Genomic DNA, 144,179 nt, shown 5'->3' on the forward strand with positions numbered 1-144,179 from the left:
GATCAGAGACTCACCTGGAGACCCCCAAATTTGTTGGTAATATGTGTATCTTAGGGGCCCTGGGTTTCAAAGGAAGTAGAATTAGCTTGGATGCAATTTTGATTCTACATTCCTGAGCTGTTGTAGGAACTGCTCAAAGTTCACTTTAATTCACTTTCACAGTTTTCATTCAGCATGAAAATTTCAATTATTCCATTTTCTTTAGTCAAAAGATGATGACAAGAAATGGGGTGGCTCAGAATTTCTGCAGCTGTTAGTATTTAGTGTAAATATCCAAAAAATACTGAAGAGCAAGAATGTATAAAGAGTCTTATAAAACACAGGCTTTCAAATTGTAGTTTGCAGACACCTGGGATTCCAAGGACTACTTCTAAGGGATCCATGAAACACTACTAAGAAAAGCAATCTTATTGTTCGTAGGTTTAAATCCACTATTCAGGGACCACAAATCTAATAGAAAACCTACAGCTCAACAAACAGCTGAAAACCATGGAACAGATTTGCAGCTAAGTATGTGAGTAGTACGTGTCTCATTTCTGCGAACAATGATTTATTTCACAACAATCAGTCAAGGAGGGAGTGAGGTCCTGTCACACCAGTGTGGGAAGAAGCCGGCTCCGATTCTATTTTTGCTGCTGCCACTAAGCTATTGTCTGGCTTGGGGCATGTTGCTTCCCTTCTCTGTGCCTCTGTCCCTCCCCAGCCTCTCTGAGTCTTGTCTTTCAGAATATAACTTCTCCAGGCTAGGGGCTGCATCTTATTATGTATTTATATAAGACTGAACACAACAGAGCCTCGCTCCTGACTAGAATCTTAGCCACTCGAACGTTTCTGTAATCTTTCCTAACATCATAATCCTATCCATTTGTCTTGCTTAAAAAAGAAACAAATCTTGACTGTGATTATTTTATGTGCCCAGGTATCATTCTCTTTTTTTTTTTCCTGCCTCTCTGATTTTGCTTTAGTGCCAGGAATCCATCCATTCCAGTTCTGCCATTTTTATGGACTCGAAGAAATTCAACTAGCATCTTTCCTTACACACTTTCATTCTGTTCGCTTTTGGAGAGGTTTCTTTATTATTAAAAAAAGAGTCAGCAACAATAACTATCTGACTGGAGACTGCCTTGCAGCAGAACAAAATACCTTGCGCGGTTCAGAGCGTCAGTGTTATGACATGGGAAAGTCCCATCTCTGGAGCTCTCCTCTGTGGGTTGTTGCAGTGGGTAAGGCCTTGGGGCTGTGCTACGTTGTGTGCTCTGTACACAAACTGTGCGAGAAAACAATGAGCGTTACCGCTAATGAATTAATTACCATTTTTCCCTTTCAGCACAGATTATATTTAACCGCTCTAAAGACAAAACAGCTGTACTGAAGGACGAATAACACCATAGTTCAAAAAGGACTCTGTCCCTAAATGCATCAGCCAAAGCCTTCAGATTTGTAAACATCCATGTTCGCTCTCCATCGGGGATGACCTGCAGGAGTACTACAATAAACTGCTTCAATTCTCTATGGCTCATGATGGACTGAGCTCACTGTGAAATGACTCTTTCTGGGAAGCCTCTCCCTTGTTTACTGCAATTCCTTGTTTTCTGGAAGAGACTGCAGGATTGTTCTGGCTATTGTGAATGTGACCTCAGATGTCTTAGTTATTATTTCTGTCACCGGGAGGATTTAGCAGCATGGTCAAGGGACCACAAAGAAATGTCCCCAGTTAGTGTGAAATGTTCACCTGGCAGCTGTGTCACACAATGAAGCTACTCCTTGAGTCAAGTGCCCAAATGGAAATGGGTAGTAAAACTTCATTACACAATAACATGTCTCACAGAGAAAAGGTGTCTTGTTGAAATACTGAAAGCAAATGCATGGATGGCTTCAGGCCACAAAAAAATCCAGAAAAACCCAAGCAAATTTGCAATCAGGGATCAATTCTTTTTCTCGATAGGAACTCAGTTTGGAACTGCTAGTTGCTCTACATGAAAGTATAATTTATTTCCTTAAAATCAGATGCTATTAGCCAAAGGAATTTATTAAATGAAACACCTTGATTTGCTAAGCTTTTCCTTGCTGCGACAAAGTATTTAAACTATTTCAGGCCTGACCACTTCAGTCATTTACTACCAGTGAACATTCGGCAGGGGCCAGCTTAGGAAATCTTCACATGATGGACTGGGGAGGAATAGCTCTTCATTCCAGCCACAGCTGGAATGTTTCACAGCTGCCTTCTCATTTGGCGATATCTCATTGGACTTTTAAGTCTTTCCAGTGCTTAAGGAAGAATTCTTTGCAGTGATTTGCCTGTGCAGCTTTGCTCACTTCCCTGATGAAAGGACCAGGAGAAATGGCTACCCTGATCGTCTCTGAGTGCCTCTGAAAAAGCACTGTTTCTTTTTGCAAGCGTCTTCCCACGCTTCTGGACTGAGGCCCTGGTTCTGCGATCATTAATACCAGACCTCTGCACTGCCGATCTGCCAGAAATACACATTTGATGCGGATCAGACATCGGCACATGAGCGTATTTCTGGTGAAGTAGCTGGAGTGCAGAACACAGTGTTAATGCTAATTTTCCCCTGCCTAGAAGAGGACAGACAATTTCTGACAGAGTAAAAATGTTGGAGCAGTAGCTGCAGAAGATGCCTCATCTAGGAGTGAGACTTCTGGTCCAACGTAAACTTGTCATTATTTTTTAACACATTTGAATAGGAAAGTTTGCTTACTCTGGATCACTGCTTTGTATGATGTGATTCTGTCATGACTTTTCTGATCCGACACAAGGAGTCCTTAAGCTGAATTTATTGTATGGTTGAATCATGACCTCGGGGATTTGTAAGAGAAATGAGCTGCAGCCAAGTGCCAAAGATTTTCAGGCAATTTACAAGTGGAATTTTGGCCATACTGAAGCCAACAGCAAAACTCTGTATTCTTTTTTGGGACAAAACCACTTGATTGCTGAAACATGAACTTTCTGTAGGAACATATGGACCAGGTTCAGTGTGGCTTAAATTTCTGGCCTGAGTCTCCAAGGAGAGGAATATTCATTCTCTCAGAATGATGGAGAGCCCATCCCACCCTTCATCTGGGAAGGGGGCTGGAGCAGACTCACACTGGGATCCTGAGCATCCTAAACACTTTCCCACCCACCTTCTTCACTGACAAAGCCACTCTGCAGTATTTCTGCCCCACTACTGCAATTTATGGCTCCCATGTTTACCCTGGTTCAAGCATTAGCTAGGAAACACTAAAATGATCTTTATTTTGGAGAAGGTGTTTAAGCCTCCTGTACTCTCATAGGTGTCCTTCCAGCCAGTGACTAAGTAGCCCGAGCTGGATAACAGCCATTTCTCCCATCTCTCCCTCAGATTCTTTTCCTACACATTTTGAAAGGGCTAAGATCCATTCTACTGCAGAATGGAAATATTTTGGAAGAGGAAATATAATGTGGCTTAAATATAACTGCAGGATGCAGAAAGCACCCCCATTCAGATCCAATCAAAGCTTTCATGAATATTGACATCCTTAGCAATTTTTCCATTGCCAAATTTGCAGAACTGCTAAACCAGCTGAGTTACTTTTTAATGTTACTTTGATTAAAACATGATTTTTCTTTCAACCAAAAATGATCTTAGCTAGAAAATGATTTGCATTAGTAGAGTGTACTGGTTGGCTCAAAGACAAGTTAATTACAGAATACAATGCAGAAAACCTTTGCCTACTTGAAGGAGACTGCTACAAAAAGAAAAAAAAGAATAGGTGTTACCTCTTTTTAAATTAAATTGCCTGTTATAGGGGATGGTACTTTATTCAACATGAAACAGAGCTTAGATGAAATGAGGAAGGAAAAGAGAAAACAAGACTGAGAAGACATTGGGAGAAAAAGAAGAAAAAACATACTAAACAAAATTAAAAGGCTAAAGGAGAGAATGAGTATATTTTGCTGTATTCTTCAAAAGGGTCCAGGGGGGACTATGGTAACAGTGAGAGATGCAAGAAGGAAGAGGACAGAACTGAATTGTGCTCTATACTCCGCTGGTTTAAGGGAATTCCTGCTACAGTTGCAGCAACTAAGTCAGAGCTGGGCTCTGATTTATACCAAGAAAAGGAAGTTCTTAACCAAAACAATTTCTATGCAGCTACCACAGACTCCGTTGTAATTGTGCTTGGGAGCAAGGCAAAACCAAGGCCACAGCCTGAACAGACTAGGCTGAGCCTTGCTTTCAACTCAGAAAATCTTCATGCAGAACATATAATTTCAAAAACTAGCTTTAAACACGAGGCTGATATTATTCTGCTCTGTGTTGATTCCTTCCAGATTATATATGTGGATATCAATTATGTAAATAAATTTATCATGGATGCAATTAATTACATTAATTACACATGGTCATGAATATAAACACTTGTGTCATGCCAAAGGCCAGGAAGAGGCCCTGCTGAAATTCAGAACAAGACCATTTTAGTATGACAACAGCCTCGTTGATAAGATCTCTGGAGATGTCTTTCTGCAGATTAGAGCTACTTGTTCCGGTATGGGACCATTCAGAACTGGAAAGTATTCCCAGGCTTGACCTCTCAGGTCCGAAAACATGATATCACTAAAGGAATTCACCCAGAGAAAAAAAGATAAAAATTGCAAGATAACTTTTCCATAGCCACGTGTGCAGTGCATGCTTACAAAGAGTCCAGTCATTTTCAGGGTCATTCTCTTTAATTTCAGTGGACAATCCACCTCAAAAAAGCTGTAGGATCTGAAAAAATTCATGCATGAATTCAGATCAATAGAATGAATACCAGGTTGTCATCTGTGTTTCCTGACATTGCTTGTACAGGATAGAAAATTATAACATTACAGTTGTAATTATGTTATCAAAAGCATTGGATGGAGTGAGCTAGTTGGATACCTGCACTTCGCTCTCTTATCGCTCTTTCCTCATTCAACCTTTCATTTATCCAATATCTGGAAAATGAATAGCATATGAACCAAACACCACTTCACATTTGATATTCCTCCAAAGCTCAGTATAGTTTGATTCATTTTTGAATATACCTTCAGCTCTAGGTCAGACAAACTGTGGTAATGACAGCTTTTTAGAGTCATTTCAGCATCTCACATAAAAAGGGATTTAAGTTCCTGCTTCTCACAGTACATCACTTTTATTGTCTGTATGGCAGGTCTGGACATGCCTGACTTCTCTGCCTATCAGCCAGCCCTGCTCTAAACCACTATTTGATCGTAAGTAAAAAAGGAAACCGTTCCTGTAAATATCTGGAGATTTATAGAAGTCTAGGATTGCAGTGGACTTTTTTTTTTTTACAGTGAATCAGTACATAGTTTATGGTCTAATCACCACGCAGACACAACACTTTTAAAGCCTTTCCAAGGTGCATGCATTTTACACATTTGGATTATCCTGGACGAGCTCTAAGAGAACCGTTGAACACTAATTTCCACATGTTTTCATGGCTGTAAAAGATTAATATATAATCCTATAATCCAAGTGATGGACAACATCTGTAGATGCATTTGCCTATTTAAGCGTCACAAATCAGGAATGTTTTCATAATTAATTTTCTGAAAACAATAAAATGATTCAAAGATGTCATTAAAGACATAATTTGGTCTAATGACCCATCATTACAACAGAAAACCTAGCTTGGCTCAGAAATTATTGCCAATTTGCACCTGAGTCTAGACTTCCCTTGCGTCTGTATTGGCAACACAATATGTAGGTACGGGCTTGAGGCAATTTGGAGAGATTTCCCTGGTGGAGAAGGGCAGGCCTATGCTCTGCACTAACACACCTCCAAGGGGGCTTTGATTTGTCTCAGTTGCAATGGTACTGCAGGACATCAGGCTCTTTCTAGAAGGACCCTGACATGTCCCACAAGGATAGAGGGAACCTTTAGATGCATAAAGCTTGAGGAGCTGTGGGGGAAATTGCCCCCCCCCCCAAGATCCAACTTATTCTAAAGGAATTGTGAACAAGAGCAAAATACCCAGCATATATGGACTCTCACCTAAAGCAGTGAGATTCCTCACCCAAACAGTGCTCAGATGTTTAACATCTGAGAGTTGACCTACTAAAAATTTATCCAAGAGCTGGTGACAGAATAGGGCTTTCAAAGCCAGTCTGGTGTCTAGCTGGGATCTGCTGGCAAGCCAGATTTAAAACCAACCGTGCCTTAACTGGTTCCAGTGTTTACATCAGTATGTAGGATATTGGGGTAGATATAATGCCTGCCATGTTTACATACTCCCTTCACTTGTCACTGTTTAACATTGCCTAATCAGCAGCTTTACAGAATGCCTTTGGGACATTCTTATATCTGAGCAGTGCCATAGAAAAGCAGTGTTGCGTAGGTCTTGTATAGCATCAAAGTCAGAGTAGAGCTGAGGAAACAGAGCACTTTAACCCTAATTTGACACATTATTAAATTCAAAAAGGACAGGAAAAAAACATCCTCGTGAAAGGGGACCATGACGAGTCTTTTTTTTCCACAACCTGCCAACAGTAAATTAGTATTCAGTGCTCTCTGAAGGAGGGAGTGCTTTTCTTGTGCTGTACTGCTTCAAAAATGGTTCTTCAGAAAGTGTTTCTAAGCATGCAGGGAATAGCTGAAGATCTTGAAAGAAAGGAGCGCATTCAAACCAGCACTTGGCTCTTGCAAAGATTTTAGCTTTCTATGACCCCAGTCCTCCTATTCTTCTATAACTACCATCCAAAAAGAAGTATTTTCATCCAACTGGCCTCCCCTGTAACAAAATACGCCAGGATCTTTGTGAGAAGTACTGTGTTAATTTGTAAACTGGCACTTCTCTGGGATTCGGGTGCTCCTAGCTCTAATTTATTCCTTCATGTGACATTTATTCCCAGCATAGTGACATTGGCAAGTCACAGAAGGGCTGCAGCAGGCCTGGCTCTGGCCAGGGCAAGGTAGGCAGGTACCAAGGAGAGTCATGGAGCTCGCTGCCCTGCTGGAAGGACTCAAATGGCCACTGCAAGGGGCTAGAGGGAGAGCAGTTTTCTCTGCACCAGCTATTGCCAGTCCCACCGTCCCGCTGGCAATGAAAGCATGAGCCCTGTTCCCCAGGGATCTCAGCTCAGCTCTTCGTATAGTTCTGTCCTTTCTCTCTTCTGCCCGTTCAACGGACAAGGACCTCCACACCTAGACCATATTCGCAGAGTGGTGAAATTCACTTTTGCCTACCAGAAACCTTGGATAGATCCAAATTCCAGCTCATTTCCATTGTTCTGATTTAGCTTGACATCAGGTCTTTAATGCCCCTTAAGCTTTGAGTTCTTTTACAAAATTAAATCATTTACTTATCTGTTACTGATAATTTTCTTATTTTCCTTCCCTAGGAGATTAAGTGAGACAGTATCTGTAAGCACTTTGGAGATGTAAAAGTGCTTATTACTGTATTTGGAAAGTCAACAGAATCATAAAGGTACAGCATACAAATACTGAAAAAAAAAACCCAGACACCACCTCCTGCCTCACCAACACTGCTGGATGCTGGGTCCTTCTGACCCTGAATTATGTGCTGCTGTTTATCACACTGCACAAATAGCACCAATTGTCCAGACGAGGACCAAAAGAAATGGCGTCTAATTTGGGATCTCAGTTTATTCCTAAAGACATCCTCTGGGATCCAGAGCTTTGTCTTCCCTGAAGCAGAAAGGCAATTTTACGTCACCAGTTTCTGGCCTTGCATATGTAAGTAAGCAGCTCTGGTTTCACGACTTGAATATCATGGCTTACAAATTACAGCATGATTCAGGATGCTGCTTCATATGCAGTTCATCTGTCCCTTCTGCAAGGCTATTGCTGGGAGCTAGACAGGGCAGACTGCTGGCATTTCGTACTGCAATTTAATCTGTTAGTGCCTGGGAGTCAACACCCTGCGGGAATGGAAAGGAGGTGCAAGGTGGAGCCTTTCCAAATTTAGGTCAGGAAGAGTCATAAGGACACAGAGCATCCGACAGATGGATTTCCCTGTTTCCAGTCTACAGTAATTGAAGAATTATTGTGCAATTAGTGACAAAATAATACAGAGCAGAAAACAGATTCAGAGTAGATGTTAAAATTGGGGAGGGGATACTGAAGGTGGCGAAAAGGTGTACCATGATGTCACTTGGTTTACGTCCTTTTATCTCCTGGACATAATCAATCTTGGGGGAAGGAATGTACTCTGGAACAGGGGTCTTGCCTTCACTCAGCAGTTTTTGCAGCCAGGCCTTTGAGGGCTCCTGTAATATGAGTCCTCAGTCACCTGAACTGTATTGACCTCCCTGTACATTTTAAAAACTTCTTTTCTTCTTAGAGGTCTCCCTGTTGGCTTTTCCAGAGCTTCTCTTCAGACTTGTCATCTTGGAAAGATTTCAGTCAAACCAACCAGAAAAAGAAAGAAGCCTCAATTAGAATTGGTTTTCATTGCTCGTATGTGGTGTGTCTTGCTGACCTTTCAGTGAATCTATAAACCCTGGGCACCGTGACACTTTAATTTCCTCAAACAGCAAGGAGAAATTAACAACCGAAGGGCCTCAGCTGCAAAGCTTTCCAGCGCTGTGCAATGAGGTTGCAGCTAGATTGTGTATCTCTGTGAGCTACTGGAGTGCAAGGTTCATCTCCCAATCTACATTGCAACAGCATCCAGAATGCGTCACTTCACCTCTGAACACAATAAAACAACATACTTTTAAGTTATAGGAGCTAACAAGTATTAGGACCCTTTTCTAAACCTCAGAGAAGTGCAGAAAATATAGCAAAGGAACAGCAATGTCTGCAGAACTTTGATTCAGATATCTTGTACCTTCTCTACAAAGCTTACAGAGCTTTTCTAGGGTATTAACTGTCTCCAGAGTGCTTTGTGCTTCTCTAACACAAAACCAAGTCCGCTCAGCTAATGCTTTTACAATCCAAAGAAGCCTATTTTATCTGATTATTTTTTGGCCACTTGCAATTAGGTTTTGAAACTGCTCTTACAAATGAGCCATCTAAACTGAGAAGAATGTGAAAAACTAACTCAAGAGCCTTTCAGAGAAATACCCTGACAGTCAGCTGCTGTGGAAGAAACGACTGTACTGAGCCTAGAACAGGAAGCCCCAACATCTCTTTAGCCCCTTTTTTGTGTCTAAACAGGAAATTGTGTGAGCATGGTTTAAGGAACAAAGCGGAGAGCTCTGAGATCTGAACTCTGCTCAACCCCAGAGACGGTGGGACTGAGTCTGCATTCTTGGTTTTCAGCAGCTCGGAGGAATATGCGTGAAACAGGTTGTTCATTGATCTTAAACACAAGGATATGACCAGCAAGGATATGACCAGCAATCCTTGTCTATGTGCAACACAAGCAAAAAGAATTCAACAAGAATAGAAAAGGTATTGGTGTTCATTCTAGATCAGTGATAAGGAATAAGGAAAACAGTTCTTTTAATGTGCTGTTTCTATGGTAACTGTAACAGGGTACTCACTACATGTATTTGCTCACTGCTTTTTGCATTGCACAAGAAACATACATCTTCTATGTGAACTCCAACATATGTTGATTTTATTGACTAATCACACAAAAGACCAGAAGATGTGCAAAAAATGGAATTAAATTATCTAATTTCAGATGTCAGTTTTGGAGTCAGACAGCCCAAAAAAATCTATTTTAACTAACCAGTTTTTTATCAGTGGGAAAGCAATGAGTGGGAGGGAAATATTCCCTCCAGTTAAAAAGTCTTGACCTTTGTGGGCAGGAGAAGAGATTTTTTTTTTTGTCTGCACCAGAGCTGTGTCTACTTTCTCTTTCCTATGCCCACTGTGTCTCAAGCATGGATGTAAGGAGAAGGTGTAGATTTTGTTTCTCTGAACAATGATTTCTTCCTGGCAATATAGAAAGGCAGAGTGCCGTTTGCTAGAGCTACCTGCAGCTTATCAGTAGGGTTGAGTGCATGGTGTGATAGGACCACATGACAAGCTTTGAGGGAGTGGATGGGACAGCCTTCCTTTAAAGCCATTTCCTTCTCTGGAGACACAAAACATGAAGCAGGCATTCATATTTGAGTTTTCACTGGATCTTTCTGAAATTCATGGGGCTCATCTGGACTTCCATAGTCTCTAGATCTGGCCCTAAGGGAAAACTTTTAATCTGCAGCTATATCAGCTCCTCAGCACTTCAGCTCTTTTTCCTGACCCGAGTGTGGTACTTCACATCATTTCAGAGCAACAGAGATGGAAGGAGAGGGCGAGAACAAAATCATGGATAAAAGCAGCGATACAGATAGACACACCTGTAAGGATGAAAGGAAGGAAACGGCTCAGGATGACGAGAACCTCTTTGGCGGTGTCTAACTTTTGGTGACAAAGTATATGACCTAGGATATCTCCAGAATGACCAGGAAGAACTCTTCAGTCTAAAATCTTGACATTGTCTTGTTCTGTAAATGTCAGACTATTTGCTGTGGCTAAAGCACATTCCAGCATAAACAAAGCCTCACCATATAAAAATATTTTTACTGTGAGGTAAACTGAGGTAAGCACTGAGTGACTCCAATTCCACTAACTACTCTCCCTACACAGTTATCTACTCCAGGGCAGTGCTATGAAGTTTAGTAGTGAACATGCACGTGACATGCTTTCAGCTCATCAAAGATAAAAGGCTGGAGAATGACAGTGTCATTGTGGTAATGGTTATTATCATTAACCATTTAATGACGATGTAGTTCTGAAAATGGTACTGTGAAAGTTTTCTTCTATACCACACTCAACAGTGGCAGTAACACTGTGGGCTTTTGACCATGTTTTTGTGATATGCTTCAGTATGCACTTCCCGTTAAAGAAAGTCTCTCTTCTTTCTCGGTTCCTCTCAGAAACTGTTGCCTATCTCAGGCTGCTTGTGTCATTTCAAGTCTGTGCTTACCCAGAGAAAGGGGCTTTACGCAACCTGTATCCTGGGAGATCAAAGGTCTTCTCTCTCTAAAGCTTCCCAAGACTGAAGCATGAATGTAGCCCAAACACAAAAGTGAAAAGGAGCAAAAAATGATGATGCTAAGAAACAGGCTGAGTTCAAGGCAGATTAATTTGCAAGGGGGTTTCCTACTTTTCTTTCCACTGAAGTACAAGGAAATAAAAAACAATTAACCTGCTTAATTTACATCCTTAAACCAGTAACAAAACCATTTTTGGAAGCCAATTGAAAGTGATTGTATAATCTCTTCTTAATTCTCGTAACATCTCTGGAAAACATCACAGTGGGCTCTGCTCTGGGTTCAGACACTCACAGAGTGGCTGCAGCAACACAGCACAGTAACTACCAAGTCCTCTCCAAAATCCCAGGAGTGCTTTATTCAAGATACTCAGCTATAGACTGCAATCATTCTTGTGCTTATTGCAAGTGGTTTTAAGCATATAATGTCCTTATTTCAAGGAATCAGTGGCCTCAGCTGGCTCCAGCATTCGTAACTCACACTTGCACTAGCGACAGAGAGAAATAAATGCGATTTTAAAAGATTTTGGGTCAAGTTCATCCATGTTTAATGCATCAGGGAATGATCTGGCCCATTTTGTGCATCTCAATTTGTTTGGCTATCTAAAATATCAACTGTGCCTGTATCCGAGCAAAGAATAAGACTTACATAGTCAAACATATATAACTCATGGATTTTACTGCATTAATGAAAATGCAATGGCTTTGTGCCTGTGACCTGACATAAAACAATGAGTTTTTACTGTGAATGGCTGCAGCTCACTTTAGGTGTTACACTGAAAGGAGTGAGAGTGGGAATGTCACCGTGGCTGGGGCACTGATGAGACCGGATTTTTGCCAGCTTCCTCTTGGCAGTGGCTTTGTGCTATTTCCTGTTTCCAGGCCCAGGCCTTGTCCTTTCTACTCATGGCTCCATCCTCTACTTTCTTTTCTTTTACCACTGACACTCCACCTTTCCACCGCAGAGCTTTTTCATACTCTACTGCTACATCCTTTAGCAGCAGTGGCTTTCTCTTCCTCTCCAGCCACCCTCCTACGTCCCATCCCATCCTTCTTCAAATCTGGGATTTTGAAACTGATTTCCCTTCTGATCCCTTCCTACACACATTTCGTTGTTTCCTGTACTTATCCCTGAAATGTTGGTCCCACCTTGCTGTTTTCCTGTGCTTGCCTGACTGGTGAAGGGAGCCTGTCCGGGTATGTGCTAGGAGCTCAGGTCATATGAAAGATCTAACAAATCACAGCATGTGAAAAAGGGCAGGTAAGGTCCAAGCACCGGCTGAAGGATGAGGTTTAGTAAAATGTCTTTGATAAAAACACAAAACAGATAGCACAACAGTGAAAGTAAGTGCGTATTTCACTGCTCAGAGCAGACTGAAATCAAGATGTGGAAGAAAGTCTAGTAAATTTAGCTAATGTTGATTCAGCTGATGTCCCCAGGGTGATCCACTAGATCTGCTTTATCCTTCTGCAGTTTCCTCAGGCCATTGCCTCATCTTGGAGTCTTCATTAAAAACAAACCAAAAACAAACAAACCCACAAAACACCCCCAAAAAACCAAACAGGGTTCATCTGTACATATGTTTTAGTCTGTGCTCTGTGTATTGGTCCATGCTGAGCCTTCCTGGAGGTCACGCAGTTCCAGGAACTGCTGGTGTGTTTCAGGTACTGGCTGGAACTGGGAAGAACAAGCTGGAAATGTTCAGTTGAGATTCTCATTACCAAGTGTTTGGCAGAATTATGAGCATTCATTTTCCAAAGTCAGTGATAAATGCCAAGAAAATCTGAAGTTCTAGGACTGCCTATTAAAGTGCCTACAATGACCACATCACAGAGCATGTATGTATGCTAAACTATCTGGTTTAATCTAATACATATCTGATATATATCAACAAAAATATTTTTAAGTAGATGCTGTAAAACGTAAATGAAATTTACTAATTCCTCTCCTGCTTTATCCCTACAAAGGGATTTTTAAGTTTATAAACATACCATAATGTACCCAAGACACACTGTATATCAAGTGATACATAGCTAACTCAGATGAAACACAGAAAGCCTTTAAGAGCACACATAACAGCAATTGCTCATTTAGGATATCAGACCAAGAATAGTATCCATTTGAAACACCAAGAAGAATTTAGGTCAGGAGAACATAATTACCCAAGTTGGAGTTTGTCCAGGTTACCTGGATTACTACTGCTAAAAAAAGCAGAATGGGACCATCAGTGAGCACAAGTGATTAGGATCTGTGTTTAGCAAAAGCTTTTAAAGATACTAATGTGAATTAAGTATCCTGTTCCAACCAACTTTTGGTATGAGTTGTGTGTCCATTTCGTTAAAATCTCTCCTTTATGCTGGGGCATTCAGCTGCTGCTTTCTGCCTAGTCACAGCAGTAAATGTAATTTATTTTTCCCTAAAGTTTAAATGGAAAAAATTACATATCATTGAGGTCTTCCACATTATATAAATAAAAAAAAAGTACTGAATGCTAAACAACTGACAGCTAGATATCTCTTTTTGGGTTTTGTTTTTGGGCTCTATGTGGTCTCAGTCCTGCAAGGAACCTCCAGATTGAACAGGATTAAGGGCTCTCCTTCCTATGAGCCCTAAATTGGTATCTCCAGCTCTAAACCTATTACAAAGTCAATCAGTTCCCCCAAACCTACTGCAATATGCATCTGTAAAGCACGATATATTTCCAAATGTAGGTTAAGAGGGTAAACTGGGTAGCAGTCTTTGCACAACGGGTGATTTGGTAGAACATCCTTGTGCACAGTTCGTCTCTGTGCTCATGCCAGCTCGGGCAGGCTGACCTGCTTTATTATAATCTGTCACAAGCCAACACTTCTCTTTGCCTTCTGTGCACTTAGCTTTCAAAGAAATTAAAAATAACGAACCTCTCATTCCCAGAACAATAGTTATTGCTAAAGGAAACAGAGGCAGACTTGGACATGTTCAGGGTTGAGTAATTCCTAACAATTTTCCTTTCTGTGCTGGCCTGTCCCTTGCAGACCTATTTGCTGTATTTGCTGACTCACAAATCCTTCCATGTGGCAGACTTAAAAGACTTTATTATAAATACACTAATAATCTGAGCTGTCACTACTGCTAGCTGCTAAGCTCCTGCTTGGGGCACTGGTAATAATGAGTTCTTATATTCCTTTATTTTCCGTGAGGGAGAGCTAAACTGAATGGATTTGTTATCGGACATCTGCCCTATAGGATTCTACAGCTACTTATTCCTACTTCCACTTTCTGGGGAAGGGATGGATTGCCTTGGTTATTTTGCTTGCAGACAGGAAAAAAAGCAGCTAATGCTCCCTCCTTCGTCTGTGTGAATTGTGTTATTCAGCAAGAACTGTTGCAGTTACTTACTCTGGAGGGCTGTTGTACTTAACACAAGGGCCCAGGGAATACATATCTGTGACTCTGCAGCTTGTCAAGAAGCAGAGCAGTCATTTCTCCATGCCTTTTAACACGAGCAATGAGAACAGGGCTGTACAAGTTGCCTTGTGTCCTGGAAAGAGACCGCGACTTCAGTTCAGAAAGGAGACTGTAACTGGAGCTTTGCCATAAACAGTGGAAAAGGAAGTCAAGCTAAGCCTCTAGCTAGCAAAAGTTCATTACCAACTGTTACATCCGCAGGGCTTCACTGCCCACCCCTCAGCCTTTCTCTGCTCCTTCCAGCTCCTCAGCCTAGGGGCTGGCAGAGTAGAACAGCTCCCCCATTCATATTTTTATTCTGTGATGCTAATCAAGTAGGCTAATTATATATATGCCAGGGTTGACATTGCCAGGAATCATGAAATTAGAACCACGTCCCACCCCCTCACACTTCTCTTCTGTTCAGACCCGGAGTATTATTAATCCCCCAACACCAATTCAGTTTAATTCCATTCTTATAGTCATGGCAAACGCATGTGCAAATTAGACTTCTGCCACTAATTTGCACATGCACCTGAGTTTTGAACGTTACGCCTCTAGAGATCCCCTTGGGAAAATGGGTCAAAATTCAATGACAAAATATTCTGCCGCTACAAAGGACTGTTTCTGCGAAACCTCTGCTTTCTTTGAGAACATGTTGATTGTCATGTGTTAGCATGTAAAAAAGTCCCCAAAACATGAAATACTTTGATGTGGTTACATTACTCTGCTTTGGCTTTATGCCTAGGAAATATTTTGGGGTTTTGTACATCCAGTTCTCTTGTGCATTTTCATTCAGAAGTAATAGGATTGATACTGTAATTATTGCTAGATTGCTATGCCCTGCAAACATTTGCTGTGTTGTATGCTTGACACAGAGAGTGGGTAATCACTTGTGAAGTATTTCTGTGGGAGAGTCTTCATGCTGCACCAGTCATTTCATATGCACTGCAATTATTCATTGTCAGAAATACAATTTGAGAGACTACAGCTGCTCAGACCTGGTATCAAACCAAAAAGAAGATCTTCCCACAGTGGGCACCAAGGGCACTACTGAACCAACCTCACTATTTAACAAATATATTCATAAAACACAATCATATAAGATTGTATAATTAAATACTGTACAGTCTGTTCTTTAAAGCTCAATCAGACAATAACAATACAACCCCTCACATCACCTTTACTTTCTTTTAGTATTTAGCAATTCTTCAGATTGTTCCTATTCACTTTTGGCCATGCTGATCTGCTACTTCTGTTTAAAAAGAAAATAAAAATTTGAGATGTCTCTTTTCATTATATCAAGTAAGAGACAATCAAAGCCAGATTTGTCTGGAAGCTCACCGAGGCATGTTCTTTAGAGAACCGAAAAAGTCTTTTTGCCTGAATTTTCCCTATTTCCTGTTTCAACTGCTATGATCCAGGAAATCCCCCCACCCATACAGCTGGTTCCCCTTTCAGCCAAAGGATGCAAGCACAAATGTGTTGTTCTGTAAGTTGTGCACTCCACATCCATTCGTGTAAAATCTTGGATGGACTCAGAGGGAGTTGTTTCAGGAAATGGTCAGAATCAGCTGAGATAAATCAGGGAAACTCAGGTTCATACCTACAAAGGTCCTCCGGTTTCTGTCAATTGATAATCTTGTGGTAAATTCTAGGCAGGTAGCGGAAGGGTGAATTGTGTAACCATGGAGCCACTGATAACATCCAATGTGACTCAGAACAAATACAGTGGAAGTTTTTCTCAGAAGCAGAGAAAATATTAGCCACGTAGGAATTCCTTCTGTCCAGCAGGGGCAAGGACATGAAGGTCAGTGGGTTGAACAGAATTGCTTTTCACATTTTGATTTGGGAGAAGAAGATGGTTCTGAAGTGCATTCAGCATATAGAGAATAAAATACAGTGAGAGATGCCCCTGAGCTATTCTGCTTACATTGTGGGCAAGCAAAGGAATTCCCCAAATCTCCTGTTCATCACAAAGCTCATCCGATGAATGGAGCTTTGTGTAAACATGTTATTTGCATAAGTAGGATAAGGATAGAAAAATTAAAGGTGCGATTATGCCACTGTAAACAGATATCCAAGATGGGACCAAGCAAGCAGCTAGAGAGACAAAACCGTCACAGTCCAAGTAGTAGCCAAATAAATTCCCATCCATGGAAGCTCACAGTACTCTTCTAAGCTGAGGCTAGAGGTGTGCATGTAGCTAATGAGTAGTTGCTTCTGCAATCAAATTAGTAACCTTTCGGAGCAGGGTGTAAGGAACAGATGAGGCAATCATCTCTTACACCACTCCTACAAGATTTAACAGAGCTCATTCCCAGGGCCCTAAGATTTTGGCACGCAGAAAATGCACCAAAGCTTTTCTGGCTGTAGTAAGGGAGAGTGTTCCCAAACAGAGCAATGCAAGACCAGCAGTTATAGACCTCACCCCACCAAGATACTCTGGAACTGAAAAGAGCCACTGGACTGGGTGATTTCATTGCAAAGATCCTGCTGATCTGAGTAACCAGAAAACAAACACCTGATATTCCCACTGACTCCAAGAGCAGCTGCATTTGCTCAGCCTTGTGAAGCCAGGGAACAAAGGGCTCCCAGTACACAAAGGGTCCATGATAAAGCTGCTATAGGCTCATCTGCTCAGAAGTGATTTCTGCGATGGAGAAAATAAGAAAGAGGGAGAGGAAGAGAGACAAGCCCTTCAAGTGTGAGCCTTTTTGGGTTTTAGCATGAATCCTTTACAGTTTGTGATTGGGGTTGCCATAGCAATCCTGAGCCTTTCTCAATAAAGGTAGATCTGAAGCAACATACAAGTGGGCAGTGTTTGTACCCTCTCTGGTGCCTGCACATATTCGGAGCAGCCCTCCTGTAGCTGCCTGGGCACCTGCAACTGCCTGCAATACCACCAAGCAGATGCCTGCATCACAAACTTTGGGTAAGGATTAGTACAATTATTAGCACAACTAAAGAGTGCCTTTTAAACACAAATTCTTATTTCAAAGCCTGTTCCCAAGGCATGCTAAGCCATGTTCTTACTTTGGAGAGGGACAAGGAATGGAGGTTGCTGGGCACAGGCAGTCAGCAAAGCTGGGCCTTCAGAGCAGGTTTTCAGGGTCTCATGGAGTGGTCTGGCTGGGGAGATTCAGGGCACAGCAAACCTGGGATCTAGGCCTTCGCACAGTGAAATCAATGAACGTTTGAAGTTGCTTTCGGACAGCAGGACTGAATCTTGGAATGGGGGGAATACTAAACTGCTCCCTCCCACCCTGCAACACACCAAGGTTATGTCTGCAAGGTGCTGAGAACAACCAGCACCCATTTGCTTGCTAGAGCATACTTGGAATCCTAGAGGGGACCTTTAGGTCCCAGGATATATGGAGGGTGAGCACATTATCCTGCAGGCAAGTTTTTCTGAGGTCATATACAAAAGAAAACCTGTAAGCTTCGCACTGTTATAGATGAGAAAGAGATCCCGTAGCAACTTTTATTCTGCAACTTTCAAACAAACTTTTACAGCAGGGAGAAGGAGGGCACGGGAAGCAGGTGTAAAACCACAGCCATGACACTTCTCTCTCCAGGGTATTTGTGTTTTGCTCACATTTCTTGGCTCCCGGTTTCATTGTTATTTGTATGGGAGCTGAAGCCAACACTTCTGGAAGTCTTTCTGATCACTAGAGAAGGCACTAGCAGCTACAGTTCCAGCTCAGCACTGAAGAGAAGCAGCTGTATATTAAACCAAAAACAAAAAGGGTGAAAGCAGCCAGCTCCACAGAGCTGTGAGGCCCACTGGGATTGAGAGGAAAGGTTTGCAAGGGAGCTGGTATAGACCTATTCTTCTCAGGCAGGTTCTTTACTAGTCTGAGACCTGGCATTTATTAACACAGCCTTGTATGTCCCAGGGGTTACCCACTCTCTAAGAAAAGCTGGGATGGGGATGCAGGAAGGAGCCAGGTTATCCTAGTGCCTTTGGAGAACTTTGCAGTGCAGCTGGTTTTGGTGTGTAAGTTAGCGTTAACGTGCCAGGGTGGCAAACACATTGACTTGTTTCTTCTCAAATAGGGTTTTTGTATCTGATTTAGGCAGTGTGTTTTAAGTGGGGGTTCTCAACTCAGTGCTATTTGGAGAGGTTTTCCAGAGAACACATTTCTGAAGACATTCTGAAGAACTCCTGGGAGTTTAGTGACATTGCAGTAATAGTAAGATATTGGGTAACACAGCTGCAAGAACCAACCAAGCATGATCAGAACCATCTCTTTCACTGTGCCAGAAGAAGTATCTGTCTGACTGTTTTGAAGGAAGAGAACAGGCTATATTGGACAGAAAATAAAACCAAACCCAAGAAACCCCACAACCAAATTTTTTTTAAAAAGTAGATTTTCAGCCTAACCAGTTCCACAATTCAGGACACTGGATGGTCAACCAGAGAGTTGCATAAGCTGGCATTGCTGCTAAGACAAAAACACATGCCAAACTTCCTCTCTGGCCTTTGGCTAGTTACTAAATCTTTGACCCATCACAAGTCATGACAGGCCTCATGGAGGGTGAAATCCACAGCCCTTCATTCAGGCTTTGGTACTCAATTTCTATAAGAGCAACAAGATCTACTTCTAGGATACGAGTGTTAAAGAGGCAAATTATGATTGCTGTGAAAACTCAGTGCAACTGGGACTGGATTTTGTCTCTTTGTTCATCAAGTACTTGGGAAGTAGTGAAAATGTCAGAACTTTTCACGATGCTAGAAGGGGAAAGAGTTCACCTCTGTTAGCCAAAAACTCCGCAGTAATGTTGCTTGAGAAGTCAACACTGTGTGGCCATTCAGGAGGAGCTGCAAGAGAGCGAGGCTGAGTACTAGAACTTCTCCTAACACTTGAGACAATGTTGATCCTTTATGTGGATTGCAGAATATGTTTTCTTCTGTAGACTCACATGCATTTTTATTCTGTTACCATAGAGTTTACCCACTTTTGACTCCAAAGCCAAATAGCCTGTGTTGCTAAACCTCCAGCTACAACAAGCACAGCTTTTTTAACCGAGCTCTTGTTTGATGTTAACTCTGGTGTAGTGGCTTTTTAATAACCCCCTGGATTCAATATGCTTTGTGTTGCTGCATACTCTGGAAGGGCAGTTATTGTGCACATTATAGTGGGTACTGCATTAAACATCTGCTGTGTGAAATCAGCAAACTCTCCAGCTGAGCAAATTGCTGGGTGTTGTTGGGACTGTGCTTGGTGCTGTGGTCATTTACTTGACTAAAAAAAAATCCACCTCTCATGCAAGCCTTAACAAGGGACTCCTGTGTGTGCCAGCTGTCAGGATGGGAAAAGCACTATAATTGGAGTGATTAAAAGCTCACAATGGCAACAGACATGCTTCTCCATTTAAGGTGGAGTGAAACTCTCTTATAAAATAGTGACACAGCTGCTCTTGTAAAGCCTGCAAAATTTTATCAGTCATCTTTGCACCAGTATTTTTAATTCTGCAAAGCTCACCCCCACAAGTTGGCACCTACATAAACACTTCCAATAAATATTGGGGAACTGAAGCATAAAGGGGTCTGCTAACCTCCAAGTTGTACTATGGATCTGTGGTTTAAAAAGATCCTGCACTTTGATGTATTATTACAATAGTGGCAATTTTGGTACCTAATCAGTGAGGTGAACACAGGAGGGCTCTTATTACAAATAGTGCAGGAGCAGTGGTCTGGGAAGGAGAAATTTCTGCATGTATTTGATAGGTCTCAATAACGTCTCAGAGATAAGGATCCAGAATCTCAGTAGAAATTAGTGCCATCCAAAGCAATGGAATTACAGTTGATTTGAATTGACTACACCAGTGGGCTTTTGCAAATGAATCTTCCTTTTTGTCCCTCAAAGAGTTGACCCAAACAGTGTGGGCGTGCAGGACGTCTGAATATTATCTAGGTTTTCTGGAAAATAGTTTCACCTCTCCCAGGCATAAAGGAGACCTTGAAGAAAAACAAACAGTGCTGTCCTCTCTCTCTGAATGCCTTCTCTCCATGCACATTTCATGCTGGGTAAAAATAGCTTTAAACCCTGTGTTAAGTAAGCTTCTTATATTTGAAAAACCTGTTTCAAGTGGACAAAGGAGGCACAACCGAGACACCATAAAAAGGCCTTTGGTTTCAGTGTCTGCAACTTGAAATGCCATCCTGGTATCATTTTATGAGTCCAAGAGGGAACTAACTAACATTGAGACACTGATTGCAAAGAGCAGAGTAAGCATGAATACGGAGATGTGTGGAAACAGGGTGTGGCTGTCTAGTTCTCCTTTTTACATTTCTCTCTCAAGATCAGACTAAGTTCCTTTTCAAGCCTAACTGGAAGGCCTGCAAAAAATTACTCACAGGGAAAAGACAAAGGTCTATTCTGCATATCTCAGCAATACATCAGGAAAAGATAGTAAACTTACAAGTTGGTCAAGATCTTGGCTACAGAATAATCATCTGCAATCAGGCCATTTCCATAGCTTATAATTTTGAAACTCTCTCACAAATATTAAAGTATTTCTAGAGACATGCACTTTGCTTATTTCTGCTGTAATTATTTCTGAGCTATAGTTCAAAGGAAAGTTGAGGAAAGTCAGAGAACAGGATATGAAATTGCTTGGTGCATTTTTAAACTGTAGTGCATGAAGCACTAGAGGTCTGTAGATTACTCCAAAGGGACTGAGAAGGGAACTAAGAAAAGCAAGCCCATTGTCTTGCTAAATTTATTAATCAAGGGTCCACAAACAAAAGTGGTGGGAAAAAAAAAAAGCTAAGCAAGATATTCAGAGACCTCATTCTATTGCCCAGTTCTACTAGTCTGCTCCTAGCTGCCTACAACATTTCAGGCAAGCTTGTTCACTTCAGTATGCCTCAGTTTCCCCTCAGACACCCCCCAGAAGAAAAAGTCAGAAGGCTAATCATCTCTGGCAATTATCCACACTACAATCACCTTGGAGGATTAAGGCCTGAGTACTGAAAATTTATGTTTGCAGAACTAGAAACTAAAGCATTCTTATTCTTTCTTATTAAATATTACTATTCCCCTAAGAACCCTTTTGACCAAAACCAGAGTGTCTGTGGGAATTTCTGAGGTAGAAGCAGGACGGGTAGCTAGCTGATGGAGGGGACTCATAACCATCCTAGAGCAAGCCATTCCCACATCTGAATCAGTGCCTTTCGTGATGGGGTCCACCTTAAAAGTGGAGAAGTCTGTTGGATCCCTCACCATACCCACTTAATTCTAGGTACTACAGCTTGTGGAGGCCATGTTCCACCACTGGCCATGAATACCAAAGTCTAGAAAGGAGAAGAAAAGTTGGAAATAGTAGCCAGAATTACATCTACATTTTCCCAGTTTCTAATGTATGGAACAAGCAAAAGTATTTCACTTTAGCAGATAAGATCTTAAAAATATAGACGTGCAGGAAACAAAGAGCAGATACTGTATAGAGACATGAGAATGAGACAGAAGAATTCTTACTGGACAAAGAAAGAACTTGGTGCAGAAACTGGTCTCAAAGGACTGCAGAAGGGAATCAGTGCTCCAAAACCAGGGTTTTACGAGACAGGGGTTTATGACCTTTCAAGATACTGCTTCATTTGAGGGAGCAAGTCTGTGTTAGCAATACCAAAGAAATCCCTAGTCGGATCCATAACCCACCGAGTCCAGGACTCAATGAGTATCTCAGTCTGACAGTCCCTTACCAAACTTAAAGCAAAAGTCAAGCCACAATGAATTCACACAATCTATTTCTGAGAAGAGATGCTCCCAGACCCCACTCACAGCATCACATGCACTTGGCATCGTTACAAATAGAGTCACAGCCCAAAAGAGCAGGAAGCTAGATGAAAATAAGGTGGGTTGACAGAGTTTACATGTACTCTCTTCACAAATCAGAAAGCGCTTCCCTAGATAGCGCTGCACCTTCCTACCAAACAACCCTTCTTAGATTGATCTGAGGGTTGTGCTTCCTTTTTGCGAGTGACTGGCCTCTTGGTCAGACCTTAACACAGCTTTCAGAAGAGCTGCAGTATTTTTTCCCTGTTCAGTACAGAGAGCCCAGCCAACATCATGAACATGTCCCTCAGACTGGATTTATGTGGCTAAAGACTTCACATCATGTCACCAGCTCATGGTAATACCACCCTTTTCTTCCTCATAGGTGCCCAGGAGGCCACAATGTGAACCTGTCAGGAGGCTGATCTGGCTTTAAAATCAGGTGATTTTTAAGCTGGATCAGTTCCCTGATCCACTTTGCTGTATAACAAATTCCTTTGACAAAACTGAGGGCAGGACAAAAGCAGGAACAAGTGAAAATGGAAAAAGAAACTAGAGGGCAGGAATACAGTAATCCAGTATTACCACTGAATAAAGTCATTCAAGTCATAAAATCACTACAGAAATCACATTACTGTGCCTTAGGCAGAATTAGGTATTAATACTGATGATAGGTAGTTGTGGAAAGCTGCTTGTGTCCTCAGCCTCAGAAGACTTCAGCTTGAGAAACCCCCACTTGAGAGCTACTGAATGCCTTGAACCGGAATGCACACATGCAGCCATTCCTTCTGAACGTGACAATGTTTAGAACATCTTAACTATGTATGTAAAGCCCCTTAACTAAGATTTTTACATCCCAGCCTGATGCACAAGATGTGTGTTAGCTCTCAAAACTCTCAGGTAGGGATTTTAGAGAGGTCAATGTTTTTCTTAATTCCTCCTCTTTCTCCTAAAGAGTTTAATGAGGAAATATCTTAGAAATCCTGGAAAAGGATAGGCCTCCTGTGCCTATTGAGTAATAAGTCACAGGCCAAGTCCGCCAGTTTGTTAGTACACGGAGAGGGATTTCTGCTCCTGTCGTGCAGTCTGAGAGTAAGTCATAAGGAATTATGGCTAATTTAACAACATACCTGAATAAGCCAGAAGCAAGCACTGCAAAACTGTCAAAACTGTAGATCTTCCTTGAATTTTCTCTAGAACTTCCCATGGGAGATTTTGCCAGCATGGAAGAATCCTTTGAAGAAAAGGAACAAATGTGCGAGTCACTTAAAAATCTCTCCTCTTACACAAAGAGCTGAATTACTCACCCACTCTAGTGGGGACAGGTATTAGGCTGAAAACCATAACTCTAATGCTTCGGTATGTTAGTGTCTCAGAAGACAATTTGTTCATGTTATCCAGGCAGGCTGGAAATTGCTAGAGACCAGGGAAGCTGCCCATGCAACGCTTTACAGGACCTAAAACTGGAAGCAAGGGAAGTACGACATTGCTAAAGAGGGAGAACTGAAGGGGGGAAAACCCCACTTCCAGTCTTCATTTATTTCAAAATAGACATATATTCAGCAGGATTATAACCCAGGATTATGACAGCTTTATAAAATAGATGGGACATGCCTCTTCCCTACAAAAATCAGCAATGATACTGAGCAAGTGAAGCCAGCTGAAGGTTATTAAAGTATTCAGCACATCATCACATAGCTGGTGACAAGCTGTACCTTTACATGAGATAGTAGCTCCTCAGGGTGCTGCATGTTGCTTTAGGGATGCCAGCCTGCCTAGAACTGATTAAGTAATGGACCAGCTCTGTATGACCCAGACATGCCTACAATTACTAAAACGTACTATCTTCTTGGGAAAACCAAAGAGTTTAAGGACACCTGTGTTAAGGGGAAAAAGAGGGAATTTACAATCAGGGAATTACAATCAGGGCATGATTCTTGGGCTCAATGCAAGAATTACTAGGTGAAACTTTGTGGCCTCCGTTATGTAAGAGGCAGGTTAAAGCATTATGATGGTCTCATTGGCTTAAAAAAAATTAATGCACTGTAGGGCAAACGAGGAAATAGACTTCTGAGTGAAAACACAAAAAAGAGCACTAAACAGATTCAACAACTGTCACATTCAAGGTAATGCAAACAGACAACACAGGCAGTGTTTCCACACACTACACTGATGCTTTCCTAAAAAGAGAACTGTAAGTTCTCTCCCTCAGACTAAACAGGACACAAGAACTGATTAGGACTTCAGCTGCACATCATGCACAGTAGAAAGATTATACTGGTGAATGCACTTTGTACCAATTTCAAAACCACCGTATAAGACATAGATTGCTCATCTAATTTCGTTGGCAATTTCTTTTCTCACATATTAACAGATCCTTCGTATAAGCTTTTAAACATTGCTTTCAGTGGGCATTTCACCTTCAAAAGCACATGGCACCAGGTCTTTAAGAATTAGTGGGATGATGTGTACACTACAGCAATGAAAAGGCAGCCAAACAAAATGATAGGATGCAGAAAATTTAGCACAGGAAAATGTAGACTGAACAAGAAGTTCCTAGAAAAAGTATTTGATACGCCATCATTTAACATTTAAATCACCAGCCTTTCTATTTATTCCTAATGCATATCATAATGGGGAAAACATTTTGACCTTTCCCTCCCCACTAACAATTGCTGGTGGGGGTTTCTCAGCTTTGAAAATTTTATCCCCAGAGTTGTCACGTATCTGCTCTCATTTTATACAAGTATTTTACTAGAGATAGTCAGAGAAAGCTAGTTTCCAACCTTGATTTTCACCTTTTGCATTTAAATGCATAACTAAGAACATGCCAGGTATTAGTTAGTTCTAGAAGCTATCCAATCAAGAAATCTAAATACTGTGGTATTTGAGAAACTGCCACACTGTCAGTTTATATGTCCATTACTCCCAATAAGCACAGCCTACCAGCAAGCTGGGATTTATTTATTCCAGAAATTTATAAATAATTTCCAACAACAAATCCATCTGAGAATTCTGCAATTTGTCAGCAAACAAAAGAAATGGCAGAATTTCTCAGATAAATTAGTTTTAATGAATTATTCACCAAAGCTTCCTGCATAATGAAGTAGAAAACAATCCTACATTGACAGACAGAACTAGGATAACAATCTAACAGATATTTTTCTTTTTTTGTTTCTAGAAAATGACAAAGACAAGAAACATCCATATTTGTATTCTTCATCACTGCCTTTAGCACCACTATGACCCAAAGCAGATTTAACACACGATGAAATATTTACTGACATGGCATTACATCACAGATTTTTACTTTTTTTTCTAATAAAGCAAAAAGCAGTTCTTACAAATTTAAAGACAAATTACAACAAAACATCTCTAAAATCTTTAAAAGACATTGTCACAGACTAGTTTGCCAACAGAGCATTCCTCCTAGCAGTCTTACCCCAGGGCCTATTCAAAGCCAATCAATCACTCTCTACCCTCATCCTCATCATTTCCTTTTAAGCAATAGCTGGAAATAGCCCCATCTGCTTTAAAAATCAAAGAGCAGCAGCTGGCGATCAGTCCTCTTTATAGAAGTCTGTGAGACTTAAGGATATTGTCCTGAGCAACTCAGTCAAAATTAATTATAACCTAGATGGAATTAATTAGAGGCTATCTTTATTTCATCTCCATTGTTGTGCAGACAATTGTTTAGCTACTCCTCACATGACTTGGTAATTACAGTAAGATGAAACCACTTAAAATGAAATGTCTTGAATGGGCTTTGATTTAGATTTACAAGAGTGTTTTTGTGGAGGTGTGGGGAGAAAGAATGCTGTTTGTTAAATATATAGCAGATCCACATGCACACAGACACACACAAAAAGATTTGTCAGTTCTTGTTATCACTCAGTTGTGGCATCAAAACAGAAAAGTTACTTCAGAACAACGCATTTCAGCAAATGTACATGACAAACACAAACAGCTGGTTATACAGTTGGAAGAACACAGGCCCATAACCATATGGGTGGTATAAATGACCAGGACTTCAATATGACTCAGATCATTCATATGGCTGAGGACTTGGTGTCTCTGTTCTGAAATTAATCCATCAACACAGCAAAGAAAAAAGAAGAGTATATCTATCCAATGTATAAGTATACACAGCTATAATGGCATGCACAAGTGTGTAGATATGTGCTTATAACATGTAAATTTATTTTCCAGACACATTCACATACATCTTCTAACTAACTGGATAGCATGCTTTTTTTTCTTTTCTGCCAGTAGGCATTCATTTGTTATTTATTAGGTGTTCTTATAACATGATGATCAGATGTTAAAATGCTTTGCAGCTGGATGTGAGAAAGGTGCTGGTAATTTGCCATACTTAGTGAGAAGATGTCTTAAAGTTAGAGGAAAATCCAGTCGTATATTCAGAAGTGGCTTTTTTTGCTAATTAAAAAGAAAAAAAAGACTAGCTAGGAGCAAGTTGTCTCTATCACAGAGAAACTTTGATGGAATTCTGTTGTGAGATTCAGAAGATTTTAAATTCAGGAAACCTTCCCCTTGTATTTGAAGGTGTAACAAACCTCCTGAAATCTGTCACATGTGAGGAACGAATAGTTTTATCTTGCACTGTGGCAGTGAGTTCCTCTAGGCACTTTAATACCGATCCAGATCAAATGGCTCTAATCAGCATTTCCACAACCTACTGTCAAGGCAGGCATGTGCCTACAAGTGATGCAGACGCTTCCCAGACTGGTGGATTGCAGAGACAGCTAAAAGGAAAGAGTCTCATCAGGACTGAAAAGAGACAGTGGTAGTTTTCTATTTGGTTAGCAACCACTGCTCTCATTACTAACATCTTTGATTGAATTACAGGAATCAGATTCTCTAGTTTGATAGTATAAAAAACATTTGAGAACAGCAAAAAAAACCCACCTTGCATTTAAGAGAGAGGAAAACCCACCCATCTAGTCATAATCTATTGAAGTGACTTCTCCCTATAAACACAGAAAAGCTAAATTGTTCTAAAGTAATAATGTCTCTTGTACATGGGCTTGTGGGAGGCTAAATGGAAGATGACTCTCCCACTGGACACAAGTGCTTCATGCTTCCAGGAGTAATAAATAAAGTATCCCTTGTTGTAACTGGCAAATGCATGCTTGGCACTCCTGGGAATTAAGCTAAACTGAGTCTATAGCACAAAAGTGAAGGTGGAGCTGAATGCTTAATTTATGTGGTGCCTGCTACTAGGAAGACCCAGAGACCCTAGGTCATGAAGACACTATTTTTAGAGAGTGAAATCCTATGAAATTATCATGAGTTTCAGATGTATAATACATGAGGGGGCAGGGAGGTCCAGGCTGAGTCTGGCTTTTCTTACACGTAGTGGTTCATGACAGAATTTTTGCCTCATCAGTCATGTGGCAACCTCAAGAGAAGGAAGGAAACAGCAAAGAAAATCGGTTCTTCTTGATAGCAGCAAACTGTTCTAAGTGGTCAGCTTTCTCCTTTCTGAAGAACTCACACACAGGAGCGATATGTTCGGAAAGTAAAAGATCAGCTAGTTTTCGGGACAGGTTATAGTTACAGGCTGAGGCATTTCAGTGGGAGCCCTCCAAGGCATTCCAGATTAATCCAAAACTTTTCTGAGAGCAATTCAAGTTAAAATGAACTCTCTGCACCAGTGCAGCCATCTCTGGTACTACACTACTGATTTTCACACGGATGTACAGAGTTATACGTAGTATTATGACTTTGTGTACTAAAATGTTGCCAGTTATACAAGACAAACACAAAATGTTCAGAAAAATGTTAAATTGAAAAAATTACACGACTTTCTTATGGTTGTCACAGGTATGCAGGAACAACTAACTGTAGCAGTAAATGAAATAAAATGTGAAGATGCATAATTTCCTTGGACCCTAACAATCCTGTGACAATCTGACTTGATTTCAAAAGACAGATTTTTCCCTTTTTTATCCTCTGGACAACAATTACTGCTTACTGAGTTGCTTCCCAGAAACACTGCAGTAAAATATTAAAACTACTGTAAGCAATTACATTATGTTCAGTAGAGCACAGAAAAACTTCATTTTAAAAATCAATTTTTAATAACATTTATTTAATAAATTTATAAATTAATAAAATGATTTAATAAAATGAAATATATGTGTTTTTAAAAATTACATCTTCCCATTATGTAACTGGTTTAATGAATAGGAATCTTAGTCTAAATCCAAACTGGCCACAAAAGGTTCTCCATAAATTAGCAAAAAATCCGTGATTTATTTATGTGTGCAAAATCCTAAATATTTCACACACCATTGTTCAAAGGTATCTTTCTGATACAAGTCTCATTTTAATCCTAACAGCGTAAGACAGACTATTTACAGTTCTTCCTGCTCTAGAAGAGGATTTAAAAACCTTGTGTCCCAACCAGCCACCCTATAATTTCCCACATTTAATTAGAAAATAGATGAGATCAGTTTATTTAAACTGGTACTTGAAGTAAGCAATTAAGTGCTTCACTTAATAGGACTATGTGCTGTAAATCTGGCCTTTCATTACGTGTACAGTTCCTAGCACAATGGTTTCTAGTACCAGACAGACGCTTGCAAGCATTGCTTTAATAAAAATATGCTATTTAAGAATATTGTGATGTATTTCCACTGCCTCTGGGGGACTTACACTAATACAGCCTATTATTTGTCCTTATTACATAGAACTAAGTATGCAATTAATTGGCAATCTGTAGTGGATTATGGAAACATTCCAGATGGATGGGGATTTATCACAGTATTTTTCAGCAGCAGCTACTGTAATTTCCTAAGTTTGGGACACTGAATTTACAAGAATTTATTTCTTTGTCAGGCAGGTCTTCTGAGTGAGAATTTCCATTTCCTTTTACATCAGAGGCAACAGCGCAAGATGTAGCACAAAGCATCTGTGAGATAACACAATATTGCTACAGCAGACATGTCTTTGTGATTAGACACACAATAGGATGTGTGGGCTGAACGCTCCCTCAAGAAATGAAAATGCAATCAATTGACTTAGTTAATACTTTGCTCTGTGGGAAAAACTCCATCAGACAGTCTGGAGTTTCATTAATCTGTGGCATTGCATGAGCTGCGGCAGCCTAAGCAAAAGAAAGCTGCTTGGTGTTTTATTCTCCCCTCTGCCAACCCTCCTTAGCAATTTGGGGGCAGGGGGGAGTTGTTAACCTTTCTAGCCTTGCCCTCCAGTGCCACTGTGGTTAGGTAATGCAGAACAAAACTGGGCTGACATATCTGGAGCTGTGTCACAGATGGCTCTGCTGTCACTGAGTCCTGTGGCCGTCAGGAGGGAAAGCTCTCCTGGAAGCTGAATCCAGACAACATCCAGAGAAGGCCAGCAGACCTTGGCAATCCATCACAGCCTAGGGCAGGCGTTTTGAACACACCACTCTCTCAGGGACTGTTCTTTAAGACATTCAAATAAGATGTTATTGTTGTGCACAAAGCTTGTCAATGTAGTCATCTTCTTTAGGGAGACAGAAGGAAAATGTGTGGAGACCAACTTCTGCTCTTGATTTTTTCAGCCATTTTGAAACTACCAGAACATGAGCTCCTGTTACAACGCACAGTGTCTGTGCATCAAACAGAGGGAGAGACCATAGGAATAACCCCTCCCGTTGTATCACTGTATCATGCCCCAATGCCTAATTTGGGGCAAATTCATACAGTTCCTCTTCTACAGTGGCAGTAAGTATCACTGTTCATTAGACTACCTAAGCTGGTGTAAATAAAAAGTCACCTTCAAATAGCGCTCATGTTATATAGCAGCTCTTATTCCATGGTTTCAAGACTTCTGTTTTTTCCCCTCAGCATAAATACACACGAAAGTTACTAAAATGCATGGATGAGAGTTATATTCTTGTTTGTCTAGGTATACAGTTCCCTAACAGTGAATAGCTTACTGCTTTTTCTATACACTCAGCAAGTATCAAAATTCTTGTAAAGGTTTATAAATGCATATTTGCATAGACCACAGTTCAGCCAAGTAACCTAATACTCATGTGAACTACATGCCCTGCTTTAGGAATTTTCACTTTAATGTAACTTAAGATATGCATCTGACTGTAAAATAAAATATCTTTTTATTCTTCCAGCTATACCTAAGCCTTCTGCTGATTCCCCCTCCTCTTTGGCACTTGCCACTCTCATTTATTTTCAGATTGATAATTGCCCCCTTTACATTTCCATCAACAGACCCACACACATCCAGTGAATCTCCAAATTGCTTTTGCCATGTGTTAGCATTAATAATTAATGAAACCAGCTGATGGTTCCAAGTGACCCATTATCATGTCAGGGCAGAGATGAACCAGAGAGAAGATAGGATTCATTTCTGAACCTCCAATTTCAGTATCAAAGTTCAAAATCAAAATACCATCAGCAACATGAACCTATTTCTCTCAAGACATCTATTTTTTCTGAGAGGTGGCCAGAACAGTCCCACAGCCTGAAAAGCAGATATTACCATGCTCAGGGCTTTTTAAACATAAACTATTGTGTTCTCCTCCAGTGTGTGACGTTTCTCAGGGCTTTTCTGACATTTAAGTATCATCCAGGCATTTAATAATAATCAAGAAGAGAAAAAGAATGGGAAAGGGAAACATACATTAGCATAAAAGATTAAGGGAAATGAATATGTATAGGACACAAAAAAGAATAAAATGCTGGTATACAATGGGATGCCACAGAGCAGAGTGGGAGGGCTTCTGTTCATTAGTGTTGATATAATGGATTTAAATAAAATTGAATAAAATCCAATTTAAATGCTAGAATAAAAAGCCTTGAATGACCAGCTAGGGAACAGAATGGGTTTCTACCTCTCAGAGGTCAGATCAATGGTTGACCGACAACAGCTGCAGATGGTCTGACAGCAGAAGCCTGCAAAAATAAAAAATTACAGGGTTAGATCAAGTCTGCTGGTTCTTTTTAACCCCATTCTTTGCTGTTCTTCTAACATAAGAGTTGTCCTCTAGCACAAACAAAAGTACCTATCACAGATGTCTTAACAGAGTTGGTATCTTATTAATTTTTATCATGTCTCAAATTATGTTAGCTTCTATATGCGTGATCCTAAGACAGTACTATTCAATTTTACAAGAATAATTGATACTTCAGCAACCAGACAGTAAATTCTCCTGCTGAGAAAAAGCAAACAAACAAATAAATGACAGGTCATAAATTTATTCCAAGTCATGAGAAAAGCTTTACTGGAGATAGCACTGCAGAGCTTATTATCAGCCTGCTGTTAATGTAGGGCTCCCTGCTTTAAGATTATTTAAGGATGGCTAACTCATGTTACATTTATTTCCTCTAAACTTGCCCTGGGCTACATGAAAAGCAGGAGTCAGTTAACTATTTGGAGGAACTTTCAGACAGTGTCACAAACAACATTTAGAAATTCAACACAATACTTCTGTGGGGTGCAATATCGCATGAAGTTGTACCATAAGAAATGAAGACAAACCCAAACATGCAAAAATCATGTCTTTTCCAATGCCCTGGGTTATAAAAACATGACAGTGTTCTAAGTGTGATAGCAATTTAGAGAAGGAAAAGTTGATATCTGAAAAGTTAAAAGTGCAATATGCAATTGCGTAGGTTTCACTGCTTTCAATTGTGTCTACTTTCCATGTCCTTGCTTTAGTCAAAGCAAAAATTCATCACTCACCACTCTTATAATTAGCCTTGACAGAATGCAAGAGCTTTCTTAAGAGTCATTCTACTGCCACAGGATCAGTACGTTTTCCAGCAAATGACTCACTTTTTTAATCCCCTACATCTAACAGTAGGGCACAGAAAACAAGCGCGTTTATATTGTTTCTAGTTGGCTGTGCAGCTAGAAATTGTACTGCTATGACTTCATTCTCACCAAGGGACTTGCTGTTACAGCAGGCTGATCATCATGTTTTAGTCATGACAAAAGGGAAAACCTGTGCATGGTTATTTAAGGCAATCACTAAATCACTTTTGTGTTGTGTCTGATATTGATTCACTCTTAACTGTGCTTGGCTTTCAGTGATGCTTATGTATGGTCAGCAATCTCATCCTACAATGAGATGCATTAGGTACTGCATAGTTAAGGACAGCGTGTTCTTTGTTTAGGATTCAAAGATTAGCCTCTAATGTAAATAACAGATATGATCTCTCTTTGCACAGGTTACAATAGTATGGATAAAACATGCCTAAATGAGATATTCCCGCATTCTGTCTTAACGGAGAATACCTAACCTACACTTGGATCTTCTGCTCCAAAAGATGGGCTGAAAACTCCAGCATTCGTATTCAACACTTGGAGCAAGGCTGTACTAGTCTAAGAAACAGCCACACGATTTATCATGCTGCTCCCAGCTCAAATACAAATGAGATTATAATGCCATAATACAATGATACCTTAGACATTATGCTCCCATAACGTCTTTTACTCACATAAATTAAGAAGAACTCTATGGTAAGCAAAAGAGAAACATTTCATCTGCAACCTTAGTGGACTGCACATTTGAAGGTACTTATTACCCACAAAGATGTAGGTACATCATGATTCTTCTCTGCAGGAAAAGGGAACCAAGACCCTCTCCAAGGATTTTCTGAAGAGTTTGCAAAAACCACCTCTTTATCATTTTAGAACAGCAGTTACTAAACCACTTCAACCATGGAGTACCACCAGCTGTCTATCTTCATTTTTCCTGGAAATGTTAGAAGTGCAAAAAAACCACTAGAAAGATCCTTGCAAAGCAGCTGTGGATTATTTATGATGCCTTTACTACCCACAGTCTCAAATGCACTGTTTCACATTGAAGGAATATGGTTGACCCGTGAACAATCTATGAAAGAGACAGTCCTAGCAGTCCGTTACTGAAAATAGGATCTATTGAGGGGAAAAAATATAGATAGTGAGAGTCTGTTTCAAACAATAAAGTGCATTCAGTACTAATTCATCTATAAAGTTACAATATGAAGAGACTGGCTAGATCCTTTTTGTTTGGTTATTGTCCTACATGCCAACACAGTGTTATTCAGGGCTACGGGATGAGTTTGTTAAGTACATAGCAGTGTGGTATATGACATTTCCTGGGGTTCTGTATACACTTGACTTTCTGTGTACAAAAAATCTGACTCAAGCCTGTGCTAGGTTTGTGGTACCATTCTTCTCATGCATTTCTCACTCGTGTTTCAAACAACTGGCTGAAGTTTCTGGTTTCAGGTCTGCAGATTTTCCTTCAAGGCAATCTTTTTGCTTGCCCATTGCACTGTTACTGGAAGGGGACAGCAACTCTTTCCCACCCAAGATGAAGTAAGGGGAGGAAATAGCCTCAAAAATCAGACCTGTTGTCATGGAAACCAGAACAACGATTTTCAAGGCCAAACTGGATGCATTTATAAATCAGAGATGAGGAAAATCCTACCCATTTAAAACAATACATTAAGTGGAAAACATCTTTATTATAGGAAGTCAGATATTTACTAGCTCAACAAATGCTGCAATGTAAAGCAGTATGTGAGTAATTATGTTCTATAATACAATATGATCTCGTCAGAACCAATGGTACATGTGTTTGAGAGAAAGGCAGTAGTAGCCATAGAAACAGCCTGCTCTTCCTGAGTGGCATAAGGTGTCGTGTAACACGCAGTTTAGGTGGTGGCCTCACGCTCCTGCCAGCTCTGTGGCTGCTCTTGAGTGCGAGGGAGTTTTGGGGGCACCTGAAGCCACTGGCACCAGCCTGTTTCATTCTGCACAACTCCACCGCCTGGCAGGTGCGCTGGCTCTGAGAGGAGGTACCTAAGGGAGGGGGGTTCCTTCTGCAGGATGAGAATAAAAGGTGGTTCCAGGGGTGCTTGTAACAACAATGCTATTTTTTTCCTGTGTTGTTAGAAAGTCTATTTCTACAGCACTTGAGTAAAATCAGGGCCATTATGCCCTGCACTCTTTCAATACTTGTACAGACAATCTCTGCCACAGCATGCTTGCAGCATGACTCCAACGAGCTAGAGAGACAAGAGAACAACTAACCTGCCTGAGGCTGTAGAGCAAGACAAGGACAGACCTTGAAAAAAAAGTTTTTTCATATTTCACTCAGAGTTTTCCCACCTCTTAGTTCAGGAGCTTATTTTTCTTCCTTTGTGGCTCCCAACCATTCGCACAGAGCGTTTCACCACTTCACCTTCTTTCCCCCCCCACCTTGAATCTCTTCTTCCCTATGTCAGCTGCCAGTGGAGCGCCCAACCTAAAGGCCTTGCAGAGCTTGTTGGTTTGGACTCTGATCTGTGACATACCTCCTGTTCAATGTTGGAAATCACCGCTTTAAACTGCAACTTGAGCCCTGTCTGGGGACACACACGCTTTGAGTCACCTCTAGCAGCAGATGACTTACACGGCAGCCCTTCAAAGCTATCACAGCTCTCTGTTATGACCTTGATCTCACTGGTACCTCACTCAGTATAAACGCATATGTTATCCTCTTGCTTGTGTAATGCATCATAGGGCCCAAGCTGTAAAAAGCCAGTCTGACCTTCAAGACAGCTCATTATACTGTGGAGAATAGTTGGATTTACAGTTTAAGACCATTCATTGTTAATGATCGTTTCACTCTAATGTAATAAAGTACGACTTGAAAACAGAAAATAAAGAGAAAGCTGGTATGTTCTGCTCTGGAGAGCATCTGTGAGAGACAGATCTGCCACACTTGTTTTGTGAAGGTACTGGACTACCCACACATGGGATAAACACAGAGATGGAAACAATTTACTGCTGTACCTTCCTCCCAGAGCTTATGGCTCCAGTAGGCAGGACAGCTGGACCACACAGAAAGCTGCTCCAGAACCAGGCTTTTATAGCCCAAAGTTTTGAAAAAACCCTGTAACTGATTGGAGTAGTCTGGCGATGCTGAAATGTACAGGGACGTGGCTGCATACTATTGCTGCAGCCATGAAGGCAGCAACCTCTGGGAAAGGCATGAAGCAGGAACAGCTTCATCTCTCGCACTTTAATCTGGTGTCTCTCCTTTTACCAGATACTTTTGGAGCAGAGATCTCAGCACTGAGCAGTCAGCAACAACTGGGTGCTCCCATAATCTGCACTGGTTTGGCAAGTATTGCTTTGGGCAATAACCATCCCATCGTGAGCACTTGTTTACTTACTGAAAGGTAAGCCAAGGACTTTGGACTCCAATAGACACACTCCACTTAACCTGGACAGAAATATGGGAAGCAGTCAAAAAGGTGAGCTACGGTGGAAAATAAACCGCACTGCACAAAAAGAAAATTGCTAGATAAAATCCAGCCCAGGTGTTAGGGAAGAAGCTAGTGATACGGGAAAAGAAGCTGCAAGTAACAATTAAAGCAGTGCAATGCTAGTTGCACAAACACCCTAAAATTGCAAGAAATTTATTAGTTTACTTAATGCTCTTAAAATCACACAAGCCCTGATCATGTTTCCATCTCTTCAAAACCTAAGAGTTCACCATACAGCAGATGACAAAACACTGGTTTCTTGTTACATGGTGGGTGTAAATACTGTACAGTGCCAAGAAACACAGCTGTCCTGCTGAAAAAGACTTCCTTCACTAGTAACTACAAATCTAAGATGTTTGTAAGGGGTTTTCTCCCACTGTTTGGAGAAAGAGAGAGAGTCTGTATGCATTAAAGAGGTGAACAAGGGTGAAAATCAGTTCAGGAATGTTACTGAGATTTTCCCATCTCCTACTCAAACACTTTTTTGTTTGCCAGATACAATGCTCTAAAATTGTTTGATTTTTTCACTGTATTTCCACCTTATTGTCTTTGCTGGTGTTAACACTTCCAGGGTTTTGGATCAGTAGACCAAACAGTCTGACCACAAGCACACAATTGTGATAGCACACTGTGAGACTATGTTCACATCCAGTTCAAAAAATCTGGGCCACAGTGCTAGTATGCGTGGTGTTGCCCATACTACAATTGAAATAGATGAAGTGCAGGCTGTGTTCTGAGGAAATGAGACCTTCTGTTTCCATCCGGAGCAAAGGATCCTCTGCTTTTCATCCTGAAGTACTATATATGGAAACAGCTAAAGCTATGAATCGTCAGACTCTATGGAAAACTTCCTTATTAGAACAAATACCCTGAACAAATTCTAAAATTCCTTCATGGAAAGCAGCCTTTTTAAAAAACAAAACAAAACCAAACAAAAAAGAAACAAACCCAAGGACTGTTGATATTCAGTGAGAGACAGAATTCTCCCATTTGACGCCTTTATTCAGTTACAGACTTGCTTTACTCCTCTGTAGTTTTTACTAAACACAGATTACAAACCTTTGCAAACAATACAAGAGAGTTAGGTAATGCAGTAAGTAATCTGGCATATTTAACTCAAACTAGGCCTGGGCTAAGCAGAAAATAAACAGAAGTGGTTGTGTACAGTTTCTAAGCATCACAGATTGCATATTTCATGGAGAAGGTTCTCTTGTTAAGGATTATTTGCCTTGTTAAATTTACTCTAGTTTATACGAAGATTATAGCAGATGGTTTCTTAAAGTAAAAGATCTTATACTCCAACCTGGGCCATAGGCATTGTTATGAAATAAGTTATAAGTGCTATATATCAAACTACATTAAAAGCATGTTAAAATGGTCAACATAAGCATCCCAAAACTGGGAAATGCCAGAGCTCAGGACAGCTTGTCAGCTAGTCTTATCACTGGATGAACCAGAAACTCTCTTTCTTGCTTTCAACAGGTACAGCTTCAGAGCAGCACAAGCCTGACACCTGGGGCATGTGAAGGCCTTATAGTTTCCACCATGCAGCCTGCAGAAGTGGAGACGTCTTCAGACATGCATCCTGGCTAAATTCTCTCTGCCAAGTGAATCCCCCTTCAGTCTGAAGTAGATGGATATTCTTCCAGTTCGATGCACAATCATATTTCTCACTGGCATGAACAAGCACAATTGTATGCACAGAAGGAGCAGCTATATAAACAGCTATACTGCTTACACGTATATCTTGTGAACATCTGACCCAAACTATATTCTCTCATATTTCAGCTGCCCTGCACTTCCTACATTCAATAAACTGAAAGCAGGCTGACTTGTAAAAGACATTGGAATCAGCTTTTTCTTTATGTAAATCTCTTCTAAGAACAACAAAGTAAGTCCTAGATCAACATTTTTGATTGTTAAACTATATATGTACTTAGGTTAACTGATAATTTGCAGTGTTTTTTATAAAGAGAATCTGGATAACAAAAGAGTAATGTCTTCCCCCAAATTCTCCCAAAGTGGGAGCAACAAAACTATCTCCTCACTCCAGAGAGCTTGTTTTTCGCTTCTTTTAGTTCTGTGGACTAAAAGCATGGTCGACATCTCATAGCTTCATTAGTGCTCCATACATAAGCTTTAGAATGTTTTCACACAGAAGTTATCCTACCTTTTGACTATTTGATCTAGCCACGTAATAATTCCACCTAGCTCCTCCCATGAAACAGCTCTGAATCATAGAATAATACAGGATGGAGAGGATCTCTGGATCCAGCCCCCACTCAAAACACATGCCACAGTATTACAAGGAAGACAAGGCCAGGGCAGCCTAGGAGAACTTCATATTCATATTCTCCCCTCAGTATGGGTCGTGCATTTCTTCCAGTCACCAGGATCTAGTCCACAGCCCAGAGTAATCTTTATGATCTATATACATGCAAGACATACTACAATTTAATTTAGTAAAGTTAGACATTGCCGTTTTGCTGTAGATATAGAAGCTGCATCTGGGTGACAACATGTTTCCTCTCAGTTAATAGGCTATGACAGGAGGCTTTTATCCCACCTGTAAGTACATTTTCTAAGATACTGCATATTACCATCTTTACCCGTAATCAGATTCACCTCTTCACTGCACCCTTTCTTCCTCCTTTTATAGAAAGGAGTTGATTACTAGCAGGCAGAGGTTTTTGTAAAGGGAAGTACAAAGACTTGCAAAACCCAGAACTTCCTTTGTGACTACCTAAGGATGCAGTTCTGATTACAGTCAGACTCTTTCTTTTAGCCATATATGGCAATCCCATAAAAACCAGAAGACAAATCAGGTAAGGTACTGCAAGGTTATAGCTGTCACAGCAGCCAATTAAATGCAGAGCTGAATAATATGTATATAAAAGGGCATCAGTGTGTAGGTTTGGACTATACCTTTTAAAGTCAAAGGAATTTTGTGCTGAGGTCACACTACAAGACGATCAGTGGGCTGAGCCTACAACTAGTTTCATCAAATATCAACATTTCTGGAGGATTTCACTTACTGTAACTGTAGATGGCTTGTAAAAATTCAAGTGTACATCAAAACAGAAAACACAGAGCCTAATGGCATTAAAAAGAGGTAAAATGACTTTTGTGTTCACTAGACCCTAAAACATGAACAAGGGTCTTTTATAATTTAACTTCACTGTTTTGAAGAGGTCAAGTTTGACCTCTTTTGCAAAGGCCAGAGTTCTGCAATATAATGTAACTAAAATGCTGAGTAATAACTGGGAAGTTTAAAGTATCAAATGTGTTTCTTCCATGTGACTTAAAATACTGCTTATTTAGGCTACGGGCTGGAAGAGAGTTTTGAAGCCCAACGGCTTGTTTGGAAGTATAGTCCCAATCTCCCCTTCCCAAAAGGGGAATATATCCCAAAAGGGGAATATACACCAAAAATACCGTGCTGAAAAGTGCCACTGATGTGATATCACCATTCTTTGGAGTTCACAGAATTCTCTGATGCCTGTGGCCCGAGAGGGCTGGTTTTGTGCTCAATGCATGTGTGAATGCAGCTAATTATAAGCTCTTTGGAACAGAAATCATCTGTATCTCTCTGTGTGCATAGTCTTTGGCACAGCGGGGTCCCATTCTCAGCTGGCCTTTAATAAGAACACAGTGGAAGGTATGTATTATATCAAAGGTGAATCAGAACGATTCTCTGCATCACTGCCACCAGGGGGTAACAACCTTAACATATGTATACAGGACTGATGAGCAGCAAAATTTCTCTCTGTTCTAACTCAAGATAGGAAAAAAATAATTTTAAAGAAACTAAAAGATAATCTAGGTAAAACAGATGTGCTTGATATAAACACACAGCTGCTCAGCTCATTATTTACATTCTAGGTTGTTACCTTGCAATAATTTCCTTTAAAAAAAAAAGAGAGTATTATTTGAATTACCTGGAACTAAGGCCATTTAGATTTTCTGTAGTTTTGGCAAACTAATAAAACCAAACCTACTCCATTTTATGCAAGTCAAAAGTACACAGTGTTTTAAATAAAATAGTTTGGGGTTTTGTGGGTTTGTTTTTTCACTCTGCAAACAAATACACATCTATCACTAGTTCACAAAATTAGCCACAATTGTTTCCAGAACCCTCTTGTGTCTTCTTCCTCTTTTTTATATACCAGTATATTCTTGAATGTCCTTAAAAGGCTTCTTAGTGTATTCTCTCTTTCTTACTGGTAGAAACAAAGTGACTTGAGACACCTAACTAGCTCAGCTAGAGCATCTGAAAATACATGTGAGGAAGTGACTAGTCATTTAAAGAGTGTTGCAAACTATTACCCTTATGGACCAGGTTTCTAGCTTGACTTTATACACTCTTCGTGGAAAAAGGCTATGAAAGGGTGTTAGCCTGTGACCTGGAAATTCCCCCACAGTAGGAGCATAATCTATATGATTTAGTGCTAATATCTTGTGGCTTTAAGAGTATGGCTACCCTGCAGATTACAGCCTAGTGTTACAGGCAAGTGACAAAAGGCCATCCAGTAGCAGCAGAAAGCTCAGTTTAGATTGATAGGCAGGGCAAATAAACCCACAGTTTGTGGAGTCACCTCCATTACACATGGGCAAGACTTGAACGAAAGAGGGCAAAGCATCTTCTTTGCAAAACTGGCTGCTTGGAGCTAAGGAAGGCCAGGTACCTTTCAGTAGCTTTTGACTGGTTCTGAGCTCACTAGTTGAGAAGAGAGGTCATGAAGTCACCATATGTTTGTGAAGATGATACTGGTAAATTAGTCTGCCAGTCAGTCTTATCTCAAGGTCAGTTAGACTAGAATCTCTAGTCTTGTATTTCCAGGCTGAAAAGATATCCTACAGACAGAGCTACAATATGAAATCCAACTCTTAAAAAAAAAAATCATCCAATTGCATGTGAAACAGTACGTCCACAGAAACGTTAGCCTTTGAAAATAAATTAAAGAAAAGAAGAAAAACCTAACTTGAATTCAAAAGCTTTGTTTTTCTTATTCTGCATGTTTCATTTTTCTCCTTAGGTATCAAGTGGAAATTCATTACTACTGATACAAACCAAACCATCACAGCAGACTTTTTCCAGGACCTGTTTATGTAGCCCAGGGAGGGAGCTTCACCAGGAACGGAGTTTTATCCTCATGGTCCATATTCTGTTTGCAGAGTTAATGGGAAAGGGATGAAACTAATTTCTTATAAGAGCTTTTCCTTCTACACACATGCAGTCTATAGGTGTGGGAATCTAAACACACCGGCAACAGGGCTGAAGCACTTAGTGCAGGCTACACAGCTAACTTTCTAAACATACGATGCCACCGTGTGGACAAATTAGTCTCAAGCAGTTTCCAGTTGAGCTTTGCTGAATTTGTGTTCACGTTACATGAACATCCCATTCATTTCCTCAGGTTTTATTTGCTATGTCCTGATCCTGCTGATACAAGCTGGTTAACTTCCGTGGCTCTAGTGATGACCATAACAAACCTGAATCAGTATTCATGTATTCAAACATTACCATCTTGGAATTCTGGTCAATGTGTTTCTAACTCTGAGCTGGCAACAAGAAGAATATTCTGCAGGTTTTTATGAAGTTTTGCATACCACGAAGATTGAAAAAAAAAAGGTATTTTTGGAACTTAACTTTATCAGGATTTTTACTTGGTGCAAAAGAACAAAATAATGGGAGCTCTGCCATGACTAGTACAGATAATTTTCTTTCTTTTGTACATATAAAGGAACATAGACGCTTTCTGTTGAAAACACACTGATCAGACTATTATTGAAAGTTAAATGCCAAAGCTGCTAACCTGTTCCATGGTATCTGGTTGCAGGAATGCAAACAACGCCAGCTTTGTGGGAATTTGCACATCTTCCCCCTGGCTGGAAGGAGGCTTCACATTGAGCTCTGGCTGCAAACAAACCAGAGTTAGCTGAACCACGGACAAGCGAGGCATTGCTGCTATGAAGGCAAAGGCCTTGATACATCACAGGAACCAAACCCTGTGGCTGAAAGTACGAGGGGAGTGCTGCTGAAGTAACGTAACTGAGATGGAAAGCTGTTGATCTGAAAAAAGTGAGTTCTGGGACCAGTTTTGCAACCACTGAGGCTATAATTTTTCTCGTAAGTATTCACGTCTCTGACTGAAGGCATGGCCGATCCCTCAGCACTGTCTCTGTAACCTTGCGTTCGTCCCTCAGCCTTTTTACTTCTCAGCCTGCAGACTGGCGTGATTTTGCCAGCCACGAGATAGAAGTTTAACCTATTCATTGAGAAGTTTTGTGTTTTCTCTCCACTCCCTATTGCCATGGAAATTCACCAGAGCCTGACTGTATACCTTGAAAATGACATATAGGGGTGTGTATATATATTACACACAGGCACACACATCTTTTTCCTTCCAAAAAACCAAGAGCTGTTTCCAGCACAGCTCAGGGCCGGCAATGCCTTCCCCCACAGACCCTTCTGGGACCTGCCCCGGCACTTTTTAAAACCGCTTCAGCACCGGGCACCCAGGCACTTCAGCTCTCTCTGACAGGGGCGCCGGGGGTGCTCGGTCTGCCCCAGCCACAGCTCTGACTCTTCACCTTCTTTTTGAACCCCGTTTTAGGGCCAGGGCGGCCTCAGGGAGAAAGGCCGCCTCAAGGAGGAGGGCCCCCTCAGGGAGGAGGGCCACCGCGGCCTCGCTCGGCTCCGGCGCTCGCAGCCCGCCGCCTCACCGCTTTCCACAGCGGGCTCCGGCACCGCCCGCCTCTCCCCTTCCCGTCGCGGGGCCAACGGCGCCCGTCCCTCCCCGCCGCCGCCGCCTCACGAGCGGCACCGCACGGCGCCATCCGCCGCCGCGGCCCAGCGCCCGCCCTCGCCGCGCTCCGCCCCAGCCGGGCGGCCTGCAGGCGCCGGAGGGCGCCGGCCCCGTCTGCCGGGGCGTGTGTAAAAGTCCAGGGGCCGATCCAGGGGGGGCGGAGAGGGGCCGGGGGTGCCCTGCCGGTAAGCAGAGAGGTGGGCCCGCTGTGCCTCCCCGCCCCGGAGCAGGGGTCTGTCGCCTCACGCCCATCGCCGGGATGGGGAGGGGGGGACGCCAGGGCTGTTGCCAGCCGGGTGGGGAGGGATGGGTTAAGCATACCAGGAAATAAACGGGCAAAACGGCAAACCGCGAAGCCTTTTGCCCGGCCGTGTACCGATCCCGCCTTGGCGCCGGTGCGGGGAAGAGCGGCGTGTCAGCGCCGGGCCTCGGCCCCGCTGCTGGGCTGCTGCCGAGGACAGCCCCGCCAGGCGGGCGTGCCGGCCCTGTCACGGCGGGAACCTCCCCCGGCTTGTGCTTCCCCGGGCTGAGGGAGAGGGGTCAAGGACCCCCTTTCTCCCGCGGTTCGCTGCTTAAATTAATAATGTCTTCACGGTTTGTCTTCCAGGTTACAGTCGTTTCCATTGACCCTTTGGTGTTTACCCCACGATCGACATCTTCCTCACAGGCAAACAAGGCTTTCGGTCCTGTGCTGTTCAGTGAAGGTAAAGAAGCCCAACCCAGCCTCTTATGTACAGTTGTTTATCAAAGTCAGCATCAGTTAACGACAGAAAGATTGGATTAGGCTAAACAAAGAGTCCTTCTGAGGCCACTGAAGGGCTGTGTGACAGGCTTGTCTGCAAAAAGAGATTTCCGTGGAACTGGGAATTCCAAACCAAAAGTGAGGTGCCAGAAAGGACGTGGAATTTGTGGGAAAAAAAACACGAAAGGATGTTTTATTCCGCTTCTCATCTTCTTTATATTGTCACCCCAGGAGTGTGTCTGCCCCAGATAGATGGGAAGGCTGTTTACAGTGGTGACTGTCATTGCGGTCATGGTGGAATTTGGGATTTCAGGCCCTACTGTGGCACTGTTAGGTCCGTGCCGTGCTGCTCCAGGGAGAAAGCCAGAGCATGTGGCCCAGACAACACTAAAAAATTAGACTCCGTAATGCAGGTGAATCCTGAGACAGTGAGAGAAATCATAGTTGTACCATTAAATGTGTAAAACAAACGAACAAAAAACCCCCAAACCTCCCCCCGTGCACCGCCAACATTAATTCTGTGCATACCAGCTCTCAACAGTTTATTGACTTCATATGAAGCTGTGTGGTTTTGATGGGTCTTGAGTCATCTTCCTAAATGTTTTTGTTACTGTGTTTCTTGGCAACTTTTGGAATGATTTTTGTATTGCGTCCTTAGAAAAAAAATTCTCATGCCATCTTCAGAGACTTTACAGTGATGGTGTTTTAGTGCCACATACTATTGGCAGACTGAGCGTCAGTCCATTAATGCATCAGAAAGATGTAGCATAATCTGTCATAAATAATCCATAATCAGGCTATTCCCTTCATGTTACTGATGTATTCCAGCTGACAGACTCGTGGTCACTTTGTACAAGCTAATTTAGTCATCATATTGGTTTTTCCATTTGATAAGACTTGAATGAGGTTTGAATTGGTAGACAAGGTGGTTTTAGCAAAGAGCTGGCAGATTGTCATTTTTTAAAGTACAGTTACTGTTCACGAATGTTCTTCAAGTTCATTAGGTCTCAGTGAATACAGAGACTAAACAGTTTTAGTAGTTTCCTAGAAGGCTAGTAATTTGCTTTTCTTGTAAAACTTGCACTGGTATGTTAGTCTGTTTGATATGTCTTTCATGGCCATTGTGATATCTTTCTGTGTTTACTGGGGTTTTTTTATTCCTTTTCCTTTGCTTCAGGTTGAAAAGATGGGTAATGCAGAAAGCAATGCCTATCAGAATCACCTTTCCAGATTTCTTCCTGAGGAGCAGTCTGACATTGATGGAATATTTGATACCTTATCAGGATCGAGTGGGTCAGCTGGAGCAAAAAATGGCAAAGCTACAAAGAAAACTGTGACTCTGGCAGCACTACAGGCAAGACAATCTATTATTCATATATATCTGGGATGTAGTGTGTTGAACATAATTCCAGAAAGAAACTAAAGATGTGGCAATAGTTACTTTTTATGGATTGCTCATCTCAATTTAATACTTAATGTTTTGGGGCAGGATGGATATTTAACTTTTTCTTACAGTTTAACATGAGTAGTGACTTTCAGGTTTGTATTTATCTCTTGAATTGCACTGTTGGGTCAATTTGCAGCCTTCCTGATTCTGAAGTAAGTGGAGATGTATGAAAATATTTTTACAGAAACCTGAAAAATGGGAGGAATATTCCCCCCGGAGTCTATAGTGTGTGATTATTTACAGATTTTCTTAGGAAGCTGTCACAAAGTCTGTTTCTATTTGGTTATATCTTTCTCCCTCAATTGCATCACCGTCTCTAATCTTTTCACTTGCATTAAAAGGAGAGAATTCAATTTTGCTTGATTAAACTGTGGCTCCCTGTTTTAGGTAATTAACATACATTATGCTTTCTGATTAACTTTGCATTCATTTTCTCATCAAGAAAGGAGAGGAAAATGATTCGTTGCAATACTTGATAACTTCAGTTAGGCAGGAACCAAGTGGCCAAATGAATGTAGTATTAAAAGTGCATTTTTATATATGTTACGCAGTTAATGGAATCAAATTAAAACTCAGCGAAAGCAGCAGGTTATTTTAAGGTATTTAGCAATGCATCTGCATACAGACCAGCTTTAGCATTCCTCCAGCCTGGCTGTTTATGAGCTATCACCAGTTTGGAAACGGTGTTACTGCTGCCCAGCTTTTCAGCCCTAATACGTCCAAGAACCTGGTCCTTGGTGTCTGTTACCTGATTGGGACCTGGAAGAAGTTCTCCTTCTAGCTTTGCCCCTAGTTCAATGTGACATTTGGTGAACGTTTGTCTTTTCCCTTCCTGCCTTTTTGTTTGCCAACTTAAATTAAAATCTTTTGAAAGACTGCCCGTAGGTGCCTAATTCCTTAGTGCAGGGGCTATTGCAACGGCGTGCCTGCCTCATACATGTCTATGCTCATGCCTGAGCTAGATTGATAAATGGCAGATTTGATCTAGCAACAGTCTGGTAACATTGACGAGGGCCCAAGCATAACCTTATGTACTCTGCTTAGGCTCAGTGCTTTACTAGAGGGAAACTACGTGGCTTCTGGACCAGAGCAGGCTGCACTGCATAGCTTGGAAAGCAGGTAGAGCAGGTATCTCTAGATACTTTGTTAAAGCCATTTAAGACAAGGATTCTAAACTGTCAGAGGTGTGAGTTAGTTAGATATTTCTTAAAGATTCCCTTTTTACAGTCCTCCTTTTTCGCACCCCAGCTCTACGCATTGGAATAGCTATAAGCATAACAAAACAGTGCAACAAAGTTAGCGGTGGGTGGGAAAGGGTAGGGGGTAGGTAGGTAATACTGCAGTGTGAAGTAAAAAGCCCTTGAATATAGTGTTTTTAATTATGTTCCCTGCTGCTTGTCTCACTTCAGGCTTATGTAGGACTTTTAGAAAGCCTCTTAAAGACAGCTGTACCCGCTGTGACCGTCCCTCCCTCAATATGAAGCACTCTAATGTGCAAGATTGTGGCTGCTAATTCTGCTTCTACTGAAATCAATGGGAGTTTTACCACTGACGTCAACAAAAGCAGGGTAGAGCTTGGCGTATTGGATCTCGCCCTATATGCACAGCAACAGCCATTGACATCAAACAGGAATGGCCCTGGTGGCTTTGATAGGAGTGGTATTGAGCCAGCAATAGATTGGTAATAGCAGCTCTACCGAATAGAGCTGGAGTGCTTTCACACAGGTGGAGCTCCATTGATTTCAGCATAGTCCCCACTGGGCTACACCCCTGTATATGAGAGTCAAGTCAGGTGTTCAGCATGTTACGCACAGTGCTTTGCGCAGTGAAGACGCTGTGTAATCATGTCCTAGTGTATGGATGTATTTTAGATGATTTATTTTTAAACCGTGTAATTATCTTGAACGCTGTGAAAGTTTCTTGAATCCAGAGTCAGATCTTTCCCACAGTGTTGGAATGTATGATGATGTATGCCAGTTAGATTTCAATTCAAAGGGCCAGTCAGTCATGCAATTCAGATGAGTAAGTTTTGATTTCGACTGTCTTAACATCAGGGATGCCTTATAAAAATCAGGTGATCTCAGGTTTGTTCCATGCTTGAATTAGATGTTGCTATGCAGAGGAAAACTTCTCAGAATTTTTTCTGTGTGTGCATGTAGGGTTAAACACATTGCCTGCATTGCCTTGAGGCCAAAAGTGAAATATGGAAAAAACTTTACTTTCTCTTTGTTTTTAAGTATCTGTGAGCTCCACTATCAAAAGCAGAGTTAAAACACAATTTTAAATGTTGGACTGGCAGAGTTGGTTTTTTTTAAGTCCATAGCATTTGTAGAAAAACAGTATCAACTTAAATCACTAAATTGTATTGGAAAGGAGATACTATAAAAATAGAGATTTTTTTTTTCTCTTGGAAAACCAGTCCTTTGACAAAAGTTTGTTGCTGATAGTGGATACTTGGTATTGAAATCCTTCATTCACAGTGGTATATCTCAGCACAGATTAGCTGGAATATATTAGTTATTCTTCATTTGTAAAATATGTTCTTTGCTATTTTTCTCGTTGTAGGCATATACGCGGGAGCCATTACCAGAGCAAATGACTGTTCGGTTATACAACGGAATGAAAAGTATTGACCTGACTGGGAAATCATCTGGGCTAAGCGAACAGATTACGAAGGAGCAGTTTGTAATTTTTATGTCAAACCTCTTAAAAGGGAATGCAGATGAGAAGATTACCATAATAATGAGAATGATCTCCAAGGCAGAAGGGCCTGTGAAGGGCAAACAAATCCAAGAGGTAAACAGGCAGTTAAATGTGTGTTGGGGGGACAGTAAGAGAACAGAGATGGGTAGGTAATTTGAAGGTAAACTTTAGAGCACAAGATTCAGAACAGGGATTCCTGACTTTTGTATTTTTTTAAACTTTTCACCGCTAACTTGCTGATCTGGGACAAGCAGTGTAGGCAAACCAGGTTATATGGGGTGACCATTTCAGCTGTGGGCTTTTCCATGCTGACTTGCCTGCTTTGAGAACCAGGATCTGGTTTTTGCGAAGCACAGTGACTGTTTTGTCTGATGGTTCACAGGCTCAGTGTGCAGAGACTGGCTATGTTTAAGAGCCAGCAAGGGTTGTGGTGTGGCTGGTGCTTCTGGGAACTGAGCAAAATGCTTTCTAGAGCTTTAGTTGCAGGATAGATGTGTGAATCAAATACGTAGCTTGCAAGGTGGAAGAGTGGGATCTCACAAAACAGTAATTCTCTAGCAGCTCCTACCACTGCAACGTTTGGACCTCCCCTCCCTCTTTCATGCCGTATTTTATGGACGTGCTTTGTGAAGTAACATTTACAAAATGTCTTGAAAAAGGATACTTTTCAAGACCTATGACACTGAAATAGCACTTCTGTTATTTCTGACTCGTCATGAGAAGAGATGTTTCTGCCATTGGGATTACAGCATCAGTACTACTTGACTTTATTTTTAGAAAGTCCTTTGAAACTCTTGGCAATTTTATTTAAGAAATCCCCAAATGATGATGTTTTAACCTTTTAAGTTCACAGAGGATCTGATCATGTCTGTAGTCCATGTACTGAGCTACAGGAAGGAACTGAAAGGTTGGAATTTGGAGAATACTAGGGATTCTACAAGTGGAGTAAAGGCTCTGGCTTCTCAGCTGCTGTCAGAATTGAAGCTTGCAGGTAAGCAGCACTGATGTAGTATATCCCAGAATGGCACAGAGCTCATGTAATCACTGATCTCACAAGAATTTTTCTCTTCAGGTCACATATTTGAATTTAAATGGTGAGACCAGTATTTCAAACCTAGTGCTTTGCGAACGACTTGGGAATTTTATTTATTTTACCTTACCATCTTTCTCCCCTAAATTCAGGAGAGCTTTGATTTGAAGTCCCAGTTTAAGTGGACATGCAAAACTATTTGTCATGGAACATGTCTGTTTTAGAAATACCTGACTTGCAGGTAACAGGCATTTAGATGCATGTGCATATATTTACAACTCTATGTCCTTTTACAAAGCATAGGTTTATCTTTGCACTGTTGTAATAATAGAATTTGCTGTCTTGCAAACAACATCTCATAAGTTGTAACTGGGAGTCCATGTTTCTTAATCATGACAGCCCAACCAATGGATGTCACAGGCAAATGTTTCTCAGTTCTGTGGATGCATCTGCTTAATGTAGTTGACACTTTACTGTTGCTGGCTCTTTTCATATGTGGTTTCATGTCCATTAAAATAATGGAATATTGTGTTTACACTTAAAAATCAACTGATTATTTTCCAGACTAGGCGACTTACTGCTGTTCCTATGTGTCTTACTATGTAGATGGGACAAAATCTGTGGGGCCTCAGCTGATGGAGACAAATTTTCATCAAAGTGTCATTGAGGATTGGGTGTACCGAGTTCCACAGATCTCAATTTTCCTCAGTGTTATCATCAGGCAAGGCCTCCATGTTCTGCATTCTCTCCCAGACCAAACCAAAGATATACTCAACCTGGTTCCAGGCTGCAAAGGCATCAAAGGAAGAGGACTCGTCAGTCTCTTTGACATCCCATCCATCATGTACATCAACTCCCATCTACCTGCAGAGCTACAGCACAAGTGGCAGCTTTTATTTTCTTCGAGGCTTCATGGAGAAAGCTTTTCACAGTTATGTGGGCATATAGTGAACAAAGGTCCTTGCATAGTGATCTTAAAGGACTTAGACGGTTATATCTTTGGTGGGTTTGCATCTCATTCCTGGGAGGTGAAGCCACAGTTTCAAGGTAAAACTCACTTTTCTTTTTCTAGTATCTCATGGCTCTGGTAAACATTGCCTGTTCTGTACAGGTACAAGAATCCTGTCTGCTTAATGGATACTGTCATTTTACTTTCGTGACACGCAGTATTTCTTATACTTCCAACTGTATTTTCCTGTGGCAAAAATAACACTAATTTTTGAAAAATATAAAATACATGCTAAGTTATTCCTGCTTTGTACCCAGTCAGGCATATTACTGATTAATGTTTATAGTTTGTCTGTTATTTGATAAGTCTTTTAAAATTGCAGGACTTATTGATCATGGAACAAGTTTTCTTTTCAGTGAAATCTATCAACCCCTGTAGCCGCATAGGTTGAAAATGAAATGAAAATGAAGGAAAAACAGCACAGACGATGAATTAGAGTTTAAGTAAGATGTCCAGCAGATGGCAATCTTCCATCTCAGAACAGCTGAGCCAAACACCAGGTTAAGCCTCTTGTTGCCATTTGTGCGCTGTCTGTCTTTGTTTGCCTTTTAAAATCCAGCAGCAAAAGGGTCCTTTGGGCAAGCTGAACTTTTTGTTCCCTTGAAACCTCTGAGGAGAAGAGAGGGGTTTTTTGTAACTCTTTGGAAAGAACTTTTGTGATGGCTTTCTGAAAAAATATTATGGACTCTGGATAATCTGTCCTTCTGGGAATCCTCACTTTTGCTACATTAAAAACTCAATTCCTATACTGAATTAGTATTTGATAATTACCACTTCAGTCAGTTAATATAATGTTATGTTACATTGATTACACAGCACTTCCCTTGTATTTTTTCCTGATAGAATAACACATGTAGACAATCACATCACAGGTCCCTCTGAATACCAAACCGGGCATAATGAAAATTGTACCTAAATCATTGACCCTAAACTGATCTATATATCAATATAGTCAGAACTAAGGGTGTCTGCCTTCCTATCAGTTTGTACAGGTCTAGCAGTTGGCCAGTTTTAGAGGATACGATGCAAGCCTGTGATGATAGGTGTAACGTTACATAGTAATGTAACCTACTAGTCATGCCTCTGACTCTGCCTTCGGTCACAGCCATATAATCACATTGATTTCTGTGACCCTGCACAGAGCTAACTGAGAATAAACAATAGGTCTAGATCTTGATGGGAGATAGGTATTGGCTTTCTGAGATGGCAGCTGCTGTCTTTGATTTATTCAACTGCACTTCTTCAATATTTTTTTCCTATCCTATTTGTAGGCAAGTTATTGCTTGGGCAATTGTCTGACCTCAGATGCTTTTCTGTTTACAGGTGACAACAGATGCTTTCTGTTTTCTGTTTTCCCCTCTCTTGCTGTATATACATACACAGGGTATAATGACCACTACATGTATTTGAACCATGGCCAACAAACAATGCCAAATGGACTTGTAAGTATTAAGAAATGACAATTTGGCAATTGGATTCGTGACTGGTGTTCGGAACTGTTTCGTGTTTTATGCTTCTGTTACTGTGAGCAGATTTATTTCACTTGTTATTCTCTGAGGAAGTTTTCATCCCTTCTCTGTGCTATTTGTGCCACACTTTTAGGAGGAGGAGTTTTTTCTTTTTTTGAGTTAAAGCATCAGTGTAAAGTGTGAACTATGAATAACAGTGGAGAACTGCTTACAGTACTGATAGAGTCTATACTTTTCTTTACAGTTGACATGTATATTGAAGTACTGAATCAACTAAGATGGAATTTATTTGTGTCTGACCCAAGTAGGTGGGCTTTACATAGGTTAGATTTATGGAGGTTCTGGGAGGAAATCTTTTTGCCAAGTTTGGTTATCACGGAAGGCCTTCTAGCAGTCCTCCCTGTTGTCTGGAAGAATTGACTGCATGTATCCACATCACTGAAGCAGCACAAGCTAGCTGATCTGTGTAACTGAGGATCCTTCCACTAGCTGTTCTCACTGCCATACTAACTGCTTTTTAAATTATGGAAGGCTGAGAAAGCCCAACAGAATTAGAGTACAAGAGTTGCATGTAGGCTGCTGCTGTTATGAATTGCAGTGGCAGAAGCTCCTTTTACTCAAGTCCGCAAATGAGCTCTCCAGATGCAGAGGAGTTTCTACAGAGCTACAACACATTGCCTGTTTTGAAAAGTGCCTTACAATTTTGTGGCGTTTTGTGCCCATAACTTTGGGAATTGCAGCAGTCTGGAGTAAATTTGCTCTAAAGAAAGCAAACAACATCAAATTACATTATTTAGTTCTGTAGATACTTTTCTAAACGGAGAAGAGGCAGCAAAACCGAGCACTTTCACCCTGTTTCAAATGGAACTGTTAGTCAATAAACAAAAGCCAGTGAGCTAAATTTCTGGCACAAGATGCAGCTGAAGTGCTTGCCAATACTGGTATTCGTAAAGCATAGAGGGAGGGCAGTATCACTCAGGTAAATTCTTGTTTGTCTTCAGGAATACTGGATTTTGGTACAGAAGCCCAGGTTCAGTCAGAATACCCTTTTTCACCTACCCATAGAAGTGTGGCATAAATACTGAAAATAGCAATTTATGTTTCATAACTTGCCCAGTCAGTTTTACATGTGCAGCAAGTGTTTAGTGTGCTGCTTTGGTTCACAGGGTATGGGTGGACAACATGGTTACTTCGGACTCTGGATAGACAGTGACTATGGGAAGGGACACAGTAAAGCTAAACCTCGATGCACCACCTACAACAGTCCCCAGCTGTCAGCTAAAGAGGATTTTACACTGGATGCCATGGAAGTTTGGGCAGTGGGAGACCTTCCTGAAAGTGCAGGGGTAGGTGAACAAAATTGAAACCTGTGAAATTGTGTCCTGATTGGAACGGGAGATGCAAATGCAAAACTTGCAGTTTTCTGATTAAACACTGTCTCTCCATTGTAATGAATAATGTTTTCTTTAACTGGCCCTGTGATGCCATCTATTTTGTGGCAAGTAAATGGCAAAACAGTAGTGGAATTATTGAGGGTGCCAACAAGGAATAACATCAGGAGCCATGAAATGATAGAGCCGTACTTTATTCTGAATTTCAAAAGGCCTTTCTGATATTGAGGAATGGTCTCCAGAAGGAACCTCCTTGGAGGGGTTCATTAAAACCCAGTATTTGTAAAACAGAAAGAAAGCACTGGAAGCTCACAAGTAAAGCCTAATCTATAGTTCAGGAAGAGAACCCAAAAGATTTCTTTATCAGTAACTTTAAATTTACTATAGTTTTACAGTAAATTTATGTCAATAGATTTATGCTAGTCTTTCTGCACCTGGTTTATTTCTGGGAATGAGTAGGAGACCTCTTTCCAGTCTCCTCTGTCCTTGTAATTTATTCTTTTATTAAACTGTCTGGTCTGCACATTTTGGTGGGGTTTTTTTTTTAATTTTTATTTCTTTTCATACTAAATTCATGTGCTCTGTCTGCTCAGAGGACACATAGCTCTAAATAGAAACAGAACAAATAGTTTATTAAAAATGTTGAATTGTACTTGAATCTCTTCTTTATAAAGAAGTTCACATCTGCACTTCAAACTGAGCTCAGGTTAACCAGGGTGTTCTGGCTGGCTTGTAACCTGAATAAACTTGAAATAGTTCACTGTCATCTTAGGAAAAGTTTATGACTATTTTGTGTAACTGCAGCAATAAAAATTATTTGATGTATCCCAGTGAATCTTAAATGCCTTACTTGGAAAGTATGTATGCTTCATTGTGACAAGCTTGCAAACCAGATTACTTGTGGACTTTTGAGTCTGTTTTCTTGTAGCCTGATATTGATTCATTCATAATGACATTTTAAATTGACTATATTTTGTTTTGTTTTGAAGACAAAAAGTAAGAAGAGTATCCTGGATGTAGATCCTGAGGCTCAGGCCTTATTAGAAATGACTGGAAAAAGTCGTCAGAGCGAAGGTCTACGAGAACCCATTGAAGAGGATGATGATGATGATAACTAAAAGAATCACAGTAACATGAAAAACCTTTTTTATTTGCTCCTGAGTGTTAATATTCTTTGGCCAGGATGTTTTTTCCTCATTTTTTTTCCTTACATTTATGTAGTTATCTGGGATGAAGCTTAAGCCTTGTACTTATGTAATATTTAGGTCCAATACAATATCCTGCCTGAAGGGTTTTGTTTGGGGAGGGCAGAAAATTATTAGACATCTCTAAGTTCTAGCTGAATATGAATTTGCTAGCATTCCCGATAGATCCTGCCTGCATACAGAATTAAAAACAAAAGACGAAGTTATTGACAGTACGGCTTACTGACTTGGAGAATTGATATGTATTTATATAAAGACTATTCAAGACACTGATTAAGGCTCTTAAACCTCAACTGCACATATTTATTTGCATGCAATGAAATTAGGCAGCGAAGCTTGCAAATTGTAATGATGTCTTACATTGGTAAACATAGAATAGTCCACGTCACGCCATATGAAGGATGCTATTAATTTGCATTGCTCCAGTTAAAGCATTAAATTTCATGTTTTCTAAGTCAGATTTCCAGCAAGTGACTCTATATGGGCTGTAAGATGTACAGAATGCGAAGTAACAGTATCCAGTTTTATAATACTACACTACACCTTAGTGCATTTCACTTAAGAGGTTTCTGCAGAAATTTGCCTATTGCTTTTTAAACTTAGTCGAACAGAGCCATTGGGAGTCATTCTGCCATATTTACCCTAAGAATGGGCCATACCTCCAGCAGAAATTCTCTAGGGAAGGTACCTTCTTTAGTAGCCTCACTTGAGACTGGAGTAAAAGATCAGGCTGTAAAAAGGATTAAATAAGAAGCATCCGCAGTTAATTGGGAATAGTATCTGCAGACACCTTGTAAAAAAAAAAAAAAAAAAAATCAGGGTTATGTCTGTAACACGTTTAAAGAAGACTGCTGTACACTTTATTTCCACATAATTAATCATTACTCTGTTATGGAAAAAAATGCCCGCAATGTGAAATGTAACTAGTCGGTTGGGATGTTTGCTCTGTTTTGTTAGCTGTTCAGCAGTCAACGCCTGTTTTGTCACGTCTCTTATACTTAGGGCTTTTTCTCCTTGAATCTGTTCACATCTATCAGTAATTATTAGTTTGACCTTGCTAATTCTGTGTGTAATTAACTTGTCAAAAATAACCCTCATTTCTACCAGGGACTATCATTTCTAACTCAGCAAATTGTGTTTGGTTATTAGTATGTATGATTGTCAGTCTTTCTCCTCCTAGGAAAAGACTGTACCAAATCCCCTTTGTCCTAACATGAGTTCGTCTTCTGTGCAGCTTAGAGAAAAAAATGTGTTGTAACAGTCTATAAAATTACTGCAATTCCTGATCATGTGGCCTTCCTTCAAATTCTTTCCCTTAGCATCTTCTTGTATGTGGTCTTTTTTTTTTTCCCACCCAATGGTTTTTGTAGGGAACCAGATTTGAATATTCTGAATAATCTGCACTTGTGCCTTAATGTAGATCCCATTTTTTAAAAATTTTATTAAACAATATGAATTTAGCCTTGAAAGGAGAGCATGAAGAAATCCCTCCAGCCAGACGTCCTAGAACTCAACTGTGCATTTTGTACGCTACCTGAACTAATGATTCGGTATATATGCTATCTGTTCCGGTACAGAGTATGCTGTGAAAGGCCTGAGCTAATGTCCTTTTGTCTTGTATTTGCTTAAATAAACCAGATAGTCTCCCAAGTTTGTAACACATAGGAAAAAAAAAGTAAGCATTAAAACAATTACACTGATACTTTTGTATAATTTTCTTCTCTGGGTATTTTAATAAGAATTTTAAATGGTACAAAGTAGGGAGTGCTATAGAGACAGCAAGAAAGTACATGGTGCTCTCTGTAAGTGTGGTGATGCTGGCTTTTGTTTTAACATTCTCAAACTCCCACCATAAGTCTCGAAGGTATTTTTCACTTAGGCACTGACTAAGCGTACTAAATACTTGAAGTGGATGGCATACAGGAATGAGATAGTTGAATTTTGGCAGTTACACATAAAATAAACAACTAGACTTTCTTTTCCTTCCATTACAAGGCAGAGACTTTGAGGACTGAAACCATTTGCAAGGATTTAAAAAAAAAATAGTGAGTAGACACATTTGCAGACCATATCTGGGCTGGGTGAATTGCACAAAGCTACTCTTCAGCAAAAATATTTCAGTGGCCAGGTTTTCTTTGATTTAAAATAAGTATCAGTATAGCTGGTTCTTTCTAGGCTATGAATCCAAAATGTAATCCTGTTTAAACATCATCTTGTGAAGATCAGCATAGTATTTTGGCCTCTGAAACTGTGTTTTTTGACAAGTTTGTATCTGAGACTCTTCATCTTCACTTTGAAGTGAAGATGTTAAGCTGGGGCAAGAAGAAAACTGACATTATGGCACTTCTGGCAAATGTATCAGTGAAGCATTATTTACTAGAACACTACTGATCCAACCAGCAGATGGGATTATTCAAAATTGTGCTTTAAATGTAAAAGATTGGCTTGGAAGAGACTCAACATTTCTTTTTCTTTCCTGAACCTAATGATTAAGCAATCTGTGCTTCGTGTTCGTGCATCTAAAAATGTCCAGAAAGCGTTTGTCAGCAGTGGGCTTAGCTATGATCTAAACATCTCTCCATCACTTTTATGCAGCTGTTGATCCAACTGCAAAGCTTAACATCCCTGCTATGTACGTGAGTCATCTTTATTCTCGTGCGCTTGTGAAAGCGAGTCCCTTCCCCATTAAATCCATCCACTACTGTGCATCAGATCAGGTCAGATCAGCCTTCTGCTTTGCTCCCGTTAGTCACGTAGGTACACAAAAATCACTGCAGTGTTCGGCAAAAGCTGAGCGCCGAGGGTTGGCACTTTAGCTCTCTGCTCTTTGTTTGACATCTCCCCACAGTTTCCTTGAGAGTCTTGCTGAATCAAGGCTAGATATCTGGGAATCTAGAAACACTATAGGTTGACGATAGGAAAAGAAGTGCTAGTGAAGGCAGGTCTTTTCCATTCTTCTGATTTAATACGAAAGGATGGGTCTAAATCAAGAGTCTGATTCAGATACTTGTCAGTAACATTTTAAAATGCAGATTTTATTAATAAAAATCATTCTGATTTAAATAAATAAAATTTCAGCTTACGCACAATAGATTTTTCTGTACAGGTGTGAAACTCTGTTATTTTGTCTTGGACTATCACAGCATTCTTGACATATAGATCAATGTGATAAAAATGTACCTGATCTTGGTTTAAAACAGGAGCCGCTCCGGAGGTTTCTCTAGACGGCTCAAACAGCTTAGGTAGAGCATGTAAGAAGGAACAGACTCTGGCGTAAGAAGGGCTGTCGGTACAGATTCACTTGAGTATCTTCAGAAAGGATGTGTGGCATCAGAAAACGGCGCATTTGGATTATCCAGCATCACAGCTCCGTTCCAAGTATATCTTTAGAGGAAGTTTGCATCAGTTTATGTTGCCTTCCTTTATGCAGCTGACATCCCTTTATGTGCTTCGGTCGGCAGCAGCGTTTTTCGCAGAGTTTGACGAACTCGGACACGATGAAAACTGAGGAAGCCAGTCCAGTGAGAAACAGCAGGTCTGCCGAGAGGAAACAGAGTGGAGATGAGCACAGCGGACAGCTGGATTTTGTGCTGGGACCCCCAGTTAAGGGCCTTCCTGCAGTAGATATTTGTGCTGGTGTAACTCCATAGATGTATGGCCTAGCTATGCTTTTGCTAGCTGTAGAATTAGAGCAATGGCTGCGGTAGACAAGGAATACCCATAGTTGGTATAGTCCGCTTGGTGGGTGGAAACCTCTACGTTAATCGTTTGGGATGACCGAACCCTGCTTCTAACAACATGCCTAATGTAGATGCAGTACGATGTAGTATGGCAGAGTTTGCTCAGGCTGGTTCAAACGGTAAAATATGCGTTGCATTTCAGGTAGCAAACATTCACTCTGCTTTTTCAAAATGGAGTGACTGCATAATGATCCTCGATAGATTTATGTAGAGAAGTATCATCATACAGAGCTCATGGAAAATCTTGGCATGTCTCCCATTTACATGCATTTATGTGCAGTAAATCAAAATCCAAAACCTAGGCTGGGATAATATCATTAAATACTACTACTATTTGTGTATAGCTGTGTGTATGTATAGGTGTAGGAGCTGTTGGTTGATTTCCCCTCCCAGCAATCTGTTGGGAGCTATCATGTAACAATTCGGCAATCGCATCTGCTTTTTAAAGTAGCTTTAATAAAAAACCCACATTATTTATTTTACAACTTACCTAGCACTCCTAAATTCTCTGTCTGGAAGATCCTTTGCAATGGAGGGATGTATATAACAGCCAGCTGTCCCAAAAATGACCCAAGCACAGAATACAAGAACATGCGGTTTCGAAAAAAGCCTATTTCAATTATCAGCTTTGTCTAGAGAAGGGGGGGGAAAAAAGAGAAATGTAACATTTCCCCATCTCCTGTGGGTACTTGAATGTCACACTGTTTCTTTGCATGTAAACTCCAACCCTTTTTGAAGTTACCCGGATGCTAACTTAGGCAGAGCTACATAGTTGAAAGTATAGTTGCAGTTGAACTATGATGGATAACTTTGTCTATAAAGATGATAAAAATCGTGCTGCTTTAAATGACATTAAAAAAACCCCCTTACTATGCAAAATACTAGTATTCTAATGTTTATGTCAGTGTTTTGAGTCAAGAAATTCTTGCTGACAGAGCGATCTCACCTGAGAGCGGCATGTCAGGGCGTTGAAGAGGTCAAAAAACACAAAACAGGTAAAAGTCATTGTTGTGGTTCGAGGAGTTATGCCACTTTTAGGATTCTGAAAGCACATGTAAAAATGCAGGGGCTAGTTAAGCCTTACAAAAATATGTGAATTCAATAGATGAATTAAATATTCCCTTTAATGATCCCAGTCAAATCAAAGGGTAGTAAAACACAGGAATAAATCTAGTTCTAGCTATTATAGGTAGCATTCCTTTCTCTCTGCTAGTTGCTGAGTTTATGGTCTTATCAACCATGTTTTAAATTCTTAAACTGACATAGAATTTGGGTAAAGAATATTCTAAATTAAATTACTTAAACTGTTATAGTAGCAGTCACTATTTACTAACAGCAATCCATAGTACTTATGTACTTGGCATTTTCCACTTACACGGAAAGCTAGAGGTGAAAAGTACGTTAAAGCATTGATATTGCATCAAGTAATAGTTTTCCCATTCTAGATAGGAAGCTCCGAACTAGAGGCAACCCAGGAAGGCAGAAGCAGAGCTAGGAGCTGACCCTGGTTCCTTAACCCTCTCCCCGTACTGATCCTTCCCCACTGGAGGCATTTCGGAAAGTCCTTCGCACGTACTTCAGAAATTGCCCTTCACTTTGTTCTCCACCCTGATGAAAACAAGATACGATTGCAGATTTTCCTCACCTCCTTCCAGAAGACGAAGAGGGTTCCACTAATAATAATTATAGCTGACATGAAGATTTTCAGGATCAATGATTTGCTGAGTATAGTATCCGTGATGCATCGGGGTGGCTGTTTGATAGTATCCCTATCAACGGGTTCAACTCCCAAGCTGCCTCAAAGAGAAGCAGAGGGACGTGTTTCATTAATGCGGATCGTCCCGAAACGGTACTGCTGACAAAGCAGGATGGGTCTGGAGGATGAAATTCTTTGAAGTACAACATGAGAGAGATCAGTATTCTGGCAGGGTTACATAAGGCCCCAGATTTGTCCGAGACACCTATGGCAAAGCTCTTTTTTGCATAACGAGCTGCTAAAATGATCTATTAGACTCCCATAGCGCATCATATCAATATCCCTTCCCAGAGGGAGAGCTAGCGGTGAGATTGCGGCCAACATCTCTTCCACGTTGTGGAAGTAGTAATTGTAATTAGCAGTAGTTGTAATTAGCAGTTGGATGAGGTTCCTAAGTCTTGTGATTTTGGGGCATATACCCCCGCATGTACCCAGTATTCCCTTGCCAGTCAGATCTGCAGGGCTGTTAGCAGGTGATGCACTCAGGACAACAGACCATTCCTAGTCAAAAAGTGGAATAGTTAAATGATTCCACCACAAAACAGGAATACGTAAAGCCTCAAGTAAATGTCAAGTAACTGCTTTTGGAAGGACCAGGAGGGAACAAAAGTACAACTTGTCTTATCTAACCACCGAGTGACTGGCGCATTGATAAGAAATCATAACAGCTTGTGTTCCTAAGCCAAATTCAGACATATTAAAACCAAGAATGTTTTGCTCATTTGACTCGTCCATACCTCTGGGCTGGCGGCCCATCCATGATGATGTTGATCCATAAGATCTGCATAGCATTGAGTGGATTTGGTAGGTTGAGCACTGTTGACAGAGTGATTAGGCTCAAAGCTGAAATGCTCCTGCAAAGCACAGAAGAACATTATTCTGCATGGCCTCACCTAAAAGGTGCCTTCGCTGGAATTGAAGCAAACAGGAACTTACGTGCTCAACTGGAACCGGACAAAATTTTTTATGTTGTAAAATATTCCTTTTCCCTCTTCTATTGCATTCCTGGAAGGGAGAGGAGAGTTTATTAAATAACTAGTACTCACACTATCTTACATTGAGCTCCCTGGGACACTCAAAATACAAGTTGTCTTCTCTAGCACTTGTTGCAGATGAAATTCAGATCCCAGCCTGGGAGGAGGACATCAATGCAGCACCTCAGTTAAAGTGACTTTATCAGGACCAGTAGATCTGAAAACCCTGGTTCATATGGCCAGGTCTTGGTTCATAAAGCAGGCATGCGACCTATTTATATCCTCACTCTACTCTGCCTACTCTCTCTGTTGTTATGAACCAACAGAGCATTGCAAATTATGTCTTTCCTCTGAGCTTCCTGGATGAGGCAGAGAGCACAAGTTACGATCTACCCAGACTTCTAGGCGCTTTCAAAGCCCTCGTTAGCTACAGCAATGAGAAACCAGGGCTTTCAGATGAAAGCTAGCTTTGTCACCACCACTTGAAACAAACCAGACATTGCTATGTATGCAACTGAAAATGAGCCAGACCCACACTAGGTATCTCCACTTACTGCTGTTGACTTATGTGTCCTGCGTCTTGCGTCACTTCCAGGGCTAGCCACACAACAGACTTGTTGCAATGGGTAGCCAGAAAGTATCTGAGAGTAAGATAGTAAGAAAGTCGCTAAACCTACATTACTGTTGAGAAGTCATCATCCACGAGAATCATGTTGGCAGCCTCTTTGCTGACGTCTGTACCAGCTTGTCCCATTGCAATCCCGATATCGGCAGATTTAAGGGCCACGGCATCGTTAACACCGTCGCCTGTCATTGACACAATGGCACCAGCCCTCTGCAAAGCCTGCGAGAGAGGAGAGATGAGAGGCTCTGAAGCCAGGAGAAGATAAGTAAGTCCTGTTGGCAATCACAGGATTTGCACGTAACATTGAAAAAGTAGAAGCGCTATGTGACTTTGAGGGTAAGGCAGACTCAGCAGCCCACCCAGGACAAAACTCAGACCAAGAATTAAAAGACTGGATTTTCAGGAGGATAGAGAATCTCACAACTCCAGCAGCAGTTACAAGAGGAGACAAAAGTCCTCAGAAATCATTCTCCTGATATTATGCTTGCTAATATCTCATTAGTGTCTTTCAAACGACCCAGGCCAGATGTGCAAAAGAAATGCTAATACCTTCAGTGTAAATAGCGCCAATGCTCTCGCTTGGGAGTTACAGTCCTTTAGTTTGAGCTGATCCTGCCTTGGAAGACCAAGTGGTCTAGCGAACTGAGCCCCCCCCCCCATCTTGTTTTTGTGAGGCATACAACGGATTTGAGAGGCTCTTAGTACCTTTATGATTTTTAGTTTGTGCTTTGGACTTGTTCTGAAGAAAATGGAAACCTGAAAAACAAAACGTACAATCTTGTATTAGACAGATGCTATTGGAAATAAGCCTTGTTTTTGTAATCAAAACCATTACATTTTTGACAGTGGATGATAGCTCTGCCTCTGCCAATTGGTCCAGCTCTTCCCCAGACATGGCTTTCAGCTTCCCATTGCAGAGACCAATATTCTGCCCTGCAAAGAAAAGCCCAAAATAAGATCTGTCCATCAGCTCTGGAAAAAGCCAACTATTTCCTGACTCAAAGAACAGAGGCAGCAATCAAAGAATTTACTGGGAAATATGTCTGAACCTGGGGCATCTGACAGGGCACACAGCTTTCTGTCTCTGAGCTGGACCGGTCACCCTGTCCGTACTCAGCTGGAGTTATGGAAGCAATACCATACCCAGAACTGGAGCTGATACTAAATCTGTCGCTCTCTTCTCTGCTGCTTGCTCTGTCTATTTCCAATGGCAAAATGCAAAAATGGGAAATGCAGAGATACTCACACTCCAGACATTAGTGGAGTTTATAATCCCAGCAATGCCATCCGTCTCATTTAAGGGTCTTACACTGAGATTTTGCCATTTCTGGTGCTACAATAGTGAAATTAAGGTACTGGAATTTGGCCCATAGTTCATAGCTGCTCTATTACTACATTTAATATGATTTGTTTCAATGGAAAAGCAAGAACTCAGTGGCATTTAAAACTTCTATTGCACATACAAAAAGAATGATAAAGTTGATTATTAAGTGACGTAACATTTGACTGATCTGACAGACATAATACAGACCCACAAGTAAGAAGCTAAGTTGGCTACCTATAGCCACAGCAGTTTCCAGGGCATCTCCAGTTACCATCTTTACTGATACACCAGACTCAAAAAGGACTTGAACAGCTTCTCTCACTCCAGCCCTCGGGGGATCAATTATTCCAACCAGACCTAAAAATGTTAGTTTGCCAAGTTCTGGACCTGAAGCCAAAGCAAGTACTAGAAACAGAGGGGAAAAAAAAAAAAAGACGACAAGACTAAATTATTAATAATATGTTTCCATACATTAAAATGAACATTTAGAGGAGATATTAAATTGCCAGTTTTCCAGCAGAAAAAGTCATTAAAACCAGATCTTTAGTCATTAGATTCAGATTTTGTATAGACACAAAAATTTTGTCCACTCAAATAATACCAGTTTATCTGAATCAGAGCATTTCTGTTTCACGTGTTTCTCTTAGGATTTATTTCTTTCTAATTTAAAGCTGTCTACCTAGTCTTCCCTAAATGCAGATGGATTAAATTGGGACAGTGCAGTGTTAGACCAGACACTATTAAACTACTATGTTAAAAAATAGCGCTCCTGTAAAAACTTAAACTTTTTTTTTTAATCTAAAAATGTGAAATGCAAATTCAGTTAAACCAGGGAAACTTCCATCGTGTAAACATCAAGGCTCTGAACATTGTGTTTCTGTTCGTGGTGCCTAGCCATATCATTCAATCATTCTTAAATCACTCAAGGATATTTTGCCAGGGGTTCATGTCGGTGTTGCTTTGATGATTGAATCACAAGCTTGCAGCAGCTGCCTGAGCTAATCGTTTTTCTTCAGAGTGGTAATTTGCCATTCACAACGGCAGATGATTCAGATATTGTAAAGCAAGCTCCGTACATGAGTTACTAACCGCAAGACACAGGGCTGGAGAATATGTACATTAACTATACCATCTTCCAGACCTGGCTGCCAAGACTTGTTCTCATCTACTTACAGCCTGGGAACATGCACAGGAGATGGTGTCTTTGTTATTGTGTGAAAGTCTCAGACATTTCTGAAAGGATGTTTCGAGTGATGAAGGAAATGACACACACATAAAAACTTCTGTGGGCTGTGCACTGACATGCAGTCAGTCTCAAAAGGAGATCGTTAGATTTGGTCCTAATAAAGAACTGAACCAAACTTCAAATAAAAATCTCGGTGCCCAAAATCCGTGTTTTGAACCCCTTTCAAAGTCGCTTTTTGTTGCTCTTGAAACAGCTTCTCCAAAAGCAAAACTTGGCAGAGCAGTGCTTAGATCAGGTTCAGCGCAAAGCTTTTCAATGCAACATTCAGACCGTATCCCAGGCAATCACGACGCTCCATGGAAGAAAAACATTCACCATTTCCAGTGCTCATTTCCAGCTCCTTTCAATCTCACTAATTTAAACTCAGCAAAAAAAGATTGGTGGAAAGCAGGCAGCCAGCAGACCTAAGACATGGCCCTCGGCGAACTCTGACAAGTATTATGAAGAGATCATGCAAGTGATGCTAAGGACTGAGCCACTGTCCATCCTACCCAAAACAGAGCAGGAAAGTATTAGGGCATGATAACCTGTAAGCTTGAGGGACATAGACAGTAATGACTGACCCCGTAGACCTGAGGAGCCCATTCGTTTTTCTTCCTGCTGGTAGCAGGCTTTCTGCTGGGGTGTGAGTGATAACGAGATGCCACCGCTGTTATACAGAGTGCAGTATTGAATAACTTCTTCAAATGCTCCTTTCATAAAGTAAATATCCTCTTGATCCTTTAAAGTAAGGAGATAATACACTTTATCAAAAAAAAAAAGAGCACATTTTAAAAATACTGATAATGCATAAGGCTTTACATCCTAGGTAAAAAAGATCTTTTGTTTGCTCTTTGACCTGTTTTGTAAAATGCCCAGGTGCGTGTATTATTTATAGGATGTGATATTCTTGCTCTAGCCATTTTTCATGTTCAGCCATCACAGACAGAATGGTAATGAAAAGGTCGGTAAGTTTTTAAACCAGAGTACAGTATCAGCCAAAATGAGCTCCTTAACCCAGTAAGGGAAAAATGGCCAACATTTTCTTTCAAACATTGTATCTTTCTTCCCCTGTCAGTTATCTCTGAAAAGCCTTTGTTTTCCTGCTCAAACCACTATATGAAAAGTATTATCTTCTCCCATTCAAACACAGCTTTACAAGCTAAAATTACACCCAAGTTGGGAATTTTGAGGTTTGTTCAGTTTTCTCCTGACATAGTTAACTTCTGAAAACATTATTTGCTAAAGAGATACCATTTCATGCCCATTGTTGAGGTGCACAATTAGAAACACGAAACCAGCCAACACCACTGTTTGCTTTACCTGATTTTTCAGTGTGCATTTCACAGCCATCCACTTTTGTTCAGAGCTAAACGGAATTTCCTTCTTTCTTACATAAATATCTTTTATGTCAGCTAGTTCCATCTAAAGTAAGGTAAAACAGAAAGAGCACTGTAATGCTGAATAATGCCAAACCTTGTATATATTTTCCGTATTACAAGCATTGACTGTTGACCATGTACCTCCAGGCAGTCATATACCACGGTGCTCAAGAGAAAGCACGGGGAGAGTAAAACCCATATTTCAAACCCATCTTTTCCTTTTGGTGCCCAATATGGGATACATTAAACTGGAGTTTGAAGCTTGATCCCTGTTGACTTCTGCAAGAAGAGGGAGCTGCACCGCTGTCTCGGTGAGGCTTTGGGTCAAAGGAGCCTCAAGTCCTCTCTCTAAACCTACGGCAAAGCAATGGGCAGAGCAGATTTCTTCCAGCCCAAGCTCAGGCTCCCCTGCTTCAGTTATTTCCCAGCCACCCTACTTGGAAGCAAAAGGAAAATTGCAAATAACTGAATGGTCAACCGTGGATGTGGTTTCAAATTATTTCCTGATGAATTAAACTCAAAAAGCGATTCACCACAAGAAGACCCTTCAGCTATGAAGTACGACAGTCCAAATCAATACACGCCTGCTTTAGCAGCATGCATGGGTGCTCTAGGTGAAGTGGTAGTGATCAGAAGTCACTTCCAGTCTCTCTCTCCCCCAGCTCCCACCAAACTAAAAAAAAAAAAAAAAAAAAAAGGAGAGACAACCTCCCTCGTATTCTGCTATTGCTTGGCTACTGAATGGTGGAGCAGAAGGAAGATTTTAATTTAGCATTTAGGGAAATAAAATGTCATTGTTTTACAAAAAAAAATTCACGTTTTCATGGTTAAGAGTTATAAGCTTTAAAAATAGGAGGTAAGAACAGATGTGTGCAGGTGCATCATTTCATCAGGCACCTCCTGTGCTTGACAGCCCACCTGAGGCCTGTGGGCCACAGGCTGCGTAACGCTGATCAGATGATACCTTGAGGTGTGTTACAGCCCTCCACCTATGAGCACGAGTGCAATATTCAGAAAAAAATCTTGGTTTATGTAATCCTGACTAGAAAAGCATAAAAGCTAACAGATGACCCAAATCTAGGATGATCCTCTGCCATGCTTTCTGGTGTGGCCTGTTCTTGCTCATTTTTCACTCTCTTGTCTTCCTCCTGAACTCTTAATTGGCATGGGCAGAAAATATAAAAAAGTAGCAGTCCAGTCTAAGCCCAAGAGAAATCCATTCTGTAGGGTAATGGCAGAGATTAACCAAGCAAAACAAGTATTGCTGTTAGCACAGAGCTCAGGGAAGGTGTTTGTCCATGACAAGAGGTTTACGTGGGAGGGGTGTACATCTATGACCTTGGGGAGAAGAGACAAGGAAAGAATAAAACCAGTCTGGGGCTTTAAAGAAGTCTGATCGCTGTTGTCAGACCTAACAATTCCAGCTCTTTTTTTTTTTTTTTTTTTAATTTCTGGAAAATTTTAAATCTTAACAATCTTACCTTCATTGCAAGGGCAATGAGAGCTCCTTCTGTGGGCTGTCCCATCACACTATTTTTCCTGATAATGGCATTATTGACTACACAGCCAGCCTAGAGAGAGGGACATATTTACATGGTTTATTGTTTTCATAACTAAATTCATAGCTTTTTCGTCTCTTTAAATGAAATAATGAAAGATTGGAGCATGAAAGCAGCCACATCCCAAAAGATATGCTATTCCCCATAGCAGCATCTTTTGAGATCAGTTCTTGTGCTTTCTAAACCCGCTTAATCCATAGGATACACCAATATTTTGGTAAAATGTTATGTTTTGGATAAATTAACATCAAGCAAAACATGATATATATCTAACGAGCTTGATAAATCATGAAAACTTAGTCTCTCCTACTATTGCTTCTAATGTGCGGTATGGATAAAATAAGACCTAATCTCCATTTGAGATTCCAGCTCAGATCATTTCACTACCCAAACACTCCACTTCAGCCCACAGTTGAATGTGCAAGATTTTATTTAGTGCTAACACGAAACCCAGAGACCATCACAGTACGTTTATAAATTGACTATGTAGCTAGCTAAAGTCTAGACTCTGTCCACATTAAAAACCTGAACGTGGTAAAATTAATCGGTCTCTCCTCTGCCAGAATTGTATTTTTATCCAAAATATGATTGACGCTTTAAGCTGATGACTCTGGTCTCTCACTACGTGTCTTATGATTGCTGCCTTTCACCCATAAGCTTCAGGTATTGTAATCACAATTACTCAGAGCCTTTCCACGAGAATGGTCTAGCAAGACAGTTCATTTTAGAGTTACAAAAGTGGCTTTTTTTCACACTCATTATCCAAAGTGATCTGTGCAAATGAAAACTGAAAGTAAATAGGACAAGCTGGTTCATAATTGGTACTTACCTCCACTAGTTTCCCAACTGAGATGTTGGAAAATTCTTTAAGAATCTCCTTTGATGGCAGAAGATAAACGTTTCCTTCTCCATTGTAGCCCACCCCACTGACCTGAGGAAGGGAGAGACGGAAAGAGCAGATTTCCCAGTGCCAGGCAGGACCATGCTACATCCTTATACAATGGGGTGCACTTGAGCAAATTTCTGATTTTGAAGGTGTGCTGGGATTCTTCTTTCTAGCTCAAAGCAATGCTTATAGGAAAGGCTACAGATAGTGAAAGTATAATATTGCAATAGCTGTATAGGAACAAAAAGGATCAGGATGTCTTATACAGACCTTGTTCGCCATGAGTTCAGAAGCCTCTTGCAGCTCAGTCAAGAGATGCAGCCCTTTGGTAGCAGTGGGTTCACTGGTTTTACCCTACTGATGACTGGCCTGTGTCTCCACTGCCTTACATTTTGCATGCCTGCATTTTTCACCCACTTTGCACACAGGTAAATGAACCAAGCAGAAGGATCGGGTCACTTGGATAATAAATACTCCTACAGAAGATGAGCCCACAAGGGTCAGTGCCAGGTTTCAGTATTTACAATTATTGCAGAGCACAGCAGATGATGTCAATGAACATCTTTGTTTATGGCATCTGAGCGGCTTTTGTACGCTCAGCCCCACCTCTGTCAGTCTCCAGCACTGCAAAAGTCCCTTCTTTTTAACGGAACTGATGATGTGCAAGAAACTGCTTTGTTTGGGACTGACTCAGCATCCCTCCTTTGGGCCTAATTGAACTAAAAACAAATTGGCCCGGCTCAGCTTGAACAGGGAAGTCTGTGTTACCGCCTTGGCCATACCTCTGCCTGGAGCCCATCCGAGGTCACGAGCCGAGTCACCGTCATCTCGTTGGCTGTCAGAGTGCCTGTCTTATCTGAGCAGATGACATTGCAGCAACCTGATGCAGGAAAGTTTTTAGTCAGAACTAATAAATAATGCAACTGAACAATGAGATTCAGAAGAGGCAGAATGTTTCCCTAATGTTACTTAAACTGCACCAGTGAGAAAAGGGAGAAAATCCCAAGAAATGGATGAGTTTCCTAATAGGGTGTTGTAAGGAAAGGTTTTGAGTGTACGTCAAGGTATCATGCACATAATTTGGATGTGAGATGTAGCAGGAGACATCTGAAGAGGGCCACATTGTCTTGAGCATCATATGGTGGGCAATCAGAGAAGGCACTGATCTCCAGGGAGCTGATCAATGTTTCCGAGCTGCAGTATCACACAACAGAACAGCTGCTATATTCTGAAAAGACATATCAAATTCTCACTCTGCCACATACTTCCTCAGGCGGGCCATTTAACCCTTGCTTCTCTAAATCAGGAATAACAGTCCTTCCCTGCCCCACCAAGGGACTGTGAGGGTAGATGTGTTAAAGACTGTTACAAAAAAATACTTAAAAATCCACAGCTAATAGCGGAAGCTGCCCCACTCGTGCTCTGCTTTGTGACAATCCTGCTTCAGTAAAGCACGTTTCTTCCAGGGCCCATTTACACCACAATACAGCAAAGGAGTGAATTAGCAGAGTCACCACATTCAGGCTAGTTTCCACTCCCAAGAAGGGGAAAAATGACTTTAATGCAAAAAAGAATCAGACTCCAGCTCCTTTCTAAGTCTGAATATCTTCCTGGCTCTGGAGATGACCACATGGCTTGGGCACAGACCTGGTGAGCATGACGACCACCAGGTAAAAGCCTGGAGAAAATAAAGCAGATTGGGCTGTGATTAAATTAATTACAATTTTGAAGGATTAGCACAGAGCAAAGCTATCACCTTCAATATTTTTAATTATTTACAGTTAATGACTCAGATAAAGAAGAAGGATTATTTTTCTCCTTTTCAGAAGTTTAACAGACATGGCACAATTAATGTGTGGGAGAGTACAGTTTTTGCCGTGCTTAGGCTGTCTTGCAGAGCACCCGGGCATCTGGCAGTTACGCCTATTTGGGCGCAGCCCTGCCAGAATGAAATTCTTCATGAGATAAGGCCATTTCAGATGTCCTGGGTCAGGGCAGATACAATAAAATAAGGGTGATAAAATTCCTTAACTGCAGAACAAACAAGGGCAGTTCAAACAATAGCAGCATTTCCAAGGGAGACAGATTTTAGCTGAAGGATCCGGCTACTCAGCAGATATTTGCAACTGCACGGGCCAGGCTTGGCATTTAGTGTACTTTTTAATGAGTGGTACTAAATGCACAACATGTCTTCTCCTTCATATAATGGCCATACTGACCAAGGTCAGAGTAGCAAAGCCTGGAATAGAGTGACCTGGGGATGAGGGCCAATTTGAAGATAAGGAAAGGCAGAAGAATAATTTCATTACAGTTCGTTCTGCCCTGCAGTTGTGAGGATGGGCTGGATGCCTTCTCAAGGTCCTCTCTGTCCCTATTTTCCATGACCCTCTGGATATCCGGGAGATGGCCACACAGGCTGCAGAAGGGCAAATGGTTTTCTTTATGCCGCCAGGCTCGACTTGAGGGGCTGCAAGACTTTTTAGCTAGACACTGAAGAAGTGGACAGGATGGACCTGCAGGATGATCCCACAGAATAGGAAGGAAGGAGAAACCAAGCCTTTCAACCCAAGCAGGGCATGCATGTCTGCAGAGGGGCTCTGCTCCCCATCGGCCAATGCCATGGGTTGGCTTGCACCATTCCTAGCACCTGCCTGTGTTAAAATCACTAAAATAAGGGAAAAGGGTGAGGAACACAGGGTAGAAAATGTATTTAAGTCTGAGTGGGTTGCTCTGGCCCAGTAAGCACATTCCATGTTTTGTTCTTTTTTAATCAGACCAAGGCTCGCTTGGCCAGCCCACTGCTATTCAGTTCAGATTTTGAAGCCTGGAAGATGACCAAGCTGTGTGGCCCCTTTGCAGCCTTACCTAAGGTTTCTACTATGGGCAGCTTCTTCACAATCACCCTTTTCTTGGCCATCCGGAGAACGCCCAGCACCAGCGTGACGGTGACCACGATGGGAAGGCCCTCCGGGATGGCAGCCACTGCCAGGCTGGGGACAGCAGAAACACAACAGCTTCAACACAGGGGTCAAACTACAAATACCGACCAAAACGTGCCAAAGGGACATTTCCATGGGGTGAGTTCTCCTGCTTATACGTGCGTATCCTGAGTGGGAGGGTGCAGAGCTAACCATTGGGACTCCTGGCACACTGTAAATACAAAAGCAGGATATTTATCCAACCCTTCAACTTTTTTCTGGATAATGAGAGCAATTACTTTTCTTCTTTACATTAGCAAAGAGCATTAATTTCTGGCTAAGTAGGGATTTAGGAGTTGGATTTGATTTCATTTATTTAACTTTCTGAAGACGGAAGTTGAATATTGCTTGGCGTCATGGCTCACACGTTAGCTACTGGCTCCTGGCCACACGCAGCCCCTCATCTCCTCTCTTACATGTGGGTACAAACTATGGCGGGACAGAATCAGCTCCCAAGATGTCCCCGTGCTGCACACACTGAATCAGAGCAACATCAAAACCTGCAACACCTGACATGCTAGAAAAATCCAGACCCCGTCTGTATCTGTGCCTTAGTTATTCCTTGGGTAACTCTGAACACTTCCAGGTATGTGCAAAAAGCAATCAAGGAGGACTTTCGAAACCATAGGCTGCTCTCCAAAACTCAGGCTTAACCACTTTTCTTTGCTACTGCATCCCCCTAGGAGACAGGAAGGTGGGCACCGAGCCGGTTTGCTGTCTGTTATCTCCTCAGCTGTGGTTTTATTTTTATTTCCATAGAAAACTTTTTTGTTCTTTTTTTTTTTTTAAAAGGATTGATTTTTAGAGCCATGACAACACCAAACAACAGGTTTTATGGGTACTACTAAAAACACATGGTTTATTATGTTTGATTAAGAGGTTGTGCATGCTTTTTATGCCATATAAAATGTACATTCCTATCTTTAGACGTAAATCCAGTAAGAACAGCAAAGAGTAATATTTGCTGTTGCTACACTCCCACTAAATTCATAGTACAGATAGGAAAGGACATTCACAGCAGGATGAGGTGGAAGTGCCAGTGTAGATTTTCAAAATACCAATTTCCAAAATTAAATAAACCCGCAAACTTTTTTTTTCCCTAAACTCTGTTGTAAAGCTCATATTAATTTCACCAATGCAAGATCAATACATATTTATGAAGGGTCTTACTCAAGTTCTCTTTTGTAAAATGTCCATTGTTTTGAACAGGGAATTCGGAGACATGTTTCATTAGAAATCAAAGAGAAAGGTGCTCTCCAGTCCTCACCTAACTCCAATCGTGAACATGCTGAGGAGGTGCTTCCCTTGTAACCAGCCAATGAGCATTATTAAACCTGGCGGGGGAAAACCATCTGATTAAAAAACTTCAAGAAATTCATAAATCTCTAACTTGCTTTAGCTGTTGTTGGAGAACTGAGCATGCAGTGAGGCCCCCAAATCTCTCCTTCAGGGTGTCTCTGCTTGAATGCCCGAAGTTCAGGTAACCCACATCAAAAAGTACTTTCGGAAAAAGTGGCCCTGGAGCACAGAGAGCTTTCCCAGCTGACCACGCAAGTATGAGCGCTGCGTCCGACTCACCGATTATGCCAAAGGAGAAAAGAGTGAGTTGCTTCCCCAGTCTGTCCATGCTTTTCTGGAGAGGTGTTTTGGGAGTCTGGAAACATTAGAGAATAGCTGGTTTTCTTTGCTTGTTAGGTGAGATGAGAAGATGATGGTCAGCCCAGAACGACTGACCTACACGGTCCTGGTTATCATTACTGTGGTTCCTACAGCTGCCTGATATATCCCAGTGCTTACCCGTCCCAAACCCCCAACACAGACTGTCCCACAGGGAGAGAGAGTCTGCCTTAATGCACTCAAGACAGGCAAAAAAGTGGGAGAAGAGGAGAATTATATTCATTTACAGCTGGGGAGCCAAGGTAGAGACAGACTAAGGGCTAAATCTGGGAAGGACCTTAGCGATCGAATCCAGGACTGGATAATGTATGTGCAAAGCCTCTGGGACAGGGATAAAAAGTCTGGACCCCCATCCCCATGGTCCGTGCTCTCCTCTCCAGGCCAGGGTCACAGTCTCTCCGTGACCTGGCAGACCTGAGCAGACCCTTCTCCTCCACCAAGCCAGCTCAGAGCGACCCCAAGCTGACGTGCAGGATGGACCCTGGGAGGTGATAGGGTTTGGGAGGTCTGAATTTCAGGCCAAGGAGGGTACCAGACCCGAGCTCCTGTTCTGCAGCAGCACTTTGAAGCACTGCAGAGCATCACAGATCTGCATCAGCGCTGCAGATGCATCACAGAATCTCGCATAGTGGTTTGCTTCTGCTTTCCTGTGATTTCTAGTGTTAATGGATCAAGAGTTAACTAATTCCTAGACCCTCATCTGTATTAGTTCAGAGATCTGACCCACAAAATTTTGGCACGTGTAGAAGTAAAAAAATTGATATACCTCATGGAAAGTGCGTGTGTGTGAAATATAAAAAGAAGAAACCATGATGTTTAGGTGACTACAAGGTTAGAAACAAGCTAAATATCACAAGTCTGGATTTAGAAGCCTAAATCCTGCTTGTAACCTTCTTTTTTGGATACAGCACTTCGATGTCCCTCAGTCACACAGGCATTTTGTAGCAGAAACAGAAATGAACACAGTGCATTAACTCTTGGGATCGCTCCTGCTCACAAACTTTCATCCAGAACATCCACCATTTCCACAGACATAGACTTCTTTACCTCTTCAGCTTGCATCATTTTGAATACCTCTCCAAACTGTGAATTTTCACCCGTCCCAATAACTACGCCCTGAAAAAAAGGAAAAAAGAGAGACAGGGATGAAAAAATCTACAGATTCTGTAGCTAATGTCGAGGAAAAGATCGAAGATGACAGGACTCACTTTTCCCTTCCCATATCGCACCAGGGTCCCCATGAAAACAACATTGCTCAGCGTGGTTATGTCTCCAGCTTCCAGTAATACACTGTCAGTCTTGTTGCAAGGCTCAGCTTCTCCAGTAAAACTGGATTCATCCACCAGCAGATCTGTAACCTAATCAAAAAGACACATTTCTGGCACCGTTAAGACAAGAAATTTCCAAACCAGGCTCTTGTATGTATAGCTGTGTTTACCTCTATCAGCCTCAGGTCCGCAGGAACCCTGTCGCCAACAGACAGATAGATGATATCTCCAGGCACAACCTCTCGCGCTAGAAGATGCTGCAGTTTTCCTTCCCTTAGGCTACATGAGACAAATGGAAAAAAGAAGATAGGAAACCAGGCTGTGAGGTTTTTATTCCTTCTGCAGGCTTGGGAATGTGACTGGCAAAAAAGCAAGAGCCCTGCCCCAAAGAGCTTCCAATGTAAATAAGAACATAAAATCTTCATAATGACGAGGAGAGATGATTATGTTCAGTTTGGGCTCAGTTTTAATGCATAAACAGATGGGCAGGTTACAGATGACTTGCATTTCAGCCAGTGACTTAAACAGTACTTACACAGTAGATAGGAGTGACAAGAAGATGTGCTTTCCGTGGCTTACACTTTAAATAATGAAATGCAGATTCTTTAACCTAAAAAGAAGCTTTTTAAAGCTAGAACTACTGCTGGCATTTCAATATGTATTAAAAGTACAGCCTTTCAAGTGGTTAGATGATTATGGCGTCATATCATAAATAAATAAAGAACAAACCGTGGCATTTATAAGATCCAAACCTGGGTGAACTTTGGACCAGAAGAAAACCCCACACTGCTTTTGCAGCACAAGGTTTCTCTGAGCCTCACAGCTTATTTATGTTGGCCGTGACAAAACTGATTTGCAAAGGCATAAATAGGAAAAGTGTTTCCTGTAATCTAAAGCATTGATACCGAACATCAAAGCAGCCAGGGAAGCGGTATCTGATACACCCTACGACTGCTCCATGGGCAATGGCGTGGCTGCGCTCGCCTGCGGCCAATCTGCACCGAAACGCCTGGTGTGCCGGTACCCGGCACATACGTACAGCAACGGGCAGGCGTGGGCGAGGAAACCCGGCCCATGTACACCTCTGCTCATACGCTGTTTTGTGCCAATCTCTTGGGGGCAAAACTACCCTAAAGCCAAAAAAATATGCGGGTGAGGTTTTTCCTGCATGGGGAGTCAGCGACACGCAAGAGGCTGCAGGGACACATATGCGGGGTGTGGAACGGGATGTTTCTGGGACCCTCCTGTCTCTCAGCATTTATTCAATTCCACTGGGTGCCTACTTCAAAAAAAAAAAATCAGTTTTTCCATCCCCTTTCACTGTGACTTACAGCTGCACCCACACACGGTGCCACCCCTCCAGAGACCGGGTTCTCATTACGTGCATGACAACCTGAAGTAATTTTCTTCACCAGTCGGTTCTGCCCTCACAACCCAAACCCCGCTAAAACCCACTGAAGCAGGCATGCCTCACCAGTTGCACTCGGGGGGCACCAGCTTGTTAAGTTCTTCCAGAGATTTTTCTGAGCGATATTCCTTTTAAAATGAGAAAGGAGAAGAAAGCCAAGTTACACCAGAGGGCTCGCTCACGACAGCCCCGGCTGCGGAGCCGAGCTGTGGCTGACGTACCTGAATGAAGGCCACAGTGACCACGATGAGCACCGCCTGCGAACAAAGAGGCGTTACAGGCGTGGCACACCAGCTTCAGAGCGCGAAGGGTTGGGTTGGAGGAGAGGTACCACCTACCATGGCAATGCTCACGGCATCCTCGTATTCTTTCGTGATGACGCTTACTAGAGCGGAAGCCAGCAACAAGAGAATGAGGGGATTTTTAAACTGAAAAAAAAAAAAGAAAACAGACTGCAATATAAAGTTAAGTATGGCACTGACGAAGCTGAGCTGGCCTCAGACCTCTTCAGGAAGGATTAGACACGCGGTTTGGCTGCAGAGATCCTCCTTGCTCATGACAGCAGCATCGCTTTGCCCAGACAGAGCGGGTGCAGCACCTGTGGCTGGGCTGAAGCCGGATCCTGCACCCGTACAGGGGACAGACGGCATCAGGGATCAGCAGGACAAGGCAGAGGCTCACACCAAAAGACACGAGTTGCCTCTCTTTTCCTCTGCTTGCACAGGCAAGGCGTGCCTTTGCAGACTTGCAGCGCAGGGCTGACTCTAAAAGCTCCTTGGAGGCAAGATAAGAACGAACAAAAACTGTATTGTCTTTTTAGAATTTGAAACCAGAAATCCTCTTCCTTTTTTTTTTTCCTTTAATTAATCTGCCAAACTCTGCACTGTACCCAGCACTGCGGGAGTCAGATCCTCACTTTTTAGCACAGATTTTAAGGAGCTTTCTCCTACCTGAGAAAGTTACAGCTCTGTTTAGCTAATGTGGGAATTGACATAGGGGAATTAAGTCAGGCAAAGGCAAGACTGCCTGTTCTGGGTAACAGGAGCATAGCGATGCACAATAGGAAAGCCAACGTTTAAATTTATTCCCTCCTGAAGCCAAAGGTGAAAGCCCCCTTCATTTCTCTTTAGAAAGACTGGGCTGAAGGGGATGCTTTACCAAAATAGCAGCTGGAAGAAGCCACATCAAGTGGCTGCTGAGGGACGGTGCTCAAGTGCAGAGGTGTGAATGGTGTGGGACTGCAAGCAGCTCTTCCAGAGAGACTGACAGGTTGTGGAAGGATCAGAGATGTGCTGAAGAGTTCATTTGGTGTCCCCGTAGGAGAAACAACTTGTTAAGGATGAGCAGAAAAAAAGCACCATCTCACTTTTTATTAAGAATAAAAGAATCCTTGAAGAGATTTAGTGATGATCACAAAGTGCTTAAAGAATATTGATCACACAGGAAAAAAGGAATAACCCATTAAATAAAAATAAAATCTTTCAAAACAACTAAAATCTTCATGATCCAGCTAAGCAAGAAGAAAATCAGTCAAATTCCTGGTTGAAAATAAACAAACAAAAAAAAGAACCTTCTTGTTTGATGAAAAGCTCTAAAAGAGAGGTGAAAGATGCATTAAATACTGATGAGAACCAGTTAATAAAAGCAAAACTCAAGGATAACTCAGCTGGGGAAAAACAAGATAGCAAATACCACACCTGGCTTTTTGGGGGCAGCTGATTTGAAATCACGGATCTTCACAGCGCATGGCACCGTGTGTGAAGGTATCCGTTACCGATATATTGCATTAGAGACACTAACACTCACCTAAGCTCTACAACTGCCTCTGCTTTGCTGGAGGTTTAGGGCTTTCCTTCACTGGGGTAACTGAAATCAGAGTGGCTTTCCTGGTTCTCCTCAAACCTTTCATGATTTTATCACTTGCCTTAAAGGGAATAAGTATGCTCCAGAAATCAGGTCACTGATCTACGGCTTTTGATTTGTTGGCTGTGTGGAGATAAAAAGGTTTATTTTTATTTTAAGGTGTTATCTTCGCATTAAATGACCCCGCATCTGAATCTCACAATGGCTTTCCCAGGGGAACAGACAGTTTCTGTACCTGGGGCACAGCCTGTTCCGAGGCGGAATCTGTGGAAGTAGAAACCCTGAATATGTCAATGTAGAAACATGCTCAGGCCAACTCAGCCAGGGGGTTCTGCCAGGACATGAGAATCTGTGTGGAAAATCCTTACCTGGTCTAGATATTTCTTCCATATCGGCTCTGTATTCTCTACTGAAAATTCATTCCAGCCATGTTTTAACCTGCGCTGTAGCACAGAAAAATCAGAGAGTCCGGTTTGTAAGTCAACCTAGAGGGAAGTTAAAAAAAAACCAAAACAAACATTACATATTGTAGAACAGTTATAGAAAACTTCTTAAGGCAAAGTTATGTTAAAAACCTGTAAGTAGACTGGGCAAAATGTTCACGGTTCGGTTCCCTATAAAAAAATAAATCTATCCACTGTTTTTCTGTTTAGGTATTTATCTTTGTTAAACTATAAAACTTTACCATCAACCATCACAGAAACCCATAAAGTAAGCACAAGTTAATTAAAAAAAAAAATATATTTGCACAAGTGAGAAACCATATAATACATGACAAATTAGAAATCTAAAATAGTAAGGGAAAGAATTGATTTCTGGTTTCACTGTACATTTAAAGAAAAAATAAAAATAAAAATACCCTGACAAAATTCAAAGAGAACAAACGGAGAAGGAATAACATCTATTTTGCCTGGATTTAAAAAAATAGCAAGGTCAGACACCAAAATATTGCTAAGCATTATAGCTTTCCCTCATCATGTGGACTCAGCCTTTCTAAATTTCCATCTATTTTTCATGCATGGGGTTAAGCATGAGTTATAACATCGGATTGTTTCTTTTCCCAAGGGCAAACTCCAGTGCAGATCGAGTAACCGGAGTTTCCTTCCCAAGCTCCAGTGTCCCTCCATCCACACTGCGGCTGTGGGGAAGCTCGAGTGGGGCCGGGGCAGAGCGGCCGGTCCTGCCACCGCAAACATCCCTGCCAGGGCTGATCTCCCCACTCTGCGAGGGCAAACAGCTCTCAGCACGAGCTGAACCAGGCGATGGCCACAGCTTCGTTGTTTGCTTGGGGTAGGGATGGCGAGGTGGATTTATATCTAACAATTCAAGCTGCGAGCAAGCCTTTGAGAAGTCGTTCAGGGCAATAAATGGGATGAGTTTTGCCTCTGAAATGAAGCCTGCCATGAAAAGCAGGGAAAAAGTGCTGCATGCATTTGCACAACGTTTTCCAAGGAGCTGCCGATAATTTGAGTGGATGAGCTGTGCAACCTGTGCCCGGGGCTCCTCCGCCAGCCTTGGCAGAGCACTGCCCGTGCTTCGTTTTCCAGGCTGGACAATTGAACTCTTTCACCTGCAGCTCACAGAGCCACTCACTTCAGTGAAATCCTTCCCCGGGACAAAGTGAAGCACAAATGCCTAATGCTGAGCCTCAGATACAGCCAGCGTGAGGATTCGTCCCACGTAAAGGCAGAGGAGTTGGGCACTCCAGGAGTTTGCACGTGAAACCAAAGACCAATTTTGCTGCTCAGTCTCTTCCCACAGTCGGATTACACAGACTGCGTAAATGTTCACAAAGACCTGTAAAAACCCTTACGTTTAAAGCTTTTGCCAAGTCTTCTTTATGGCATTTACACGCGTCTTTTGGGGGCAGAACTGTCACCTCCTTCTCCTGCTCAATTATTTTCAGTTCACACACCTCATGGGTCTGAGTAAACGAGATAAAGCAATCGTTAGGCAAGAGCACAGTTAATAAAAGCATTTCAGCATCTCTTTGCTTCTTCCCTTAATCCCATTCCCTTCCTTCCCCTTGCCGGCTGTGTGACTTCACAGTTAGCTAGAACACTTCCTAAGTCACAGTGCTTTACACCATTCACTAATTAATCCTTATTACAGCCTCAAAGCCAGGTGCACATTCTTGTAGTGGAAGAAAGGCTATTAGCAGCTGGATTACCAAAAAGAGAAGCGCACGCCACCGCCGTGGTCAGAAAAACATGCTGGGCTCTGCTGTTTGCAGGTATCCTGCCTGAGATGAACATTTTTCCGTGCTAGTGTCTCACAGCCCACTGCATACTCAATGCTCAGAGCAAGGAAAAAAAACCTTTTCCCTTGTTAAAGACATAATAAATGAACAGAAAATGTGAGCTAGAAAAATCTCTGAGCCAGTGGGAGAAAGCAAAAGTCTCCTCTGCCATCTCCACAGCTGTTTTCCTCCACTGCCGGCTCCGCAAATGCCTCCGAGCAGGACAAACCCTTCCTGCCCCATCCAGGCAGCCCGAGGGCTGTGCCAGGCTCCCAGCACCCGGGGGCTCCACACCCCAACCTCTCTTCCCTTTCGAGATCCCTCATCTCCTTTTCCAAAATGCTCTTTCCAGAGCAGCAGCATCCCCTGAAATCTCAGCCAGGCACATGATGGAGGCAGCGTGACCCCTGTTGCAGGGTAAGTACAGAGAGGGAGAAATCTCACCCTTCCCGAGGGACAGGAAAATCCATTCCCACTTACCTTCATTCATAAAGCACAAGAGCGTGTGTTCATTAAGAGAGGGATCCCGAGAGAGCGTGGTGCTCAGCCCCGGCAGAGCTCAGCCCCACGGCCAGCTCACACCCGACAGGGCGGGAGGAATTTGGCACCGGGTCCCCGCTACCAGCACCCTGGGGTGTTTGCTGGGGGAAACGTTCAGGTCCAGCTTATAGCAGCACCTGAGTAAGGGTTTGGAGGACTTCAGAGGTGCCTGCAGTGGTATTTGGAGAATTAGCCCTTCTATGAATATTCAGGTTTCTAGGAACATCCAGTGTTTTGCAATCTAAAGCCTGAGATAAATGCAGAAAATCTCTTTGGCTGTTCGCTCATGCTGGCGCACAGAATTGGTTTCTGTCTTGTGACTTCTGGAGAGCTCGTAGCAGATGAGACAGGAGCATCTCTAAGCCCTGCTCCTTAAAAAGGCTTTTTCCACTTCCATATGGTGCAGCCTCCTTTTTAGTGCTGTTTACTGACCCACAGCACAGCTGCTAACAGATGAGATATTGGCACCGACCTGCTCCCGGCGGAAACGCAGAAGAATTTGCTGTGATCCCTTGGTCTATGCAGTGCTCATTTAGAAGTCATTTTGCCCCAGGAACAACTTGCCTTCCCAAAACCCCAGCAATTTGCCCAAGATTTCCAAGGATTTTCCTGCTTCCATGTTTCCCCCACACTCGTGACCACGTTTTGCCCAAAGAACCTGCAGTACTTCTCCACGGTTTTGAGGAATACTAGCACCAGACACCACGCTTATTTCAACATTTCCTTAACAGACATCCCTAGAAGGGACAAAAAAGTCCTTCCACGTTTAAAACTGATGATTTATTCCTACTTGTGTGTCCTACTTGTGCAAATTCATCAGTTCCGTGTAACTTTGTTGACTCCCAGACCCTGCAAGACCAAAAGCCACCCACGCATCTAAGGAGATGGAAGGACTTGCTGGGAAGAAAATACAGGGCTGTCATGTACAGAAACATACCTTACATTCATTACTGTGCTGATTTGATTAACGCAGTTTCTACAGGCTCCTCTGGGCTGCTGACGGCACATGCAGGTATCAAGGTACAGCCTTGCCTCAAAGCAGTTTAAATTTTAATTAAAGGAGCTGAAGGGTGAGAAGAGACCTGGGCACGAGGGTAACATGCCTACAGTCCCCCAGAGCCAGCGGGGAAGCCAGGGCCCAGCTCTATCACTAATATTTACCTTTGAAAAGGCGTGGAGGAAACAAATGACAAAAGCACACAGCATATGGATGTGCCTGAGCCGTACGCAGCCAGCGCTGGCTGTGGATGAGTAGAAACACCGGCAGCTCCATGCTCCTTACAGGTAGGGGCTGCTGTGAAATGACCAGCTTTATTGGGATGAGTTAATTTGCATTGATTAACTTACACCTGCAAGTGATTTCCCCTGGATGAATGTGGCACAGCTTTTCCTACCAGATAAACAGCTTCAGCGACGCACAGGTTGGAAATGCATCAGCAGAGCCCCATCTCCCTCCTCCTCTGCAGAGTGCTGCCGGTGCAGAGCCCCTTTGCCTCTAAATGCATCCCACCCCATGTCTGTTAGGCACCAGGCAGTGTCCTGAGCAAACCTCTTCATAAACTAACCCCTTGTGCATTACTTTCTTTTCTGTTTACATTGTAAAACAGATGTGGGCTATCAACTTTATCCACTTACATTTTTAACCTTTATCTGTTAGGCACAACTCAAGCACAAGAGTACCTGACTCCATACAGCAGGGCAGGAGGAAGTGGAAAAAAAAAAAAATTATTAGTTTATCTATTGCTTTGCAAGATCAGGAGATATTGGAGGCTGTAAAGAGCAGCTCGTCGTGGCTGGGAGCCATGCAGCAGCCTGCCCCAGCGCACCTCGGAGCATGCCCGGCGCTGCCGGTACCTGCGCCGCTGCCTCCGCATCCCTCGCCCCAAAACAATCCATCAATTGTTGCACTGAGCAGCCCGTGCGGGAAGGAGGAAAGCGTGGGCCTTTCTGCAGAGTCCGTAGCCCTTTCTGTATGCTCTGGCAAACAGCCCAAAAGATCAGTTCTCGGGATTTCCCCCCCACCTCTGCCTTTACTGAGGTTTTGCATATTCTTTCCCCCCCATCTTATATTACTTTGGACCAGCTAACGTATTGTAATCCAGTCAAAAGTGGGCTGGGTTATTTAGTCTAAAAAGAAGCCCTCTTCTTGTATATTCTTCGTCCTTACTAAAAGAAATAAATCGAACCATTCCCTCAAAAGCCCTTTGCACTGCTTTTTTTGGTGCACGTGGCAGGCAGAGGACCTGTGTTTCAGGGGCGCAGGCAGCATGCAGAAACCAACCCAAAGCAAACCACAGCCCTGCAAGCGAGGGGCTGCCTCGCTGGGCTTCGTTATCCGAGCCCCCAGCCGTTTCCCACCCACCACCGTGGTTTCGGCTCCTCTCACACAGTTTCTCGCTCCCCCATTGCACATTTATCACAGAATTGCAGACTTTCTACGTGAAATAAAGCCTCTGGTCTCCCTGTTTGCAGATATAAGCCTCAAAATAGACACTTTGATTGTTCAAAAATCAAGGGGTTTCCAGAAAAGCTGCTTTAAAACTACTCCCTGGATTTTAAGTTACCCCCAGGGGTACTGGAGGGCTGACCCAGGCTGGGTGGGCAGTGCCCAAACCCTGGGCTCGTTGCCCCCAGCCGCACGTCCCACTCCCCTCACCCCCACTGCTCTCTTGCTCCTGCTCAAACCTGGCTTTTTTAAAAAAAAAAAAAAAAAAAAAAAAAGATCTTCCAGCTCCCTTGACTCTAAAGCAAAGCCCCTTGAGCTGAAAGACGGCATTGCCATCCCTGCAGGAAAACCCAGTCACTGCAGCTCCCAGTTGAGGAGCCTCCTCACCCACTCAAACCAGTCCTACCCATGCCCAAAAAAACCCCCAAAACCCAAGAGCTTAAGGCAACTTCGTATATAAAGTCTCCTGGGAGGGAAGTGCTGCAGCTCACAGCCCAAAAACCTGGGGGAGCTGGAGGGAGGGAGTTAACTCCTTGCCTGCTGGAAGATTTTCAGAAGCGAGAAATCGGGCTGGACACCTCTAAGGGACTGAAAACACACGTGTGTGTAAGTGAAGTCTGTGTCACTGCTGTGCGGAGGCAATCCCACGGTCTTCCTTTTTTCACCTGGAAGGAAAGCTGCACTATTTAGTTTATTTTGAGGGCATATAAAAAAATAGGTGCCTGCACGATAATAAAACTATTCTGATAAGGATGCTCTGCATATCTAGGAGGATATGGAGCCTGTTGAAAGTCTCCAGGAGATAAATGTTCATTGGTGTGAAACCTGAAAAGGAAGAAAAGCCTCAACCCAAACTGGAATAGTAATTTAGCCCTGAACGTAGGACAGGGCTGGGAAATACCCGTACTCCATCTCGTGGCTACTGAATCGTGAATGGATCACGTGTTGTGGGGGAAAGGATCAAAAGGGGTTTTGGTGAGGAGAAATGGAACAATTGCAAAGGAAAAGTCCTAGCAGCTCTGAAGAAACTCTGAAGAAGGTCTTAATGCACTAAAATCTACGACTCAGATGTGCCTGGGGTAGGAGCCAGCTCTTTCTAAAGCTAACAAGAGAAAAAGCCCCTAGAACACAGCAGGTCCCCGGTGGGTTGGCAGTAGATCTCCGTGATGAACTCTTCTCCCAGTGGCACCGTGTGTGGAAATGGAGGCCACACCACGGCGTGAAGATGGACAGATTGCCCTGGACAGTATTACAAAACCCACCCATCTCATCAGGTTACTAACTATTGGGAGCAGAGAGCTGCAGCCCCTCGGGAAATCTGCCCTTGACTGTATCCATTGGGTTCACTGGGTGCTACGGGGGTGACCCTGGTACATGGTCAAAGGGAAAAGGCGATGTGACCCATGCAGGGCACAGGTTTTTCTCTCACTTTCAAACACACATACACACACACACAGAGGTACGTGTGCTCGTGCATGTGCGTGCACACACACACACAGAGCTTGGATGCTCAGAAGAAAAATCTTGGGATGTTCTTCAGATTTCTGCAGGAAGCACACGGTTCTCATAAACTGTAAATCAGCACCACAAAAATTCCCTGTGATTCTGAATGGGCCACTGTAGAAAAAGAGTTGAAACCGTATACGGCAGAGTCTAGACACAGGCTGTGCTTGTGCTTTGATGTGAAAGTTAACTGTTCTGCCATCTCCAGATAACACCATCGCCAGAGCCTGTGAGCTGGCCATCACCTCGCAGTTACCAGCACTGGGGCTTTTCCTTCACAACCGACAGTTTGTGTATTTATCCTGGCTTGAGTCCCACCAGATCACCTGGACTCACATCTTTAAGGCCCAGGACAACCCTTTGACCAAAATACTTAAGATCGATAAGATTGAAAGTGCTCTGCAACTATTTTCAAGTAAAGAAGCAAAATACCATCCTTAGAGGAAATGCGAGCCATTTACCAGCCTAAATCATAACCTGAGAATACGTTCTTGATTTATCAAGTTCCTGTTGTCATTTCGCATTGCTGCCGACTTCCTACGCCTGCACCAAAACGCTGGTCGTTTCCCTGTCCTGCTATAAATGTATCATACCCTGCACGGACTAGAGCTAAAATTCAAGAAGGGTTTATGTTTGGAAGTAAATATGTATCATTATTTCTTTTGGTGCAACAGAAATGGTACCACCAAAGAACACGTCAGACTAACTGCCAGTGGCCTCCTGCCTATGTATGATCAGAAATCTCAGCTTCCCATCAAGGCAAGATTACAGATACTTTCTGTAACCTCATCAAGACCTTCCTTTCCTGGGATTTTGATCTATGTTCGAGTAGCGTAGAGCAGCATCGCACAACGCGCTGTGTGGTGCATAGGGTAAGAGTTCAATGTCTTTCTTCTCCCTGTAGCACTGACCAACCCCCATACTGGAAAGATGAGACTCAGAAGAGAGCAGAGGATTAGCTGAAATGACATCTGAGAAAAGACCTCAGTCAGACAGTCACCGAAAATAACATGAATATCTCAAAGTGTGTGGATGGTGCTTGTTGGGACTGAGGGCTAACCCCACATGCTGAAGGAATTAGACAAATCGGGTCTACATGAGAGGGCACCCAACCAATCTGTCATGTGGGAGAAAAAAATGGGGCTTGAGAAATGGAAATCCCTGTGCTGAGCAAACAGGATAATAAGATAATCCCAGACCTGAAGGTTTTGTGGCGAAAAAACACGGAGAACAGCAAATGTGTCACCTAAACCACCACTGGCCACTCTTTGGTCCATCTGCACCGAGGAGAGGTAGGGAAAGCAGGGAAGGGGAAATCAATGTTCATACACCAGCATTTTTCAAGAAAAGAAAGCATATTTCAAAGCGGACTCTGCAGGTCTGAGCTAAAGCTCTTCTTGGCCATTCGTTACCAGTAATGACTGCAGCAACGGCACAGAGGACAGCCGGAGGGTCACAGCCCATCCACCCGCGATGGGCACCGGTGGCAGGGGGTGCCCCTGGGGACAGGGTTAGCCTCGCTTTTTATTTATCCTTCTGCTGAGACAGCATTTGCATTTTGTGCAAGCACTCCAGAAAGCCTCACACAGCGCCCGTGGACCGCATGGCAGTCGCTCTCCTACGCGTTTCGTTAATTTTGAACCTCCTCAGTCCAGAGAACAGTGTTCCTGGCCAGGACTTTGGTCTAAGCTATACGTCCTGGGCGTATCACATAGAAACAAGTATCCCCATCTCACCGCGCTGCCTGGTAAACATCATTAATCTCGTCCCCTGTTGTGCAGGGAACAACTCGGAGCAGAGAGAGGAGAGTACAGCAGCAGCAGCAGCAATATCAAGTTACCGGTGGGACAAAGCAGACAAAGTAGACAAAATTAACCCCAATTACACAAACTATTTCAGCAGGTCCAGGCAAAGAGGCATAGGCAATCCTCACCTCCTCTTCCGGCTCGCTGCTTCCAAGGGGCTTATATTTCTGCGCGAAGCGGCAAAACGACCTTTTCTGGAAGAGTTTGGCGAAACCTTCTTCTACCATCTTCGCTGCGCAGCGGTGGGAAGGGCCCCGGGGGCCACCGGGACGGGGCCACCCGCTGCCGGCAGCGCTGGCTTGAATTCCCCTGCAAGCACGGGGCTCTGGTGACAGGCAGGGAGAGGCAGCGTTTACCTGCCGCCAAGTCACGCCTTCGGCCGCAGGTGCCGGAGGGAGGCTGCGCACCCGTCGAGCAGCGACGCAGGGTGCTTCGCCCATAAAGCCCTGCCAGGGGAAGGCTGCCTGTGTTTAAGATCGTGGCTGATAGAGGAGCGAGGTGGCCCTACGTGTGTGCACGGCCGGCACCCGAAGAGCAGGTTGAGGTCTTGCAGCTCTATGTTTTCCTCCCCCTCTGAAAAATCGCCGCGGGAGGAGCGTCGGTGGGTGCCACATCTTGAGCAGGCAGATAGGGAGGTTGTTTTGCCGAGGCTGCTGCGTGCAGAGGCAAGACAGGTTACACACACTGCCGAGCCTGTTTGTAAACTTCCAGGCTGGAGAAATCCTCCTTGAGAAACGCTTCAGTCAGCATAATGCTGGTATTTATAGGTATTTACACCAGGGAGAGGGCATAAATGCGTGATGTGTGAATTTGTGGTGCTCCTTTATTAGAAAACCACAGTCTTTCACTTGCTAGAGGGGTGCACTTCCATGTTGGATCTCAACATATGGCTCAAGTTAACCAGTTACATCCTTTCTGAAGATTTATAGCCACCTGTCAGGGAGCGTCGTGCTCTGGTTTGCACCAGGACACCTACATCCTCCCCCAGGCATTATGACCACAGGATTCACTTAGGCTTAAATCGTCTCTAAGGTGTAAACTATGAGATTAAGATCCTCCTTTGACAGTAAAAACTGCATTGAGGGAATAAAGGCCATTCCCAGTCAGAGAAAAACATATATGCAATTTTCTGCAGGAGAACAGTTTTCTCCTAGGACATCCGGGTGCCAACTTCACAGCTCTGGAGCAGTGGAGGTGGTGACACCTGGACCATGATGGGGCCAAGCGCCCAGACTCTCACCTGTGTGACAGCCCGTGGTACCCAAAACCTGGCCGACTTCCATCAAACTGGTGTTTTCCCATGGAGCATACCAGTGTCGCCTATTTACATCTCCCAGGTCCCACCAGCTCTAGCAAAAGCTGATGAGCCCCGTGGGACACCCCACCAGCACAATGTAACCAGCAGCTACAGATAACCCACTGTGTCCCACTGAGGCGGTGTGGAGGGAGGGCTTCTTTCCAAACTGAGGAGAAAATGACACGATTGGGGAACACCCTGCAGATAGCCGAGCTCTCGTAAAACACAGCTGGGGCTTCCTAACTCCCTCGGCTCCTGATTGAGAAATGCTTTCTTAATGACCCAAACTGGATGCGTCAGGCAGATGAAGGAAGTTCCTGCATTGCTGCAGCAGCCCTCCTTCCCATGGGAAAATATCCAGGGCTAACGCTGGGCACTGATTTTCAGGCAGCTCACATCCAGGCCCTGCCCAGGGTTTAGGTAAGGTGCTCAGCCAGGGCTCACAGGCAGCCCAGGCTCCCAGAAGTATAGAGAGATTTAGACGTTATCGAAATGTATGGGAATTAGGTGGCAAAACATCTCTGAGCTCACATATATGCTTTTGAACTGGTCCCCTCCTTCTGTAGCTTTTGTAAGGATCTGGAGCACAGCCAGCTGGCTCTGCCGCAGTCCTGATAAGGCAAAGCAGGCACTGCCTGGCAAGGAAACACATTCTTCTGTTCATCTGAGTGTGTTTGTAGTAGTCATAGCCTTGGGATCATATTGAGTCGTTCCTCGTGTGTCTGATAGGAAAGTAGAGAAAAACATCTTCCCCCTCTCTAGGCAGGTAGGAAAAAAAATTTCCTTGGTTTTGTTCTTGCTTTTCTCATCCCAAAACCTCACTTATCGTCCATGAAGCCGGCATACGGCAAGGGGAGCTGCCACCCGCGAGGAGCCCGGGCGTCCCGGGGCTCTGCCGTGTGCAACGTGTACGTGGACTGCGCAGCCCAAGCGCTGCTGACAATACGGCTAATTGAGCAACAGGCTCTCGCTGACGGGTTCCTTATTTAACTTCCTCCTCTTGGCAAAAAGCTGCTGCTTGTGGAAACACATGTAGCTCAGTGCTGTGTACACAATCCGGAGAAGAACAAAATCCAGAATCTATGCAATGTGGACACGGGCCAAGACGCCACATCCCAGGTTGGCGTGGAGGCACTCCCTCCCCGCCTCGGTTAGGGAGGGAGAACGATACAGTGAGGGGTACGACAAAAACACCGAGACAAACAGGACATAGAAAGGAGAAATATGAGTTGATGAGCATAATAACGCACCTTAATAATTGGTGTGTTGTGGTTTATTATCCAGCAGACCAGCAGCCCAGGAGAAACTGTACTGGTTGGGCTCAGGACCATGGCCCTGTCTGTCATCTTTATGTTCATTCAGTCCTGTAACGTGAAATTACATTTTAGCACCAATGAAATAGAATAAATGCAGAAAGAAAATGCAGTTGTTGCTGACTATTTGCCACGCATTCTGCAAAATTGCTGAATGGACTGAAGTTTCATTTTTTTGCTGCTTTTGATTTCTGCCTGTTAGGAAATCTAATGGGAAATTAATGTATTTTGCTATCATCTCATGGCTCAGAAAATGCTGGGAATAAACTGAATCAAGACTATAATGTAAAGAAAACAACACTAATACAAGTTGCATTTCTTCATTCTGGTATAAGACATAATTTTCACACTATAAAAACGTAACACAGCCCAATTACAGTACCTTTATAGTGTTTCGTATTTAATTGGATAACAAAGCTCAGGGTCAGACTCCAGTTCTAAGTAGATTATTTGGGAAACCTTGTTTTTTTCTTTTTTTAAATAGAAAACATCTGTTATGAAGATGCATACAGCAAAGCAGCTGTAATCTGAGATTACGTGAGCCCAAAAGGTTGCCGCTGTGAGGGCAGGGTGCTACTTTCAGTTCAAAATTCACAGCTCTCTCACCTGCTTCCCTCGCCATAACCACGGCTTGTCACACTTTCGTTCCTCTTGTGCCACCTTGAGGGAAAAAACCTCTGGTGCATGGGTAGAATTTCCTGAGTTTGCTGCTACCCCAAAATCCAAATACTCTGCTTTCAGGTCAGGTTTTTCCCAGGCCCCTGGGCAGAACATCTGCTGCTCCTGCTTATAAAAGCAAAGAACAAAGTTTTGGGCCACGGTTCCTTTCATCTTGTCAATGCTACTGATAAAGGCTAGGTAAAATCCTTAGGTCTGTCCCTAGGTGTGTCACCAGGAAGGAGGGGGAATTTAATTACATCTCTTGATTTCTGTTTGCACAGCCTCCGCTGCTTAAATTGGGAGACTCATCCGGTGGGGCGGCTCAGCCTGGGTGAAATGAGCCCCACCATCCACATCTCCGTCTCGGAAACGGTCAAAAGGTCCTTTTTGTTTTGCACAGCTTCTCCTGTGATTCTTACTACTTTGTCTACACAGACAGGTAACAAGAAGGAGAAAATAATGGGAAGAAATAGGACTTACCTCTGTAGCCTCACCAGCAAAAGGTGTCTTTTTTATTTATCTTTAAAGGATGCTAAATGATGCTGTAAATCCTTTTGCCGTAGACAGACAGTGGATGCTTACCTGACACCACCTCCAGAGAAAAATCTAGCCTGCGTAGACAGTGTGAGGCGGGAGAAGTAAACAACCTCCTGTATGAACAAATCCCTGCTATGCAGTGGGCAAAGAGAAACTGTCAGTCTCCAAAGCCTCTTCTATGGATTGTCTCAACCTCGTAGGCTTCTTCACTGCTCATGAAACTATGAAACAGCTTCCTGAAGGTAACCAAAACACTTCTGTACCATAAAGCTTAACGCAGCTCTGAACTAGGCATGTCAAAATTACAGCAATTTTTTTTTATTATTCTCGTATTTACAACTTCTGCAGATTGCTGACCTTTGAGATGCACGCTGTGGTTTTAATGCAGACCCCTGACTTCTTGAAGATCTGTTACCATGTTTGCCCTTCTGCTGATTCCAGCTGTTGGGTCCATGGATGCACCGACAGCACTTCAGTGTCATCTGCAGATGATGCCTGAGGTCACACAACGTTTCTTCCACAAAGACCGTTAGCCAGCTACATGAACAGAAACTGTATTTGCTTGCATTAACATGGAAACGAGTTGAAATCAAAACATAATTTTGTGGTGTTCACCAAACAGATCCTTCTCTTGAAAGCCAAGGTACTTAGTCCACCTCACACTGTGCAGCAGGAGGCACAAGTTATGTACACACATCCTGTAACCTCCCCATCCAAACAGGCTATATGACCATTGCCATGAGAAGTTCAAGTGGTCCCAAGGATAACTTCACCACCAGACTGAAGAGCTACCCTAACACCTAGTGCTAGCTGGCATCTTCTCAAAACCCACAGAAAACTTTTCCAAAGCAATGAAAGCCACTGCTATTCCCTCCTTGGCTAAATTACAGGCAGCTTCTCTCTCTGTGACTCCTCTGTTACGGTTTCAGGGCAGAAGGGAAGCAATGCAGAAGGCCCACTCCGGACGAGCAGGTAGAGCAAGACCGGTGTAGGTGGAGCTGGTGGGATGGCAAAGTCTTGCCTGCTCCTGGAAGCGCAGTGCTCAGCAGCCCAACCTCTCAGCGCCAGGCTCCTCTTTCAGCTCTGCTATCCTGCAGCGGGCACCAGCCCAACGCTGGCCTCTGACTTGGTTTACTTTTCCACTCTTTGAGCAAGCCTTGGCCTCCTGCAAAGCTGTCCGAGCAGCTGCTTGGGCAGCGCAAACCGCCTGAGCTGGCAGCTGAAACCCACCCGGCAGCGAACAACAGCTCTGAATCAACAAGGAAAATGCCTGGTCAAATAAAAGGGTCACCTTCTACTTGGGTCACCATCACTATCCTCTTCACAGTACTGCCCATCAGCTCCTCTTTGGGCAATAGAAATGAAGGCGCCAAGAACTGAGCGAGCGTCTGACGCACAAAGGTGGCCCCTCTGAAAGGGGACACTGGTGGTAGATGTGTTTTGGGGGTCTGTCACCTCCCTTCCAGTGGACAAAAAGACGTTTGTTTCCTTGTGCCTCTGTTTTCTGAGCTCTCCCAACAGCTACAATTTAAAAGATTTGTCCTTTTTTTCATAATTCAAAGCCAAGCATATGTCAAGAACACACAACTGAAACTAGGCAGAGTTGAAAAATAGACCGGTCACTTTTTATTGAGCACCAAAGTGGCAGAACCTGTACACGTCTAAGCACCAGGGGCACAAACCGGGAAGGGTCTGCCTGGGGCTGCCGCAGATCCTCGGCTGCTGCAGGGCAGAGCAGCTCCACTGGCAGTGCCGGCAGCGCGCGAGGATCTGGAAGGCCAGGAGCATCGCTTGCACACAGTGATACACGTAAAGTTTATTATAGCACCAAACATGCTTTAAAGTGTACATGGAAACATTAAAACCAACCTACATTAGTGATTTCCTACTGTGCTTCACAGGGCTGTCGTTAAGCCCTTTGTCTTTGGAGAGAAGACAAGCTGAGGACAACTCGTTTGGTCTGTGTTTTCGTTTCAACGTGTGATGGATGTCCGTGTTGAAAACACAGCATTTAGACAAGTCTCTTCAGTGGCTTTTGTTTCTGAGTTTGACAATTAATAAATTGAAAAGAATTAACTTGAAAAAAACCCCAAGCATTATAGCACCATGAGGAAGGGTGATGTCTTTGATAACACCCAGTAAACAGAAATTCATCAACAAATTATTAATTTGTCAATCTTCTTTTTTTAAAATTCCTTTTGCAAGTAGAAAATATCTTTACCATCCCATCCAGCAAGGTGGTCAGGTATGTGCTTTTGTAGCTACAAAAAAGCAGCCACCAAACTGAATGTGTCCACTCAAGCATATTTTTGGATGCTTTGCAAGATTAGGTTGAGATCTGAAGTTTTAATCTTCCGAATTTGTTAATGCTCAACACAAGTTTTTCAACTAGATCCTCACAGGTTTGTAGGCACTGAATTTTTTATTTTAAATTAGAACAATTTGGCATTTACTCTTTGGGGCTTAGCAGTAACCACTGAATGGCTTTGCTCATTTAATCAGAATTTGATTTTTCTGCAAAAAGTAAGGCTGAAAAAAATAAATTCATTTCACTGAGCAGCACCTAGGAGCAAGGCCGCATTAAGACTTTCATTATGAGCTGTGTTGCTTTAAGTTGTCAAGTAATGTCAGTGGCAAAGCGGCAAGTTTCTGGCCTAAACTGAGATTGGAACTAGAAAATATGGATGGACTCCTGTCTCTCAGCAGGAGTTAAGATATCATTGTATGAAGTTGTATACGATAAAATTCTAGAAATAGATCTGTCTGAACATGGTGTTGCATTTAATACCTAGGACTTGGAACAAAGGCACAAAGAAGTGAATGGAGTTCAACAAATGAAGGTATTTAGGAAAATGTGGAGCCCTTCATCTGTTCCTTTGCTCTGGAAAGCATCGAGGAGTGTGCCTGTTCATGATAGGAAACAGAAGAGAAGTTTGGCATCTTTCATCTCTCCAGCTGCAAATGTCATATGCAAAGTATCAAGTGTTTCATAGCCGTCTTAGCTTTGGCTTAAACCATTTGGTGAGTGGAAAAAAAATCCCATAGTTTGTGGGTGGAAGCAGGCACTTGTATTTGTGAATTGGGTATTTATATACACCGCTACTACTCTGCATATTAAAATGCTGATTTTATGCATGCAGATGGGGACATGTGCTGAACAAGGGAGCAAACATGGCTTCTTTTGCCTAGCAATTCCGGCAGATCTGCCAAAATCAAATGCAACTGTCCCTTTAGGACTGCAACAGAAAAGGAAAACATTCATAGAAAATGCGTTTTCCATTTTATAATGCTAAACAGCTAAAAGAAGCTGTAAGGCCCAAATATACAAATAACTTGACCTTAAGGATTTATGGAAGTCAGCATAAAGGTACAGGACTTCAAAAGAGCAGTTGCCCATCTGCCAGACAATCCTTTTAATCACACAAATTTATCCTGCTTTTGCTTTGCTAATATGTGCAACAAATAATCCAGACTTCAGCCCTCTTGTTGAGGTTTTGCAGGTACAAAAATGCAGATGTACGTTTTGTGAGTATTAACTGTGCTGGCTAAAACAACAACTTAAAAAGAGTGGCATGCGTGTGTGTCTGCTTAGATATTGTAGAAAGAAATCTATTCCATCATTAGCTCTCGATCTGCAGCTCACCAGACTGAGAAGCTAAAGGAAAGTAACTTAAAAAAAATATTTATAAAACCTGGTTTGCTCCTAGCTCAGAGTTCGTCAAATTCTTAAGACTTCAGGTTTAGGCATTTGGGTGTCAAACCTGGTGAACCTTAGGTATAAATAGGAAAAGAAGAAACCTGCAGGTTTCTTCGAACTTTAAGCTTATGAAAAGGCTTATTTAAAGTAGTTGTTTGAGATAGGCAGGCACTGGATTTGATCCAGAGAGCCCCTTTAGTCTTACAGTCTTGCCTATTTTAATGCAACTTAGATATGGTATTTAGGTACAACTCTGACGTCACTTCATTTTTATAATACTGAGTTATGTTCATGGTCATGAAATCTGAATCGGTCACATAACATGCACATAAAGGGCAGGCTCTGTTCCAGCAGCCTGATAATGGCGCTGTGGCTTACAGGGATCCGCTTGGAGGTATTTGCATTTCACGGGTAGAAGGGCAGCTCATGAACGGTGTGGTTTCTTTCAGCCTCCTAATAGGCTGAAAATCTAGACTCATCCTGTTCCTTGAATAGCGAAGTCGTCTTATCACTGATGGGCAGGGATTAGGGTAATGCTGGAGATGTGCTCGTGGAGATTTGGGATCAGAGTTCTTCCAAAACAGAAAACTGTTGGGTAAAGCATTCCTTGACAGCTGCTTAACAGAGCGGTCCAGCTGGGTGAAAATCAAACAAAAAAGAGGAATTAAAATATTTGTCCTTCCTGGGATGTCTGCACAGAACTTGTCCTTATGTAGCTGTGTAATCTGAACAGTCAGCCTGACGTAGGTACATAAAAGACACACTCAACTGCTTTGTTTTCGTAACTGCCAGTTAAGCTCAAGTTAGTTTTAAAGTGAAGCTGAAAGTGTTGACAAAATCATCCTGGGACAGAACCTTTGGTATAATAAATATTTTCATTCTTGCCTAATTCAAAGCCTGATAAAACGATTGGAGCTTTTTCAGTTGGCTTCGCTCTGGCCAGATACATGTACGTTTACTCACGAGTGGGTCTCACTGTTCAATGCATCTGTTCACACACATAAAGTCATCCCACAAAATTACCCATGTGCCTAAGTATTTGCAAGACTGGCCCTTATTGCAATCAGTCAGATTGCAAATAAATAAAGAATAAAGAGCTTTTTAATTTGTCTTGCAGGAGCAGTTATACCTGCATTAGAAGAAGCCCCTAAACAGAAAGTTTAAAGTCTTAAGGCACACAAAGTTTTGCAGCATTTATTTTTCATTCTGAAAATCACTCCAACCTCTAAACACCCACAAGGCAAAAGTTCTTCAAAGAAATCAGGTGCATCTTGTGAAATGAGAATAAAAACTGGGAGGGGGAGAATAAGAGTTGGGAAAGACATTAACTTCTCCACGGACAGTTTGCAGAGCTCAATCTCCAATGCCACAGGTTCTCGGGATACTTTTGCAGCACCATCTGTTTGTCAGCATAGGTGTTTCATGGAGCCTGAGGTGTGCACCAGTACGTAGTTTTAAGGTGCTGTTCTTATACTGGCGTTTTGATGAGAGGTAATTTCACCCTCAAACAACCATTTCTTTAAATAATTGCATACTAAGCACCAATTATTTTCACCCAGCTTTCCTTTTATTCACAGGACACTTACCCAGGCACGCCTTTGATTAGCCTAAATGCTTCTGCTGGTTTTTCACATAGCCGACCACATTGTTGGAATTGCTCCCTGTAAAACAATATCAGCAAAGTTAGATTTTAAGTTAGTCTGTGGCTAACTTAGTGTAGAAGATCAGGTTCGAGACCATCTAAGGAACCTGGAGGTGCACAAGTCCATGGGACCTGATGAGATGCATCCGCGGGTCCTGAGGGAACTGGCAGATGAAGTGGCTAAGCCACTCTCCATCCTATTGGAGAAGTCGTGGCAGTCCAGGGAAGTTCCCACTGACTGGAAAAGGGGAAACATAACCCCCATTTTTAAAAAGGGAAAAAAGGAAGACCCAGGGAACTACAGGCCAGTCAGTCTCAGCTCTGTGCCTGGCAAGATCATGGACTGGATCCTCCTGGAAACTATGCACATAGAAAACAAGGAGGTGGTTGGTGACAGCCAACATGGCTTCACTAGGGGCAAATCATGCCTGACAAATTTGGTGGCCTTCTACGATGGGGTTACAGTGTTGGTGGATAAAGGAAGAGCAACGGACGTCATCGACCTGGACTTGTGCAAAGCATTTGACACTGTCCCACACGACATCCTTGTCTCTGAAATGGAGAGACATGGATTTGACAGATGGACCACTCTGTGGATAAGGAATTGGCTGGATGGTCGCACTCAAAGAGTTGCGGTCAACGACTCGATATCCAAGTGGAGAGCAGCGACGAGTGGTCTCATTATTTAGCATTTCTCTGGGAAAGCTGCAATAGCCCGCTGGACAGAGGAAAGGAAATCCTTTCACAGTTTTATCAGCTGAACCGGCGAGACTTGGCTGTTCGTAACTCTTATGATATTAAAGATGTTGTCTAGTTATATCTGAATATCACTTCCGATCTGATGTGACTGTCCCCCTCTAGATCCAAGAGTTAGCAGAAACCAGGAGCTTTGAAGCCACGAGAAAAGAGATCTTCTGGAAGGTCCTCCTGCTTTCTTTGAGACACATATCTATCAATTTGTGCAAGGGACCTGACACCTCTTGTGGCTGCAGACAACAACAAGGGACTGATTCATTGGGCTCCAGTCATATCTTATCACATACCACAATACAAGCTCTTGGCAAAAGACCTTGCTTTTGACAGAGTTCTGTGTTCATCTGCAAGGAGTCCTGGGCCATGAGCAAAGCTCCAAAAATATACTTAAAAATAAGGAAAGGTTATTGGATTGGGTGTTTCTCCCCCCTTGGGTGGGAACCCCTGGCAGAAGGCTGCACCATTTAACACATTGTGTCATAGCTGGAGATACTGATTCTCAAGAGTCCACAGTCAGGGCATTGCAGATCTTAAAATAAGATCTTTTGACCAAGGCATAGAGGGTTGAGGCTAAAGAATCTATTTTTGCTATGTACAAACCTTCCTTTCATAAGCAGCAAATTCCTTGTAAGCAATGCAATAACTACAAAGCTTAATAATAGCAAACGCTTCATGCCAGTGGCTTACCAAAATACTCCTTGTAATACTTATGCCTCAGGTTGCGTCCATCTAAAAAAGAAGGTATATAATGAGAATATATCCAGTCAGCCTTCATTCTTTGTGTTAAACTCTGGCCTTCAGTGTACAACACAGAGAAATTATAGATATGGAAACAATAACCTCACAAACAGGAAAATAAACGATCTCTGTAGCTGAAGATAAGGCTGCTATAAACCTCTTATAAAACTGTTTAGATTATTGAACTATGTGGACACAACGCACTTTCCCTGAGAGTGGTTAACTGCTGGCCACTAGCATGTTATGTTCTTTTCAGTAGCTATGAGTCAAGGAATTACAGACTTTCTCAAATGAAAGAAAATTTGGGTAAAATTTCAGACCATCTATTAGTGTTTTACATAATTCAAGTTCCAGCTAGGTTCTTCTATTTACCGTTTATATAATTATTTAAGCTCTTAGAAATACCTCGCGTCTAAAAGCCATATAGCTCTACATTACATTAGTTACTATGGATGTTACCAAAGAAAAAGTTATAAAAGAATAAAAAAGATGGTCAAAAAGCCCTGGAAAAAATCTTGGTCTTTTATGGAAGCCATTCAGAGATCTGGTTCGATGCTTCCCCTGGCTTTTACAGTGATGAAATGGCAAAACTGATGTCTCATGTCTCTACACTGAGATGATTTGTAGCCCAGTGCAGACATACATATCCCACTATTCAATGAAGTTACACATATCTAGACATGTTATGAGCTTTCCTGGAAAATAGCTTGGCCTATATAAGTTCCTTTATTGGGCAAATGTGTCAGCAGAATAAAGGGAACAATGTTTTGGATGCAGAAAGCAAAGTCAGAAGTCAACACTGGAATTTGAAACTCGTATTTCATAGTTAAGTGTGTAGCAATATATAAATATTTCTATTTTTTGTGCTGCGTAATAATGGCACATGCAGGTTACTACCTGCTCTGCTTACACAATCCCAGAGGACACTGGCATACAGAGCAAACAAGAAGTGTGTCCTCTGCTTTGGGTATTTCACATAGCTCAGCCAACATCAAGGGCATTAGAGACCTGAGATTGCTGCAGAGTGGGGACTGTCTCCCAGCTCAGCTGTCACACACTGCCTTGGGGCCTCGGGCTGCCAGAAAACCCAGGAAGCCCATGAGAGCAGATGTACCACCAGATCTCCTTCAAAGCCAGTGAGAGTGCACCATCCCTTACTGGTGTTTGCATAACGGAACAAGAAAGGAAGGGAGATTTCCAGTCAACTGACCTGGATTTCCACGGAGCTTGATGCACTGGCCCCTGTTAGGGATTCCTTCAGCCGTGTTACCCGGGTTGATGATATGGCATTCGTAGCCTGTGGGGCAATGCAGAGGCTCATCTCCATCCTCAGTGGTACTGCAGGCCTCAGCTGCAAAAGAAGCCTACAGGTCATAAATCATGGCTTTAACACCCACAGGTAACCAAAATATGACACCACGGCCACCTTCTTCTGTATCTTCTCCCAGACAGGATCTCAGACTACTTCCCATGCAAGGGTACCAAGGAGCTAACACCTCCAAAGAAGCCTGGCAGAGCAGGTGATCCAGTTCACACCTTACACAAAAACTGACGTGTCTAGCCCGATATGGGGAGTGCAGGTCAGCCCGATTACCTGTAACGACACCCTCCCCAAAGCCTGTTGTGCAGGGTCTGTGCGAGGGCTGGAGAGCGGTGAAGACAGACCACCGCTGCCCACCATGCTCGCACTGATGGGTAGTCCCTCTACGCGGCTATTCCCTCCAAGCAGCCATAAGTCTGTTCCAGCCAGTGTTTCGGGCTGGGTGAGGAATCAGGGAAACGTGGCCAGGAAGCTGGCAGTTTGCTGCTTTGTTCTTTGCTCCACACCCATTAACCTACTGATGAATTTAAACCTCAGATGTGACTCACTATGGAGTAAGGCAGTACCACCCCACGTTACAAATGAAGGCTTTAATGACCTTGACCCTGGATATCCAGCAAGTGCAGAGCAGAATAAGAAAGTAAAGCAGGACTCACAGGCAGTGTTTGTGTCCATTAAACGTACAGACTATGCAGGGACACTCCACCCTTTCATTTGCCAGGATTTCAATTTCAAGGACCTCTGCTGTAATTCTCATGCCATGACTGACGGTTCTTATTTCACTAATTACTCCCTCAAGCTGAGATGAAGGTGTTAAGATAAGAACAAATAATATAAGCATGACAAGGATGGATGAGGAGGAACCAATTTTATCTTATTTCTAGCAGTGCAACTCCAATAAGCTGGAGGCAGAATTTTCTCTTGAAGAACTAGGAGTTTCCATAATAGATGAGAGTCAAGGTTCGTCGAGTCTGATACCATCTGTGTAAGACGAAAGAGGGTAATTTATTGGCACTACCTGTGTCTGACTAAAGCTGATCAAAAGCTGGAATAGCCTTTCCATGAAGAAATTAAGAACTTCAGCCATACATACATCTGGGAATGTCTCGTAGAAGAAAAATTCTCTTCCCACCTCCCCACTCCCTCCTTGTTTCAATCTGAGGTATTGGAAAAAAAAAATTAAAAGACCTTTCCCTATGGAATTAACCTGAGCAGCCCAATCTCATCAGCAGTCCCCAAGCTTAGATGCTCCCAGCTCCATGTCAGCTCGACACAACTCTGCAGCAGTTTGCCAGGGCTCTTGTTCAAAGCAGCCTTGAGACCTGAGAGCCACAGCCCCAGCCCAAGGCATCTGTGCGATGAGGCCACTCTGGCTTAAAAGATCTCCTAATCCAAGTCCGCCCACAGTCTATCAGGAAGCTGGCAGAAAATATGTGTATGCTGACAAAGCCTTTTTCTAAAAAAAAAGATATGTTTCCGTTTACTTCAAGAATGGATACAAATCCAGTTCACTGGAGTATTCCTAGTGCTCTGCTTGATAAGCCACATCCATAAAAAGCAATTACTGCACTAGAAATTAGCTCCCAGCACCACACAGCATTATTCCTACGGAAACTCCAGACAAATACCAGCAGCCCCAGCATCCCAACATCCCTGGCAAGCCCTGTGTATGATGAATATATTATTTAGTGCCTTTGTATAATTACCGATATCGCAGAGAAGACAGTGAAACGTACTGTACCTTGTAAGACTTCCTCTGGGCCATCCAAAAGCCACCCATTTCCTCCCAGCCAGCGGGGTTTGGGCTGAACCAACCAGTCTAAAACTGTAAAAGACAGAAACAAGAAACCACAGAGTCAAGGTGGAGTAGCCATAGGGCACACAGTTATGGAAAAGTCATAGATTTCCTCTAACAGCCAGTGATGAGGCTGCCAGGCTCCTGAAGGATGGATTTGAGTTTTCAGCAACATGCTTATATTCACGCTCCTGTTGTCCCAGTGGCAAGAGAGCCATGGATGCTATCCAGGGCCACGAGAACCTGGTGTCATAAAGGCCAAAGCAGCTGTTGTTTCCCAGCCTCCATTCCCATGGCACAGATCAGATGAGATGGCTGCCTCGCTTCCGTGAGCACTAATTCAGATTGGGATTACTTCTTTTCCTCAATATAGAATCCCAGGAAAAGAACTGGCCTCAAGTGATTGCTACCATTTGTGCTGGCGGAAATTTTGCAACACCAGCTGGCCTTAGATAATTTTTCGATTCAGCAATCATCCCAGAAATAAGAAGTGTGGAACTGAAGCTTTATCCTCAACTCACACTCAAACCATGCCTCCCACCCGAGGCCCAATGCACGTGGGGATGACCACCATCATTTCTGCGTGCTTCTCTCTACCGGTTTGATGGCTGGGTCCACTCTACCTGGCGGTGGCTGTACAGACTCCAGGCAGGCGTAGATGCACCCATTGTAGCAGCAGCGCTTGTGCCTTTCACACTCTGAATCCGACCGGCAGCTGGGCACCTCGCAGGCTCGGTCAGGCAAAGTCTGGGGCGGTGGGGGGCAGCGGTCGTTCTTCTGGTAGTGGGAACTGTGAGAATGAAGAGGGTACTCATAATCCTTGCAAAGAAAAGAAAAGGAAACAAAGGTTTGGCATAAGGTGAATACCCAACATCCCATCAGTTGAAAGAGAAGAGGGGTTTTCAAAGCGGTTTTCAAATATTCATTAGAGAGGAGAATTAACTGTTCAGCTCCCCCAGCCCTGTCTTCAGCACACTGAAGAGCTATATGATCATCTCAGCACACTGTTTTGGAAACACCAAACCACCAATTTATTGTGTGGAACTCATTTTATAATTAAGGTTATTGTAATGACAATGAGGAGGTAAAAAAAAAATCCTTTAAAGTCTTTTATACCTGTCTGGGAAACAGAGAGAAAGACTCCAGGCATCCTCATGACAAGCACACCAAAACGCTTTGATAGTAAAGCAGTGGAAGTGATGCCACGGTATTGTTTTGAGGTTACATCCCCAAATGGGACCCGGAACTAACGTCTCAGGTAGCACCTGTCTCTTCAATAGGCTCCTTCTACCTTCATCACCTTCTTCTGGACCAGAATTTATAGGGGAGCCTTTCAAGCTTATCCACTGTGGGGCTCTGAGTTATTAAATTAGAGACCATTTCTAAAACCCGAGATGATCTGGGTGAGATCTGTGTGGGCGATGTCAGTTTAGTCCCAAAGAAAATGAAGCTGTGTTTGACTATAGCAGAAAGGAGCCCAGCTGCTCTTTGCACACCAAGGGAGATTTAAAGTGGATTAACAGGCACAGATTTTACCAGAAACATTTATAAGAGGCAGCATTCAGATATTATTCACGCTGGCAGCATTTTAGCAAGAAGCCAACTCCCTCCGACAGAGAGGTGAATCACCCAAGCCCACTCCTTTCTCACCTATGGCTAAACTACTCATCTCTGGGCTTGAGCTCAGCTCCTCAGAGCAGCATAAAGTACTCAGAAATGGCAATCAGTTCTCAGATTTATTAACAGATATTAATAAGCTCTCATCAAATCAAAAGATGGATTCTGGATTTGCACTTTTAAAAGAGATCAGCATCTAGCCAGAGGTATGAAGTGAGCGCTGCCATGCACTCACTGGCAGGCTGTTGAGTTTAAGAGTCCTATATATACTTGGCCCGATCACTGTTGTGTTATGAAATCCGTGATGAACAACTGGGGTTGTTATTCCAAGAAACAACATGAGGCAACTGTCCCCGAGGGGGTCTCTAGGAAATTTCACCATCAGGCTATGGAGAAATTTGAGGTGAGACTAATATCCCTCTTTATCTACATGCTGCTACATCCTCATCATTGAAACCTCCCAACGACTTCTGTGGAGCATGTGTGCCTTTGCGAAACAGCATGTCCCCACATGTATTGTCCAAAAAAATGTCCTAGGAGAGGCCCCAGGAGGTCCATTGCCCTGGGGACTGGCCCACACGGCCTCTGCTGCTACATGTGACTGAGCAGCAATCAATTATCCGTAACGGTGAAAACAATATCATCTTCACTCCCCTGGGATAATTTCTGATGTAGAGAACGAAGGCAATCCCAAGGGACACCAAAAGAAATAACGATGCACATTGTTTGTGGTACTGATGTGAGAAATTTTACTTCCATATTGTACATAGCGTAGAATCATATTGATAAGGGGGTGGTTTTTACACCAAAGCTGACCTCTGTTCCTTAAGCCATAGCTAGGGGGAAACGGAGAGCAGCGAAGTTTCTCCGCTGCCTGGTTGCGCAGCAATTGAGTGTCAGCCAATGTAGAAGTATAGAGAAAAGTCAGGATGATTAAAAGTTTTAATTTCTGTTACAAGGTGTACGTTAAAGAAAATCCATATCCTGGTTATATCTATAACTGGTTAAATAATATGTGTGTGTGTGTGAGACAGAGAATTCCTAATATTTCCACAAATGACAGCCTCCTGCCCTGTTCCCAGTATCAGCCTGCCCTGTTCCCAATATCAATAAACAATTTTCTTCTGCTTTTTCCTTAGTTGTTTCCATTCAGTGAACAAGAAACTGCTCAAAAACCCTTCCGTGAGGTTGTTTTCCCATGAACTGACAGGCTGTTTGAACCACAAAATAGGTTTGAAAAAAAAAATTTCCTAATTTTGATGATGTTTTCAATGTTAAAGTGTAAAACAAGGTGTAAGCTATCACATCATTCCATTCCTCTAAAGCTGAAAACACTCCAGCTTTGAAGTAACATGCTTTTGAACTGAAGATATTGCAAGTTCAACCTTTTTGTTGTTGTTGGATTTTAAATAGACAAAATACTTGGACCAAGTATAATTTTGGGATATAAGAGAGCATTTAACAGCAAGCCTATGCAGTTCCAAATATTTAACCGGTCTCCTTGTTGGAGGGAGCATTCATCCTGGAAGGTCACAGTTTACTGTTCTATTATTTGAAATGTCAGCTGCAGACTGAAATGTGACCAAAATAATACTGGCAAATAATGGATACACGAAAAAAAAAAACCCCAAGCCCAAATAATTAGTGCAGTTGCTTCACAGATGATTCAGAAACCAAGAAGCCAAAATTGCAATGAACAGTTGGCTCAATGAATGACATTTCCGTTTGGGAACAATATAACATTTTTAGCCAAATAACTTCATACCTCATGACCTCCCTGCCCATTTTCTCTGTTCACCTATTGCTCTGAACCCCTTTCTTTCAAAACCTCATGGTCAAAAAAATATTTTTTGCGCATTTGATCTAATAAAACCATTGCCACTGGTTTACGTATGCATAAACCATCCCAGTGGGAAACAGGATTCCCTCATTCCCAAAACAGCCTGGTTAAAGATGCCTCCAGGTATGGGTTACAAGGTCTTTTTAAAAGCTCTCCCAGGATTCACAGTTTGGCTCTAAGAATAGCTCAGATTTACTATTTTTACAAATTGTGACAACAGTCAAAATTTCTTCCTTTAAGAATATTTTTCAATGCAGGAGGCAAATTGCCATTTCCCATGGAGAGTTATTAAATCATTTTAATGACAATATCTGCCTTAGAGATATCCAGAAACAAAGTAAGGGGAAAAGTTCAGAGTTCAGCTGAGGAACCCTGGAGGTCAGTAAAGATGACCAGGAAAAACCTGAGTGCAATCACTCACTCTCAACCCATATTTTCAATAGTAACTGTGGGATGCAGCCTGCCTCCAAAAAATCCCAGATCTGTTCTATTATTTGTGCCTGAAACTGGACCCTGGGCTTGTGTCAAAGCACAGTTCTCTGCTAATTCATATTCTGCATGGCCACCCCCGAGGTCACGCGTGAGGTTTATTCCCAGCCCCCGGTCACCAGTTCTGCCCCTGGCAGGCATTTCCAAACACCAGCCATACACCACCTTTTCTCTGAAACAATACACAGTCAGGAGGAATTGAGAGCCCTCCCATATTTCTATCAAAGACATGGAAAACCACAAATCATTGGTGATCAAAGCTGCAAATATCAGACTGAAGGAGGGTTAAATAATCTGAAGGATAAGACCAAAACAACAGGAATAATATTCTGCTATTGACTCTGGATTACTAGTTTTGGTTCTGGTGTCTGCAGTACTGGAAGATTGTTGCAAAATGAGGGTGGGCTCAAGGAAGATGCACGATAGCAATTAGAGGGCTGGAAAGCAGGGAATACAGTGCAAGACTTCCATGTGTGCATGCAGGTTTCAAAGGGGAGGCTGAGGGCTGCTCTGCTCATACGTTACTCTGAGCCATATGCAGGACAGAAATCTCATGGGAGGTGTGCTAATCTGGTGGATAAAGAGGTGTCCCGGTTTCGGCTGGGATAGAGTTAATTTTCTTCCTAGTAGCTGGTATAGTGTTGTGGTTTGGATTTAGTATGAGAATAATGTTGATAACACACTGATGTTTTTAGCTGTTGCTAAGTAGTGTTTATACTAAGTCCAGGATTCTTCAGCTTCTCATGCTCTGCCAGCAAGAAGGCTGGAGGGGCACAAGAAGTTGGGAGGAGACACAGCCAGGACAGCTGACCCAAACTGGCCAAAGGGATATTCCATATGATGTCATGCCCAGTATATAAACTGGGGGGAGTTGGCCGGGAGGGGCGGATCGCTGCTCAGGAACTAACTGGGCATCGGTCGGTGGGTGCTGAGCAATTGCATTGTGCATCAGTTGCCTTTCTTGGGTTATATTTCATTCTCTTTTTGTTATCTTCCTTTTCATTACAATTATTATTATTATTACTATATTTTATTTTTTATTTCAATTATTAAACTGTTCTTATCTCAGTCCATGACTTTTACTTGTTTTCGATTCTCCTCCCCATCCCACCAGGGTGGAGGGGAGGAGGGAGTGAGCGGCTGCGTGGTGCTTAGTTGCTGGCTGGGGTTAAACCACAACAACAGGGTATCTCAGTGTTGATTTATGACAGCTAGCTGGAGGGTAAATAAATTGTTGGAAGAACATTAGAGCAGCTGTGAGGAATTCTTCATTTCTGGAAATCTTTAAAAGAAGGCTGGATTTTTTTCTAAAACGCTTGTTGCAGTTGACACTGGAATAAAATCAAGACTGCCCCAGGTTTTCCCAATAGACATGTGGGTGTCTCAATAATGAACTGAAGCCCACTCCCAGGTAGCTCCCTCCCTCTGCCCTTTGGGAACAGTCCACAGACTGTGCAGGGGCTGCAGAACACCAGCTGCAAATCACTAAACTGGTTGTAAAATACATGGATTTGCTAAAAGCTGGAAGCCCAGCTCCTCCACCCCACCGTGACTGCCAGTTTTTTCTTCTCACTACATTCCCTCTCCTCTTTCTCCCTTCTCCGTTCCCACTTGACCCCTCCTTGCCAACCAACACTCTTCCTCAGACACCTTAATGAAAAACTCCTGGCCAGACCTCAAGCCAGCTCCTCATCGTTACACCTGCTCGTCATTCTGCGGCCAGCCGTTTGGTGGATGCATTCCTCCTACTGTAGACTCAGATTTTTTGGACTCAGACAACATAACTCTCAGTCAACTCCCTACCCCTCACCGCCTCCTCCCCCTACAGACCTTGCCTGTGTCCTTCTGGGGGTCCCACAGGGACGTCTATGGCCCATCTCCTGTATGGCTGCATGTTGTTGTAAGCACCTCCATCTGTTATCCCTCTATCCAAGTGACTCACAAATCAGCTCTTCCACCCAAACCCCCTGATTTTCGAACTGTAGGGAACATACAGCATTTGGTAGAAAAGAAAGCATCTCTCTGACAAACAAGAGGGGCTGCCAAAACAGAGTCTTGGTGGATAAGAAGATGGAGAGCGGACGCCTTCCTCCTTACAAGGCTTTGAGGAGAAGGAAAAAGAAAAGCATTTTCTGTTTTCCCTAGATAAGATGTTTCTGTCAATATGAGCAATTCTAGCTGAGCTTGCCAGATCAGTAGCACCTGGATTCACAGACGCCAGAAAAAACAGTCCTTTGAAGAACTGCAGATTGAAAGAAGAGGATATATCCTCAGGGGAGCAGGCTCTGTGCCTCTACAGAGCACATTATCTGAAGATCAACATGTAAATTCCTGTTCTACTCCTGTCCTATCTCTCTGGGTCATTTACTTCACAGCTCCTATTGAATTTGACTTTTGCATTGAAATATGACAGAAGAACATGCCAATAAATACACCTTACAGTGAGCGAATTAGCAGGAAACACAGCTCTTCACATCACCGTTTTCCAATTAAAGTGCAAACCAGATGATACCCTGTCCCGAGGGAGGCTACAATGAAGAAAATTTCTTGTTGTAAAATACTGGGGTGCCCTTCAAATATTAGCACAAAGTTTTCTGCAAAATTTCAAGGAGACAAGAGCACCGTATTTCAGTTCATTCAGCATGGGCAAAAGACGAGTCACACTTCTGAGTCAGCAGTCACACAAACCAAATGTAGCTGTCCCCAAACATCACTCTAGATGTCATGGGCAAAAAAGCATCCTTTTTAAACTAAAAGCTTTTATATGTGGCTGCAGAAAACAGGTGGAGGAATCCCCATGTGACACCAAGGAGCTGTTTATGCACATGCAATGGCTGGAAGATGCAATCAAACCTGAGCATGAGAAAACAGACTGGCTGGGGCTTCCACCTCAGTGATTCAAGGGGCAGAAGCCTTGGGTCAGTGCTGCCTTCTAAGAGGACTTTAATAGAGTAAGTCAAAATTTCAAATTCAAATTTTTTGTCTTTCTAAACAGCAGGTCCTGAACGTCAAGCTATCAAATTATTTCCCTTTTTTTTTTTTCCAATTTCCTCCATGGCCACTTCTAACCGTCTTTTGGCCCAGACACACCAGAACAAGACCCAGCACCATCATTTTCTCCACTCACAGTAACTTGTTGCTGCTTCAGTTTCAATTCCAGCACTACTGCTCTAAGAACCATTGCAGATTTGGAAACGGCGGTCGCGCTCAGTACCCCATGCAACTCTGCCAAAAGTGGGCAGGGACAGAGGGTGCCACTGAGCGGCTGCCAGGGTGCGGGCAGCAGAAGGGAGCTCTGCTCCCAGTGAACGTGCCAGGCAAGGCACAGCCATGGGAATGGATTTCTCTGATCGGCTCCTTACGCCTGTTAAGGTGATCGGCACGTTACTCTCACACTGTGGATCTGGAGGTCTCTGTGCTCCAGCGATTTACAAAACGCTAGGCAATGCCACCATCCCTCTAGTACATGTTATCACTAGGAGCTGGAGATATTTACCCAAAGTTACCCCAAAAGGCAGTGGAGGAACTGGGCAGGGAACCCTCCGCCCTGCTCTAAGCAATAAATCACGTTATCTTCTTTTCACTAAATCTATCCCCAGACATACAGGTTTTGCATTCCCCTTCTCCCCATTCAGACTTCCCTTGCTGCCCTATGAAGTTTCTAGGAAAAGCAGTGACGGCTGCCGTACCAACGTCTTCTCACTGTTCCAAGCGTGCTTTACAAGTTTCCCATTGCAGCAGCTAGGTGGCAAAAGTTTCGTACAGCCTGGGAAACTTAATGCAACCCTTTTATAAAGAGACAGCCTGCAGATTCAAATATTTCTTATTCTAAAATGATACACACATGTAAAGAAAACTCCCCTTTCACGGTGAGTAGACCCAGCTCCCCCCAAATCACCCCACTGCCGTTTACTCACATCGTATTTCTCCGTCATTTTCAGATGTAGAGCACGCTTCCAGAGATTCCTTGCACAGCCCGAATCTGGCAGCAAAACTAAGACACACAAGGCTGCAGTGAAGATCTTTTTACAGAAATGCATCTCTGACAGCACCCTGGAATCCATTTTCCCAAGGAGAGATCAAATAAGGAGCCCGGCTTTCAGGATCCAGACGATTCAGAGTCTTGGCAAGGAGGGAGGGAGACGGGGAGGGAGGGAGAGCGAGGGCTGATCGCTGGTGAGAGCCGCTTTTCGCTGCGCAGCTTCTGGGAAGGGAAAGCGGGGGGGGAGGAAAGGAGCCCACAAGCAGAAGCCAGGAGCTGCTGTTGAACTTCTTTACTCAAAGTTAGATCAGGTTCTCAGCTCACATGTTCACACAAAGCACATGCTCTCCTTGAATGATAGATGGGAAGATTATTTGGAAAGATTATTTTTAGACCTTTGTTCCCAACATCTGGCATCCTCAGAGAGCCCTATTGAAAGCCAAAGCGTGGGATCAGATGACAGCTGCCGCAGGGGGAAATAAAGGTCTTGGAGGGGTGGGCTCGGCAGCTTCTAGCAAACAGCTCACCCAAACTTTCCAAGCTACTCCTTTTGTGTGCTTCCCACTGTGCCCTGAGCTATGGTTTTGGATCATGTTTTGACAAAGTGATAACTTCATATGAAGATTGCTTGAAGGAAATGATTTAAAGACATGATAAACATGCAGGGGCTTTAATTAAACCAAGTTGACGTTAGCTTTCTGCAAATGATTTCGAAGAAGGGGAAGACGTGGTCATTGGGGAAAAATAAATCCATATGCATGGGTGGGGAATAGGGAAGGAAGGCAGTTTAGAAATGACATGACCAAATGGAAAGTGAGGAAGGGGACGTGAGTCACCCTGTGCCTGACAATGGGAGAGACGGAGAGACTGCATCTGGGGTATTAGACACCTACATGGACATTCAGGCACCCAAGTGCCTGAAGGACAAGAATGGACTTATGAAATCAGGCTGAAAGCATCCCAGCATCCTGCCTGGGATGGGGACAGAGGCAGGTGCCAAAGAAAAAGTAAAAGAACAGGGCAACTGTTACATATACATGAGTATAGATGCATGCATATGTATATGCATATGCATATGCATATGTATACACGCATATACTTTCCCAGCCTTCAGTAATGTTGTTCAGGCCTTCCTGAGCCAAATGTGGGGGCTGTTTATTTTATAATCCTCCATGAATTTCTCCTCCAGCAGCTTGTCTGGCCTCCACTTGGAATGAAGGAAGAAATGGAACCAGAAAGGTAGTTGAGATACAAGCACTAAGCCCTGCTTGCCTTCAACTTACCCTGACTGCAGCCCCGCTCTATAGCCTAGGCAGAGGAGAGTGGAGGCTTGCTGGATGCATTGGATTTATTGTATTACTGCTGTAAGATGGGTCTGCACAGGAGTGTTAGACCTTGTGGACAAATACAAAAAAATCTTCCAATTCTTCCTTATATCAGAAAGCTGTGGCAAGTCACTTTAATCCATGCCTAAGTGTCAATAGTGGCACGTAGATGGCAGCCAAAGGATTTCATCTCCAAGCTTGCCAGAATATGGTGATGGGAATCTGAAGAATGAGTGAGGTGTGGGTTTTAAAAGCTCTGTAGTTAACTGAATATATTTGATTTATTTAGAGATAAGGGGTTTACAGGGTTTCTAGCAGTAACTGTGCTTTGGGGCAGTCCTGTCCATATCTCTACTGTTGTAGAAAGCTTCTTAGCAACAAAACCTGTTCAGTTCATGCCAGGGAATTTAGGTGGTAAGAAAAGCCAAGCAGGGAGGAAAGCAGAGAAAGAAGGGTGGGGAAAGAGAATGAAGAGTTAAACTGGGGAGGGTCACCTCCCTCATAGCTGCAGCAATATAAGGAGGTCCTCCTGGGACCGGCAGAGCAAGCTGCCTTGCCTCTCCGTGGAGTCTATGGACTCTCAAAGGAGCTCTGATGGCAAGTGTCTTGGAAGGGATCTCTATGGAGATGCAATGACGCATATATTGCTCTGTGTTTATATAATCTTCATCACTGCTTGATCCATAGGTTGCTCCTGCAATAACATGACAGTCACTCCCTGAGGCGTGAAGGGGGTTTTGGGGGGCTGACGGGATTTGGGGGGACCCCATGGCACAGTTGTTTCAGGCACAGACGGGGACAGGGAGCATGCATTTGGGCTGGAGAGCCTTTCATGGCACAGAGGCTTCATCACCCTCCACCAGGCTGCTGAGAAGACCGCCTCAGCAGAAAGCATGGCTCCAGGTCCCTGTCACCTGCTTTGCACCACCCTGCCAGTTCTCCTCTCTCCCAGAGCTGTAGTCACCCATTTAAAACAGTATTTATCCCAGTTTTCCTTTAAACAGGTCGTTTCCCTCAGGCTGTCTTCTCTTCTGCAGTTAATAAGGACAACTGTGGACAACTCATGTCCACAGGTCAGTCTACAGCTACGCAAAGTGAATCCCTAATGACTGAAGTGTTACCTTCAGATGAAGGCAGAGCTCAGTACCTACAGATCACTGTCATCTCCACCAAAATCTCATCCAAATGTCATCTGAAATCAGCAGTTGTGCTGGAGTTGGTGAAAGGCACACTCAGACATCTTCAGTACATCCAGAGAGGAACATATCACTACCGTAAGACTTCAACTTACGGCTTTATTTTTTATTGCTCAGAGAACTTTGTCTGACACAACAGGATGCCTCCAATTCCTTTTAAAAACAAATCTCCCCTGTTTGTTGCAACATTAATATCTGCACCTTGATAAAGCACCTTTCAGGCACAACCAGGAGCTCCCACCAATGTCCTGACTCCTGTGTTGTAAGGCGTCAAATAACATGGCTGGTTGCACAGAATAAACAAGATTTTTTCTTAGAGTACTCCTACTTAATTTATGTCTTTGTTCTGATATTTCACTTGTCTGTGCTCTTGCTGAAACCCAAACCAGCATGAAACAACAACTGTTCACGATAAATCTCCCCAATTTAATTTCATTTTTGTTGTTTGTTTCATATAGTTGCAACCTGGTCTTGGAGCAACTAATTCTAAAGATTAATAGCTACTTCAGACACCATTTACTGGCCTTTCTTTCGGCAGACATACAGCTTTGACATTTACCCAGGAGAAACCAGAGTCTGTGCATTACAGTTCATGGATTGTATACCAAAGAAGTGAGAATTCTGCAGGACCAAACTTCAACAGCTGGTCATGGTCTTCACATAAAAATAAACGTTGATGTTATAACACTTAGGCCTCCTGCACACAACTATTTCACCTTAACTTCCCAAAGTACTGCATGCAATGCCTTGACTGGATTATGCCTACTATCAGCTGGGGAAACTGAGGCACGGGGTGGGTGATGTGCTGAAATCAGACCTTCTTCCATCTGCACAACCAAACTGCTAGAGTTACAACAGCTCAGCCTAGGCCAGGGCTCTGTGCTTCAATGCTCTATACTCACATTCAATAGGGAATTCTTCATGCCACCCATTTCTGTTCCTCACATGCTTCTACCTCCAGTCTGTCTTGGAAACTAGGCATTTTACATTTTTTATAGGATTAAGAAAAACTTCTTTAGCTGGCAACACTGGAAAGAATATATTTCTCACCTTTTCTGGATATTCTTCTTCTTCTTGGTAGTCCCTAGCAGGGCTGTGTCGTCACAGGACAACTGCAGGACAGCTTTAGCCCATTTCATATCCACTTTGCCCTCCCATTTGGAGCCCAGTGCACATCTAAACCAAGAGAGACTTTAGTCCACTCGGTAACGGAGGCTTCTCATTCCTGCTACAGAGTAGTTCACGTCTTATCAAGTTCACTTTTGAATGGCCCATTCAGAAAAAAAAAAGGTGAAAAAAAAAGGTGAAAAAAAAAAGAGAAGCACCTTTAACTTTCTGAAGAATTTCTTGTTTAAGAAAGCAGCTCTCGGTAGGTTTATGGCTCTAACTATTAGTATAAAGCATTCTTAGCAGCTTGTGAAATAATTATAGGAATCAGGCACAAATCCTTAGCAAATACAGCCACTGGCAATAATTAGAAATCTAAAATTTACTGCTAAGCAGATTTCTGAGTTGTGTTACTTTAAATGCTAGGTATTTGATGACGTATGATGTTTTAAAAACTATTATTAGAAGAAAGAGAGAAAATTAACTGTCATTTTCTCTTAAACTACGTCTTATCTACACACAACAGTTGGGCCACAGTCATTTACTCTAAGTGGAGCAACTCCCTCTGGTGACGGTTACATCCATATAAAGTTGCTGTATGGCTATCCTAGGCAAAGTGGAATAAATGATGCTGGTGTAAGACATCCTTGTATTATTATAATGTCTTGGTTAGATTTGGCTCCTGCTTGTCTGAAATCTTGGGCATTCGGCAGGCAGGGAGTTAGACTGACAGCTGGAGAAAAGCGACAAGTATAGTAATGTATATAACTGTATCCACACTGAGCAGTTAGCCCAGGGAAAGCATTAAAATGAAAAGCCACACACCTAACCAGTACGTCTGGCCAGGCGCAAAACATGTGTGAACCAAGCAGTAAGCAAATTTTCTACTAGTGAAAGTTTACAGGGTGCTTGGTTGTGTCATTCATAATAAAATGATTTTTTTCTGTATGCTTGTCCAGGGAATATGCAGAACATCACTAAGTCAAGATTTCTCTGCTTCAAGACTTGCGGTGCAGTTCCTCACACAAAATTCCCGCTGCCTTCAAGGATGTTAAATGAGATCGCTTCATACATCATCACTAAGCAAAGAGTCATCTTCTGTGTGTGAATCTGTGCGAATTTCCATTTCACAAATGGTTTCAATAAGGCAAATTCTGCAGTAACATATATTGCTGTCAGATGATAGTGGGAGAACGTGGCTGAGACTTGAGCATCTCCCCAGGACCTGTGAAACCTTCAGCATCAGTTGTTACAGCGAGGAAGATGTATCATCTGAATAAAAGGACGGACATTTTATCAGGCTAGGAGAATAAAATCACTTTTGGAACCAGGATTCATGCTGCCTGATAAGAATGAATTAAATAACGGTTTTTAAAACTGTTCTCAGGGAGGTTCTGAGTGAAAGTCACGGGGTGTTTGTGCAGCCAAGGAAAAATGTCTTTCTCCAGCCAAACACAAGTGAGGTAGGTCAGCCTAAGCCAAGACTTCCCCTTTCCCAGAGGAAAGATCTGACTTTTAAGGAAAGATTATGTCAAAGAGAGCATTTCCTCAGAGCACACAACTCCAGCAGCATGAGGTGACTCATTTTAGCTTGATATAATCACAGTACCTTCATGCCAGGGGTTGCTGCAATTCCTTATCCGTGGCGCTTACAGGCCTGCTGTTTCCTCACCAGCTCTGTAGGTTCTGTTGCCAACAGCAAAGGGTAATGGTTTTCTGGGGGTTAAGCAGGTTAGAGATTGTTGACATTACCTGATCCGTCGGGAAGGCAAGGTTACAGCTGCTCTGCCTCCCCCCATCTCCTGCACACCCAGCTGCTGGTGGCCAGCCCGGGGGTCCTGCCTGACGTACCACTTGGGAACAGGGTTTATGTGGCCTGAGGGTGACTTGCAGGTGTGTGCTGGGATCAGCGAAGGGTGATAGAGCACTTCCCAGGGCTTCTCATGGGTCGGATACATCAGGAGAACAACTCCACTGGTCACAGCGACAAGAAAACAAGCTAACGCTCCTCCCCGCTGCTCCCGGCTGCCTTGTGAAGGCTCAGCCCTGGGGGCTTACCAGTCAGACTTCCACTCAGTTTTAGGAAATCAGCAAAAACAAGTAAATCCAGGGTGTTTTTGTTGTGAATATGAGCACAGAAAAATCATAGCCCTGATTCAGCTTCCCTCAGCTAAACCTGCCATGTGAAATTCAGGGAAACCTATAGGGAGTGCTGGGCTCCCCAGTAATGACAGATGGCATCACTTTTATCTGTATGGTCACCCCTCCAACCTGTGCTCTGTGTGAGATATCCTAAAGCAGCAATATTATGTTTGTTAGTTTTTTTCTTGCCTAAGAGCCCAGCCAGCGATTGGGATTGCTCACTGCGTGGACTAGCAGGAAAAGGAGTCCCTTACGTGTGCCCACCCAGGCGGGCGAATGTGATAATCAACAAATAAAAGAAACTGCAGCATCTCTTGAGGGGTGACACTGAATGCAGATGATACACCCCCTCACCCACGGGGTTATTTTACGGCCAGCTCTACAGGAAGGCACCAAATCTGGGTTTTCAGTATGGATTCATTCCATCTCTGAGCAGGAAAAGCTGGCTATTGTGTCTGTGCCAGATGTTTGCTACCAGTGAACTCCACTGGGAATTTATAGGATGAAATAAAAGATCAAAAGCAATTCAAAACACAGACAGGTGATTCTCTTTAAGCATCTGGCCTCAAGCCCTCGCAAAGCCTGGCAGAGGTCAATGTTAAGTGGCCCCCAACCATTTGGAAAGGCCTATAAAGAAGAATATAAAGTGTCTCTACTTTTAACTAGCTTTATTGCATATGAGATATAAATTAAGCAGATGAATGTTATTAGAGAAGCACTCTCATGAGTGCTGCATCCCACTAACAAAATTAGCAGGAAGTCTTCAAATACATGATCAAACATCATATTAATTATCAGGCGGAAAGGTACTTAGTCTGGGGGAGAGGCTTGCCTTTGGGGTGCAGCGTGCGGCCATGCCTCTGCTGCGATGCCGTGTGCCCCGGGGAGACCACTCCGAATCCTGAACAATTCCTCTGGGTGGGACTGCCAGAGCTGTGGTTCTTGCCCACACATTCCCTTGTGCCAGCTCCCTCTGGGGCATTGCTGTCCCAAAGTCTTTTGTCTCCAAAGAGGCCTCTGTGAGCAGTTAGTGTCCGGGCAGGGAGGCAGGAGAGGAGGTCGGAGGGGCTGGGGGGGAGCAGGGACCCCTTCCCTCTCAGGCCAGTGGGGATTGCTGCTTGTTTTGGATGGGGGGGACATACCGTGAAGCTCTCACACTGCGACTGCTGAGAGAAGCCGAGTCACGGACCGGAAACCTCAGAGAAATCTCCCCGGAGGACAGATTTCACCCTAAAATGAAAGACATGGGGAGTTAGTCTGTCTGTGGATTCGCATGGATTTTACAGCAAATCCGCAGCCCTTTACCATGCTCTGCACAGCAGCCAGACTGAATTCCCTGGGGGCAGCAAGACTGCACTCAGGGACCCCCGGCCCTAAAAAAGCAGAGCGGTGCTCTGAGGGCTCCAAAGAAGCACGGGGCACATGATAGCTTGCTTGGACCACAGTAAGGCACAAGTCAGAGCCAGGGACCATGCAGTCATGTCAGCATGGACACTAATAAAACCATCTAAAAGGCACGTGCCATTAGCAAATTCACAACTTTACACGTGACATTGAAACAGGGGTTATTTGGTGGCTGATTCCCTGCACTGACCCACAAAGACTTGCCCAAGGCCAAGCAGCTTGGTTTTGGGGCTGCATCTCTCCGAGTTTGAAATCTGCCTGTCTGTAGCCCCAGAGACAGATGGTTTCCCATAACAAAAGTGTCCTGCCTACATCCAGAAATAGCAACTTAATAGATAAAGTGCCTGTCAGTGGCACCTGCAAACACTGAACAAGGCAGATGAAGGGCCAGATACCTATCAATCAGCATTGTGCTTGCATATGATTTCCTTTATGAAACCTTTAACCTCCGCGTCCCACATACTATTACAGGTGAACTCCCTCACTCTTTGCTGTGGCTGCTCTGAGGCAACGAGTCCTTTGGCAAGGACACTAAGTGATTTCCCAGGTCCAACCACAAGGCAAATGTCTTAAGAGCTCTGAAAAAACTACGGCTCCTTATGTCAGCTGTGAGGATGTCAATGCTCTCCAGAATAGCTGGCGATACGCACCTTGAGCTGTGCTTCTACCACACCACAGTCTCAGTGCTCTGTCAGAAGCAGCAGCCGTGCAGGGCAGGGAGCACCACTGCAGCTCCTCAGCCATATGGGGATATTAAGACTTGCAGTCGGTAATGTTGCTTCAGAATTTCTTAGAAGAGATCCAAGGATTTTGGAGCCTGAGAGTCACATTTGCTGTATCATCCCATTGTTCTTAAGGAGTTTGCTATGAGAAGGCAGATAGTTTTTCTTGTCTTCTCTTATCCGAGGAGCAGGGTTAAACAAGCTATAGAAAATCCCACTTGCCTTTGACCTCTTGATAAAAGCCTTATCTAAAACTGGTTGAAGATAGACAGCAGTATTTTGAGCTGTTGCAGACTGGGCTTATGTGGGAGTGTTCCCTTTTATGTCCTTCAGCAGAGCATCTGGAAGTCAGTACATACGTTTCCATCATCTACCTGGTCCGAAGGGGACATGCAGGCTCTCTCCTATCCAACAGCTCTGCTAAGTGGGCTGGATCTCATTCACCACTGACTCCTGATGCCCAGATGGAGCTCAGACTCTGGCTTCTATCCTTGCACTCTCCCTAAGCATTGTTTTGAATCCTCTCTTGGCTTGGGAGTTAAATATAATTAGATGTCATTTCAAAATCAGAAATCAAGCGATGCAAAACTGGCATTGCAAAGCAAAAAATTCCTGCAAGAAGTTCCAAAAACTGCTTGCTGACATCCACACGTGCCCCTGAATACCTGAGGATAAGCCCTCTCCAAAAGGCCTCTGGGCAGACAGACAGCTTTTGCAAGCTTTGGTGTGGCAGGAAAACACAAGAGATTTCAGGTAGGGCCCTTTTTTGATGTATGTACCCCTAATTAAGAGGATGCATCTCATAGCTTATATCTTGGCCAATTTCATTCCTCAGCTCAGCAAGGGACTTCTTTTAGCAGCCAGACATAGCTTAATTTTTTGAAGGTGCTGGAAGAAGTATAATAGAAGGGGTTTCCTCCCCTTGTGTCTCCGTGTGAGGTCCTGAACAACAAGGTTTAGTATTCCAGCTGAATTCCTTCTGAATCGTTCAGCAGGCTGGGAGAGACACATGGAGAGTTTCCACCTTTTATCTCAGCACAAAACTTTCCATCTGAATAGTCTCTTTAATGGGAAAGTTATTGTCCTCCAGTGAGCCACTCATTTTTAGGATGACAGTAACTTGCATTTTGCCACAGATGTTGCCTATTACAACGTTTCCCATTCCTGACATAAAGGGGAAACATGAAGGTACTTTGGACGCGCTGCGCCTCAGCCGCAGTCAATCGATGCTTTGCATTCGCTGCCACGTTCAGTTTGCTTCCACACTCTGCTCTCGTGCAGCTGCAGTAAACCATTTGGGCATGGCAGAGAAAGGGGAACAGAGGAGGATGTTTACATTGTGGGAGAAAAACAGGATGAGAAATGGTGACATCTTTATTACAAAGTCAATGTTTTGAATTTTGCACGAAGACTTCAGCAATGGGCGTCCTTACTTCTGCAGCAAAACAATCTGGGCGTTGTTAGCTAAGCACAAAGCAAAACCTCTCTAAACACCCTATTAGCACCAGGCAGAGATCAAAAGCAGTGCTAAAAACCAGACGGTATTACAGACCTGGGTTCTGTCATTACTTAGCGCTGAATGTGGCTACAGAAGATGGTCACATCTCTAACTCTCATGAGAGTACGCTCCCAGCTCTGCATGACACAGCTGCTTTTGCCATTCACCATGTGAATTTTATATGCTGGAAAATGTTTATTTCAGTTTTGGTTCAATGTTCTAGTTAAATATTATATATTATGCAACTATATATGTTATATAAAGATAAATTTTATATGTATTTCTATATAATTATATACGTTTATTTATACATAAACTTTAATCTCCAGCACATTTCTTGTTTGTTCATGCCCCCCTAGCCTGCCCCCTCAAAAAGTAATGGAGCAACATCATCAAATCTCGCCGCTTGGTACATTATAGCTCTTCCTAATACAGGCTACTTAATACCTGCAGAGTGGTACAGGGCTTGCCAGAGTTTGAGTTCAGATTTACACTCAAGTTTTGCCCCACTTGGCAACTTTTTTGCTTCTTCAGGCTTCATTTATCTGAGATTTCCAGCACCCAGCAATTCTGGACATGTTCTAATGCACATCATTTTTACAGAGCAAGTACTTGTACATTTTGTCCAGCCTGAAACATGGAACCCAAGTCCTCTGTGAACAGGTATCATCTAATTAGTAGGAGCAGGAGAACATTCTCAAAGTAACGTAGAGACCACTGAACACACTAGTCCCATGGGCCAATTAGCTTTTAGTGTACTTTGTGCTGGTTTTGTCAGTGGAATCATAAACGTTTTGCCAGTCCACACTGCATGATCTGACATTGGCATTGAGGTGAGGGGCCTGCCCCCTGCATTAGGCTATGAGGCATGTCTACACAGGGAGTCATATGAAGAGTAACACTCAAACCCCAGTGTTCATTCAGGCGTCAAACAGGGCAAGGTCCCTGCTTCCTCCTTCTTTGCTGAAGTTCCCACTGTTGTGCCTCAAAATTAGGAGCAAGGGAAGATGCTGTATCCTGGGCAAAAGAGAGGGAAAAACCAAGACCCTCCAAACTATTAACAGGACACTCCAGAAGTGACCAGGCCAGACTAGAACATCTGGTTTGTTTGGACCATTCTTTTAGCACGTTTTCATAGTATGGGACAAACATGATTTGGCATGAGTTCCAGATGCCGTTATAAGTCTACCTGTCTTTCAAAGCCATTAACCTATTCTTGAGTGTAACCAGCCCTAACAAATCACTTTTTTCTGCCTAGTCTTCCCAAAGTAGCTGTGTTATTTCATCATTCATATTTTCTGCATTCTGAGAGTGTTAAGGGAACTGGAGGAGGTGAATAGCTGAATATTCAAATACTTTTTCACAATATCTCTCCATCTTCTCTTTGAAGTCTTGAATTTGATTTTTTTCCCAACTTACATCCAGCAAGCTCTTTGGCAAGAGAAAGCTCAGATGAGGCTTGACTCCTTAATTACATTACTGGCAGACTGTGGCATTCCTTTGTTACTTTCTTGATCTAATTCCCCCAAAGAGCTGCAAAAAGGAGAATGGTGGATTAATTTAATCATAGTTTCTTGTGTGGTTAAATACCAACTCCTTTATTGTCCACATACATTTGGGTGCTCTGAACTTCATCTCTTCCACCCAGAGGGAAAGCCTCTTCCTCTGTGCTTTTTTTCCCTTCAGACTTTATGTCAAAGGAGTGATGCAGACTAAAGTCCATGTGTTGGGAGTAAGTGGAGACTCAGTAGCTGGAGTAGAGGATTCAAAGCATTTCTTATTCCATCAAGTCCTTCAGAGACAAAACAGCAAGGCTAATTCAGCTGACAGCTGAAGGACACCTCCCACGGCTCCTTGGAGCAGCTGTAGGCACAGGAAGGGTCCTTGTAAGGAGGATGGATTGCAATGTCGAAAGTCAGTGCTGGAGCAATGCATCTGCCTGAGGTTTTTGGGGCACTGACGTTTGCAAGCCCCAAATTCATATTTTGCTGAGCATGTACGCATATGTAGAGGGAAAATCCTTCTCATCACAAGGTAATGGAGACAAATGCTGTAAAAGCCCTTTCATCTGGGGCTTCATTTCAGTAGAACCTGCAGTTATTACAAACTTTCTGTCTCAATTAACTCAACACTTCTGCCAAAGAAACCCGGGACATGCTGTTTGCAGCAGGGCAGATTTACTTTTCTGTGCAGACTTAAACAGCTGTTTCAGACTGTGACTGAAAAGTTATGGCATTTACAATTGAGTTTTTCCAGACTCTTAACCAAAATGTAATAGCAGAAGTGTTAGCTGTGTCTCTTCATCTCTGGATGCATGTCCCTCAGATGTGAGGCCTCCTGTCTTTGTCTCAAGGGGATAAATTACACTTCTCCCAAACTGGCTTTGTAGAAAACCTACCTAGCTCCATCTAGGTTCCCATTCCTCTAGCTCTTTCCTTTGGGACCTTGTTGCCAGCACTAAGTTCAAGGCAGCCTTTGCAAATCAAAGTATCATTTAATTTGAACATAAGGCTCTAAAGGGTGAGTAACAATTAGCACCCTCTGCATAGCTATTTATTAGACGATTACCAGCTGGATCACTGGATAGTCCTGCTTCTAGAAACTTCAAGGTAGCTCTCTACCTCCTTCAAACATCTTCCCAACAATCGCTTGAGCAGAGGACCTTTTATTCGTTGTAGTCAACTCTGTGTCAATGTTGACAAAGCAAGCTGCAAAACTTGGCTGAAGTAGGTTCTTCCCAACTAATAGCTTAGGATTTGCTGCTGAGCTGCCTCAAGGAGAGGTCTTGTTTGGAGCTGTGGTCCTGAATTCCCATACAGGCAGTTTTTCACACTGCTGTTATTAACCTAAACTGGCATATTTAAACATCTCAATAATCAGCTTATATACAATAATTGTGAATTATTACAAAGCAATTCCTCATCCTCAAAGCACTATTGAGGAAAACAGATTCAAACATTGTTTGAAGCAACAGAAGGAAGTTACTCAAATTAAGGGAGAATGAAGACTAATAAACCATTCCTGCAGTCTATGCTATTGGAAGGCACCATTATATCCATGAGAAAACATTGGAATTTGGGTCAGGAATTCTATAACTTACACACAGGTCACACATGACCTGGCACAGCAGCCAAGCTCCTACAGCCTTCCTCTCTCTCTTACGAAGAAAACATGTTGCTCTCCCTCCTCTACACCAACTTAGATTTATAATTACATGTAACACGGTATCATCCTGATTGCTTTGCAAGTAATTGTTTGCTAAGAGACTAGAACAGATAATAGCTGAGAATATAAGCAACTTCTTTCAAGGGCATGTTTGCAAGATCAGCCCGTTAGTGAGAGCCGCAGTCAGCAATTTCCAAGCGGCTGCTGGGACAAATGTGAAGTCTCAGGAATGCATAAGCAAATGCATTAGACACAATACATCCACTGGAGCAGTGATCCATTAAACAAAGCAGCTCCTGGAAACATTGAAAAAACATGTTCAACACAGGAATAACTAATGGCTTTTCCCCTCAAAAGGGGAGTAATTATTGTAAGTTGTCACTACTTATAAAGTGACCACCTAAACATGTATACTTTAGGTAGTAATACTCACTCTTAATAAAAATCTTTTTGCCAGGTATATCACAATCCCAAATGCCAATACATTTCATCAGTTTCCAAATTTTCAGAAAACAAAATCCTATGGACTTCAACTCTGTTTGCCTGGAAAGGGAATTTCAAATAGAAAGGCTGAGAGCGTGCTGACCACTTTCATCGAGAGACATTTCAGCCGGTTTCACCTTCTCCTCATTATATACTAGCTCAAAGTGGTTTAATTTTCCATACCCAGTGGAGAACAGATGTAGAGAATAATTTCTGGTTTCTCTGAAACATGAGCAGCATATTTTTGATTGAGGGCTTTGTAAACTAGCTCCTTCCAGATCGGAGGTTTGGGGCCACCATGAAAAGAGGATCTTGCTGTTCAGAGATTAGCGAGTGCCCTGATGCACTGCCCAGAAGACGAGGGGTTACTGGCAGAACCACTGAGACATGGAAAGGGCCCCAAGGAGCCCCACTGAGCCTGCAGATCCACAAGAAATCTTGGCCTTAGCCCTGCATATCTCAGGACATGAGTAATGTCTGCACTTCTGCTGCTGCTCTGGTCTAACAAATGCCAGGCTAAATGGCTAGATCATTACCCTTCCCGGTATGGGACTGGTCCAGCTCCCACTGGAGCCAGCTGGAGCCTTTCCATTGAACGAAGTGGGGGTGGCTCGGCCCCATTGCTGCTGCTGTTTGTCCTTGTACGGTGCACGCTGCCTCCCTCCCACCACACCGGGAGGCAGTGGGAGACGAAGGTCGAGAGACAAGGGCAAATCCTGGAATCCACAGCTATTCCTCAGAGGGGATGAAACTCCTATTTAAGGAAAGGAGAAAAACTGAGAGAGGGTTTTACGACTAGGTCTGGAATGAGGCAAGGAAAAACATTAATGTGAACAGTTCAAATCAAAGCAGATGGTCTTTATGTTTCAGTCAGCCTGGACCTTGAGAATTAGTGGATGGCAGTGCCAAGGTACACCCCAAAATGTGTCCCTGTGAAAATGTTTTATTTGCTGACATTGCAAGTATACAGTAATACTGGGGAGGTCTCATTGCAGAGCAAGAGTTTGTTGTTCCAGCTACTGTACAAAACGAACACAATGATGGTCCCCACCCTAAAGCACAATTAACACTTGGAAGTTGCACAAGTCTGCAAGTTTTGACCCTTGCTGGGGTCATGGCCCAGTAAAAAGGGAACAGTGAAAGGCTAGAAGAGCAGTGATGGTTGACAGCAGACCAGTGCTGACAGCAGATGAGTGTTTCCAAGAGGCAGGGATGAGCAGCGGTTGTGTTTACAGGCTCTGAGGGCTTCTCTGAGTCAGGGCACTCTGAAATGTAATACAATCCCACTCCATCCCACCCAGAATAGGGAGTAAGTGTTTACAGCGGAGTACGAGTGAAATTCTAGTTTATAGAAACCAAACTTCATCAGAGGGCTCTACATTCATCCGTCTGTGCTTGACCTCCCTCTTCGTACATGGGGAATATTTTGGGATTGATTCTCATTTATGACTGACTGCCCCTGCTGTTTGGTACTATGTTGCAGAAAACAACAGAGAAAAGAAAAACCTTGACTTTCTAAAGTAGGAATGTGGGGAGTGTAAAGTCAGAAAACTGACAACAGGGAGAGAAGAACCTGAAACTATTTCTAATTCATTTTTTCAAGTGGCAAGGTTTCAAGTTATGTCCCTCCTGCTTTAATTTTCCCCCTTAGTAGCAGATCCTCAGCTAGGATAAACTGCGCTGGGACCACTGTATTTTAGGATGAAATCCTGTTCCCATTGCAAGTCAAATTGCTATTGATTCTCACAGCACAGGGATTGCAGCATTTGTGCTGAAATCTGTGGGTTTCACACTCTGCAGGGGGGCAAATATTGGCTTCAGACGCAGTTTTCATTGAGGATTTTATGCAAGGAAACATTCCAATTGTTCAAAGGCTGCATTAAAAAAATGCTGGTTCTGTAACATTTTTAATTTAGATCCAAATTTAAGTTAATACTTACCCTTTCCCCATGTCAGAATCAGCAACGTGGAAAAAAAAAGACAAAAGATTTCTTATTAAAATCTGAGAAGTGAGGTCACAGGGTTAAGGAGCTCTGGAAAACAGAAATCCTTAAGATGCATGTCTGGTTGTTTTTCTCTGAACGGGAAAGTTGCTTTGTTTGAGCCTTTTAAGTGACAGGGTTTGCAGAACGGAAACAATGGCTGCTGATAGAGATGAAGAAAAGCCCCACATCTGGGAACAAAAATGGAACTGAGACTCCACCTCGGGGCAGCGAAGCTACCGCGTGCCTTTTGTTTTGGAGGAACTGACCCCTAGGGATTTGAAAGTCAAATACTTGACCCCAAAGAACAAACATAAAGATGTTATTTTTTTTAATTACTGCAAATATAAGGACCACACATAAAGACGCAGATTCACGTGGCTTTCTTGATGAGACACGGTAGTCTGCTGATAGATGCTCTGCAAAAAACTCTGATGGGCCATTCATTGTCAGTGCCAACACATGCAGGAACTGTAGTCAGAATGTTTCAAAATACGGAGGAGTGAGAGAAAATACCCTGCCTGCCTCCACAGGGTGATGTGATTAGCTCCAAGACTTTGCCTCCTGCACTCTGTCCTTTTCCCAACATCTTGCTTTTTCCTTCTGGTTTTTTGTCACTCTTTCTCCTCTCCCTTGAAAAACAGCTTTCTTACTTCTACCTTCACAGCCCTGGGCTGCTCGAATTGCTGGTGCATCAGGACAGACAAGGATGCACCAGTTGTGAGAACTTTAAAGGCAGGAACCCCTTGGGTGCTGATTCTGCAAAGACATCAGCACCTGTCTCATGGCAATGAATTGGAGCTGGCGCACCAAACTCTTACCCAGACGGGACAAAAGTTTGCAGGCTGGTTCTTTTAAAGAATGATCCAATGTGCTTTCCTCTTGGATTGCAAGTTAAAATACCTTTCGAGAAAAAAAACCATCAGTTGTTCTTATTTTCTCTAGGATATGTTGCGTAGGAGTATAATCGGAGTATAATTACCTTAAATCCAACATAGACCATGAAGGAAACAGATGCTTATTTCTTTTAGAGATTAGACAACCTTGCAGACTGCCCAATAGGAAATAGAGCAGAAAACAGGCAATATACCTCATAAGCATCAAGCAAATTAGAACATTGCTCAGGAAATAAGTAGACTTTATGACTGATAGAAAAAAACCCTTTCTTTTTTTAATGCAGGCTATAGCAAGATTTCATTCATTTTCAAGTTGCCAGCCTCTCCAGCAGTTGTATTTTGGCCAGCTATACCTTCTAGTTCTGCCTGGTGGTTTGAAAGAGGAGAAGAAAGGTTTTTTCCTGAAACCACATGCAGCATCTAAAGCACAACAACCAGCAGTCTTTCCTGAACTTGCCATTCGAGGATTTCTGAGTTCAGGATTTTTCAAGAGCTGCTGATCATCACTTGCATGGACTTCAAAGCCTAAGTACCTGTGAGGACCTGGGGCTGCTCCCTAGACTGGATCAGTCCCAAAAGTAGCATTTTTGCTTTCAGAGTTGACTGTCTGTCATAAGACCAGCTTAGGAGAGGTGGGAACCTTAAAGCATCCTTCTGGCCTCTGCTTAGTAGAGATTTTCTGGTTCATTAAAACCTTGATACATTAATGGCCTGTGCGTGATTTCAGAGACTGGTGCGCCGAACTCCTGCAGTTCATGCCTGGAACTTGTTAGTGTAATTTTCTAAAGATTAGCAAGCATTGATTCCACTGGGAAGCCTTGGGGAAATGCCGTTAATCTCTTCTGACTGCTGTGCTGTGCATGCTGACAGTGCATGTTTACGGAGGGTGCCTACTGGGGTTCTCACTGCTGCTGGGGAGATGTGATTCTTAAGGAAAGTTTTCCCTTTAGAAAAACTGCATCAATTGGAATCGAGAACCATTAGCTGATGGTAGCTTCATTGAGTCAGACACTTCATGGTACTTCTCCCAGGTTGTCTGAGCCCTGGAGGCCTTACACAGAAGATAGATACTGACTCAATTCTGGCTTCAGTTTCACTAGCGTAACTCCTATTAACCTCAACAAGTTCAGACAGGTATAAATTAGGTGGAATTTTCCCTGCTGGAAGGACATCATATATATTTTAACACAGAAGAGTTGTGTATTATTACACAGGGGAAAAAGAAAACCAACCTGGATCGTTCAATTTCCTAGCCAAAAGGTGGAAAGTACTAAAATTAAGCAGAGGAGGTAATTCAATTTTCTGGTTACAAAACAGAACATTCTTGGTAGAATGAATGAATGAATGCTGAGTCCTGTGCCAGTTTACAAATCAAATCTCACAGTACACAGGTGGTAAGGGACAATAAAAAGCCTAATTCTAAATTAGGACCACCAAAGGAAGAGCTTGGAAGCTGGCTTATATTTTTAATAACTTTTTATCAATTCTATATGAGCTACGGAGTTAGGGATGTGAATATTGCCCTTCAGTACCCTGTTCCGAACACAGAATGATTTTCAATGATTTTCATTTTTACACTGGTGTAAAGATCAGCAGAGCCTTACCCCAGGGACAGTATTATCAGTTGTATGTCAGCAACCTCCAAAACAGGGAAACAGTGAAACCTAGAAAGAGAAAAGCAAAATGCCTAAAGAAATACAAATTGTTTGGATAGTTCAGACATTGTTTTCTTATCTTTAGCGAAGCTGGGGAAGTAGATTTGTTGGTCTTGACAAAAAAGCCCTTTGTACCCTGTAGGAGAAGGAGACCCTGGAGGACGGAGAACAATAGGCTTCCTTTGACACAGGGATTGATTACCTTCAGGAAGTGCATGTGGATTGCTCAGAGTGATTGAATTCCAGTATTGCTTTTTCAGGATCATCTAATTATATTACAGACTCTATCATGGTCCTTTAAATGGCCACAATCTCTTTTACCACAGTAATGAAATAACCACTGCTTAAAATAATTTTTTTTTTTTTTTAAATGGGCTTAGCAGCCAGCACTAGAGCATTTTCCTCTTTGACAGCGAAGAGGGCTACAGGGATGTGTTGTAACATCCACGCGGGCAGTGTGGTGTGGATCTGCCCCTTCAGTTCCCATGCTTCAGAGCTGACTAAATCATGTTTGCAGGAGTCTGTGGGAGTAAGACAGCTCCGTGCTGTTCCTCGCTGTTCACAACCAGCAGTGAAACGGCTGCTGACAGACGTACAAGAAGAAAGAAACGACAGGGCGGTGCTGGGTACCAGTGGCATCAGCAGTCGCATGGGCTTTGAGAACATTATGGCCATTCAGAGTTGGAGGAGACATAACCAGCATAAAACTTTTGGTAGAGAGGCCAGACGTACCGGCAGACGCCACTGGCAGGCAGGGAGCCCGGTGCTGCTTCAAACCAATGCAAACCTTTCTGAATTGGCCAGCAAAACACCAGGCTCACCACTCATCCTCATAAACCAGCTTCTTGCAAACTCCAGACTTCTTTCTTAAATGATCTGGTTTAAGAAAGTTTGCCATTTCCCTTTTCCTCACAATATTTATTTTTGGAGAGATGCCTGTTTGCCCCATAGCTGTGGCACTCAAGGAAGACCTTGAATGGGGGCATCCTCCAGTGCTCGAGGGCTGCCCTCCCCACACAGCAGCTATCTGGCACACTGCACAAGCAGGCCCTTGTGAAGAACAAAGGAGATTCATGGCTGTTTGCTTACAAAGTTTTAAAAGCAGAACTGTAATTAATGGGAGATTTCCCTTTCCCATCATCAGTGCTAGACCTGGAGGAAAGCTCTGGGTTGCTTACTGTGGTTATCCGTGGTTTATGTGTACGCAGCCCTTCGATGCTGAGCTACCAAGGACATGTTTCCTGCACAGATGCTGTTTTTTTGCTGAAAGTGATGAATTCCAGAGATAACAAAAGCTAGAAAACTGTCAGCAAAGAGCTTGTGGCTCAGAGAAAGAAAAGGCAGCTGCTGGGAGCACCTCTCCCTGCGGGGCCCCTGCCGTGACCTCCACCTCTGGCAGGGAATCATTGAGGAAGAATGGTATTTCAGCGCACGAGCTAGCTCCCATGCGGAGGTCATCGAGAGCAATGGCAGAGATGTTTGGGGATGAGGAGGGCTCCCAGAGTTTTAAAGGTTTGTGAATAAAGACCATGGGAGCGGTTTACAAAAGATGCTTTACTAAAAAGAGAACTCAAATTGCCAGAAACTCCTCCCCACCATTGCTTCCTTGATATCACAGCAATATGTCACAACTTAATTAAATTCAATTTTTTCTGATTTTGCGCAAAAAAAATGTTTGTGACTTTTACAGCCTGAGAGACTGCCCAGTTCTTCTGTGAGAGCAGGGACGGGATCCACATGTAAATCATTTCTCCTTTCAAACTGACCCTTTGCTACGGTAGATTAAAATCTCTGCTTTATTTACAAACATCAGCTTACTGAATAAGCTATTGAGGGCTGTAACCGTTGATCGATGTTAAGGCCATCTGAAACATCAAAGCAAAGGCTATTTATGAGGAAGGATTGAAAAAGCACGGCAACTTGCCTCTCTTCCTTTCTAGCTATGTGCAGCAGTGATGGCTCAATCAGTTCAGCTTCTGTGAGTGTATTTTAGAAGTACGGGTTGCAACTTTTATGGGCTGAAGATTAAATACCAAATGCAGTCTTGATGGCAGCAAGCACAAATCTCCCGATTCCTCAGAGCTACAGTGCCATTTACTTCTGTGCAGTGAATAAATATGGCAGTGCAGACACAGGAGATGACGAGGAGGTTAGACCCGGGTTTGGAAGCATCAGGGTTGGATTGATGTTGAAGGCACTGCGTTAGCATAGCCCTCTGGGCTGTCTTACTCCAGCAATTAAAGTCACTGGCACAAGAAGTCAAAATGGCTTTATCAGTATCATCAACATGATATAAAATCCCTGCTCATTCCGAACTTTATGTTAGCAGAGAGATCCCTTTATCCCCTCAGCCCTAGGACCTAAATCAAAGATGTCCCCTTGAGATTATCTCCCTCAGCTTTCCCAGGTTGCAGATCCCACAAATAACACCAGCCAGGATTTTTCCCCCATCAGTTTAGATTTCCCTCAGTCCCATTTGAATCAAAAAGTGGTTTGTTGCTTTCCATTTAATTTTGCTTTTTTCCTTCTTCTTCTTTTTTTCCTGGCAAGTTGAAAAGATTAAAAGGAGCAATTCATTTTTCAGATAAATTATTTCACTGAACACCCCCTAGTCAAGAATTGGGATGCTTGTAATAGATTTCAGATTCACACAAGCAATTGCTCTCTATTTTTCTTCCAAAAAAACCAAATAAATATGCAAATCAAAGCTATCAGTGGCTTAGATTTTCATCAGAAACCGTAAATAAACATGCAGTTCATTCAGAGGAAACACATTTTGGAAAAACTTTCAGCTTTCAAAAAGGCTACAAAACAGCGTAAAAGGAGAGGAAAACTAGACACAGTTTCCTCTTGCTCCCACTCCTTTCATAACATTTCACCTTGACATTTGTCATTTACCAGATAAATGATGTGCACCAAAATTGGAATATTTCCATTGATGAGAGAGGATGTGCACAGTCCAGAAGAACACTTTTGAGGGCGGTTCCTTTCTGTGTTTGGCTACTGACCTCAGAAGACTATTTTCCAGTGTGAATGACACTCAAATATAGCTTGCAGAATATGCTTGGCTAAATATAGCAACCCAAAGCAAAAAAGGCATTTTAATAAAATTGTACCAAGACAGCAATTTCACCAGGCATGAGAGCTTTTCAGCTTTGTTTTGCAATCAAGAAAAAGTTTGGACAAATTAGTTGACAAACACATTCTTATGACATTGACCACTGGATGGTAATGTTACATGGTCTCTCTAGTTCTTTTCCTTGCCATGTGGGCATATAGCTCAGATCTGGAAGAGAACACTGCATTTCTGCTGTTAATTATGGGAGGGAGCTGAGCCTAGTAGACCTAGAGTTGGTTCAGAGCCTTTACCTCTGTCAAAAGTTGTTTTTGTGGTAAAGCTGCTTCCTGGAACCTGGGGGTAGACGTTAGATCCCCAAAATGGACCTTCCTCAATTACTGTTAGGAAAAGCAGTCTGTTTTGCTTGCAACCACAAGTCCCACATCACTTCAACCCTTGGTAACATCCTCCCTCAAGTTCTCGCACTTCCCTGCACCTCAGGTCCCTCTCTTGGCTACATATCTTCTTTTGAACTTAGGCTGAGCCATGCAAAGAGAAAATGAACCTATAACCTCACAGAGCCAAAGAAGAGCCAATTCTGCCACACACAGTTTCTTATAACTCTCAAAACCTCTTAGCTATGTCCTTGTCTTGCCTTTTGAACTAGTGTCCTACCTTAGGTCCTTATGTCTCCATCACACACTAAACGCCGAAGGGCCTCTACCTCTTCATGTGAAGACTGTAGGCTTTTTTCACTTTTCTAAAGCAGTCTCCCCCAAAAAACCAAATTACAAGCCCAGAGCATTTCAGTAATCTTCAGGTGAAGGTCACTCGTAAGTGTATAAAAGCAGAGCATTTCGTTTGCACAAGGCTTTAAGCACGTGCTTAACCTTAAATGAGTAAGTCCCATAGAAGGAGGGCTCATATGCTTAAATTTACAGATAGGCTGTAGGGTTTTGCTGGTTTGGGATCTTTGACCACAAAGCACACAAAGGAGATCTGCCAGGCTTCAGATGAACCACAAAGGCAAATTTAATCTCCTTAGAAATGCGCAGCTGACTTGATACAGATTTTCTGGTGCACAGATCAAAGAAAGAGTTGTACACTGGGCTAGCATGTGTCTCCATGTGTGAAGCAGATGGAGAAAAATGGAAGAAATGTAAGAAAATAATGAATGGGGTTTCAATCTATGAAAGATTCCCTACATTTGGTAAAGAGACTCTGCCTGTTGGCTAGTAGCGAGGACTGGGGAATGCAGGAATTTTGTTGCTGTCTTGTGACTGCTTCAGACAAACCCCCAAAACTGCTACAACTACTGGCCTGAGTAGTTTGCTGCCAACCTCTTTCACCTCCTTGGAGAAAACGGGTTCTTTTAGCCTCCTGGGAGAAATGGCTAGGCAGAAATGATTCCAGATGGGAGAGGATGGGATGGCTTTTGTATTCACAACATCTGTACGGCATACATGGCATAGGACAATCCAAAGGGCTTAGGGAATTAGGTGACAAGTTGTGTGGCTTTCTGAGGTTGCTGTTGAAATCAAAGAGTAAAGAAAAAAGCTGGCTTTGAGGCTTCTGATCTGTTTGGAGTGTCTCTGCTGTAGGCATACGACATGCTGCATTGCTCCTCGCACAAAGGAGTCACAGACACGTGCTGTCAGTAGCCTAACTCCAGATGACATGGTCTGACCAGCAGGATGTTTCCATCAGCCTCTCTTCTTGTCCCAGAGTACATAGGGTGTAACTGTGTGCCCACCTGGACCACTTGATCTAGGGAATAAAGTAACAGTGTTTGTGGGAGAATTTAAGCGGCAAAATACAAATGTGCTCAGAACAAGAATGTGAAGATCCGGTGTTTCTGTGAGCTGTCATAAACCAGGATTCTGTATCCTTCCCCAGCCAGGACCTTGACAGCAATCAATAACTAGAAAAATAAAGCCAATTGTTGGCAGCAGGATTTAATATCTCTTCAATATGGTACTTTGTTTTATTTCTGTGTCTGGCTGTCATCTGCTGGGACAAGATCTGGGAGAAGTGAAACAAAATCCAATTTTTGTTGCGTCTTCCACAGTAGGCGCCCGTCTGTTTTGCACCATGAGATGAGATTGTACACTCCACAGAATAACTGCTCTGTCCTCTGTTTGTCCCCCATCCCCAAATTCTTGAATTCCTCTAAAAGGTTAAATATAGTTCTGCTTTGACCTGGAAAACAAGATAAGTCTAACAGATTTTTAAGGATTAACTTTTCCAAGGTGCATTATTTAACTCATTACTTCAGTGCTCAGCTGAACTGTCAGATTTGGTCTCTGTTATGACACTTGGAATAATCTCCAATTAGACACAACAGATTCTGCTGGGAAACCAGACATAAATCAGGTAGTGCCGAGCACTGAAGCTAAACGGGCAGACTAAGCAAAGCATATGCTCAAGGGTCCCCTGCCACTCTGCATGACTAGACATGATGAGATTTGACGGGAGGTATGTGACGTGGCCCAGCAGTGAAGTGTAGGTGTCAAATTCTTGGCACACTTGCCTTGCAATGCGAGGAGACACCAAGCAAATTCCTCAGCTTTGCACAAAGGCAGGGACTGTCTTAAGGGCAAACACCGGCAGTGCCCAGCTTTCTGCTGGCTCCGTGGAAAACAGCTGCCTCCTCCTGCAAAGTCACACCAGTTTCCTTGCATTGGTGGGATATTGGCATTATCAGTACTAGAGGGCAACAAGGGGCACAGAAGCATCTGCTTGTTCGAAGCAAAACAAGATCTGAGAGTCAGCGGCTCCTCTGCACAGAAATGATACTGTGAGTTATTCTGGCTGCAAAGGGGCTTCAAAGCAGTGCTTACGGTGTGTAGGGAGGGATGAAGCATCCAAAATTGAGGCTGGTTTACAGAGCTGTGCAGGGACCTTTTGTTCTGAGTGTTTAATGGGACAATCCCTGCTTAATCCTAGACTCTGCTGTAATTTTCAGATTACCAGTCGAGACTGTTTATTCTGAGACTTCCAGGACTTCATACTACAGGGTCTTTTTTTCTGTAATTCTGTATTCAGCTCTAACGTAAAATGTCACTGTAGGAATAAGTAACGGATTACTTGCTTTACAGCACTGGGCAATCCCAGCTATCCTCCCACTCAGTCCTGCAGTACACTGAGGTCTCTTCTCATGGCGCAAGTGAGCAACAGAGCAAGTAACCAACAAGCAAGTATCCAACATCTGGTATTGGAGGTACAAGAGTTATTCCTCTGACTAGTTTTAAACATGAGTCCTTACCTTAAAATAGGTATTATTTCCTAGTTTCAAAGGAGTCCTGCTACTGCAGATGCTAATACTAATCAATGCCACTAGTCCTCATCAGTGTCAACAGCAGCTTTATATGGAATTCAGAAAGGTGATAAACAGATATTTCATGTTTCATTTACAAACTCTCCTCTCCCCCCATCAGGAAAATGTATGTTTAGTAAATACCTCTGATGACATGAAGCACTTTTTATTGTCTGAGTTAAATGAATGTCATAGACTTAATTAGTTACACATTTCCCTAGGAGGAAAAGGGAAGCCATTAAAACTGCTGCATTAAAATATCCCTCAATTACTGCTTCTTTGCAGACGATTTCAATTTTGTTCATCTGCCTTTTCCTGTTGAGTGGTTTCAGCAGAGATGTTTGAGGAGCAGCACAGGGTGAACTTCTGCACCAGAGAAGTGCCATTTGCAGGTCCGCTGTCCTGCCATGCGTGTCCACATCTCCCTGGGCTGGGAGCCCTTCCCGTCCTGGCCCTCCCCATACCATCCCTTCCAACACGGACTGTCACTCCATGCTCCCTCCATCCCTTCCTGCCTCCCAGCTTGACACCTCCATTCAGTATCTCAGTTCCCCAATCCTACCTTCCCTAACTTGCCCCAGTCTGTACCATTCCTCTGTCTCCAGAAGGAAAACCGCACCTATTTCCAAAACCCCAATCCTCTGGGCACCTTGTGTGCCCACACCCCTGCAGTTCTGGCCCTCTGGTGTGCTGGTGCTTTCCTGTCACCTACATCTCAGCAGGTTACATCCAGCCTTTCAACATACAGTATCATCTCCATAACAAGAACAAGCAAAGAAATAGAAAAGGCACGAAGAAAGAGGATGAGCAGACAGAAAGTCTTTTAATTGGTGTGAGTTCAAAGCAATATGCTCAGAGGATAATGAATATGATGTACTGCTCATTTCAGTTCAGGGCCATGTTGAAATAAGCTGAGCCATTTAATTAATGAATATACTTAAAACAAGGAATAGAGGGATAAAAAACACTGAGAGGTGCAATTATTTTGACAGATGCTGCAAATAAGGTCCTGTAATTCCTCATGGAAGGATCGTGCTGAGCTAATTGTAATGTAGCGATTTCACAAACAGGCTCTTTTTGGGGACTCTTGTGCCTTGATCATAAGGGCTGGAATTGGTCCTTCACTGGGGCTTCATTCAGGGACTTCCGAGACCTCATCAAAAGCCGAAAAGTGTTGCATTATACTATCATATATAAAATGGGGCAAGAACGACCATTGCGGTTTGGATTAGTGAGCTGAGACAGGATCTTAGCATCGGACTCTGTTTGCTTGAGCTCCTGACCATATTGGTGTTGAACACATGAAAGGCACAACCAGACAGACACAAATGTGACCTACACCATCCCAGGGATGGTGGATGCCGTAGTACCTCCATGGTGTCATGGTCTGACAAGTGAACAAGGGCAAGGGCCTGTGTATCCTTTTTAGTCAAAGGTGATCAATGAAAATCTTTAACTCTCTGCCACTGCAGATTGAGAACAGCACATCTGGAGAATCAAACTCTTCCTCAAAACAATTATCCATGATTTATATCATCTCTAGCTTTTAATCCTTTTCATAAGTCAAAACACATGTTTTTATTTTTTTTTCAGAGTACCCTAGATTGTTAGACAAAGTTCAGAATAAATCCTTAAATTCCCTGAAATCCACCTGCTCTGAGATTCTAGCTTTAAACTCAAAACCAGGCTTGCTTTGTGCAAGTGTAAACCGTAAGCTTCTGCAGTGGGGACCCAGAAGTCAGGGCTCAAACTTTCTTGAGAAGTTTGCCATTTTGGGATAAATATAGACAGAAGTGTTCATTTTGAGTGAGGTCCAGTTTTGTTTGGAAATTATATCTATTTACACAAGCTCTTTGCAGCTTAACAGCTATGGTTAAATCTCTTGTAACCCCACACAGCATTATCACATCTGTTTGAGTAAGGTACTGGAAGCTGCAAACTCACATTTTCTAATTTCAGAAACTTGTTTACTTTCTTATTTGATAGCATCCTACCTTTTCTGATGCTTCATTTCTTCCATTTCCAGTTACAATTGACTCTTCCATTACTTCAGAACTATCAAAAATTGCAAAAGATGAATTATGTGGAAATAGGTGTTTGGTACTTCATTAATACTACTCAGCAGTAACAATCCAAAAAGCATTCTAAATACTTTAAAAGCCACTGAGAAAAACAGATAACATTAATTTAATTTATTTTAGTGATGCTGTTAGTGTCATCCTCAAATGTCACAGCATTTTCTCTTCTTTTAAAGGCAATTGAGAATCTGACTGCAATTCTGTTAGCCATTTTGCTACAACTGCTGATTTAACTTGAAAGGATGACTGTTTTTATTGTGCAGAAAATGTCACAATAGAAACAGCCTTGCCCCAGAACACAAGGATCTTCCACCTTCTGAAAGCATGGCATGGCACTGCAAACTGAGACTGGCCTGGGGGCTCAGACCCACTTTAGAATTAGACTGGGAGATGTCTTTGCCAAGACATTTAGGAGTGTCTTAGTCATTTTTTAAGAATGTAACTGTCCCAATCAAAATAAAGAGTTTTTTTAAATGAAGATACTGCAATGTTCATGTGTATGATGCTTTCTTAATAGGAGGAAGAAGATGTACAGTCTTTGCTGCTTGAATACAGTTGCCCACGTAATGACTTGTGAAAACATCTGGATATGCAAGTTGAGATTAAGGACCTATCTGAGAATCCCTGCTTCCAAATGGCAATTGATACATAAAGTCCCATGGTGTGGAGACTGGGTCCTCAGCAACATCTGGGTCCTTAGTCGCAACCTAGCTCTCCAGACTGGTTCCTGTTTTGCTGCGCTACTTGCTAGTGTAGACACTATGAGGTACCTGGGACACCATCTATTTTTCTGCCTTTTACGGCATTGATTAATGTCAGCTAAAAGCTTTGCACTGGCTTTCACATCCCATTGACAATCTCTGATTCAGATTTGTCTCCACAGACATAAACCGCATGCTCTACAGAAGAAAACGGGACAGATGAAATGGGCAATGGGATTTTTTATTTTTGTCGCAAACTGGTTCTTCTAAATGTATAACCTGATATTGATGTACTGCCATTTGTAACACTGAATATCCATCTGAGGATAGAAGACACTACACAGCCACTAGGAGAACTCTTAACATCAGCTGGATATATGAACTGCTTAAGACAAAGGACTTCTCCCAGAAACTCACATGGCTCCCCTACATTAAAAGAAAAATCTATCCACATTTCAATGATAGACAGAAGCAGTACACCTATAGCAGTTACACCTGCTGCATTAACACAATATCATAAAAAACTACTTAGGATAAATTTCTACAACAGCCTTTACCCTTCCTCATGAAGCAGTCACACTACAGTTGAAATGAAAGGACTGTTTTTCTGATGATCACGCAGTGATGTTCCACAGCTGAGTGTTGTGGACATCGTCATGTTAAGCAATCGTTCTTCAGAGATATAAACAGTCGGCACAAATGAAAGGGAATTACTGAACAGGTTTGTAATTAGCCAAACTAAGCACTACAGGTTAAGGGCACACATATCCCTTCAACTGATGATGTAAACAAGCACTCAATTATATTTAAGGCATAATCAGAAAAAAATCATGATGTCCACTGAGTACAGGAAAAGCACTTCAGAAAGAGCTTGCACGAAACAAAATATTTACTAAATCTCAGAGAAACCTACTGGTGGGAGATGTCTGACTTCCAGCATCACCAAGGAAATACCCTCTTATAAGCTCCTTGGAGCTGGTGGGGACTTTCCAAGAATATTCTTAAAGTTAGTCCTAGCCTAACATATCTGCTCTTCGAACTAATGTTCCTCTGGTTCTCCCAGGTTCCCTCATCGCCCTACATAGCCAGCAAGAAGACTCTGCCTGAGATCTGCATCTCTGAGTACAACATGGGAGCAGCTGGTAGGGACACATTGAAACCTGCATACAAAAAACCAACAAAGGTGGCAAACACACCATTGTGCCATGAAAGAGACCTAATTATATCCCTTTTCATATGCAATTAACCTTACAGATGAAACAAGAAAGTATCTAGTCCAAAAGTGCTGATCAAAGGTAAAACACAGCTAGAAAAATCTCCTTCTTTGCAGTGCTACCATGAGCAAAGTGGAAAACCAAGAAACCAAATTTGATACGCTCTGTATCTGCCCTATTAGCCTGACACATCATGTTGAGTTGTCACTAATGGAAAATTCAGTTTATACCAACAGGCAGGCATTTGGGCACACTTTTATTAATCCACACTGCAGTTTTAAAGCAAAGTTTTAGCAGCTCAGGGGAGAGACAAATAAAAAGAAGTGGAAACTACGTTGCTTTAGAAGCTGAGCATTTAGAGAACTTCTGTTCGCAACAAAGTGCAGAAATAAACAACTTCTTGTAGATACTGCCCTCATGCTGCCTTTTAATTGAACTACATAGATCAAGGAGTGCTACAGGGAAGAGAAAAACAAACCAGTGAGGAATTTAAATGAGTTTTAGGAAGGAATTAGGAAAGTCGCAATCAAGCCAGGACACAGTTATAAATATCACAGATCTGAGTACAACAATATAATGGATTTTCACATATATTGCTTGCAACAGCTCTTACAGATGCCTGCGCAGATCATCCCCCTCAAGCCAGACCCCACATTCTTTACTCCTTTCTCGTACGTTACGGATGTCATTACAGATCCCTCTTGCATGAGCATCCATTCCCATCATAACATCTGTATGTGTGGATAACACCTACATAGGTAACTCCAGCCAGGATTGCCCAGGATGTCTGGCTTTTATATGAATCACCGAGCCCTTCTCATTTGGGACCAATAATTTGTCTCATTAGACCCGAACACACATTCTTAAAAGACTCTGTCTTCAAAGGGGGCTGGCTGGCCCCAGGAATAAATCACTTGGTTATAAGCAGGCATTTCTGAGCATTTCACCCATGGTGAAAGGAAAGCACTATGTTATGTTTTCTCATAAACTGTTCACTGTTATGACAAACTTTGTTAGTCTCAAGGTCAGCTCCCTCTCCCCACCTCTTTCCACCTTGCCTAGCTGTTTCATTCAATGGCTTCTTCTGCTTGTCACGTTGAGTGTAATGATCTAAAAAACAAATAGCCACTTTACCTGCCCAGTGCCATGAGGCCTGAGCTTTAACTGGAGATCGCAGATGCTACCAGATAATAAATAATTATAATGATCATCTTCAGAAGAGTCCAAAACCCAAAAAGCAAAATTTGAGTTCCACTTAAGTCAATGGGAGCTTTGCCAGAAACTTCCACACTGGTAGGATTTCATCCAACATTTCTTTCACATCATTAGATTTAATTAGTGGTCGGTAATGAGGCACTCTTAAAATTCTCCACATCTGGGGAAAGAGAAACATGATTAGATTAGAGTGTACAGTTATAATTCACAAATTGGATTGTTAGAACTAGTTTTCCTCTGCTTTTTTCCCCCTTCTTTGCCAGGAATAACACAATTAAACTCAGCGTCTCCACACATGATTCAGTCAGGAATGACTAAAGTAAGGTGGTGTTGAAGAAACCTGCTGCAGACTACTGAAATGGAGGCCTGATTGATTTAGGGTTCTCATTTCAGATTCGATGAAAGTCAGATTACTTCACATATAGTACTTTACAGAAGATTACAAATTAACCACAAGTCATCCAAGAACATGCCTTCAGATGGAAATAAATCAAGAGGAAATTAGTCAAAAAGTAAACACCTCTTTTCTTCCGTCAGGTTAATGAACACAGACCATTTTTCTTGCCAACAGTGTCCTCAGCTGAATCAAATGAGGTTGTGCTCCTGGGAAATGAGCACCCCTCAGAAAATCTCAGCTGTGAGTACACCAGAAATGTGTCTCTGGTCTTAAGACAGGACCCACAGAAGCCAAGGTGGTGACACACACTCTGCAATGCCATGCCACACCACTGTCTGCTCAGTCCAAATCATGGACTGGCTTAGCCCTAATAGCGAGGCTAGTTCAGCCTTATAGTCATTTATCACAACATTAAATTCCCATTTGATTTACTGAGTCTGCCAGACCTCTCCTCTGAGGACCTCCAGGTATTAGAAACTGAACAGAGTACAGTATCTCACTTACTTTCTGACTCTGAGCCGCAATATAAATGTACGAATACACACCCAGAAGCAGATGTTGCATTGGAGTTACAGCAGTGGTTGTTCCAGAAAAGGGATTCTGGTGAGAATCCACCCAGTGGCTTCGCAGGTCCATGCAGGCATGTCCATGCACTGGGGAAGGAATAAGTAACAGCAGAGTGGGGTGGCACGGCTGGTACAAAAGATGCTCCTGGGATAAGCCCAACAAGAAGAAGAGGGAAATGCACGCATTTGAAGAAGAGGGAAAATGGGGTGGTAGACAGAGGAAGTTCAGAAATCTGGCACGTAATTTTCATATTTCTTGGAAAGAAAATACAAACAAAATAATAAGTTTATTTGTATTTGAGGATTCCATAGGAAGCTGTTTCTTTGATTTTCTAAGCAAGAATTTTCTTGGTCATGTCAAACTGCTCTAATATTCCAGGTCAGAAAAGAAAAAAGACTGGAAGCTGAGCTCGACATAGTACTGCGACATAAAAACAAAGTCAGACACTAGCTGTAATAACGGCTGGAAATGTGGATTTTATTTCCATTTGCTTTCCTGAGTAAGTGCTCCCTGGTTTTCATTAACACTTGGAAGAAATCATGCTGACTCCAAACTGATTAGAAGGGGAAGCCAGTAAATGTAACATGGATTATGGGATCACTGTCTGGATTAAGCTGACCAGAGAATGGCTACAACCTTCCCTTTCACAAAATACAATAGTTTCCTTTTGTGAATGCGAACGAGTGAACAGCATAGTTACAGCTATATTATTTTATCCAGGACTATTTTGGTTTTTTTTTTCACTTCCCAGAGGATTACTACTTTTGCTTAGAATAATAAGCAATAAAAATGAGTAGGCTGTAAAACCCAGTGATCTGGATGGATTTACCCCCAACCTGCTTCAAAACAGCTAATGTTCATGACCCCTGGTCACGAATGACAGCGATAACAGACCATGGCCAGAAGTCTGCTGCAATCCCGGGAAGGACAGATACTCACGGACTTCCACACTGACAGCATGCAGAAGGATGACTGTATAGGTAGTCTTCCTCACTGAAAATTCACATTTTAAGATTGTTCCTGCCCTTCAATCATCCTTTGCTATATCTGTGGGGGTGTGGAAAGGTGGTATTTGTTTCACTATACAGCCTAGAACAAGACGTATTGAGTTTCTAACCTGCTTTTGCTCGGTTAAAACCAAAATGAGCAATGACATTCAGCATAACCGTAAGATCAAATGTCATAAATAGCCCGGTGCCTTAATTCTGCCCTGAAGGTATCATATTTTCATCCTCATCAAGGTACAATTGTGCATATCTACCAATGTCACATCCACAGGGAAAAAAGTCAACTTTGCATTTTACACACAATCTGAGATGCTGTCAGTGATGCTAAAGAAAACTTCTATCACTGTGTAGGCTATTTAACACAATCAGGCTCCCATACAATTTACATGAGTCTGTTATTGGCATCAGCTGAAATCTCACTAAAACCACAGAATAGTGGTTGACCTCACATAAGCCTTTTTCTGCTTAGGAAGTATTTATCAAGAGTAAGTTTGTAACAAAAAGACTCATCTCACTTCTCCAAAATGCTTCTGGAAATATGCAACCTTCAGAAAACAAGGTGATACTTTATGCTCTGAGACTGATGAGCCGCTAAGCAGATGTTATTCTAATATTTCATGTTGTTACTAGAAAGAGGCACTCTGGTACGCAGACTTCCTTGAATTCTTGACTGCAATGGTAAATTTGGGGACTTGATCCTTAGATACACCACAAATCACAGCAAACTGCTCAGGACAAATAGAAACATACTTCTGAGAAAGCTCCTCCATATATATAAAGTTTCTCCCTGTATAAAACCGATACATATTCATAAACCTTAATCCATTCACTCGGGGAATGTTGAATATATAGCCTGTATGTATTACAGCCTTTCTCTTTCCCAGAACCTGGAGCACCCCAAGGAGCTGTATATATAATTTTACTGATTCAATAATATTATATTATAGAATTGTACTCTGTCACTGTCTGGCCAGGCTGTATGATCCAGAGGGAGTGAATCTCTGCAGAGCCTATTTCTGTTCCAAGCAGAGGAACAGAGCTGTTAAAAATTAAGTGCAGTCGGTGTATCAGCCTTTTCTCAGGATCCAGGTCTGAGAACAAAGATGTTTTCCTCCAGCAGCAGGGGAGGGAGTCTGAAACTTGAACAATCGCTTCTTTTTTCCGGAGGACTTTTTCACTCCGGTGTAAGAGCATACTTCTCTTTCTAATTCTTTTTAGCTCCTCAGAGGGCAATCACCTTTTCTAATGGAAGTGATGCCAAAACTTCTGGGAGCACCAGCATGGCCCAAAAGAATATAAATCCTTCTCCCACTTCCCTCTTAATCTCCACTAAATCTCCTTACATTATGCTGAATTAGATAACAGGGAGGCATTAATATTTCTGCAGATAAGAAATAAGCTGCCCTCAGTTAAACAGCCCCTATTATTTATATCCATGTGAGCAACGATCATGGTTTAGGAGATGCTGGCTTCCCTCGCTTTTTTTCTTTCTTTTTTTTTTTTAAAATCGATTTGCATATTTCAAATAAACTTGTGAAGCTGGGGACAGAAGTTATTACAGTAATGGGAAAAGCCTGATGGAACAAAGCTGATCCAGAACATGGATTGAGGAATATTATATAACTATAAAATGTTTCCCAAAAGCAAGTGAATAGTGCCCTGAATCTGTGGAGCTGACATCACCGCCTCCTAAGAACTTAATTCCTACAGATCCATTGTATCTTATTATTATTTACAGGGAAAGCACTGCGTGAGATTGTCTCCAAATCGCACGCTGTGTGCAGCCATTAGGCTTAGGAAGTGCTGTTGCCTGAAATGCCTTCAATAACTGGGTTTGCGGGCTTCTCTTTTATTATTGGTGCCGCCGAGATGTGGATCCCCTCCGAATCCACCTGCTTCTGCGATGGGGGAACTGACTGTTGTTGATGGCTAGGTTTTTTTGAGCAACACTCACCTGTCAGGAGAGAGTATCTGAATGAAGGTGGAAAAGGATCTTTAAATATTTTGTCCAAGCCACAGACGGGAGCATTAACAACCCAATTAGAAAAGTACAATTTTTTATTCTCACTTCAGCTGAAAGGTTAGTCTGAACTGTAAGTATGGATGAGACAACCCCAGGTGAACAAAAATTCATGCAGCAATTCAGCAGGAGCTGTTGATGAAACAATTACCAAATAAAATGCCCGAATCTGCATTTCTGAGGTACAGGTCTGATTGTCCGGCAGTTAAATTAATGGCCAGTTGAAAGCTCAGTGCTCAAATGATTCAACAGAATATTAATTTGTCATCAGTAAACACATACAACAGGAGTTCGATGAGAAATTCCTTGTACCTATTGAAATTAGCAAGATCTGGGCAAACTACCTGTGATAATTTCTTTGATGAATGAAACTTCCTCCTTGGCAGAGAGCACGCGTTGTAATTTTTCTGAATGTGCTTATTATTTTAAATTGTTTGTTCTATCATTGTCTCAGCAAATGAAGGGAAATGGATTGTTAGGAAATAAATACCTGTGGTTAGTCAATCTGTATGTTTAGTCACAAAAAGTGCATAATTTTCTGTTCCTGAATAGAAATCTATTCTTCCCCTGCAATATTTTCTAAGCGTTTTCTGGCAAAACAGAACACTTTTGCAAATAAGCATAAAGAAGAAACAGTAACAAGCAAAACCAGGGTCTCCCAGTCAGATTATTGCATACTTCAATTTCTGTTCAGCTAGCCACTACACTGGGTAGTCCTGCTGACATGTTTCATTTCAAACTATGGATTGCATCCACTACTCTCAATCTTGTGTATCCAGATCATTCTTCCCCTCAGTCATCCTCATTGTCAAAGAAAGGCACCTGCAAATTCCCTGTTACCCTGCAATTTCAATAAGCTCAATATAAATCCAGCTGCAAAGATTTCACAGCATCAGGCAGGGAGATCATGTTAATAATTTACATCTACAGTGTTTAAGCCATATAAATCTCTGCAGGACTGATTATGTGCTCAGCTCTGGCTTCAAACATTGCTACGCAAGGGAGCATAAAGTCAGACGAGCAGAGGGAAGGTGTCTTTCCTCTCCCTCCCAAACACTGTCCTCTCCCCTCCCTGGTCATATAATCGATTTTTGTTTGAGCCCTGGAGAAGCTTTTTGAGTAGCCAAGTGAAGAAATAGCCTGACAGACTGCTCCCTGTGTCTAATCCTGCAAATCAGGACCAATAATCGTCTTAACTGTTCAGCAGATCTATTTTTAATGAGTGCCACCCACTATCTGACTTGCAGCTCCTGATTCCAGATGTGAAGCTATTGGCTGGTGGCTAATACTGGACTTTCACTGGGACTGTATAATCCGCCAGGATTATTCAGTGAGATGCTTCCCTCTTCTTCTTACATAACCAAGGGGACCTTTCTTATTTATCATCAGAATTGAGTGTTTTCTAAATTCAGGCCAGAAAAGCTGTTCTCTAAACTCACCCACTGTACACTGATATGTATCCATTTATAAATATAATATACTGAACTCGGATGACTAGGCTCCTAATTTCAGGGCTTTCAGCTTTTCAGTAATTGTTGCAATTAAATCTCAAATAATAATATATTTAACTTTTCACTAGATTCAAATTTTCCCTGGAAAAAAACCCCAAATTTTAATCATAGCCAAACCTTATATAACTCTTCAGGATATGATTCATAGCACAATTGCATCGGATGACAACTGCATTTTGAAAGATACACACATAGACATTAATGTTGTCTGCCAGAATATCAATTTTCTTTGAAACGTATAAACTCACACTGCCTTCCTTTGACTGAAGGAAGAAATCTGTCAATGTTTTTAAAGTTCAATATGAAATACCTCCGTTGCGACAAGAACTGAGTGGGAAGACTTTTCCTGTTCCCTGAAGAACTGTAAGATTTTGGAAATGTTTCGTGTTGTGCATCAGGACAATCTATCAACACTTTGAAAATCTTCAAGGAACAGAAATCAGATTTCTTGTCATCAGCTCTGTGCAGCCGAAAAGTTTCATTCCTGTAATTTGAAAACATTTTGTTCCTATTTGAAGCATTTACAGTTTTTGAGCTGGAGATACTACCTAAGATATTGAAATGAAAAATTAATGCCTTCTAGAAAAACACCAATTTTCTTATTTTGAAAAGTATTTTAAAAATCATTAAAAATTAAGCCAAGAAATTCCTTTAAAAATTTGTCATTTACCAAAGGAAAAATTCTATTAATTTCAGGTAAGAATTTCTCAGGGTGACTATTTCTTTAGGAATAAATAGGTCTGTGGACTCAGTTACCTGTATTATAGTGTCTGAATTAAAACAGTCAACTTGAATAAGAGCCAGAGAGAACTACTATACCTTGGCATTGTATTACTAGTGCAATATCCAGGGGAAGACAGGGAACAGTGGAGGGCAGCTGGCTGTTATCTGTTTAATGAAGTAGACATATGTTTCTACTCAGGAATCTTACAAATATTAAATATTCCTCATGGTTTAATTAAGGAAAATACTGCTACATGATTTTATTTTATGGAAATTGGAAGTTTACAGAGGCAAAAGCTGTGCCCATTTCGACTGTAATGTTTTTGGCTTTTCCTGTTACTCTCTAAAATCTCAATCTAAGAAAAAGTGGGATCTTTTCTTTACAACCTTTCTAAAAGAACATATTTCTTTAAAATACCCACTCAACAGGTAGTCAGAAGTGTAAGAACCAAAGGATTTCACAAACAAAAGCATTAATGAAATATATGTTTCTGGGTTTGACTTTTGTAATTGAAAACACAAAGCATTTCTGTGATTTCTTGACTACACCTATACTATGCCTTTCCTTCACACATTCCTTCCCACTTTGTCCTACCAAGCATTTCTGCAGTGACCTGCCCATTGCTGATGCCAGCCCCAGAGAAGAGCCTGCAGAAGTTTGACACGTGCCCTGCCCATCCAGAGTTGCTGGGAAAGCTTCGTAACTCAATCGGTGGGTTCACTCAGCCAGCCAGGGGACACAGACAGACTGGGTGACTGCAAAAATGTGTTTCCTAGGAAACCAGAAAATCCTGCAAATGCCATATCGCTTGAAGAAAATAGTTCATTCAGTGATTTAACTACTTCCTCTAGATTTAATTTGGTCTCAACAACAATTTTTTTTTTTTGACTCTTTAAGTAGAAACCCCCCTCATTTTACTTTTATCCACATTTTTAAAACTATGTCACAGATAGTTCATAGGACTTGGGCAAAGATATAACAAAGGTTGCCGGCAGGACTGGAGACTGACCTTTGATCTCTTGACCTTCTAGACCAGTGCTTCAACCTTTCTTTAGATGATTAATTTAAGATTTTATTTTCGTAAATTCTGTGGTTCTGTTTGGAAGGTTCAGGCTTTGTCATTATCATGTTTCAATGACTGCAAGGGATTTCAAACCTATGGCATGAACGTACCAGCTACCACGAATTAGTCACACAGCTAAATGCAATGAGATTGCTCTGTGTGCTTTGTCCTTGATTGCCTCTACATTGCAGAGTTGGAGATTTTTTTAACTCGTGCATTTTTTAAAACATTTGGTTAATTTTGAAAGGTCAAGTAAAATGTTTTCACATGCTTTGCATTTAATGTCATTTGAACAAAGGCTGGAACAAACAATTATGAGACGCAGCAAGATATTATGGGTGTGCAATCAGTGCCTGCTTAGCAAGTCTGGCTTGGGAAGAGCTGGAAGCAGACGCCACAACTCTTGTTACGGTGCTGTTTGAACAAGCTATCATCACATACGATATCCTTTGTTACTTTAGGAAAATCCCTAATGGACTGGATCACTACAGCACTGTCATCTGATTTAAAATGAGAAATAGCCATAAACATCTGCTGCATCACCGTCCAGTTTGGCTTTACGAAACTCCTGGGTGTATTGCAACGAAGAAGCCATCATCTGTTGCTGAGGTCTTGCCCTTTCCATCTTCTGTGCGTCTACTAACTACCTCCAAGCACAAGAAAATCCATAGAAGGACTCGGAAGTAGAGCAGGACTGAGACCAGAGCTCAGTGGAAGATGTCACATTGCATGGTAGGTCAAAACATCCACGCAGTCACTCACAGTTACCCACATACTCCCACATAAATACATGAGTGTACTTGGAGAAGCTCTGGCTGTGGAGTCACCCCACAAACGTCTGTGCTATTTGTTACACCTCCTCCTCCAAAGGATCATGGCGATATGGGTCATATTTGGAGGAAGTTAATTGACTTTCCTGAGCTAAGAGGGGGATGAGCGAAGACTGACTATGAATCCGTACTATGAAATAGGAATAAAAGCAACTTCAGTTGCTGTATTTATCGGTATGTTCATGTCATCTTCTTGCTTATTTTTCTACTGTGAAAGAAAATAAACTATAAGAGATCCATCAGCAGCTTTTTCTGTCTGCTTCCAGCTATGCTGTTATAAATATAATGGATTTGGAGAATGCATATTTCCTGACCTCAGTCAGGCTCCAACTCCAGTGAAACTCACGGGCAAGAGCAGCAAGTAGCAACACAGACCACTTGTGGGGTGACGGAAGACCCTTTGCCCTGACTGGCCGAAGATTTTCCCCAGCATTTTAGTTCAGCCTCAAACATTCATTCTGGATCCCAGTGTTTTCATTTTCCAGTGACTTTTGCCAACGATAGACCTCAAAAAGTAATCAGGGGCATTACACTGTAAAAAGAAAAACAACCCTCGGCAAATTGTCTTCTAAAAAAAACCCCTGTTATCTCCACACTGAATTAAAAATAAAACACATGCACGATAGAAAAAGAGAGAAAGGAACGAGTCACTTGCCTTCACTGTTTGGCTTCTTGTGTATTGGCTGTGTTGTGCAGAATATATTATTCAACACCTCCAACAACATTTCACTTCCATGGACCTAAGGGCCTTAGGATTTCAGCAGA

The 144,179-nt window shown here is 42.6% G+C and overlaps 3 protein-coding genes and 1 long non-coding RNA gene across 4 annotated transcripts; 1 reads left to right on the top strand and 3 right to left on the bottom strand.

Annotated features, from left to right (window-relative positions):
- Positions 1 to 12,336: 12,336 nt before the first annotated feature.
- LOC127021287 (uncharacterized) lies at positions 12,337 to 31,096 on the bottom strand. Its single transcript, XR_007767191.1, has 3 exons — positions 31,044 to 31,096; positions 23,311 to 23,414; positions 12,337 to 12,661 (listed from the first exon to the last, which is right to left on the bottom strand). It is a non-coding gene; the product is annotated as an uncharacterized LOC127021287 (long non-coding RNA).
- A 13,095-nt stretch (positions 31,097 to 44,191) lies between these two features.
- MEAK7 (MTOR associated protein, eak-7 homolog) lies at positions 44,192 to 54,035 on the top strand. Its single transcript, XM_050904086.1, has 7 exons — positions 44,192 to 44,359; positions 47,018 to 47,248; positions 48,002 to 48,146; positions 48,792 to 49,232; positions 50,518 to 50,636; positions 51,830 to 52,009; positions 53,044 to 54,035. The coding sequence occupies exons 1-7, from the start codon at positions 44,192 to 44,194 to the stop codon at positions 53,170 to 53,172; spliced, it is 1,413 nt and encodes a 470-aa protein (XP_050760043.1). The 3' UTR covers positions 53,173 to 54,035.
- A 2,238-nt stretch (positions 54,036 to 56,273) lies between these two features.
- ATP2C2 (ATPase secretory pathway Ca2+ transporting 2) lies at positions 56,274 to 84,684 on the bottom strand. The gene is made up of 27 exons (XM_050903793.1): positions 84,586 to 84,684; positions 77,738 to 77,848; positions 76,293 to 76,409; positions 74,400 to 74,489; positions 74,283 to 74,318; positions 74,128 to 74,189; positions 72,824 to 72,932; positions 72,594 to 72,743; positions 72,433 to 72,501; positions 71,287 to 71,362; positions 70,976 to 71,042; positions 69,596 to 69,720; positions 67,513 to 67,610; positions 66,674 to 66,775; positions 65,767 to 65,856; positions 64,227 to 64,328; positions 63,488 to 63,644; positions 61,913 to 62,083; positions 61,190 to 61,287; positions 61,060 to 61,110; positions 60,407 to 60,573; positions 59,692 to 59,760; positions 59,493 to 59,609; positions 58,645 to 58,792; positions 57,946 to 58,041; positions 57,490 to 57,631; positions 56,274 to 56,796 (listed from the first exon to the last, which is right to left on the bottom strand). Exons 1-27 carry the CDS (start codon positions 84,682 to 84,684, stop codon positions 56,621 to 56,623), a joined length of 2,895 nt encoding a protein of 964 aa, XP_050759750.1. The 3' UTR covers positions 56,274 to 56,620.
- A 5,178-nt stretch (positions 84,685 to 89,862) lies between these two features.
- On the bottom strand, positions 89,863 to 106,350 carry WFDC1 (WAP four-disulfide core domain 1). The gene is made up of 7 exons (XM_050904230.1): positions 106,074 to 106,350; positions 98,834 to 99,029; positions 98,157 to 98,240; positions 96,305 to 96,445; positions 95,044 to 95,085; positions 93,548 to 93,622; positions 89,863 to 92,596 (listed from the first exon to the last, which is right to left on the bottom strand). The coding sequence occupies exons 1-6, from the start codon at positions 106,218 to 106,220 to the stop codon at positions 93,564 to 93,566; spliced, it is 669 nt and encodes a 222-aa protein (XP_050760187.1). The 5' UTR covers positions 106,221 to 106,350; the 3' UTR covers positions 89,863 to 92,596; positions 93,548 to 93,563.
- Between the last annotated feature and the right edge of the window lie 37,829 nt (positions 106,351 to 144,179).

This window comes from Gymnogyps californianus, chromosome 12 (genome assembly GCF_018139145.2).
Source record: "Gymnogyps californianus isolate 813 chromosome 12, ASM1813914v2, whole genome shotgun sequence".
NCBI classification, from domain to species: domain Eukaryota; kingdom Metazoa; phylum Chordata; class Aves; order Accipitriformes; family Cathartidae; genus Gymnogyps; species Gymnogyps californianus.

Bases quoted from the DNA above. Each gene is read 5' to 3' on its own strand.
- WFDC1 (XM_050904230.1), bottom strand. From the start codon at position 106,220: ATGGATTCCAGGGTGCTGTCAGAGATGCATTTCTGTAAAAAGATCTTC. The intron at 98,241-98,833 runs GTAGAGTGGACC...TGTCTTTTACAG, and splicing joins GTCTGTACAGCCACCGCCAG to TTTTAGACTGGTTGGTTCAG. The intron at 95,086-96,304 runs GTCAGTTGACTG...CTTCTTTTTTAG, and splicing joins CAAGCTCCGTGGAAATCCAG to ATGGACGCAACCTGAGGCAT.
- MEAK7 (XM_050904086.1), top strand. From the start codon at position 44,192: ATGGGTAATGCAGAAAGCAATGCCTATCAGAATCACCTTTCCAGATTT. The intron at 47,249-48,001 runs GTAAACAGGCAG...TAACCTTTTAAG, and splicing joins AGGGCAAACAAATCCAAGAG to TTCACAGAGGATCTGATCAT. The intron at 52,010-53,043 runs GTAGGTGAACAA...TTTGTTTTGAAG, and splicing joins ACCTTCCTGAAAGTGCAGGG to ACAAAAAGTAAGAAGAGTAT.
- ATP2C2 (XM_050903793.1), bottom strand. From the start codon at position 84,684: ATGGTAGAAGAAGGTTTCGCCAAACTCTTCCAGAAAAGGTCGTTTTGC. The intron at 74,319-74,399 runs GTAGGTGGTACC...CTTTGTTCGCAG, and splicing joins ATGCCGTGAGCATTGCCATG to GCGGTGCTCATCGTGGTCAC. The intron at 64,329-65,766 runs GTAAGATTGTTA...ACCTTACTTTAG, and splicing joins TCATTGCCCTTGCAATGAAG to ATGGAACTAGCTGACATAAA.